The 126886-nt window shown below is 45.1% G+C and overlaps 1 protein-coding gene and 1 long non-coding RNA gene across 2 annotated transcripts; both read left to right on the top strand.

Annotated features, from left to right (window-relative positions):
- The first annotated feature begins 30601 nt into the window (after positions 1 to 30601).
- Positions 30602 to 98196, top strand: LOC131720850 (macrophage mannose receptor 1-like). The gene is made up of 9 exons (XM_059013040.1): positions 30602 to 30741; positions 39977 to 40024; positions 72193 to 72534; positions 76537 to 76881; positions 94751 to 95074; positions 96160 to 96498; positions 97020 to 97061; positions 97150 to 97185; positions 98189 to 98196. Exons 2-9 carry the CDS (start codon positions 39988 to 39990, stop codon positions 98194 to 98196), a joined length of 1473 nt encoding a protein of 490 aa, XP_058869023.1. The 5' UTR covers positions 30602 to 30741; positions 39977 to 39987.
- Positions 98197 to 109757: 11561 nt separating this feature from the next.
- Positions 109758 to 118534, top strand: LOC117965875 (uncharacterized). The gene is made up of 7 exons (XR_009319770.1): positions 109758 to 109793; positions 109881 to 109922; positions 110010 to 110051; positions 112147 to 112188; positions 112280 to 112321; positions 114717 to 114805; positions 115003 to 118534. It is a non-coding gene; the product is annotated as an uncharacterized LOC117965875 (long non-coding RNA).
- Positions 118535 to 126886: the final 8352 nt, after the last annotated feature.

Here is a 126886-nt window from a genome sequence, read left to right as displayed (position 1 = left end):
TGTGTTACTGTACATGTTCTCATGTGTTGCTACAACTGTTAAAGTAAGATGTGTGTATTGTTTTTTTGACATCCTGACCATTTTTTGACACTATTAAATTGTAGTGTACAGTGCTCTGTTTCCAAGATGGCTTCACATGTACCCTTCAGAAGAACTTCAGAACTACATTTCCCATCACCCCCCATCACACATACAGCAGACGATGAAGGGTACATGTGTCTTGGAAACAGGGCACTGTAGACTGCAATTTAATAGTGTCAAAAAGTGGTCAGGTTGTCAAAAAAAAAAATACTGTGGAGTATTGGGGGTGTTACCGCATATACTCTGCAGGTCAAAGGACAGAGGGCTTAGTAAGGTTGTGAGGGCGGGGTTTCAGTTAGTAATATGACGGTTTGTAATGGAGCTGGTGACACATGTGGGATGTTAATCAAGTCATAAAGAAAGAGTTCAACAAATAAATACCTCTGGCGTGAACAGTTTACAAATACACACACCTTACTTACAGAGCTGTGGGGAACTTGATTTCCCCTTTAATGAATTCAACTGTTTTGAGTGGTTAATAGCTGTGGATAACAAGTCTAAAATCTTTCAGAAAACTCCTTCAGGAAGAGCACAGGCATGGAGAAAAGGAGGAGAGACTGTTTGAAGGCAATGGAAATCCAGTACAGGCAAACAAGGAACTAAAGATTTACAAGGAAAGATTGCACAAAATCCAGGAGAAACTAAAGAATACACAGTATTCCTATGCATACCAGGTAGGGCAGAATATCAGATGTGAGCAGCTGTGGACTGCTATCAACCTTCCTGCTGCCTATCCCATGATTTCAACTTGCTGCACAGGTTGGTCAAAATCTGCCAATCCCCCCTGTGCAGAATAGTGTGGAATGCTCTGTGCATTTGCAAACTTTATTTAGCTTTTTAGTTTCCCTTTCTGCTGTTTTCAAAGAAATGAATGTTATAGTTTGTTTGGCAATCCGTCATGCCCTCCAACTAAATATTGGTTGTTTCAGCAGTATACGTATACCCTTTAATGGAAAAAATCTGTATACAGCACATGGGATTGCACTGCACACAGCACTGTATATACCTATATATCTTGCAATGAGAAAGCACCACGTTTGAAATTGCAATACACAAATGATGTTGTACAGTTTACGTGCAGTCATTGTTATGGAAAGTAGAATCATCTTTGTGTACAGTGTTACTATACTGCATGTTAAAATATAGCACTATGTGTTAATCATTGAACCTGTAAGAAATACAGATATACTGTAAACATGTATCATGTCAACAACAGAAACTATTGTTTTGAAAACTGTCCAAAATGTTTACCTGGGGGCTAAGAATGAAAAATCTGAATTAGAGAGAATCTTTATGTGTTACATGTCCCCATACGTTGCTACTGTTTAAGTAAAGTGTGTGTATTTTTAATTTGTTTTACATCCTGACCACCTTTTACATTATTAAATTTCAGTCTACATGCTCCGTTTCCAAGATGGCTTCACATGTACCTTTCAGAAGAACGTCAGAACTACATTTCCCATCACCCCCATCATTCATACATGAGCAAGAGGATGATGGGAACTATAGTTCTGACATTCTTCTGAAGGGTACTTGTGAAGCCATCTTGGAAACGAAGCACAGTGTAGTGCAATTTAATAGTGTAAAAAAGTGGTCAGGATGTCGAAAAAATAAAAACACACAACTTACTTAAACAATTGTAGCAGAATATGGGAACAAGTAACACACACACACACACACACACACACAAACTACTTGAGATCCCCTTTGAATTGCAAAGTTCACATCTGTGTTTTCGATGCCCTGACAGAAATGAATCTTCTCTCTTATAGAATCTGTCTTGTGAGAAGGCAGTGCATGAGAAATGGGTAAGTGTTTTGTGACTCCTCCATTTCACAGAACAGTGCTGATCTCTTTAAGCATAGTTGCTTCCTAATGCTACCCTCTATCCCTCTCTGTATTGTCACAGCTTCAGAAACGAGCTGCTGAACGGGCTCTGCAAGTGCAGAAGGATGAAAATGCAAACCTTCGACAAAAGTGCGTCCGCCCTGAATTACATTTTGTATCATTTTACATTGTCCATTAAGGTTCAGTGGCTGAAATAGTTTCCTATTTTTCAGACTAGTCGAGGCTCACATCAGGCTTGGGAATGTGCAAAGAGCTTCTGCAATTCGATTGACCCCCACCCACCGAGTGACACAGAGCCTCCCCCAGCACAGCAGTGAGAGCTGGTTTTATTACTGCATTAATATGTACACATACTGCCTGTTGATTAAGAACTGCTATATATCTTTTTCATTGCACACTACCGGTGGAAATGCAATGCATATTATGAATTGAATGGTTAAGTGGTGTGCACAATGTCTTTAATTCTATAAGTCAGGCCATGTTTTCATTCATTATTTCATACATGTATTTTATAAAAATTTGAGAATACAGTAAATGACCTCAAAATGCAAAGCTAATCTGGGTGCCCCACATAATGTGTAAATTTATTAGAATTCAACAGCTACAGTATATACAGAGCTTGAGGTCATCGTTCCTTTTGGTTCTTGGCAGATTATAGTTAAGGAGAATCTTTTTTTTTTCCCCCTCAGAGTGACTGCTTTTATTACTCTTTGGAATATAGAATTATTGAATGTTATCACTGCTAATCTGACAAGTTTACAAACTTCAGAAAGGTCTTTAAATCAATAAAAAGATATGTTCAGTTAAGCCTAAGGAGGTACTGAGCTGCTCTGATTGTCTGTAAGGAACTATTTTATCTGCTTAAAGAGTTAACTAGTTCACTTTTATTGCTTTAATGGATTTGAATTCTATTCTTTGCCCAGGAGCCTGTGTCCAACCTCTGACTGCAAGTGAAACTCCATTGGATGATCCGGTAAAGTCAAGAGATTATTAGATACTTATGGGAATGACTTTGTGTGGTTACTCTTTCATTCTGTCAGTCTTTATTAACTTGTTTTTCTGATAAGGCTTTGAACAAACTGTCTATTATTCAATCTAGAAATTGCTGCACATCTTTCTGGAAATGAAGTTGCTTTGTTTGCAAGGGGATGCATGTTTTTGTGAACTGCAGTTATTGATGCTGATGAGTGCTTTGTGTTTCAGAAGAATGCAGCAGCTGGAATCCCATCATCAAGTCCAGGCACACTGATGGCAGGATCTTCCTGTTCTGCTTCTTCTAAGAAGAGATCTGCCCCCCAACCAATAAATGCATCTGCTTTTTCATCTGTGAGTGGAACTGCTGCTCAACCAATGAAGGAAGCTGCATTTCCTCCAAATAGACCTGCCATTCAACCAATGAATAGACCTACTGGTCAACCAATGAATGAATTCCTATCAATGAATAGACCTTTCCATCCACCAATGGATCGATCTGAAATTCAACCAATGAATAGACCTCCTTATCCACCACTAGACAGACACACCTATCCACCAATGAATAGACCTCCTTATCCACCACTAGACAGACACACCTATCCACCAATGAATAGACCTCCTTATCCACCACTAGACAGACACACCTATCCACCAATGAATAGACCTCCTTATCCACCACTAGACAGACACACCTATCCACCAATGAATAGACCTCCCCCTCCAACAGTAAATAGATCCACCTAACTAACCACTCAACCAGTGACTAGAATGCCCCCCTCCTTCAATGAACAGACCCACACCTCCATCTTTCTCTAATGAAGCTCGACAAGGTCAGATCTCCACACCAAAGAGCAGCTCTTCCACAGCACCACCATCGCCAGGCAGATCTACTCCCCCAATGTGTTACTGGAGACACTGCAGCAGCTCCAGTGACTGCTCCAATTCCTCCACTTTCTTTCATTTCCACCCATGAATTACTCTGCAGATCTTCAGGCTCTGTATTCAACCAAGCACACTCAAGAGCTTTGCAGTAGAGTCTGACATGTTTACCAATTGTAATAATCTTGTTTAAATGAATAAATATACCATACCACTTCCTGTGTCAGACTGTGCAAACCCTTCAGCAAATATTGCCTTTCAAATTTCACAGTAATCCTAACCACATGCCTGTGTCATAAATGATGGTAGTATAGTAGTAATAAGGAGTGACAGCTGGTGTGAATGAGTGGTTATGAAGGACTTTTGATGTATAATTCTACAAAGTTATAGAATATAAAGAAAGACATTCCAAGTTCAGAAAAAGTAACTGCGTAAACCTGTTCCCTAACTGTGTGTGTAAAGCATAAGGGCTGGCTTTTGAGAGTCAAATTTCATCACATTTGGAAGTATTTGTGTAATACATTTCTATGTTTCCTTCAAATTATTCAATAATGTTCTGCACGTGTCAGTATTTGGTTTTTACTACTGTTATAATAATAATATTGATCATTTTAAAGAACATATGGTATATGTTATTTCCATTTGACTTTCCAAACATTATCCATCTTGTACTGATGGGAAGCTCGTCAATCACAGTTAGGAGCATAACAAGTAGAAGGGAGTCAACATCATCAGTGAGTTGAGGTACAAACCGAGCCCATTTATTTATTCGGTTTGTAGTAGGAATGAGACCATACATAGTCAGGTCACATGGCTCCTTTCTCTAACATACATATTAGAAGATTGGATTTTAGCTTTACCAACTAAACCAGGAGGTACTGTATTAGAGTCTCCCGAAGGCACCTGGCTCTCCCTGCACGCGTCTCCCAACAGTATAAAAATGTATTAAGGAGTGACGATGTCATCAGACTACAGGATAGATGAACAGACAGTTCACAATTTAAAAATAAGAAAGATTTGTTTATTTCATACACATAACTCTAACTATTTATCGGCTAATCTGAAAAATCAATGAAAAACAATTATTTCAAAGAATTAGATAAAACAATGGTGGAGTGATTCAAAAACAAATAAACAGTACTGTACACTGGTGACTTGAAGTCCAGTATATTTAGTATTCCAAGTTATCGGTTTTCTTTTTCCAGCTCTTTACCTCCCTTTAAACATTAATTAACAGTTATTAAGTCAATAAATGGTATATTTGATAAGTGAAATGTTATTTAAATTAGCAGAAGAAAACGAACGCAATGAAATTCAGCAATGATTAGACTGAGCCCGAATGAAATGCAGGTCCGGAATCAGGCAAGATCAATGCATGTCCTTTTTAACTCAATCAAAACATAGAAGGGTAAATTGAACCAATGTCCTTTGGTAATTAAATATTGATTAAGAAAGTAAATCAGCTCAAATTATGTTTATAGGGACATCACAGGGTTATCAAAAATAAAAAAAAGCAAAACGCGGAACACTAAGTATACTAGATGTGTTTTTCTGTGTGTTTCTGTTTAATCCAGATCATCCTCCCCCATATTACTCTGAATAATGGAGAGTTGACTAGAATTGCTGCTTAACAATCCAAAGCAGAGACTACTAACCTGCACAGGGGCGCTGAGAGTTTGCACAGATCCTGTACTGGACACTGTCTCTGGATCCAAGTTCAAATCTGGAAGGGGATTCAAAAGAGATTTTGTGATGACAGGAACAATAGATTTGTTGTGTGTTTTAATAAAGGCCAACACATGCGGGACATCAGTAATTTCAATCACAGATTCTAATCTAGAAACCCACTATTCCACTCAAAACAACACAAACAATTGTATTTTTGTTATCCATATTAACCCTTCAGCTATGGCTGTACTGTAATTGCATGTGATCTAATGCATCACTATACAGGCAGGACGGAGGAAACTAGAAAGAACACTATAGACACCATTTCTAGTATATCTGAAGAGGATGAATATATAAGGATAGGCTTAAAAAAGCTGAAAAAAACTTCATATTTCATAAAATTAAAAAGTCTATTTTCATAACACCAATTTGTTTTCCATGTGGCAGGGCTTTTATCAAGTGAGACGCTGGCTTGGTTTAAAATGTCATGACTTATCTTCTACTGTCATGACTTATTTAAGGTGGTATGGCTGACTTACAATTTTAGATAGTTTTGGTTTATATTTAATTTAACAATTCCTGCTTTGAAACTTCATGTTGTATTTGATTGTTTTTGTATAATTTGTTATATTGTTATTCAAACATAAACTAAACAGAAACCAAAACTATCTAAAATATTAATCCAGCTGTACCACCTTAAATAAGTCATGACAGTAGACAAATGTCCTGAAAGTTTCCCCGCATGTAAATCAAGTCATTGTTTCATGGGGCTTCATCACCAGGCTGGATTCAGAACTTCCACCCTGAGACTGCTGATAGTTCACACATTACCCTTGCTTGTAGAACAGCAGGCTTGATAGAGAAATAGAATAATAATAATAACATGATGATGTGAGCAGCAGGCACCTGGCTCCAGCTGGTATCCTTCGTTGTGGAAACTGCCCTCCAGCTGCACACAGGGAAGAGTCTGCAGAGCGGGGAAAAAAAATATCACAATGGATTCCAGCATCGCTGTTCATTAATGGAGTGGAAACATTCAAGTGTACCATTCGAGGCTTGTGGTTTATTGGGAAATCTGTCCTGAGTGAAATAAAAGCTGTATAGCATAACCTATTGTTCAGGATCCTCTTTATACAAATCTTTACATACAACATGTAAATATGGTACTTAAAATATTAACATAACACTACTTGTTAATTACTACCTGTCAAAATGTAACTTCTAAAAACAAAATCCATTTCATAAACAACAATCAATAATTTGACTATAAAGGTAACTAGCCTTGGGCTGCATTCTTATCCAATGTATGCTGATGTTTGAAGACGTGGCAGGAAATATTACCCCACTTCCCTGCTCACTGAGTGAACACTCCATGCCAGCCAAAGAAAGAAAGGAATGAATTATTTCATAGCAGCTAGCCTTATATGTACTGTATATATGTACTGTGTGTATATATATATATATATATATATATATATATATATATATATATATATATATATATATATATATATATACAGACGTGCTCAAATTTGTTGGTACCCTTACAGCTCATTGAAATAATGCTTCATTCCTCCTGAAAAGTGATGAAATTAAAAGCTATTTTATCATGTATACTTACATGCCTTTGGTATGTCATAGAATAAAGTAAAGAAGCTGTGAAAAGAGATTATTGCTTGAATTATTGCTTATTCTACAAAGATATTCTAAAATGGCCTGGACACATTTGTTGGTACCCCTTAGAAAAGATAATAAATAATTGGATTATAGTGATATTTCAAACTAATTAGTTTCTTTAATTAGTATCACACATGTCTCCAATCTTGTAATCAGTCATTCAGCCTATTTAAATGGAGAAAAGTAGTCACTGTGCTGTTTGGTATCATTGTGTGCACCACACTGAACATGGACCAGAGAAAGCAAAGGAGAGAGTTGTCTGAGGAGATCAGAAAGAAAATAATAGACAAGCATGGTAAAGGTAAAGGCTATAAGACCATCTCCAAGCAGCTTGATGTTCCTGTGAGAACAGTTGCAAATATTATTAAGAAGTTTAAGGTCCATGGAACTGTAGCCAACCTCCCTGGGCGCGGCCGCAAAAGGAAAATCGACCCCAGAGTGAACAGAAGGATAGTGCGAATGGTAGAAAAAGAATCGGTTATGTTTTGGGGCTGCTTTGCTGCGCCTGGCACAGGGTGCCTTGAATCTGTGCAGGGCACAATGAAATCTCAAGACTATCAAGGCATTCTGGAGCGAAACGTACTGCCCAGTGTCAGAAAGCTCTGTCTCAGTCGCAGATCATGGGTCCTCCAGCAGGATAATGACCCAAAACACACAGCTAAAAGCACCCAAGAATGGATAAGGACAAAACATTGGACTATTCTGAAGTGGCCTTCTATGAGTCCTGATCTGAATCCTATCGAACATCTATGGAGAGCTGAAACTTGCAGTCTGGAGAAGGCACCCATCAAACCTGAGACAGCTGGAGCAGTTTGCTCAGGAAGAGTGGGCCAAACTATCTGTTAACAGGTGCAGAAGTCTCATTGAGAGCTACAGAAAACGTTTGATTGCAGTGATTGCCTCTAAAGGTTGTGCAACAAAATATTAGGTTAGCGGTCCCATCATTTTTGTCCATGCCATTTTCATTTGTTTTATTATTTACAATATTATGTTGAATAAAAAATCAAAAGCAAAGTCTTATTTCTATTAAATCTGGAATAAACAATGGTGGATGCCAATTACTTTGGTCAGTTTCAAGTTATTTCAGAGAAAATTGTGCATTCTTCGTTTTTTGTGGAGGGGTACCAACAAATTTGAGCACGTCTGTATATACAGTACTGTGCAAAAGTTTTAGGCAGGTGTGAAAAAATGCTGTAAAGTATGAATGCTTTCAAAAATAGACATGTTAATGTCACAGGGTGACAATGTTTATAATTTATTTTTTTTGTTTTTCAGCACTTTTATTATAGGTATTTTAAAGCACCTCATAGGATTACTGTATTAGTTTTATATTAAAGGAAATGAAAGTTTAGGAACCATTTGATTGTGAATAACAACCACGTTTATAATATACAAATGTTTTGGGAGACTTTCACGATATGATTGAACGTTTGTTAATCGTTTTGCAGCTGCCAGAGGTACACACAGTAAGACTGCACGAGTTATTTGAGAGTTGTTTTGAGCACGTTTTATAAAATGTTAGATTGGTTTGGTATTTTAAGTTCGATTTTGCTTTACTTGGAGTGAATTGTATGTATTATATTTTTATTATTATGATGGTATGCACACGTTTTTTTATTATATTAAATTTGGTCTTACCTTGTGTCTTGGTGTGGGACGGCGTCTAGGCTGGGAAGGAGTTGAGAGCGAGTGATGTCACTTCCAGTGGGAGGTTTTAAGCAATTTCCGCAATGATGCTGGGAAATGTAGTTTGTACAAATACTGTTAATAGGTCTTGCCAATTGATTCGCTCTGGATAGTTAAGGGAGGAGTTTGATGGATATAAAAGAGTGGAGATAGAGACAACGGGAGAACTGCGAGGGACAGGGAGTGTGCCTCGCCAGAGCGCCGGCAGAGGAGAGCCGCAAGAGCCGCAGGAGCCGCAGGAGCCGCAGGAGCCGCAGGAGCCGCAGGAGCCGCAGGAGCCGCAAGAGCCGCAAGAGCCGCAAGAGCCGCAAGAGCCGCAAGAGCCGCAAGAGCCGCAGGAGCCGCAGGAGCCGCAGGAGCCGCAGGAGCCGCAGGAGCCGCAGGAGCCGCAGGAGTCCCTGAGAGCAGAGATGTGGAGAACAGAGACCGGGATCCGAGTGGAATCTTCAAGACTAAATGTATTAGTAGAACAAGCAGGCTGTACTGGAGAGTGGACTCAGGACCAAAAGAGTGCAGTTTAAAAGGGAAGTAGCCGGACCACTTTTAATGATTAGTACATTGCCTAATAGGGTTTATGACCCGCTTGCTGTTTAGGGACCCTAGTGCACCTTTATATTTTCTCTGCTAGAGTGATACCTGTTTTTTTAAAAAGGAGATAAACCCAATATTTGGTATTTGTCTGCAACTTGTAATTTATGGTTTTTACACCTGTTCTATTGATATACATATCTATGATAGAGAGTGGTATTTTTGGGTGTTGCATTTTAAATGACCTGTGGCTATAGGTTGTGCTCTTAAATATATGGATTGGTATAGTTAACTATAAAGAAGTATATTTTAATCTCTGTTGAGGTGTTCTGTGTACTGTATAACTGTGAGTCACTCAGTGCGGTTGCTTTTTTTGTCTCCAGGGGGGTGCCTGCCAGATCCAGGGAGGAGTTTGGCACCAGTGGGGGGGGGGGGGTCACTAGCTGCACCTTTTCCTGGAGCGGTCGATGAGGATCCAGTGGTGGTTATTGTGATTTGGTGGCCTGAAATACATTTCTTTTGTATACTTTTGCACCCTAGCAAAAGTAGTGGGTGCTTTTATTATTTTCTTTTGATACTTTGTGCACTAGTAAATTGGTGTGTGCATTGTTTTTTTTATTTTTATTTTTGGTAACCCCTGGTACTATAGAAATTGTATTCATATTTTAATGATTTTTATAAGGATAATAAACATTGTTTATTGCGAAATGGTACAACTGTCTGCCTTTCTTGTCATGGTCGATCTGTTCTGAGTTCCAACTGGTCATAATTACGAACCTGTGTTGTTTTTAGGGTTGCTAGGGTCCTAGTGCCCCATATATATAGTCACTAGGAGGCGTAGTTGGCTACTGTTTGAATTTAAATCCTAAAAGAGTGTCCCGTGACATTAATAGATTATATTTATCAATTAACAAAATGCAAAGTGAGTGAACAGAAGAGAAATCTACATCAAATCAATATTTGGTGTGACCACCCTTTGCCTTCAAAACAGCATCAATTCTTCTAGGTACACTTGCACACAGTTTTTGAAGGAACTCGGCAGGTAGGTTGGCCCAAACATCTTGGAGAACTAACCACAGTTCTTCTGTGGATTTAGGCAGCCTCAGTTGCTTCTCTCTCTTCATGTAATCCCAGACAGACTCAATGATGTTGAGATCAGGGCTCTGTGGGGGCCATACCATCACATCCAGGACTCCTTGTTCTTCTTTACGCTGAAGATAGTTCTTAATGACTTTCGCTGTATGTTTGGGGTCGTTGTCATGCTGCAGAATAAATTTGGGGCCAATCAGATGCCTCCCTGATGGTATTGCATGATGGATAAGTATCTGCCTGTACTTCTCAGCATTGAGGAGACCATTAATTCTGACCAAATCCCCAACTCCATTTGCAGAAATGCAGCCCCAAACTTGCAAGGAACCTCCACCATGCTTCACTGTTGCCTGCAGACACTCATTCGTGTACCACTCTCCAGCCCTTCGGCGAACAAACTGCCTTCTGCTACAGCCAAATATTTCAAATATTTCATATTTGACTCATCAGTCCAGAGCACCTGCTGCCATTTTTCTGCACCCCAGTTCCTGTGTTTTCGTGCATAGCTGAGTCGCTTGGCCTTGTTTCCACGTCGGAGGTATGGCTTTTTGGCCGCAAGTCTTCCATGAAGGCCACTTCTGACCAGACTTCTCCGGACAGTAGATGGGTGTACCAGGGTCCCACTGTTTTCTGCCAATTCTGAGCTGATGGCACTGCTGGACATCTTCCGATTGCGAAGGGAAGTAAGCATGATGTGTCTTTCATCTGCTGCAGTAAGTTTCCTTGGCCGACCACTGCGTCTGCGGTCCTCAGCGTTGCCCGTTTCTTTGTGCTTCTTCAAAAGAGCTTGGACAGCACATCTGGAAACTCCTGTCTGCCTTGAAATTTCTGCCTGGGAGAGACCTTGCTGATGCAGTATATATACTTTGTGTCTTGTTGCTGTGCTCAGTCTTGCCATGGTGTATGACTTTTGACAGTAAACTGTCTTCAGCAACCTCACCTTGTTAGCTGAGTTTGGCTGTTCCTCACCCAGTTTTATTCCTCCTACACAGCTGTTTCTGTTTCAGTTAATGATTGTTTTTCAACCTACATATTGAATTGATGATCATTAGCACCTGTTTGGTATAATTGTTTAATCATACACCTGACTATATGCCTACAAAATCCCTGACTTTGTGCAAGTGTACCTAGAATTGATGCTGTTTTGAAGGCAAAGGGTGGTCACACCAAATATGGATTTGATTTAGATTTTTCTTCTGTTCACTCACTTTGCATTTAGTTAATTGATAAATATAATCTATTAACATGTCTATTTTTGAAAGCATTCTTACTTTACAGCATTTTTTCACACCTGCCTAAAACTTTTGCACAGTACTGTATATGTATATATATATATATATATATATATATATATATATATTAGTTTAGATAATGTGACAGTAGGTGTGTAAGTCTCTAGATGAAAAGAGCTCTGGCCCTTGGGATAGAGCATACCAAAGATACTCTATGCCAGTAGTACTGATTGTGTAGACTCCTATTGTATTAAGTGCCGTTCTACTCTTGTGTGGAATGTTAGCAAAAACTTTAACTAAGAGCAAGTACAAAATACAGGACATTATTCAATTTAGGGACAGTTCAAGTAAGGGCAGATAATAATACGGCGGTAGTTACATCAGGGTTAGTTATGAGTGCAGTGAAAACAGGCACCAAGTAAGGTAGATATATTTCACAGTAAAGACAAATTGAAGAGCAGGATTAAAAACAGATATAACAAGGAGCAATAGTGGGGAGCAGCAAGGTCAGGAGCAGGTACGATAAAGCCAGTTAAAGCGCATTTAAGGCAGGGTGTCACATTGTCCAGAAGGTTAGAGTTGAGGTTTTACAAGTGCTGTCTGAATAGGAGTGTCTTGATGATTAGTTTCCTGGCATCAGGGATCCCTTACTGTATCCATGCATTGCCAATCTGAGTAGAGTGCTGTGTGCTCTGTGAACACACCCCGTCACTGTGAATCTACTCTTCCACTCACCGCTAGAATCTCACCCGGGACATCCTGACTGCAACACATACTATCATTGTTTATTCATTTCTAAGCAGACGCCCTTATCCAGGGTGACTTACATTTGTTACAATTATATCACATTATATTTTACATACAATTCACCATTTATACAGCTGGGTTTTACTGGAGCAATCTAGGTAAAGTACCTTGCTCAAGGGTACAGCAGCAGTGTCTCCCAACTGGGATTGAAGAGTCCAGAGCCCTAACCACTACTCCACACTGCTGCCCAGCAAATAACAAAAATAAGTTAATCCACAGAGTTCCATTCCATTCCCTTAATCCCTTACACATGCAGTCTCATTCCTGGGGATGCCTGCTGCCATGCACAAAGGGATTAGATATTTGCCAAGGTTTCTTCTATAAAAGTTGTTTAATAAACTATATAGCAGGGGTCTCCAACCCTGGTCTTGGAGAGCCCCGATCCAGCAGGTTTTATAGATAACCAATAAATCATCAATTTATAAACACCTGGAACTATTTTGTTATTTTGTCAATTAAGCAGGTGATTTGTGAAATAAACAATTAGAGGGCATGTTGAGCCGCAGCCTAACCCAGCAGACACAGGGTGCAAGGCAGGACTACACCCTGGATGGGACGCCAGTCCATCACAGGGCACCACACACACACACTCACACAGAGGTGCGATTTAGAGTGAACAGCATGTCTTTGGACTGTGGGAGGAAACCGAGGTACCGGGAGAAAACCCACATGAACACGGGGAGAGAACATGCAAACTCCAAACAGACAGACCCCTAGGCTGGAATTGAACCCAGGACCCTGGCGCTGTGAGACAGAAACACTAACCACCACGCCACCGTGCCACCCCCATGTGTTCCAGTGTTTTGAAATTGGTGATTTAGGGAGACCTACAAAACATACTGGATAGGGGCTCTCCATGACCAGGATTGGAGACCACTGCTATATAGCATAGGAGTGTCTTTGCATGAGCTTTGGGTGGGCAACTCCAGAGGGGCCGTCACATTGGCCCTGACATCGCCCTGCAGTGACCCCTGCTGGCCAGGAACTCAAGAGCAGAGGTCAGTGAGGCGGCTCCCCGACATCCACTCTCAAGTTCCTTAGTGAATAAGGGAGCTGGCTTGGCTGGTGGAATCAGAGGACACCCACAGAAACACAACTGGGAAGAAAATTGAGGGATAAAAAACACTAAAAATAATCAGGCACGCAATATTTAAAAAATAGCACCAGCAATTCAATAGTGTAATTTATAGTTGTAGTTGTGTGAAACCAATTAGACACTCACCTTTCATGCAACTCAAATTCTACCTGCAGCTCTTCATTGAACTGCAAAACAGACAGGACATCTACATTAGAGGGGCACTGGCTATTCTGTAAACATAAAGGAAGACAGGCTTATTGTATGAATGTACATTCAAGCACACTGGTATACTGATAGACTGCTAATCATTGGTCTTTCTTATTAATACAATGAATGCACCTGTTTTTGGGAGCACAGCAGTTGCTGTATCCGGAGATAGCCTTTTATTGAAGACGTGATCGTTGTTTTGTTTTTGTAATGTAAACTACTCAGCCTGGCCAGGCCGTACCTCTTCTTTAAGAGTAAAGGTGCACTTCTCAGATTGTCCTGGAGTCAACCCTCCCACGTCACACAGAACAGAGGCGTGGCAGTCATCTTTGAGGGCGTCTTCGTCACACAGGCTGAGCTCCAGTTCATGTTTATTTGTTAGTGTTCTTTCTGATTAAAATGCATATTAGAAACGAGGACGTTTCTTAAGAGAGCAGAGGAATTATGTTGCCGTCTAAAACTGTACTGATAAATAAGGATTCCCCTGGATATTTGTGGTCTTATGCTGCCATCTAGTGGAGTAATAGGGTTATTTAATATGGGTGAGGAGAAGCGGAAGCTGTGAGTCATGTGACCCTGCGAAAAAGAATAAAAAGAGTTTCTCTTTTGTTGAGTTCACCTCGCAAGCCTGGCTGACTTTGTTTTTGTTTTATTCTGTCAGTAAGTTTATTCATTGGCTCGAACGCTACAATAACAGTGAACACAAAAATATTAAAAAGCAATACATCTCAATAATAATAATAATAATAATAATAATAATAATAATAATAATAATAATAATAATAATACAGCTCTCTATCTTCATATTGATTATTTTAGTTCTGGCAGCACTGTCCTTAGTTACCATTAAATTATTATGTTTTGCTTTTTAAAAGACTAAAAGGATGACTACAATAAGTTAGAAAGAAAGAAAGAACACTGTGTCCAGCACAGAGAGCCCCGAGTGACTCTCACACCTGAAAGAACACTGTGTCCAGCACAGAGAGCCCCGAGTGACTCTCACACCTGAAAGAACACTGTGTCCAGCACAGAGAGCCCCGAGTGACTCTCACACCTGAAAGAACACTGTGACCAGCACAGAGAGCCCTGAGTGACTCTCACACCTGAAAGAACACTGTGTCCAGAAACAGAGAGACCTGAGCGACTCTCACACCTGCAGACCAGCACGGGGGAGCGCGGTGCTGGATGGAGTTGCAAAGTTTCAAAGTAAAGAAAATGTATGAAGTGCAGCGATCATGCTGTGTTTGTATAAATATATGAAGCGCAGTGATCATGCTGTGTTTGTATAAATATATGCAGTGCAGAGATCATGCTGTGTTTGTATAAATATATGAAGTGCAGCGATCATGCTGTGTTTGTATAAATATATGAAGTGCAGTGATCATGCTGTGTTTGTATAAATATATGAAGTGCAGCGATCATGCTGTTTTTGTATAAATATATGAAGTGCAGAGATCATGCTGTGTTTGTATAAATATATGCAGTGCAGAGATCATGCTGTGTTTGTATAAATATATGCAGTGCAGCGATCATGCTGTGTTTGTATAAATATATGAAGTGCAGTGATCATGCTGTGTTTGTATAAATATATGCAGTGCAGCGATTAGCAATACTGATACAGCGCACAAATAGGTCCAAATAGAGCCCCAGGGTCGAACTCCACTGACTCTATAATGAGGGCAGGGGGATTTTAAACCATGTTCTTAACCTGAATACATCATCGGGAGTGCCAAGACTGGTACAGCATTCAGTGTGATCCCTGTCTGGACAGTCATCATTGCAGAAACCCACTGAAGAGGTACAATGAAGAGCAGATATCCCACCCAGTCACTGTGCATTATACATGGATAAGGACTGGAGTGCCATTGGTATGGATTTGTGGAGATGGTCGGGTCGAGACTGCAAAAATGTCAGGGTTTTAAATTTAGGCCAGAGCTGACCTTTCATTTTTACCTAGCAACAGGAAAGGCAGCCACTCTGACAGGCAGCACCGTTACAGCGCTTGCTGGAGTTAAATAAACCAGAGACCCCTCAATACAACAATCATACAAATTATTACATAAGTGTGCAAATGCAAAACAATATACCACTGCACTGAATGTAATTAATGAACTGCTGTTCACAGTGACGGGACTCGCGTCCTGATACCTCTATCTCTCACAAATAGAAAAGAGGACAACTGGCTTAAAAGTACACTGCAGCGAGCATCACACAAATACACTGCAGCGAGCCTCATGCAAGCACACTGCAGCGAGCCTCACGCAAGTACACTGCAGCGAGCCTCATGCAAACACACTGCAGCGAGCCTCACGCAAGTACACTGCAGCGAGCATCACACAAATACACTGCAGCGAGCCTCACGCAAGCACACTGCAGCGAGCCTCACACAAGTACACTGCAGCGAGCCTCACACAAGTACACTGCAGCGAGCCTCACGCAAGCACACTGCAGCGAGCCTCACACAAGTACACTGCAGCGAGCCTCACACAAGTACACTGCAGCGAGCCTCACGCAAGTACACTGCAGCGAGCCTCACGCAAGCACACTGCAGCGAGCCTCACACAAGTACACTGCAGCGAGCCTCACACAAGTACACTGCAGCGAGCCTCAGGCAAGTACACTGCAGCGAGTCTCATGCAAGCACACTGCAGCGAGCCTCACGCAAGTACACTGCAGCAAGCCTCACATAAATACACTGCAGCGAGCCTCACGCAAACACACTGCAGCGAGCCTCACGCAAGCACACTGCAGCGAGCCTCACATAAATACACTGCAGTGAGCCTCACACAAGCACACTGCAGCGAGCCTCACGCAAGCACACTGCAGCGAGCCTCACACAAGTACACTGCAGCGAGCCTCACATAAATACACTGCAGCGAGCCTCACATAAATACACTGCAGCGAGCCTCACACAAGTACACTGCAGCGAGCCTCACATAAATACACTGCAGCAAGCCTCACGCAAGCACACTGCAGCGAGCCTCACACAAGTACACTGCAGCGAGCCTCACATAAATACACTGCAGCGAGCCTGATGCAAACACACTGCAGCGAGCCTCACGCAAGTACACTGCAGCGAGCCTCACATAATACACTGCAGCGAGCCTCACGCAAACACACTGCAGTGAGCCTCACATAAACACACTGCAGCGAGCCTCACATAAATACACTGCAGCGAGCCTCACGCAAGCACACTGCAGCGAGCCTCACACAAGTACACTGCAGAGATCCTCACACAAGCACACTGCAGCGAGCCTCACATAAATACACTGCAGCGAGCCTCACGCAAGCACACTGCAGCGAGCCTCACACAAGTACACTGCAGCGAGCCTCACATAAATACACTGCAGCGAGCCTCACATAAATACACTGCAGCGAGCCTCATGCAAGTACACTGCAGCGAGCCTCACATAAATACACTGCAGCGAGCCTCACACAAGTACACTGCAGCGAGCCTCACACAAGTACACTGCAGCGAGCCTCACGCAAGTACACTGCAGCGAGCCTGATGCAAACACACTGCAGCGAGCCTGATGCAAACACACTGCAGCGAGCCTCACGCAAGTACACTGCAGCGAGCCTCACATAAATACACTGCAGCGAGCCTCACACAAGTACACTGCAGCGAGCCTCACATAAATACACTGCAGCGAGCCTCATGCAAACACACTGCAGCGAGCCTCACGCAAGTACACTGCAGCGAGCCTCACATAAATACACTGCAGCGAGCCTCACGCAAGCACACTGCAGCAAGCCTCACACAAGTACACTGCAGCGAGCCTCACATAAATACACTGCAGCGAGCCTCACACAAATACACTGCAGTGAGCCACACGCAAACACACTGCAGCAAGCCTCACACAAGTACACTGCAGCGAGCCTCACATAAATACACTGCAGCGAGCCTCACGCAAGCACACTGCAGCGAGCCTCACACAAGTACACTGCAGCAAGCCTCACACAAATACATTGCAGCGAGCCTCACACAAGTACACTGCAGTGAGCCTCACGCAAGTACACTGCAGTGAGCCTCACGCAAGTACACTGCAGTGAGCCTCACGCAAGTACACTGCAGCGAGCCTCACATAAATACACTGCAGCGAGCCTCACACAAGTACACTGCAGATGCCTCTCTAGCCGAACTATTTGGAAGCAAAGCACACCCAGGCCAATTCCATCAACTAAAGGACTTTCTATGCTGGTACACTGAATGTAATTTAATTCTACAGTTTATATGTATTTGTAGAAGAATTCCTTCTCAAATGACCCCAGCATTTAACCCATCAAAAGAGACTTAAACAGAAAAGGGCTGTGTGACAAACGAGGGAGCGCGTGCCACAAGCAGGGCCGTCTTCACTTCTTTCTGTGTATAAAAGAACAGCACTCTGACAGGGTGAGGAGCCCTGCACATGAAAAGGGGGCAGGGCAAAGCCCTGCTGTTTAAATGTGCTGCGTTTCATTGTTTCATTTAAAATGTATTGTTTATTATTTTAAGAAAATGTGTGTTTATTTCAGCACGGGGCACCCCCGCCCCTGTGTATTTTGTATTTATATTTATTTATAGGATGGCAAAGCTGTATGTTTGTTATTGTTTAGCAGTGTGGATAGGAAGCCCCATCCACACAAAAACCTCGTGCAGAAGGTGACCATCTCCCGAGTTAATTAATTGATTAATTGTTGCTAATCAGGAGATGGTCACCTGTATAAAAGTCTGTGTGTGTGTGTGTGTGTGTGTGTGTGTGTGTCAGTCAGTCAGTCAGTCAGTGTGTCAGTCAGTCAGTGTCTGTATGTGTCAGTGTGCGTGTGTGTTTGAGCGTCAGTGTGTGTGTATGTCAGTGTGTGCGTGTGTCAGTGTGTGTGTGTCTGTGTGTGTGTGTGTGAGCGTAAGTGTGTGTGTCTGTGTGTGTCAGTGTGTGTGTGTGTGTGTGTGTGTGTGTGCGCGTCAGCGAGAGTGAGAGCGGGCAGAAGGAAAGCAAAGCAAAGCAAAACGAAAGTAAAAATCCTGTTACGAGTGTGGAAGCTCCAGCCCCGTGTTTGCTTAGTTAAGATTACTTTGTGTTTCTGTTTGTTATTTATACTCTGTGTGCATTGTTTTTGTTACAACCTTTTATTTTGTTTTTGTGTTTAAATAAACACGGAGCCGCAGTACTGCCTTGTCTGTTTATGTTCCTGCATCTGGCCTGACGTCACCACAGAGCCATCCGTGTGACGTTACAGGTGGATCAAACCCTGCCTCTTCCCTTTGATCCAGCTCCCTGACAGCCTCTCTCTAATGGAGCTTTGGATTCTCTTTGTATAGGATGTGGTTGTTCCCAATTAGCACAAGTTATTCCAATTGGAAACAGCCACATTCTCACATTTTTTTGGCAGGGACAGGAATTCACCCCGTCCCTGCCAACCACCACCAAAGCACATACAAACACGGACAGTATTTACAGGCAGGGCTCGTTCTGCCACAGGCAGTATAAGGAAAAATACATGAATGCAATGAATTGCAGTAAAACAATAATAACAACAAAACAAAAACATTGAAAAGCAAAACATCTCAATAATAATAATAATAATAATAATAATAATAATAATAATAATAATAATAATACAGCTCTCTAGCTTCATATTAATTATTTGTCTCCTAGGATTTGGTGTATAAGAAGTTATGGATGTATTAATATGGAAGTATGTTAACAGATAATGCTTCTGTCCCTGTACTTGTTAGAGGAGTAGTCTAGAACCTGAGGGACACATTTTAGGGCAGCAGTGTGTAGTAGTGGTTAGGGCTCTGGACTCTTAACCGGAGGGTCATGGATTCAATCCCAGGTGGGGAAAACTGCTGCTGTACCCTTGAGCAAGGTACTTTACCTAGATTGCTCCAGTAAAAACCCACCTATATAAGTGGGTAATTGTATGTAAAAAATAATGTGATGTCTTGTAATAATTGTAAGTCATCCTGGATAAGGGCATCTGCTAAGAAATAAATAGTAAAATAATTTTAATTCTGGCAGCACTGTCCTAAGTTACCATTAAATTGTTGTTTTGTGCTTTTTAAAAGTCTAAAAGGATGATTACAATGTTAGAAAGAAAGAAAGAAAGAAAGAAAGAAAGAAAGAAAGAAAGAAAGAAAGAAAGAAAGAAAGAAAGAACACTGTGTCCAGCACAGAGAGCCCAGAGTGACTCTCACACCTGAAAGAACACTGTGTCCAGCACAGAGAGCCCCGAGTGACTCTCACACCTGAATGAACGCTGTGTCCAGCACAGAGAGCCCCGAGTGACTCTCACACCTGAATGAACGCTGTGTCCAGCACAGAGAGCCCCGAGTGACTCTCACACCTGAAAGAACACTGTGTCCAGCACAGAGAGCCCCGAGTGACTCTCACACCTGAAAGAACACTGTGTCCAGCACAGAGAGCCCCGAGTGACTCTCACACCTGAAAGAACACTGTGTCCAGCACAGAGAGCCCCGAGTGACTCTCACACCTGAAAGAACACTGTGTCCAGCACAGAGAGCCCCGAGTGACTCTCACACCTGAAAGAACACTGTGTCCAGCACAGAGAGCCCCGAGTGACTCTCACACCTGAAAGAACACTGTGTCCAGCACAGAGAGCCCCGAGTGACTCTCACACCTGAAAGAACACTGTGTCCAGCACAGAGAGCCCCGAGTGACTCTCACACCTGAAAGAACACTGTGTCCAGCACAGAGAGCCCCGAGTGACTCTCACACCTGAAAGAACACTGTGTCCAGCACAGAGAGCCCCGAGTGACTCTCACACCTGAAAGAACACTGTGTCCAGCACAGAGAGCCCCGAGTGACTCTCACACCTGAAAGAACACTGTGTCCAGAAACAGAGAGACCTGAGCGACTCTCACACCTGCAGACCAGCATGGGGGAGCGCGGTGCTGGATGGAGTTGCAAAGTTTCAAAGTAAAGAAAATATATGAAGTGCAGCGATCATGCTGTGTTTGTATAAATATATGAAGTGCAGCGATCATGCTGTGTTTGTATAAATATATGAAGTGCAGCGATCATGCTGTGTTTGTATAAATATATGCAGTGCAGCGATCATGCTGTGTTTGTATAAATATATGAAGTGCAGTGATCATGCTGTGTTTGTATAAATATATGCAGTGCAGAGATCATGCTGTGTTTGTATAAATATATGCAGTGCAGAGATCATGCTGTGTTTGTATAAATATATGAAGTGCAGCGATCATGCTGTGTTTGTATAAATGTATGAAGTGCAGCGATCATGCTGTGTTTGTATAAATATATGAAGTGCAGTGATCATGCTGTGTTTGTATAAATATATGCAGTGCAGAGATCATGCTGTGTTTGTATAAATATATGAAGTGCAGCGATCATGCTGTGTTTGTATAAATGTATGAAGTGCAGCGATCATGCTGTGTTTGTATAAATATATGAAGTGCAGCGATCATGCTGTGTTTGTATAAATATATGAAGTGCAGCGATCATGCTGTGTTTGTATAAATATATGCAGTGCAGCGATCATGCTGTGTTTGTATAAATATATGCAGTGCAGAGATCATGCTGTGTTTGTATAAATATATGAAGTGCAGCGATCATGCTGTGTTTGTATAAATGTATGAAGTGCAGCGATCATGCTGTGTTTGTATAAATATATGCAGTGCAGCGATCATGCTGTGTTTGTATAAATATATGCAGTGCAGCGATCATGCTGTGTTTGTATAAATATATGAAGTGCAGCGATCATGCTGTGTTTGTATAAATATATGCAGTGCAGTGATCATGCTGTGTTTGTATAAATATATGCAGTGCAGTGATCATGCTGTGTTTGTATAAATATATGCAGTGCAGCGATGATGCTGTGTTTGTATAAATATATGAAGTGCAGTGATCATGCTGTGTTTGTATAAATATATGCAGTGCAGCAATCATGCTGTGTTTGTATAAATATATGAAGTGCAGCGATCATGCTGTGTTTGTATAACCAAGCCACAAATATACTTTGCTGTGGTTTTGTTTTTTCATTTCTTTAACTGAGATGCTCACATTGCAGTAGTTAAAACATCTGATTTGATTAGCAGGGCAGCAGCGCACACCTGTTGTTACTGCAGATGCAAAGCCCAGAGATTTGAATGTTTCCATGGCAACAGGGTTACAGTACAGGTCATGTGTTGAGCAAGTTGGTTTCTACAGAATTAGCAATACTGATACAGGGCACAAATAGGTCCAAATGGAGCATCGAACTCCACTGGCACTACAATGGGGGCAGAGGGGATTTTAAACCATGTTCTTAACCTGAATAGATCATCGGGAGTGCAGAGACTGGTACAGCATTCAGTGTGATCCCTGTCTGGACAGTCAGCATTGCAGAAACCCACTGAAGAGGTGCAATGAAGAGCAGATATCCCACCCAGTTACTGTGCATTATACATGGATAAGGACTGGAGTGCCATTGCTTCCTTATTAAAATCTATTGACTGTTTTGGAAAAGGGGATGCTTATCCACTCAGGGATTCCAGTAAGGAAGCAGGCAGTCTGAGTAACATGGGACACAAATGCCACCCCAAGCAGCACAAACCAGCAGGGCTGGTCAGATACAAGAGAGCCTGTGTCACATTTAGTGTCGCATTACAGCAGTGATTCCGAACTGCTATTACTTTGAGAACCTTCGCCACGGTAATCGTAAACAGACAGCAACGGTTTTGCGGCAGTCGTAAATGAGCGAACAGACATGTTGGTCTGATTGATAAACACAATAAAAATTTAGTCTTGAATTACTCAATCTTGTGTATTACAGTATACCAGACATGAAACAGGTGTTGAAACACGTGTTGCCTCTTGCCCAGCACAGGGTCAGCATTGTAGGAAATGCAACAAACCCAACCATTTTGCCCTCTGGTGCCGCTCAGGGCAGGCTCCACCGCCTTCTCCACCGCCTGGATCAGAACGCCCAGCACCTGTTTCTATTAATGCCATGATGCAGAAATCAACAGTGTTCACACAATGTGGTGCTGTGCTGCTTCCACTGCTGGCTCACACAGGCGCTGTAGTGTCACTGCTGAACAAGTCCACTCATGAGAGATATTTTTCTCATGTGCCTCTGCAGAAACCTCCCGTCTCATCTCTGGGTATGGCCGCACTCCCATTGCTGTTACAAGGACTGTCTGTCTGCCAGTGTGTTACAAGACGCGTGCTGCACCCTCTGCCCTCTTTTACGTCTCAGCTGCTGGTGCCAACCTGACGGGACTAGACTTGCTTCAGGCTCTGGATTTTAAACTCGCTGACTCGGCCGGTTTGGATGTTTTTCATGTCTCAGCTCCTTGGTCTCATCAATATCCAGCTCTGTTTGAGGGCCTCGGCTGTCTCACTGAATTTGTACACCAGCCTGCAGTCGATACCACGTTCTCCCAGTCAGTCAGCCCTTGCATCGTGTCCCACTCTCCCTCCGTGACCAGGTCTCCCAGGAGCTGCAGCGTCTCCCTCCGTGACCAGGTCTCCCAGGAGCTACATCGTCTCCCTCTGTGACCAGGTCTCCCAGGAGATGCAGCGTCTCCCTCCGTGACCAGGTCTCCCAGGAGCTACAACGTCTCTCTCCATGACCAGGTCTCCCAGGAGATGCAGCGTCTCCCTCCGTGACCAGATCTCCCAGGATCTACAACGTCTCCCTCCGTGACCAGGTCTCCCAGGAGCTACAATGTCTCCCTCCATGACCATGTCTCCCAGGAGATGCAGCGTCTCCCTCCGTGACCAGGTCCCCCAGGAGATGCAGCGTCTCCCTCCGTGACCAGGTCTCCCAGGAGCTACAACGTCTCCCTCCATGACCAGGTCTCCCAGGAGATGCAGCGTCTCCCTCCGTGACCAGGTCTCCCAGGAGATGCAGCGTCTCCCTCCATGACCAGGTCTCCCAGGAGCTACAACGTCTCCCTCCATGACCAGGTCTCCCAGGAGATGCAGCGTCTCCCTCCGTGACCAGGTCTCCCAGGAGATGCAGCGTCTCCCTCCGTGACCAGATCTCCCAGGATCTACAACGTCTCCCTCCATGACCAGGTCTCCCAGGAGCTACAACGTCTCCCTCCGTGACCAGGTCTCCCAGGAGATGCAGCGTCTCCCTCCGTGACCAGGTCTCCCAGGAGATGCAGCGTCTCCCTCCGTGACCAGATCTCCCAGGAGATGCAGTGTCTCCCTCCGTGACCAGGTCTCCCAGGAGCTACAACGTCTCTCTCCATGACCAGGTCTCCCAGGAGATGCAGCGTCTCCATCCGTGACCAGATCTCCCAGGATCTACAACGTCTCCCTCCGTGACCAGGTCTCCCAGGAGCTACAACGTCTCCCTCCATGACCAGGTCTCCCAGGAGATGCAGCGTCTCCCTCCGTGACCAGGTCTCCCAGGAGCTACAACGTCTCCCCCCATGACCAGGTCTCCCAGGAGATGCAGCGTCTCCCTCCGTGACCAGGTCTCCCAGGAGATGCAGCGTCTCCCTCCGTGACCAGGTCTCCCAGGAGCTACAACGTCTCCCTCCATGACCAGGTCTCCCAGGAGATGCAGCGTCTCCATTCGTGACCAGATCTCCCAGGATCTACGTCTCCCTCCATGACCAGGTCTCCCAGGAGCTACAACGTCTCCCTCCATGACCAGGTCTCCCAGGAGATGCAGCGTCTCCCTCCGTGACCAGGTCTCCCAGGAGATGCAGCATCTCCCTCCGTGATCAGGTCTCCCAGGAGCTGTAGCGTCTCTTGAATGCTCACATTATTGAGCCCATCAATGGTTTGCCCTGGGTTTCCAATTTAGTTTCCAATTGCATGCAAGAAGAATGGGGAGCTGCGCTTGTGTGTTGACCTGCGTGCTGTGAACAAGGCCATTGTGCCAGACAAATACCCGCTGCCGATGGCTGAGGAGCTCACTACCCATTTCTACGGATCTACAGTCTTCAGCAAACTTGACCTGCGCCAAGGCTGTCTCCAGGTGCCCCTGGCATCCACCAGCAGGGACCTCACAGCATTCATCACCCACATGGGGGTCTTTTGGTGCAAATGATGACGCTCCTGTTGGCAGGCATCCCGGGCCTCTCCACCTACCTGGATGACATTGTGGTGCACGGCACTGCCCAGCCTCAGCATGACGATGACATTGTGGTGCACGGCGCTGCCCAGCCTCAGCATGACGATGACATTGTGGTGCACGGCGCTGCCCAGCCTCAGCATTACGATGACATTGTGGTGCACGGCGCTGCCCAGCCTCAGCATGACGATGGCATTGTGGTGCACGGCGCTGCCCAGCGTCAGCATGACGATGACATTGTGGTGCACGGCGCTGCCCAGCCTCAGCATGACGATGACATTGTGGTGCACGGCGCTGCCCAGCCTCAGCATGACGATGACATTGTGGTGCACGGCGCTGCCCAGCCTCAGCATGACGCCCGTTTGAAGCAAGTTTTTCACCAGCTGACCCTGCATCATGTCATGCTTAATGCTGAGAAATGTGTGTTTCGGTTTCCAGAGGTTGAGTTTGTGGGGTACAATCTCTCCGCTAAGGGCATCACACACATCTTGTCTCATGTGGGCATGTGGGCATCTGGTAATTAGTTCAGTCTACAGGGAACCAGGGAGAGAGGCAGATAGATAAGTTCCTGCTTTTTGTAATTGTAACTACTACATTTGGTGACATTGTAAGGTGGTGTTTGAATTGGCTGAGTTTGTGTGTGATTAGTACCAGGTGAGTGGCTAAATTGATTAGCAGTTGATTTTGCTATTTGATTGGTTTCCACACAGTTTAGTTGGTTCTTTTGCCAAGCAGGGGTAACAACATTTATTCAAGCAGCTTATTTTAGCGCCAGCACGAAGCGCCAGCCAACAGAAGAGCCTCAACAAAAGAGCCGGGAGTCTAGCTGTGGGAGTCCAGCGAGGGGAGGCCTGCGCTGAGACGCTGTTCGACTAGATCCGAACCTAACAGCGCTCTGGAAGAAGCCATCTACTAGTCAGGTCTGTATCCTCCACCCCACTGCTCCTACTGTGCCTTTTGTCTTGCTTGTCCTGCTATGACTGTCTCTCACATCCCTGTTCTGTCCTCCCGTCCTCGTCCTCTGCCCTCCCTCCGCTGTTGCTCCTCCAACCCCTCTAACCTCATTTCTCTGCCTCTCCCCCCCTCCCGCACACTCTCTGGTGCACTCTGGAACTGTCACTCTTCTGCTAACAAAGCTGATTTCATCTCTGCCTTTGCCTCCCACCTCTCGCTCGATTTCCTTGCTCTCACTGAAACCTGGCTGTCCCCTGATAACACTGTTACTCCTGCTGCCCTGTCCTCTCTCTACGTCCTGTCCCATACCCCGCGTCTCACCGGACGGGGAGGTGGGACGGGTCTTCTCCTCTCTCCCTCCTTACTCTTTTCTGTCCCCTCCGATCTCACCTCCCTCTCTGTCACTACCTTTGAATTTCATGCAGTCCAACTAACCTCTCCCTGTCAACTCCTGCTCATTGTTCTGTACCGCCCCCCTGGGCCTCTCACTCACTTTCTGGATGAACTCGACTATCTACTCTCCTCCCTCCCCTCTCTGTCTACCCCGACTGTCCTGTTGGGTGACTTCAACATCCATCTCTCCAACCCCAGCCACTCTGCTGGATTCCTCCCTCTCCTTCACTCCTTCGACTTCTGTCTCTCTCCGTCCCCTCCTACCCACAAAGCTGGCCGTCAACTGGACCTCACCTTCTCCAGGGCCTGCTGCCCCTCCAACCTCTCTGTCACCCCCCTGGACCTCTCTGATCACTATTTCATCTCTTTTTCTCTGTCTCTCCCCCCTCTCCCTGCTCCTCCTACCCCCACTGTCACCTCTCGCCGTAACCTCCGCTCTCTCTCCCCCTCTGTCCTTGCCTCCACTGCTCTCTCACCTCCCTCCTATCGACTCCTTCTCACAACTCTCCGTAGACTCTGCTACCTCCACCCTCTTCTCCTCACTCACCTCCTCCCTCGACTCCCTCTGTCCCCTCACCTCCCGACCTGCTCGCCCCTCCCCTCCCCATCCCTGGCTCTCCTCTGTGCTCCGCTCGGCAAGAATCACACTGCGATCTGCTGAAAAGAAATGGAAGAGAACCAAACTCCCTGCTGCCCTAGACCTTTACCGCACTCTTCTCTCCTCCTTCTCCTCTACTCTCTCCTCTGCTAAATGTGCTTATTTCCAATCTGTAATCCAAGCCTCCACTAACAACCCACGTAAACTATTCTCTACCTTCTCCTCCCTCCTAAACCCTCCCCCCTCCTCCTCCCTCCTCTATCTCCCCTGACGACTTTGCCTCCTTCTTCTCTTCTAAAATCTCAGATATCCGCAAACTCTTTAACACCTCTCCCTCCCCCGCACCCCCTCCTGCTCCAACCCCTACACCCACTACATCCCCTACTAACTCGCCCTCCCTCTCCACCTTCTTGCCCCTCTCAGACTCTGACCTCTCCTCCCTGCTCCAGGGTCACAAACTCACCACGTGTGCCTTGGACCCCCTCCCCACTCACCTCTTTCAAGCTGCTGCTCCTGCTCTACTCCCCTTCATCTCCTCCCTCCTCAACACCTCTCTACTTTCTGGCATCTTCCCCTCTGCCTTCAAAAAAGCCTCTATCACTCCCCTCCTCAAAAAACCTACCCTCGACCCCACCTCCCTCCAGAGCTACTGTCCTGTCTCCCTCCTACCCTTCCTCTCCAAAACCCTCGAGCGGACTGTACACCGCCAGCTCTCTGCTTTCCTGTCCAACCACTCTCTGCTTGACCCTCTCCAATCTGGCTTCCGCTCTGCTCACTCCACTGAAACCGCCCTTCTGTCTGTCACCAACTCACTTAAATGTGCCCGAGCTGCCTCTCTCTCCTCTGTCCTAATTCTCCTCGACCTCTCTGCTGCCTTTGACACTGTTGATCACTCTATTCTACTATCATCTCTTGCTGACCTGGGAATCTCTGGCACTGCTCTGGCCTGGTTCTCCTCCTACCTCTCCAACCGCACTTACCAGGTAACCTGGCGTGGAGCAACCTCCACACCTCACCCTCTCTTAACTGGAGTCCCCCAAGGGTCAGTCTTGGGTCCTCTCCTGTTCTCTCTCTACACCCGCTCCCTGGGCCCCCTCATCGCATCCTATGGTTTCTCATACCATTTCTATGCTGATGATGCTCAGATTTTCTTCTCCTTCCCCACCTCTGACTCCACCATCTCCTCCCGTATCTCTACCTGTCTGTCTGCTATTTCCTCCTGGATGCACTCGCATCACCTCAAATTCAACCTCTCTAAATCTGACCTCCTTTTCTTTCCCTCCTCCTCCCCCTCCTCTGATCTCTCTATCTCTGTTCCTCTGGAATCTACCACACTCTCTCCCTCTTCCTCAGCTAAGAACCTTGGAGTCACCCTGGACCCCTGCCTCTCTTATTCCCAGCACATCTCCACTCTGGCACGCACTTGCAGATTCTTCCTGAGCAACATCCGAAGAATCCGACCCTTCCTCACCAACTATGCTACCCAGCTCCTGGTCCAGGCCCTGGTACTCTCCCGCCTAGACTACTGCAACTCCCTCCTGGCTGGCCTCCCTGCGTCCACCACCCGTCCGCTCCAGCTCATCCAGAACTCTGCTGCTCGCCTGGTGTTCTCTCTACCTCGCTTCACCCACGCTACTCCACTACTCCGCTCGCTCCACTGGCTCCCGATCACCGCTCGCACCCAGTTCAAGACTCTTGTACTAGCCTACAGATGCCTTGATCAGACTGCACCCAGCTACCTCCAGACCCTCATCTCTCCCTACACCCCCACTCGACCTCTCCGCTCCGCCTGCACTAGAAGACTGGCTCTACCTCCGCTACGCTCCCCTGCCTCCCGAGCCCGCTCCTTCTCCACCCTTGCTCCGCAGTGGTGGAACGACCTTCCTACAGATGTCAGGACTGCCCAGTCCCTGACCACATTCCGGCGCCTCCTTAAGACTCACCTCTTCAAACAGCACCTGTAGAACTCCTCTGTTGTATCCTGGGACACTATCACCCTTCATTTAAATATGCTTTATTTTGCTCTTATCTGCCCCCTATTTTACTGCATTTAATCCTGTACCTCAGAATATTGTAATCTGCCAAGTGTTTAATCTGTAGTATTTTGTACTTAATCATATCCTGATGTAACTATCACTATTTAATCATATCCTGATGTAACTTTCACTATTATCTGCTGTATTATTGAATTGTGGTTTGTCACACTTGAGAATTATTGTATTTCTTGTTCTTATTGTATGACTTATATTGTAACACTTGAATGTATTTGTATTTGCTTGCGATTGTAAGTCGCCCTGGATAAGGGCGTCTGCTAAGAAATAAATAAATAATGTGGAGGCCATTCTGAACCTTCCTGATCCTCAGTCAGTTTCCCAGCTATCTGGTTTGGTGCTACATTAATGGTTTTGAATTTCTTTGGCCCTTTGTGCAGTTCCTTTTCTTAAACAAAACACATAATTAAATAAGATGAATTATGGAACAGTATAGAAAGGCTTTCTGTAACTATAGGTTGTATTGCGTTGCATCTAGCTCTTTGCACAGCCTTGTTTATCCCTGATCAAACGAGCTCAGGAAACATTCAAATCAGAGGTTTTCAATACCTCAACACATGATGCTGGTCAAAAGGGTAAATGCTGGATCTTTATGCAAACTAAATTATAATTCACTCTGTCATTTCAATCTGTATTTGTTTCATGCAAACACTGAAAATGTATTTGAATAAGTGATTGATCGTGTAAAGCAGTTTATTTTAAAGACGTATCTCCCGACAGCGTTGTGGTGTAGCAAACCTGTAATAGTAAGAATTGTAAAAACGTGTTTATTCATAAAAAACTGTGTTCTCTAACATTTTAAAATCTCACTCAGCGAGTTCATTCGAAGAATTTAGCTGCTGAAGCCTGCCGGTCTCACTTCCCCATCTCTGATACAGTGGCGCCAATTCAGCAAAACCTTGGGTTGGGCAAAGCTGAAACCTGATTAAATAATTACTGGTGTTCATTGTCATGAAACCGGTCGGGTTTTATCAGTGCTAACAACTCATGTTGTGTTCATCTTAAGCACCTACATACGGTAAACACTTCAGACATGACACACGAATAACAAAACAGTACCAGCATATCCCCAATACACCGCACGAACACCAGTGTTTAATAAAACCAACAAATAAATCTGATCCAATTCTGTCTTCTCAAACAAAATCCACAAGTAACAATTTATGCAAGATCATAAAGACTTAGCAAAAACTATAATTGTGTATTTTCTTTTAACAGCAGTGGTTTTACTTCGGCTGTGGCACATTACAGTGCACTGAATGCTTTGACGTTGCTCGCTCCTGGCATAACTACGGTATAGCTCGAGGGCCATGCAAAAAAGAAATAAAAAAAAAAAAAACACAATTGCATATATTATTATATAAACCTCATAAATAACGCTCGTGTATTTCTTTTTTAATGCTTCCAGGCTTGGGGTGGGCTTGTCTCAAAAAAATCTAAATAAGCACACCTCTGCACTGTGTGTAATTAATGAACTGCTGTTCACAGCGACGGGACTCGCGTCCTAATAGCTCGATCTCGCTCAAATAGAAAATACAACTGGCATAAGGGTGCACTGCGGTGAGCCTGTCACGGGTACAAAGCAGAGTACATCGGGCGAAGCTATGAACTCGGTGGCTTTGTTTTTTTGCAGATTATAATTTCGTTTGTTCCTTAGACAGTTTAAATGTTCTATTTCATATCTAAATTAGTGTCTGAATCATGCTGTGTGTCATTTTATAATATATTGAAGCAGGGATATTAAAACGTGGCATAACTGTCTTAATCATGTTTGGTGCTGCTGTATAATTTAATATATATAAAATGGGTACCTTTTTTAAACTGGGCGTGACTATCACTGCTTACTGAATGGCGTCACTGGCTGTGCAGGTGGTCTCCACCCATCATGCTCAGTATATCACAGCATGTCTCAGACCAGGGACAACACTTCGGCACTGCTTTGCGTCTAAGGTAAGACTTTCCAAAAACATTATCTAGATATGTTTGTCTGTATGTAGATTACTAAATATCCATTAAAAACAGCAGCATGTTTATATGTGAAAGTCCCGTTTCACAATAGCTTTTAAATATAGATTTTAAGGAGGCAGTTTCCTCAATAGTCCACGTTAAACATATTAGCTTTATAGCTGCTTCTTGCAGAAGGAGTTTACTACTCTATAGGAAATAAACATTATTATTATTATTATTATTATTATTATTATTATTATTATTATTATTATTATTATTATTATTATTATTGAGCTGTATTGCTTTTTAATATTTTTATTCTGTATTGTTTTACTGCAGATGCATGTAATTTTCTTATACAGCCCTACTCTGTTTAAGTCTGTTTTGATGGGTTAAATGTGGGAGTCATTTGAGCAGGAATTCTTTTAAAAATATATCAACTGAAATATATTCAATTCAATCTGTAGCAGCATAAAAAGTAATTTGGTCGATGGGATGTGCTGTACTTTGCATAGCCTTGCTTACCCTACTCAAACCTGCCAAGAAAACATTCAAATCAGATGTTTTCAATGCTTCAAAAAGTGAAATATTGGGTCTTTATGCAAACATAGTTAAACGAAATCAGTATAATTGATGATGTGTATTCCATATAGTATTATTATTTATTTCTTAGCAGACGCCCTTATCCAGGGCGACTTACAATTGTTACAAGATATCATATTATTTTTACATAGTTACCCATTTATACAGTTGGGTTTTTACTGGAGCAATCTAGGTAAAGTACCTTGCTCAAGGGTACAGCAGCAGTGTCCTCTACCAGGGATTGAACCCACGACCCTCCGGTCAAGAGTCCAGAGCCCTAACCACTACTCCACACTGTTTGCTTCATGCAACAGTACTTGTTCGTTTTAATTTTCTTTTAAATTAAAACCCAATAAGTGACACATGGTGTAAAGCAGTTTATTTGATCAATATATCTCACAGGGTTCCGGTGCAGCAGCAGAACTCCACTCGTTTTTTCTTTTACTGTTTTTGACGTCCAGTCGGGTTTTTGTACTGAAAAAGCGATTGTAAAATTAATTAATTAATTAATAATAAAATGCTAGAAACGTGCAATGAAGGGTAGACGCGCTGGTATAAATCAAAGCCAGCGCGTAAACCGTTTAATTTGTGTATTGTTATTTTTATTGTACTGCAGATGATATCACTCGAGAGACGGGGATGTCTGTCATTATACAGCCCTATTCTGTCTACTGCCATCGCGTTTGGTTAAAACATGTATTCCTAGTAAAAGTGATTCACCTGGAGTGGATTCAGTATATTAATATATGAATGTCTGTTGCAGGCAAACGTTTTTTACAAGTTTAATTTTCATGGAGTTTGTGACCGATGTGTAAATCGCCTGATTGTCACAGTGCGGGCGGCATGATAGCAGCTTAGCAGCGGTGTTCTGGAGCTGCAAATCTGAGGAGTTAGACTTAAACAACGCCTATTACAAACTCGACTCGACTTTTAAAATCTCAAACACAACGAGTTAAGTAACGCCGTACTCTTTAAAATCATATTTGCCATTTTAAATACAAAACCATTGTAAAGTATTCACATGTCCTAATAAATGTGAAACTCAAACTATTCATACGAGACAGTCCGCTAAATGATGAAAAAAAAAACAAGGAAAGTCATGTGTAGAAACAGCTGCTACCTTACAATCATTACCACAGTAATGATCTGACTGGATCTTTACAAAGCTTGATCCCGTGTCTCAAACAACTTGGCTTAGTGTGGAATCATATTGTTATTCTGATAACAGAGCAAATAGTAATTTATTTATTTGGGTCATTTAATCTTTAATTTATCTACATTTTTATTTGAGCAATTCATATTCAGTATTCAGGTTAATATTAGTTTTCCATGTCTCCGATCAACACACACCAATAAACATTCTTTTGAAACACGCAACCTGGTGAAACATGTACCCTATTCTGTAGTGATGTAACGACAATCACAATTCTACGCTTCTGAAGATGATTATATTGTTAGTACAGTGAAAGCCAGAGACTTTGTAAGTGTTTGCACAGTTAATTTAAAGTATTTTAAATAGAAAACTTAATAATTCTTCTATTTGTTGCAAGCTGCTTCTCTCAACTCTCGCTCTTTGTCGCTCACTCGACGGAAGATTTGATTTCTGGCAGTGACACATGCAGCCAGTAGCTGTGCAAGGACGGAACGGTGTTGAAAGCTTCATTAAAGACGCAGTTCACAAACAGCGTCCTCAATACTACTTAACTATATACACAAATCATAGCACATTATTTAAGAAATGCAAGGCTATATTTGCACCCTGAGCAAAATAAAAATAAAAAGCATAATAGCACAGTAGTGATGTCAAAAAGTGATAATTCATCTAGAGCAGTGGTTCCCAGCTCTGGTCCTCAACTAGCCCTGTGTCTGCTGGGGTTTCTCCCAACCGAGCTCTGTTACTTAATTGAACCTTTAATTGAACTAAGAATGAGCATAATCGGAGCTTTTTGATTATATTAGACAGTTGCAGATTTCAAGTTACATATACAATTGTATAAGGAACTTGAATCCTCCAACATTTTATTAACTAAACAACTTAAAAATTAAATTTAAGCAAATTCTCAGTTCAACTCTCACCCAACCTCTCTGTGTCATTGTCATGATTGACTGGCGGATCCTACGGGGCTGGCTCTCTACCCCCCTCCCTCTCCCCCCCTGCAGGATCATGCACACATCAGATAGCAGCACAGAGCTCCCCCTGCAGGATCATGCATGCGTCAGATAGCAGCACAGAGCTCCCCCTGCATGATCATACACGCCTCAGATAGCAGCACAGACCTCCCCCTGCAGGATCATACACGAATCAGATAGCAGCACAGAGCTCCCCCTGCAGGATCATACACGAATCAGATAGCAGCACAGAGCTCCCCCTGCAGGATCATACACGAATCAGATAGCAGCACAGAGCTCCCCCTGCAGGATCATACACGAATCAGATAGCAGCACAGAGCTCCCCCTGCAGGATCATGCACACGTCAGATAGCAGCACAGAGCTTCCCCTGCAGGATCATGCATGCTTCAGATAGCAGCACAGAGCTCCCCTGCAGGGTCATGCACACATCAGATAGCAGCACAGAGCTCCCCTGCAGGATCATGCATGCTTCAGATATCAGCACAGAGCTCCCCCTGCAGGATCATGCATGCTTCAGATAGCAGCACAGAGCTCCCCCTGCAGGATCATGCATGCTTCAGATAGCAGCACAGAGCTCCCCCTGCAGGATCATGATTGCGTCAGATATCAGCAATGAGCTCCCCCTGCAGGATCATGCACGTGTCAGATATCAGCACAGAGCTCCCCCTCCAGGATCATGCACGCGTTAGATATCAGCACAGAGCTCCCCCTGCAGGATCATGCACGCGTCAGATATCAGCACAGAGCTCCCCCTGCAGGATCTTGCACGAATCAGATAGCAGCACAGAGCTCCCCCTGCAGGATCATGCATGCGTCAGATAGCAGCACAGAGCTCCCCCTGCATGATCATACACGCCTCAGATAGCAGCACAGACCTCCCCCTGCAGGATCATACACGAATCAGATAGCAGCACAGAGCTCCCCCTGCAGGATCATGCACGAATCAGATAGCAGCACAGAACTCCCCCTGCAGGATCATGCACGAATCAGATAGCAGCACAGACCTCCCCCTGCAGGATCATACACGAATCAGATAGCAGCACAGAGCTCCCCCTGCAGGATCATGCACACGTCAGATAGCAGCACAGAGCTTCCCCTGCAGGATCGTGCATGCTTCAGATAGCAGCACAGAGCTCCCCAGCAGGGTCATGCACACATCAGATAGCAGCACAGAGCTCCCCTGCAGGATCATGCATGCTTCAGATATCAGCACAGAGCTCCCCCTGCAGGATCATGCATGCTTCAGATAGCAGCACAGAGCTCCCCCTGCAGGATCATGCATGCTTCAGATAGCAGCACAGCCCCCTCCAGTGGCAACGTGCGTCCTGAACACTGTGTTGCTAATGAGGGGTGAAAGAAACACCTCCTGAGGCAGGCGCGGGCTCCGCTGACAACGTGGAGCCCATGCAAGTGACCCCCACTGAGGGGCCAGAGGGAGAGGAAGAACCAGAGAGTGTACAAGAAGATAGTGCCCTCAAGGTAGAGCCCCTCCCCGTAGAACAAATGGACCAGGAAACTGGTTCTCAGCCCACCATAGGGGCCAGACGGAGGGGAAGGTAGTGCTCTCAGGGGCCATCCCCTCTCCCTGGAACAAAAGGACCAGGAAACCTGGAGGTGGGACGCAGGGAGGACCGGTGAGGCTTAAAATAAGGTGCAAAGTGCTCACACAACAACGTGAGTGCATTGTGCTTTACCATCGCGAGGGGGCAATGGAGAGCTGGGAGAGAGGGAGTTGAACACCGGGTCCACCTGCAGCGGTGGAGCTTGTTGAGTTCCTGGAGGCCACTATCTACCGCAGGGATAAGGTACAGCTGGCCCTGGACAAATGGGGGGATTTCCAGGGGGTTTTAAACCTACCTCAGGGCCTGCCACGTCAGCAAATCTTCAAGCTCAACCGTGCACATTTGGGCCCGAAAGTTACACAACCAGTTGATGAACTTCGGGAGAACTCAGGATCTCCAGAAGTGTCATCAACAAATCCTGACAAGATCATGTATCACATCGGTACCGTGGACGTCAACGGGTGCAAGGACCATTTCCACAGAGCCCAGGTAATCTACTTGAAAAAAGGAGGTTACTCTGTGTGCTTCCTGCAGGAAACCCACATGACTCCAGAGGCCGAAGCCAACTGGTTTCTGGAGTGGTGGGAGAATGTCTTTCAGCCATCTTACTGAATCATATTGTGGGCCGACGACACTCTTCTCTGGGTCCTTCATTCCCACGGGACTTGATGTGGTCGACATTGTGCTAGGCCGTTTGTTACACCACCAGATCCAGGACGGAGACAGTATCGTTCACCTTTTGAATGTGTACGCTCAGTCCTCGGGTCTGGCGAGAGTCCAACTATTTTGCCGGATGTCGACCTACATGAGAAACATCAGCACAGAGGAGTGCGTGGTTCTCGAGGGTGACTTCAACTGCACCCTCGAGGCCGCGGACAAGGTGAGGCAAAAACCCTACCCTCTCTCTTTCTCTCTAAATTGGTCCCTGACTGTGGCCCTCACTTTCAGGAGAGGAGTACATCAAGGATGCCCTCTGTCCAGTCAACTGTACGCGCTGTGCATCGAGCCCTTCTTCTGCCTCCTTCGCAGGAGGCTCATGGGGATGGTGCTTGGCAAACTGGGGTGGTCCTGTCGGCTTATGCTGACGACGTGCTCCTAGTGGCCTCCAATCCAGTTGATCAGGAGAGGATGCAGAGCTGCCAGAGCATTTACTCTGCTGCATCCTCTGCCAGGATCAACTGAAACAAATGCTCCTGGCTTTTAGTAGGTCCCTGACAGGTGGACTCCCTTCCTATCACGCTCCAGCACTTCCAGTGGAGCATGGTCAGCTTCAAGTACCTGGGAGTCCATGGGAGCCCCGCGACCTTGGTCACATCCAACTGGGTGAAGTTGGAGGACAAGGTTGCTGCGAGACCTGAAGTTGTGGTCGGGTGTTCTAATATTGCTTTCCTTCAGGGGCAGGGCTCTGGTGATCAACCAGCTGGTGGCATCAAATCTGTGGCATTGGCTCACCACCCTGAGCCCACCCCCTGAGTTTGTTGCCAGGGTCCAGAAGAAGCTGACGAACTTCTTCTGGGCCAAAAAGCATTGGGTTTCTGTTGGGGTTCTGTGCCTCCCTCTGGACAGGGGAAGGGCAAGGGTTGGTGTGCATCAAGAGCCAGGTGCACACCTTCCTACTACAGACCCTGCAGAGATACCTGTACGCAGACCCGGCCCCGCAGTGGTGTGCGCTGGCCTCCCTGCTCTTGACCCAGTTGCATGACTTGGGCTGTGACCGGCTCCATCTCCCTAAGCTGCCGGTCTTTATCCAGGACCTGCTCAGGACCAGAGCATGTTCAACGTTGGACGAGACGCCGTTCCAACCGAGGAGGAGTCCCCTTTGGTGCCGAGGCTCTTGATCTCGTTCAAAGTGAGCAGAGTCTGTGATCTCCTGGTGCCGGTTGTATTAAAGGGATCCGGGCTCAGATGTTGATCTTGATCCTAGTTGTGTTGTACTAAACGGATCAGTGCTCAATCTGAGCTCAAATCTGAGCTCAAACCTTATCTTGCTTTTGATCAGGATCAGACCTTGATCCCACTTTTGAAAAATTGAGGAACTAAACATAATTTGTTTTATTCGAAACCATCAGACACTTATAGGTCGGGTTTTTAAAGATAGGCAAACCCCTCTTGAGGTTTTCAGCGAGGAAAAAGTTAGAATATGGCCCAACTGTCGGACCAACCATGTTTGTTAATTTAGACTAAGATCAGAATCGGATTAGAGCTTGATCGAACGTTTTTAAAATAGACCATGCATCATCAAAATACATAACTGAAACCTTTTTAAAATTGCTAAAATAATATTTAAATAACCGAATTTGGATAATTGTAACGATAACTTAATAAACTTTAATATCTGCTTGCAAGGATATCCAAAAGTATTTCCTTCAGATTGAAACGGAGATCATTTAACATTTTACAAAACAATAAGCAACAATGCATTTAAAAGTAGCTGTAATAGTACTGTATTAAGATAATCGCAATTAGAACAAAAACTTTGTACAATATTAGTTTAGTTTGTGTTTAGCTATATCTGACATTTCTGTTTTCGCCGTATAGCTACAGAAAAAAATAGACCTGACTGTGTAATGAGGTTTCATAAATACTATTTCCACGTTTTCTGTGTTGGTAAAGTCATACTGGTGCCCTCATGTTATCGATTACAAATAAATCATTGATTTAATTAGATTTAACGTTGTGTTTTTTAATGCATATAATTTTTTCCCCCCAATTCCTTTTTTCTCAATAACTTAAGCTTATCTTTTCACAGCCTCAATCGCCCCCTGTCCGCGACATTTTCCAGTTGCAGCTGTCTGTCAGCACTTGATTACATTTGCTCAAAATGTGTTGATAATTTGCCCTGAACCAATGCTGCAGCTACATGTTTGTGTGTATGGAGGCTATACCGCTATAAAATATCTGTGTGTCCGTCAGAAAATACACACAGCCGTGATTACGGTAACATTTATTAAAACATTTTTAGAAGTTAAACAAAACTAAACCAGATACCGGTATTAATATACTCGATCTGTTTTTTATAGAATCGCTGGTGATTTAAATGATACATGTACAGTAGTTGCTTCTGATTTATGTAGTTTAAATTAAACACACTTCATTTTCTGACATTCAGAATCTTCACTCTCTGCACCATGCATATTCACTTCTCATTGGTCAGTTTTCCTAGTTGCAGTTGCACAGCTCCAAGATCGGATCAAGATTTCGGATCAGTGGTTTGATCCTGATCCGCTTACTACAGCGCCTTTTCATGATCCGGCTCCAGTGAGCCCGGATCCGATCCTGTTTTTTGATCTTGTTAGTACAACCAGCCCCTGGATCCCCAGTGCTCGGAGTGGCTGACTCCTGAGTCGCTGGTTGTCAGGGCGGCTCGGGGACCAGCAGAACAGCCCACCGAGCGATCCAGGAGTGCAAAGCAGCATTGCCAGCAGTGTGGAGTAGTGGTTAGGGCTCTGGACTCTTGACCGGAGGGTCATGGGTTCATTCCCCGGTGGGGGACACTGCTGCTGTACCCTTGAGCAAGGTACTTTACCTAGATTGCTCCAGTAAAAACCCAACTGTATAAATGGGTAATTGTATGTAAAAATAATGTGATATCTTGTAACAATTGTAAGTCGCCCTGGATAAGGGTGTCTGCTAATAAATAAATAATAATAATAATAATAATTGCACCCAGACTCTGTCAGGTATCTTGAGGGGGTCCTTAGGACCTGAGAGTCAAACTCCCTCCCTACCCCTGGCTCTCCGGTCCTGCTGATTAAACCAAAGGTGCTGGAACCTCCACAGCCTCCCCTCGAGAATAACCTGAGCAGGATCTCTGATTTCTCCTCCACCCCTCCCCCCCCCTCCTCTCCGCGTCGAGGAGAACCTTGTACGCGATGGTGCTCCACATTCTCCACTTTCTCACCCTTGCCTCCTGCCGAAAGACCGCTTGGCGGGAGCCCCTCCAACTCCCAGAAGGCGAGTCCCCAGTGGGAGGCCCTGTACTCCCTGATGATCCCTAGAGGAGCCGGGTAGCTAGGATGGAGGGTGCTGCACGGAGCGCTCGTGTCAGGAGAGATCCTGCGTCACTTCACCGACTCGGACGCCGCATGCTCTTTCTGCGGTCAATCTGAGTCGGTGTTCCATATTTGTTTTTTGTGCACCAGGCTGCACCCCGTTCTTCCTCTTTCTGAAGAACCTCCTGCTGCAGATCTGGCTGCACTTCTCCCCCACCTTTTTATTTTCAGGCACCCTGTTTGTGGCTCCTTGAAAAAGAGGGACCTCCTGGTGAATCTGCTCCTGGCTCTTGCTAAACTGGCACTTTACAAGACCAGGAAGCGTAAGATCACTGGGGAGGGTCTTTGTGACTGTGGAGCCATGTTCAGAGCCCTGGTCCGGTCAAGATCACTGGGGAGGGTCTCTGTGACTGTGGAGCCCTGTTCAGAGCCCTTGGCCAATGAAGGGGATTACTTTAGAGCACGACCATGCAGAGTCCGCTGGCAACATGACAGCTTTTTTGGACCAGTGGGCTCTAAGTGGCGTGCTCTGTTCCATTTATTTTGGTTCATTATTACAGTTGATCATTTAATTTACAGTTTGAAAAATGTTTTTTTATTACAATTATGACCAGTTTTTGTTAGCACCCCCCTTTTGTTTAGGGGATGCTAATTAGTATTTGTTTGTTATATCAGCCATACCATCTTGAGTAAGCCTCATCTTCTCTGAGCTCAGAAGATAAACAAAGTTGGGCTTGGTTTGTACTTGGATGGGAGACCGCTTGGAACACCATGTGCTGAGTGAAAGTTGATATAATCCTCCTATTGGTCATCAAATAGGAATAATAATAATAAAAACAACATTTCTATTGAGGTTGCAATGTGATTAAGCATTCTGTTTTGTATTGTTATTTTGTTTTGCTGTGTTTTTTATATTTGATGCTTTCCCTCTATGAAGGTGATTAATGGAAAGTCTTCTCTTTCTAATGCAGAGTCTGCTGTGATGGGGGAGAGAGGGCTGCTCATCCTTCTGCTTGCAGGTGGGTTTCCTTTATTTCTATTTGCTTTGATATTTTCCACATTATCTCACAGAAAAGGTCATGCGGTTCTTAAAGCTGCAGTGTCCCTCAATCACGTTCCATGTGAAACTAACATGTGATTCCTGGGTGTAATTGTGTTTACTGCACTGCTCCACTTGTACAGAGCAGACCTGGCTGGTGTTGTATCTGCTCAGCTCAGCACAAGCTATTGATCGCTACTGTGGGAGGCATATGGAGGCTGTCTGTCTGTCACACGTACACTGTTACAAAGGTGCTTTATTTTAAGGTTTACATTAATAATGGAAAGGAAGCATGGAAACAAATCATTGCAGAGTTCTTTAATTAAACACAAACTGAAATATTTTCTTTTCATTAATTACATAGCACATAGACAACTGAATTACGATGAAAATATTTCCTTACAAATCCTACATACTGTACTTTATTCCTTTACACAACTAAAATATACACTCAAACTAACGTTTTCTGCGATATTCTTAAATGAAAGCACTGAAAGCATAGGGAAGCAGCAGTGTGGAGTAGTGGTCAGGGCTCTGGACTCCTGAACGGAGGGTCGTGGGTTCAATCCCAGGTGGGGGACACTGCTGCTGTACCCTTGAGCAAGGTACTTTACCTAGATTGCTCCAGTAAAAACCCAACTGTATAAATGGGTAATTGTATGTAAAAATAATGTGATCTGTGAATTAGCACCAGTTATTCCAGTTGGGAGTAGCCACATTCTAACATGCAGGGACAGGAATTAACCCCGTCCCTGCCAACCACCACCAAAGCACATACAAACACCCACAGCATGTACAGGCAGGGCAAATCAATTGCAGTAAAATAACAAAATAAAAAATCATTGAAAAGCAATACATCAATAATAATACAGCTCTCTAGCTTCATATTAATTATTTATAAATGGGTAATTATATGTAAAAATAATGTGATATCTTGTAACAATTGTAAATCTCCCTGGATAAGGGCGTCTGCTCAGAAATAAATAAGCATGATTAGGGTACAGAGGAGTACAAACATGGTAAACTGCAGAATTACCTTGCAAATATACCTTGGTAAATTTCCATACATAGAAACAAGCTTAGTTGAATTTATGCTTTGTGTTTTGGGACCCTTTATTTTAGATCTACGTGTTGGTTTGTTTTCTCTGTGCTCAGGCTCTGCGTGTGTTTAACGCATCACATTCAGTTTGTCCTGTTTGTTTTCTCTGTGCTCAGGCTCTGCGTGTGTTTAACGCATCACATTCAGTTTGTCCTGTTTGTTTTCGCTGTGCTCAGGGTCTGCGTGTGTTTAACGCATCACATTCAGTTTGTCCTGTTTGTTTTCTCTGTGCTCAGGCTCTGCGTGTGTTTAACGCATCACATTCAGTTTGTCCTGTTTGTTTTCTCTGTGCTCAGGCTCTGCGTGTGTTTAACGCATCACATTCAGTTTGTCCTGTTTGTTTTCTCTGTGCTCAGGCTCTGCGTGTGTTTAACGCATCACATTCAGTTTGTCCTGTTTGTTTTCTCTGTGCTCAGGGTCTGCGTGTGTTTAACGCATCACATTCAGTTTGTCCTGTTTGTTTTCTCTGTGCTCAGGCTCTGCGCTGTGTTTAACGCATCACATTCAGTTTGTCCTGTTTGTTTTCTCTGTGCTCAGGCTCTGCGCTGTGTTTAACGCATCACATTCAGTTTGTCCTGTTTGTTTTCTCTGTGCTCAGGCTCTGCGTGTGTTTAACGCATCACATTCAGTTTGTCCTGTTTGTTTTCTCTGTGCTCAGGCTCTGCGTGTGTTTAACGCATCACATTCAGTTTGTCCTGTTTGTTTTCTCTGTGCTCAGGGTCTGCGTGTGTTTAACGCATCACATTCAGTTTGTCCTGTTTGTTTTCTCTGTGCTCAGGGTCTGCGTGTGTTTAACGCATCACATTCAGTTTGTCCTGTTTGTTTTCGCTGTGCTCAGGCTCTGCGTTTGTTTAACGCATCACATTCAGTTTGTCCTGTTTGTTTTTTTTATTTTCTGCTGCTTTCTTTTTTGTAATCCTCTTAAGGTAATGCCATTTTTTGAATATCTTTTTTAATAAGTCTCTGCCGCTTAGTGTCACAGTGCATTTGTTTCGTTAGTTATTTCTTTCCGTGTTTCTTTTCGTTATGTTTTTGGCCCTGTGAAGTGTAAATAATATTTCTTGATTTTTTTTCATTTCACTATCAGGTCAGTTTTGTCTTTGTGGAAATGTGGTTTCCTTTTCTTCTTGGCCGGTGCCTCAGTTGCATCAAGGTCAGAGTCTGCAGAAGCCATCGCTCCATCCTGTTATATTTCCTACTGCTTCTGTCTCTTCACTATTCCACTCATTTATCTTTGACAGAAGGAAGTTCTAAATCTTGACTTTCGGCAAATCGATTTCTAATGAGATGTAAATTCCGATCTCTCCGTGTAACGGGGCGAGGAGCCCTGTACGGTTATTTGTTTATTGATTTTTAGAACGGGGTCTTCCCCTCCGCCCCTTTGGAATGTATTATTTTGTATTTGTTGTTATGATTTATTTGTAGACATGACGGCGAAGCACCGTGGGTTTTGTTATTGTATTGTTTATTTGAAATGTGTTTTGGCAGTTAGGGGAGATTAGTGCTCGTCCTCTGCCAGGAATAATTAAAAACCTTGTGCAGATTGTGACCAAGGGGTAATGAGATTATTGATAGTTAACCCCTCGGCCACAGTAAATAAAAGCATGCAGCTCTCTGTACTCAGGGAGTGTCCCGCCCCTATATATATATATATATATATATATATATATATATATATATATATATATATATATATGTGCGCTATTTTATTATTTATCATCTTATTGTTTACGGCGCTATTAAGCCGCAGCTATTATTTGTGATTTTGTATTCTCGATTTATTAAAACCTCGTGAGGATGCGTGACTGATCAGCTACTGATTATTTAACTAGGTGACAGTCATGCATCCTTATTAAACTCGTGCAGACTATGTCCGAGGGGTAATAAGATAATTAATGAATAGCTAGTTAACCCCTCGGCCAGAATATAAAAGCCGGCAGCTGTCTGTGTTCAGGATGAGGGTGTTCGAGAGTGGAGAACGAGTGACGAGTGACGAGTGAGGAGGTAAAAGAAATAAAATATAAACAACTGCTAAGCCTGCTGGTTTTACACCAGCGCGATGCTTATTTGTTTAATTCTGTTCGTTTGGCCAACGCGCCTTTTTGTTTTGTAGTGTTTTGTTTTGTTTAAACTGTTTGTTTTATTATTTAATAAAACACTGAGCGCCATTGAGTTCCAGTTTTGCACTGCCATTCCTTGTTTTTGTTTGTGTTCCTGGTCTGTGACGTCACCACACCAGCGCACGGCAAACCACACTGTCACAGTTGGTGTCTAGAAGAGGGATACAGCGCCGCCAAGCGTCAGGCCAGGAATACTGGGGTTTTTTTGGTCTCAAAAGGAGTGTTTTTTTTGTTTTGTTTTGGAAAAATAAAAAAAATAATAATAAAAAAATGGGAAGAAGCGGCCGGAGGAAGCAGCAGCAGCAGGCCCCGCCACAGCAGAGCAGGGCTGGTCACAAGTCCTGTAGTGTCTCTACCAGGCTGGATGTCTGCCTCACCTGCCTGAAAGGTGAGGAATGGTGCTTCACTGTTGGTGAGGTTGGGCATGTAGCGCCCGACCAACCCCCTCCATGGCAGGAGAGGAAGGCGCCTGAATGTTCTGCACCCATGTGGGAGGAGGATGGCCCAGAGCAGGAACTGGAGGATGAGGGGTCAGTCCGTCCACAGCCCAAAGCTCCACTAGCAGGGGAAGAATACCTGCTGGTTTCACCTCCAAGGGAAAGGAACAGGAGCTGCCTCTGCATCCTCCGAGGCGGACTGGTCCACTCTCCTCAGAGGGGATCTGGGACTGGCCAGCGGAGCCTGAGAGGGATATCGTGGAGGCCCTCCCTGCTGTGATCAACCTCCTGTGGGCAAGAGATGGGGAGCGCTGGGAGGCCTGGGAACAGCAACACCACACAGCATCCCTCCCAGACATCGCAGCCATGGTGCTCAACTACCTGGCTGCAGATATGGGAGGGGCCCCGCTGCCATGTCCAGTGCCAGAAGGAGAGGAGCCCTCGCCATTGTTTCCAGCGCCAGAGGAAGAGGAGCCATTGCTGTCGTCTCCAGTGCAAGAGGGAGAGGAGCCATCACTGCCATCTCCAGTGCCAGAGGGAGAGGAGTCATCGCTGCCATCTCCAGTGCCAGAGGGAGAGGAGCCATCGCTGCCATCTCCAGTGCCAGAGGGAGAGGAGCCATCCCTGCCATCTCCATTGCCAGAGGGAGAGGAGCCATCGCTGCCGTCTCCAGCTACAGAGAGAGAGGAGCCATCGCTGCCATCTCCAGTGCCAGAGGGAGAGGAGCCATCGCTGCAGTCTCCAACACCAGAGGGAGAGGAGCCCTCACCACTGTCTCCAGTGCCAGGAGAAGAGCAGCAGGAGCTGCCTCTGTCTCCACCTCCTCCACTGCCATGGGATGACTGCTTGCAGCTCCCACCTCCACCAGCAGAGGATGACTACCTGCTGGTTCGTCCTCCACCACAATGGAAGGACTACCTGCCACTTCCACTGCCATGGGAGGGACTGCTCTTGCCCTGCCTCGCTCCGCCCAAGGATGCCTGCCTCGCTCCGCCCAAGGATGCCTGCCTCGCTCCACCCAAGGATGACTGCCTCGCTCCGCCCAAGGATGACTGCCTCGCTCCGCCCAAGGATGCCTGCCTCGCTCCGCCCAAGGATGACTGCCTCGCTCCACCCAAGGATGCCTGCCTCGCTCCGCCCAAGGATGCCTGCCTCGCTCCGCCCAAGGATGACTGCCTCGCTCCACCCAAGGATGACTGCCTCGCTCCACCCAAGGATGACTGCCTCGCTCCACCCAAGGATGCCTGCCTCGCTCCACCCAAGGATGACTGCCTCGCTCCACCCAAGGATGACTGCCTCGCTCCGCCCAAGGATGACTGCCTCGCTCCGCCCAAGGGTGCCGGTCTCACATCACCTGGGGTTGTCTGCTGGTCCGCATCAGCTGTGGAGCCACCATTCACAGGGTACGAGGGAGAATTGGAGCTCCCACTGCCGCCTCCATGGCCAAGGGCTCCCTTCCCGAGTTTGCCTCCCAAGGGTCCGCTGCTGCCGTCACCTCCTGAGGGTTGCCTGGGGTCGGCGTCAGCTCTGCTTCACCTGGGGTCGTGGTCTGCTCCACTTCGCCTGGGAAGCTGCTGGCCATGAAGAAGGGGGGGGGGGTCAGGAGACCAGCTCCCCCCACAGCACTTTCGCTGCAGGAAATTGGGTGGCCTGAGCCCCACAAGAGGGAGCTGCCGGCTACAGAGAAGAAGGGGAAGGTCAGGAGACCACCCCCACACACAGCCGGCCGATTGCCAGGATTACCTTGGCCGGAGGACCCGGCCTGCATGCAGTCAGCCTGGCCGCTGGACCTTCCACTGTGGCCGCCACCTTTGGCCCATTGCTGTCCCTGTTCCTGGACCGGGACTGTGAACCGGGTCTTTGGGAACGAAGTGGGGAGGTGGCCAAAAAGCCATGTGTGCTGCTAACAAGGGGGGGGGCATGTGTGGCGGAGTGTCCCGTCCCTATATATGTACGCTATTTTTATTATTTAACATCTTATTGTTTGCGGCGCAGATGCAAATCCGCTGCTATTATTTCTTATTTTGTATTTTTGATTTATTAAAACCTTGTAAGAATGCGTGACTGATCAGCTACTGATTATTTAACTAGGTGACAGTCATGCATCCTTATTAAACTCGTGCAGACTATGTCCGAGGGGTAATAAGATAATTAATGAATAGCTAGTTAACCCCTCGGCCAGAATATAAAAGCCTGCAGCTGTCTGTGTTCAGGATGAGGGTGTTCGAGAGTGGAGAACGAGTGACGAGTGAGGAGTTAGGAGGTAAAAGAAATAAAATATAAACAACTGCTAAGCCTGCTGGTTTTTACACCAGCGCGATGCTTATTTGTTTAATTCTGTTCGTTTGGCCAACGCGCCTTTTTGTTTTGTAGTGTTTTGTTTTGTTTAAACTGTTTGTTTTATTATTTAATAAAACACTGAGCGCCATTGAGTTCCAGTTTTGCACTGCCATTCCTTGTTTTTGTTTGTGTTCCTGGTCTGTGACGTCACCACACCAGCGCACGGCAAACCACACTGTCACAGTTGGTGTCTAGAAGAGGGATACAGCGCCGCCAAGCGTCAGGCCAGGAATACTGGGTTTTTTTTGGTCTCAAAAGGAGTGTTTTTTTTGTTTTGTTTTGGAAAAATAAAAAAAATAATAATAAAAAAATGGGAAGAAGCGGCCGGAGGAAGCAGCAGCAGCAGGCCCCGCCACAGCAGAGCAGGGCTGGTCACAAGTCCTGTAGTGTCTCTACCAGGCTGGATGTCTGCCTCACCTGCCTGAAAGGTGAGGAATGGTGCTTCACTGTTGGTGAGGTTGGGCATGTAGCGCCCGACCAACCCCCTCCATGGCAGGAGAGGAAGGCGCCTGAATGTTCTGCACCCATGTGGGAGGAGGATGGCCCAGAGCAGGAACTGGAGGATGAGGGGTCAGTCCGTCCACAGCCCAAAGCTCCACTAGCAGGGGAAGAATACCTGCTGGTTTCACCTCCAAGGGAAAGGAACAGGAGCTGCCTCTGCATCCTCCGAGGCGGACTGGTCCACTCTCCTCAGAGGGGATCTGGGACTGGCCAGCGGAGCCTGAGAGGGATATCGTGGAGGCCCTCCCTGCTGTGATCAACCTCCTGTGGGCAAGAGATGGGGAGCGCTGGGAGGCCTGGGAACAGCAACACCACACAGCATCCCTCCCAGACATCGCAGCCATGGTGCTCAACTACCTGGCTGCAGATATGGGAGGGGCCCCGCTGCCATGTCCAGTGCCAGAAGGAGAGGAGCCCTCGCCATTGTTTCCAGCGCCAGAAGAAAAGGAGCCATTGCTGTCGTCTCCAGTGCAAGAGGGAGAGGAGCCATCGCTGCCATCTCCAGTGCCAGAGGGAGAGGAGCCATCCCTGCCATCTCCATTGCCAGAGGGAGAGGAGCCATCGCTGCTGTCTCCAGCTACAGAGAGAGAGGAGCCATCGCTGCCATCTCCAGTGCCAGAGGGAGAGGAGCCATTGCTGCCGTCTCCAGCTACAGAGGGAGAGGAACCATCGCTGCAGTCTCCAGCACGAGAGGGAGAGGTCCCACTGCTGCCGTCTCCAGCTACAGAGGGAGAGGAACCATCGCTGCAGTCTCCAACACCAGAGGGAGAGGAGCCCTCACCACTGTCTCCAGTGCCAGGAGAAGAGCAGCAGGAGCTGCCTCTGTCTCCACCTCCTCCACTGCCATGGGATGACTGCTTGCAGCTCCCACCTCCACCAGCAGAGGATGACTACCTGCTGGTTCGTCCTCCACCACAATGGAAGGACTACCTGCCACTTCCACTGCCATGGGAGGGACTGCTCTTGCCCTGCCTCGCTCCGCCCAAGGATGCCTGCCTCTCTCCACCCAAGGATGCCTGCCTCGCTCCACCCAAGGATGACTGCCTCGCTCCACCCAAGGATGACTGCCTCGCTCCGCCCAAGGATGCCGGTCTCACATCACCTGGGGTTGTCTGCTGGTCCGCATCAGCTGTGGAGCCACCATTCACAGGGTACGAGGGAGAATTGGAGCTCCCACTGCCGCCTCCATGGCCAAGGGCTCCCTTCCCGAGTTTGCCTCCCAAGGGTCCGCTGCTGCCGTCACCTCCTGAGGGTTGCCTGGGGTCGGCGTCAGCTCTGCTTCACCTGGGGTCGTGGTCTGCTCCACTTCGCCTGGGAAGCTGCTGGCCATGAAGAAGGGGGGGGGGGGGTCAGGAGACCAGCTCCCCCCACAGCACTTTCGCTGCAGGAAATTGGGTGGCCTGAGCCCCACAAGAGGGAGCTGCCGGCTACAGAGAAGAAGGGGAAGGTCAGGAGACCACCCCCACACACAGCCGGCCGATTGCCAGGATTACCTTGGCCGGAGGACCCGGCCTGCATGCAGTCAGCCTGGCCGCTGGACCTTCCACTGTGGCCGCCACCTTTGGCCCATTGCTGTCCCTGTTCCTGGACCGGGACTGTGAACCGGGTCTTTGGGAACGAAGTGGGGAGGTGGCCAAAAAGCCATGTGTGCTGCTAACAAGGGGGGGCATGTGTGGCGGAGTGTCCCGTCCCTATATATGTACGCTATTTTTATTATTTAACATCTTATTGTTTGCGGCGCAGATGCAAATCCGCTGCTATTATTTCTTATTTTGTATTTTTGATTTATTAAAACCTTGTAAGAATGCGTGACTGATCAGCTACTGATTATTTAACTAGGTGACAGTCATGCATCCTTATTAAACTCGTGCAGACTATGTCCGAGGGGTAATAAGATAATTAATTAATAGCTAGTTAACCCCTCGGCCAGAATATAAAAGCCTGCAGCTGTCTGTGTTCAGGATGAGGGTGTTCGAGAGTGGAGAACGAGTGACGAGTGAGGAGTTAGGAGGTAAAAGAAATAAAATATAAACAACTGCTAAGCCTGCTGGTTTTTACACCAGCGCGATGCTTATTTGTTTAATTCTGTTCGTTTGGCCAACGCGCCTTTTTGTTTTGTAGTGTTTTGTTTTGTTTAAACTGTTTGTTTTATTATTTAATAAAACACTGAGCGCCATTGAGTTCCAGTTTTGCACTGCCATTCCTTGTTTTTGTTTGTGTTCCTGGTCTGTGACGTCACCACACCAGCGCACGGCAAACCACACTGTCACAGTTGGTGTCTAGAAGAGGGATACAGCGCCGCCAAGCGTCAGGCCAGGAATACTGGGGTTTTTTTGGTCTCAAAAGGAGTGTTTTTTTTGTTTTGTTTTGGAAAAATAAAAAAAATAATAATAAAAAAATGGGAAGAAGCGGCCGGAGGAAGCAGCAGCAGCAGGCCCCGCCACAGCAGAGCAGGGCTGGTCACAAGTCCTGTAGTGTCTCTACCAGGCTGGATGTCTGCCTCACCTGCCTGAAAGGTGAGGAATGGAGGCATGTAGCGCCCGACCAACCCCCTCCATGGCAGGAGAGGAAGGCGCCTGAATGTTCTGCACCCATGTGGGAGGAGGATGGCCCAGAGCAGGAACTGGAGGATGAGGGGTCAGTCCGTCCACAGCCCAAAGCTCCACTAGCAGGGGAAGAATACCTGCTGGTTTCACCTCCAAGGGAAAGGAACAGGAGCTGCCTCTGCATCCTCCGAGGCGGACTGGTCCACTCTCCTCAGAGGGGATCTGGGACTGGCCGGCGGAGCCTGAGAGGGATATCGTGGAGGCCCTCCCTGCTGTCATCAACCTCCTGTGAGCAAGAGATGGGGAGCGCTGGGAGGCCTGGGAACAGCAACACCACACAGCATCCCTCCCAGACATCGCAGCCATGGTGCTCAACTACCTGGCTGCAGATATGGGAGGGGCCCCGCTGCCATGTCCAGTGCCAGAAGGAGAGGAGCCCTCGCCATTGTTTCCAGCGCCAGAAGAAGAGGAGCCATTGCTGTCGTCTCCAGTGCAAGAGGGAGAGGAGCCATCGCTGCCATCTCCAGTGCCAGAGGGAGAGGAGCCATCCCTGCCATCTCCATTGCCAGAGGGAGAGGAGCCATCGCTGCCGTCTCCAGCTACAGAGAGAGAGGAGCCATCGCTGCCATCTCCAGTGCCAGAGGGAGAGGAGCCATTGCTGCCGTCTCCAGCTACAGAGGGAGAGGAACCATCGCTGCAGTCTCCAACACCAGAGGGAGAGGAGCCCTCACCACTGTCTCCAGTGCCAGGAGAAGAGCAGCAGGAGCTGCCTCTGTCTCCACCTCCTCCACTGCCATGGGATGACTGCTTGCAGCTCCCACCTCCACCAGCAGAGGATGACTACCTGCTGGTTCGTCCTCCACCACAATGGAAGGACTACCTGCCACTTCCACTGCCATGGGAGGGACTGCTCTTGCCCTGCCTCGCTCCGCCCAAGGATGACTGCCTCGCTCCGCCCAAGGATGACTGCCTCGCTCCGCCCAAGGATGCCTGCCTCTCTCCACCCAAGGATGCCTGCCTCGCTCCACCCAAGGATGACTGCCTCGCTCCGCCCAAGGATGACTGCCTCGCTCCGCCCAAGGATGACTGCCTCGCTCCGCCCAAGGATGCCGGTCTCACATCACCTGGGGTTGTCTGCTGGTCCGCATCAGCTGTGGAGCCACCATTCACAGGGTACGAGGGAGAATTGGAGCTCCCACTGCCGCCTCCATGGCCAAGGGCTCCCTTCCCGAGTTTGCCTCCCAAGGGTCCGCTGCTGCCGTCACCTCCTGAGGGTTGCCTGGGGTCGGCGTCAGCTCTGCTTCACCTGGGGTCGTGGTCTGCTCCACTTCGCCTGGGAAGCTGCTGGCCATGAAGAAGGGGGGGGGGGGTCAGGAGACCAGCTCCCCCCACAGCACTTTCGCTGCAGGAAATTGGGTGGCCTGAGCCCCACAAGAGGGAGCTGCCGGCTACAGAGAAGAAGGGGAAGGTCAGGAGACCACCCCCACACACAGCCGGCCGATTGCCAGGATTACCTTGGCCGGAGGACCCGGCCTGCATGCAGTCAGCCTGGCCGCTGGACCTTCCACTGTGGCCGCCACCTTTGGCCCATTGCTGTCCCTGTTCCTGGACCGGGACTGTGAACCGGGTCTTTGGGAACGAAGTGGGGAGGTGGCCAAAAAGCCATGTGTGCTGCTAACAAGGGGGGGGCATGTGTGGCGGAGTGTCCCGTCCCTATATATGTACGCTATTTTTATTATTTAACATCTTATTGTTTGCGGCGCAGATGCAAATCCGCTGCTATTATTTCTTATTTTGTATTTTTGATTTATTAAAACCTTGTAAGAATGCGTGACTGATCAGCTACTGATTATTTAACTAGGTGACAGTCATGCATCCTTATTAAACTCGTGCAGACTATGTCCGAGGGGTAATAAGATAATTAATGAATAGCTAGTTAACCCCTCGGCCAGAATATAAAAGCCTGCAGCTGTCTGTGTTCAGGATGAGGGTGTTCGAGAGTGGAGAACGAGTGACGAGTGAGGAGTTAGGAGGTAAAAGAAATAAAATATAAACAACTGCTAAGCCTGCTGGTTTTTACACCAGCGCGATGCTTATTTGTTTAATTCTGTTCGTTTGGCCAACGCGCCTTTTTGTTTTGTAGTGTTTTGTTTTGTTTAAACTGTTTGTTTTATTATTTAATAAAACACTGAGCGCCATTGAGTTCCAGTTTTGCACTGCCATTCCTTGTTTTTGTTTGTGTTCCTGGTCTGTGACGTCACCACACCAGCGCACGGCAAACCACACTGTCACAGTTGGTGTCTAGAAGAGGGATACAGCGCCGCCAAGTGTCAGGCCAGGAATACTGGGGTTTTTTTGGTCTCAAAAGGAGTGTTTTTTTTGTTTTGTTTTGGAAAAATAAAAAAAATAATAATAAAAAAATGGGAAGAAGCGGCCGGAGGAAGCAGCAGCAGCAGGCCCCGCCACAGCAGAGCAGGGCTGGTCACAAGTCCTGTAGTGTCTCTACCAGGCTGGATGTCTGCCTCACCTGCCTGAAAGGTGAGGAATGGAGGCATGTAGCGCCCGACCAACCCCCTCCATGGCAGGAGAGGAAGGCGCCTGAATGTTCTGCACCCATGTGGGAGGAGGATGGCCCAGAGCAGGAACTGGAGGATGAGGGGTCAGTCCGTCCACAGCCCAAAGCTCCACTAGCAGGGGAAGAATACCTGCTGGTTTCACCTCCAAGGGAAAGGAACAGGAGCTGCCTCTGCATCCTCCGAGGCGGACTGGTCCACTCTCCTCAGAGGGGATCTGGGACTGGCCGGCGGAGCCTGAGAGGGATATCGTGGAGGCCCTCCCTGCTGTCATCAACCTCCTGTGGGCAAGAGATGGGGAGCGCTGGGAGGCCTGGGAATAGCAACACCACACATCATCCCTCCCTTTTTTTTTTTTTTGTTTAAAGTGTTTGTTTTATTATTTAATGAAGCGCTGCACGCCACTGCGTTACAGTTTTGCATGGCCATTCCTTGTTTTGGTTTGTGTTCCTGATCCGTGACATCACCACACCTGCGCACGGCAACCACTCTGTCATAGTGTTCAGAGGAGGAACGAGAGCGAGCAAGCGAGCGAGGAGCGAGAGAGAAATTTGAAATAGAAAAATATACAGGATCAGTGAAGGCATTGGCCCAGCCTGACCTGTATTGGCAGTTTTTGTGTTCGTGACTTGTTTTGTTTATTCATTTCTTTTGTGCTCTGTGAGCAAGTCTTTTTGTTTAAATATTTATTTTATTTTTGTATTTAAAATAAACGGCATACGCCGCGTCTTTTTGCAGTGCAGTACCTGGTCTTTTGTTTGTTTCCTGCGTCTGGCCTGACATCACCCCTCAGCCCCCCCCGTCACTCTCCTGTATCATGAGCAGTGATTTATGCTGTTTGTAAACTTGCGGTGCTATTACGGTAGCTGTTCACAAAAAGGAGCTGTTTAGTACATCGTGCCCACGGTCTGCATGTTACACATGATTTTACATTTATATAGAGAGGTTCTTATTCCTCTGGTCTGTTACAGGGTAATACCTTACAGAAATCAGAATAGATTTCAAAATATCTTTAAACATGAATATATCTCTGTCACAAAGACGGCCGGAGTGGGTGATGTCAGACCAGAGCCAGGAAGTAACACACAGAGACTTGGAGTTTTGGTGAGGCTGAGCGCGTGATCGCGCTCAGCATTTAATAATTAACAGACAGAAAATAAAAGGTTTTAAACACAAAAACAGGACACGGCACTATACGCCAAAATAAATAGACGAACAAAACGGACTAGACAGACAAACAAACACGGTGAGCAGATACTTATATTTACGTTCTTTTACTATTTTAGTTTCTCCTTCTCCACACTCGTTCTCCACTCACCGAACACCCAACCCCGACTGAATGAAAATGTGCATCTATATATACTGTTGTGCTGGGATTCAATTACTAATTAATTATTCACTTGAATCCCAGCACGTGAATTAATTCTGTGCAACCCCGTGCTCACATATTACATTTAACCAGCACGTGAAGTGATTTGTGCCCTCCTCGTGCCTAAATACAAATCTACACTTTTTAAATACACGTGAAACACAGACCCGTTTATATCCCGTGTACCAATCTATACACCAACATTAACACACGCATGCAACATACAACACATAATAAGCACACAGGGGCGGGGCACATTGCCACATATACCCCCCCCCTGTGCAAAGCACACATGGCCTCAACGGCCACCTCCCCCCTTAAAAATCCAGCAGTCCAGGCCAAAGTCTCGGGCTGGGAAGGGAGGCTTCCAGGGGCCCACAGGTGGCAATGTTGCCAGTAGCCAGGCTGCTACTGGCCATGCTGTCAGCAGACGTGCTGACAGCTCCCAGACTGACTCCTTCAGCCGGGGCAGTCCTGGCAGCAGAAAAGCTGCTTGGGGAATGGTCTCCTGACCTCCCCTCTTCTTCGTAGCCGGCAGCTCCCTCTTCCGGGGCTCCGGCCACAGTATCTTCTGCAGCACAAGTGCTGCAGTGGGAGCAGGTCTCCGGACCTCCCCCACGATCTCCGGCAGCGAAACTGCTGCTGGGGTTGGTGGTCTCCAGACCTCCTCCCCCTTCTTCGTGGCCGACAGCTCCCCTTTCTGGGGCTCCGGCCACAGTACTCCCTGTGGTGGAGGTACGGCAAGCAGAGACAGCTCCTGCTGTTCTGCTTCTGGCAGTGGCAGAGGCAGAGGCAGCTCCTGCTCCTCTGCTCCTGGAAGTGGCAGAGGCAGCTCCTGCTCCTCTGCTCCTGGCGGTGGTGGTGGCGAAGGCAGAGGCAGCTCCTGCTGCTCTGCTCCTTCCGGTGGAGGTGGAGGTGGCAGAGGCAGCTCCGGCTGCTCTGCTCCTGCCGGTGTAGGTGGCGGAGGCAGAGGCAGCTCCGGCTGCTCTGCTCCTGCCGGTGAAGGTGGGAGCAGCGTGTAGTCTCCTGCCGATGGAGGTGGGAGCAGCGTGTAGTCTGCCCCTTTTCCAGGGGACTGGTGCTGCTCTGCCTTTCTTGCAGGGAACTGGTGCGGCTCCGCTTTTGACGGGGAAACCAGCAGGCATTCTCCCTCTGCTGGTGGAGGTGGAACCAGCAGGCATTCTCCCTCTGCTGGCAGCTTGGGTCCTAGGGCTGTGGAAGCCCCGACTTCCCTCTCTTCGGGCTGTGGACGCACCGACTCCTCCCTTTTGGGCTGTGGACGCACCGACTCCTCTCTTTTGGGCTGTGGACGTTCGGGCTCCCCCCGCTCAGGCGTAGGACGTTCGGGCTCCTCCCGCTCGGGCGTAGGACGCTCGGGCTCCTCCCGCTCGGGCGTAGGACGCTCGGGCTCCTCCCGCTTGGGCTGTGGACGCTCGGGCTCCTCCCGCTTGGGCTGTGGACGCTCGGGCTCCTCCCGCTTGGGCTGTGGACGCTCGGGCTCCTCCCGCTCGGGCTGTGGACGCTAAGGCTCCTCCCGCTCGGGTACTGGCGAGCTGGCATAGGGGCATCCCGACCAGTCGTGTCCCCCTTCCTCACATCGCCCGCACCAGCTCGGTGGCACCTCGGAGCAGTCCCTCCAGCGGTGATCCACCTTTCTGCACCAGGTGCACCAGGGGAACAGGTTCTCTGGCCGCTGTTGCAGTTGTGGTTGGGGCGGTGGGAGCAGCAGTCTACCCCCCCCCTGCTGGTGGTGGAGACTGAGGCGACCCCTGCTCCTCCCTCTCCTGATGGACAGGGCAGTGGGCCACGAAGTGCTAACCTCTGCAGATGGGGCATAGTTGGGGTAGCTGTCCGAGGGGGTACCAGGGGCAGTTGGTGCTGGAATGCCCAGGCTCAGCGCAGCAGTAACACCCGGGCTGCTGTTCCTCCGGCTGGTGTTGTAGTTGCTCTTGCTGCTGCAGCTTTCCTTTCCCCCTTCTCTTCTTACTCCTCCTCCCTACCTTCCTCTCCTGGGCCGGTTCCTCCTCCTCCTCACCTTGGAAGGGGCAGATCGCCACCGTGTGTCCGTAGACTCCACAGGCCATGCACCAGCCTTGGTCCTCGAGGCCCCCGAGGAGGTCCTCCAGGTCCCGGCAGCCGTCTCTCCAGCCTTCCATTTTCACCTTTTTTTTTTTTTTTTTTTTTTTTTTTTTAAAACACAAAACCCCCTCTCCTGGTCTGACGCTTGGAGGCGCTGTTTATCCCACGATGACACCACGTGTCACAAAGACGGCCGGAGTGGGTGGCGTCAGACCAAAAGCAGGAAATAAACAGACAGAGATGTGTGGTTTGGTGAAGCTGAGCGAATGCTTTCGCTCAGCATTTAATAAACAGAACGGAAAATAAAAGGTTTTAAACACAAAAACACAGGACACGGCACTATACGCCAAAATAAATAGACGAACAAAACGGACTAGACAGACAAACAAACACGGTGAGCAGATACTTATATTTACGTTCTTTTACTATTTTAGTTTCTCCTTCTCCACACTCGTTCTCCACTCACCGAACACCCAACCCCGACTGAATGAAAATGTGCATCTATATATACTGTTGTGCTGGGATTCAATTACTAATTAATTATTCACTTGAATCCCAGCACGTGAATTAATTCTGTGCAACCCCGTGCTTACATATTACATTTAACAAGCACGTGAAGTGATTTGTGCTCTCCTCGTGCCTAAATACAAATCTACCTTTTTAAATCACACGTGAAACACAGACCCGTTTATATCCCGTGTACCAATCTATACACCAACATTAACATACGCACCATACATACAACACATAATAAGCACACAGGGGCGGGGCACATTGCCACAATCTCATTTATGTTAAAATATATGTCAATATGTTACTGAAATATTTTTAAATACAATAAAAATCTATTTTTCTAAAATCCAGGTCCTCAGCCGGGAATTTGTGAGAATAATATCCTGTCTCAATCTATTAATCTTTCACTCTGCTAGGTATCAGCATTTTAACACTAGAATGACCGTGTTTATACGCATACCTAGAACAACCATGACTGGTCAATGTGACCGGCGTAGTAAAACAACATAAATATTATAATGAAAGGACACACAATTGAATAGAAGTTTATTCAGGAACGCCATATAAAGCATCTACACAACCGAAACATTTTAAATAAATGGGCATTTGAACAGAAATGTGTTTATATATACAGACATATTACAAAATGAACAGTAAAAAATGAAATAAGCAAATATTTGAAAATAGATGTGTGTGTATATACAGGTGTAACAGGGCGAGGAGCCCTGTACATGTATTTGTTTATTTATTTATTTTTAGAATGGGGTCTCCCCCTCCGACCCTGTGCAATTTATTATTTTGTATTTGTTTTGTTGTGGTGCTTCTTATTGTGATTTATTGTTGTATTGTTATGGGTTATTGTTTTATAAATATAGAGGTGGATCTGTTGTTTTGTTATTGTGTTGACGGTGTAGCTGAATGTTTTGTATGGTTTAGCAGCGTGGATAGGAAGCCCCGTTCACATTAGAAAACTCGTGCAGAATGTGACCGAGGGATTCATAAATAATTGATAGCTAGTTAATCCCTCGGTCACTAGTATAAAAGCCTGCAGCTCTCGGCACTCGTGGTGGGTGTTCAGAGGAGGAAAGAGAGCGAGCGAGGAGGGAGAGACAAACTTAAGGTAGGAAAGATTCTAGGAACAGTGACAGCAACTGCCCAGCCTGACCTGGGATCGCATTATTGTTTGTGTTCGGGATTTGTTTTATTTCAAAATTTCCTTTGTTCTGTGAGCAGCGTTTTTCTTTCCTGTTTCTGGCCTGACGTCACCACTCGTCCATCCAGTCATAACAGGTATATCATGTACATACAAAACTGCACAACTGAAGGTGGTTTGCCAGAGACGCTATTCTGTTTATATCATTAACCCCCCTGCTAATAACCTGCTATTCTGTTATCATTAACCCTCCTGCTAATACCCCGCTATTCTGTTATCATTAACCCCCCTGCTAATAACCTGCTATTCTGTTTATATCATTAACCCTCCTGCTAATACCCTGCTATTCTGTTTATCTCATTAACCCTCCTGCTAGTACCCCGCTATTCTGTTTATATCATTAACCCCCCTGCTAATACCCCGCTATTCTGTTTATATCATTAACCCCCCTGCTAATACCCCGCTATTCTGTTTATATCATTAACCCTCCTGCTAATACCCCGCTATTCTGTTATAATTAACCCCCCTGCTAATAACCTGCTATTCTGTTTATATCATTAACCCCCCTGCTAATAACCTGCTATTCTGTTTATATCATTAACCCCCCTGCTAATAACCTGCTATTCTGTTTATATCATTAACCCCCCTGCTAATAACCTGCTATTCTGTTCATATCACTAACCTTCCTGCTAATACCCTGCTATTCTGTTATAATTAACCCCCCTGCTAATAACCTGCTATTCTGTTTATATCATTAACCCCCCTGCTAATAACCTGCTATTCTGTTTATATCATTTACCCCCCTGCTAATAACCTGCTATTCTGTTTATATCATTAACCCCCCTGCTAATAACCTGCTATTCTGTTTATATCATTTACCCTCCTGCTAATACCCCTGCTATTCTGTTATCATTAACCCCCCTGCTAATAACCTGCTATTCTGTTTATATCATTAACCCCCCTGCTAATAACCTGCTATTCTGTTCATATCACTAACCCTCCTGCTAATACCCTGCTATTCTGTTATAATTAACCCCCCTGCTAATAACCTGCTATTCTGTTTATATCATTTACCCTCCTGCTAATACCCCTGCTATTCTGTTATCATTAACCCCCCTGCTAATAACCTGCTATTCTGTTTATATCATTAACCCCCCTGCTAATAACCTGCTATTCTGTTTATATCATTAACCCCCTGCTAATAACCTGCTATTCTGTTTATATCATTAACCCCCCTGCTAATAACCTGCTATTCTGTTTATATCATTAACCCCCCTGCTAATAACCTGCTATTCTGTTTATATCATTAACCCCCCTGCTAATAACCTGCTATTCTGTTTATATCATTAACCCCCCTGCTAATAACCTGCTATTCTGTTTATATCATTAACCCCCCTGCTAATAACCTGCTATTCTGTTCATATCACTAACCCTCCTGCTAATACCCTGCTATTCTGTTATAATTAACCCCCCTGCTAATAACCTGCTATTCTGTTTATATCATTAACCCCCCTGCTAATAACCTGCTATTCTGTTTATATCATTTACCCCCCTGCTAATAACCTGCTATTCTGTTTATATCATTAACCCCCCTGCTAATAACCTGCTATTCTGTTTATATCATTTACCCTCCTGCTAATACCCCTGCTATTCTGTTATCATTAACCCCCCTGCTAATAACCTGCTATTCTGTTTATATCATTAACCCCCCTGCTAATAACCTGCTATTCTGTTCATATCACTAACCCTCCTGCTAATACCCTGCTATTCTGTTATAATTAACCCCCCTGCTAATAACCTGCTATTCTGTTTATATCATTTACCCTCCTGCTAATACCCCTGCTATTCTGTTATCATTAACCCCCCTGCTAATAACCTGCTATTCTGTTTATATCATTAACCCCCCTGCTAATAACCTGCTATTCTGTTTATATCATTTACCCTCCTGCTAATACCCCTCTATTCTGTTATCATTATCCCCCCTGCTAATACCCCTCTATTCTGTTATCATTAACCCTCCTGCTAATAACCTGCTATTCTGTTATCATTAACCCCCCTGCTAATAACCTGCTATTCTGTTCATATCACTAACCCTCCTGCTAATACCCCTGCTATTCTGTTATAATTAACCCCCCTGCTAATAACCTGCTATTCTGTTTATATCATTAACCCTCCTGCTAATACCCCGCTATTCTGTTTATATCATTAACCCTCCTGCTAATACCCCTCTATTCTGTTATCATTATCCCCCCTGCTAATACCCCTCTATTCTGTTATCATTAACCCTCCTGCTAATAACCTGCTATTCTGTTCATATCACTAACCCTCCTGCTAATACCCCTGCTATTCTGTTATAATTCACCCTCCTGCTAATAACCTGCTATTCTGTTTATATCATTAACCCCCCTGCTAATACCCCGCTATTCTGTTTATATCATTAACCCTCCTGCTAATACCCCTCTATTCTGTTATCATTATCCCCCCTGCTAATACCCCTCTATTCTGTTATCATTAACCCCCCTGCTAATAACCTGCTATTCTGTTCATATCACTAACCCTCCTGCTAATACCCCTGCTATTCTGTTATAATTAACCCTCCTGCTAATACCCTGCTATTCTGTTTATATCATTAACCCCCCTGCTAATACCCCGCTATTCTGTTTATATCATTAACCCCCCTGCTAATAACCTGCTATTCTGTTTATATCATTAACCCCCCTGCTAATACCCCTGCTATTCTGTTATCATTAACCCCCCTGCTAATAACCTGCTATTCTGTTTATATCATTAACCCCCCTGCTAATAACCTGCTATTCTGTTTATATCATTAACCCCCCTGCTAATAACCTGCTATTCTGTTTATATCATTAACCCCTCTGCTAATAACCTGCTATTCTGTTTATATCATTAACCCCCCTGCTAATACCCCGCTATTCTGTTTATATCATTAACCCTCCTGCTAATACCCCTCTATTCTGTTATCATTATCCCCCCTGCTAATACCCCTCTATTCTGTTATCATTAACCCTCCTGCTAATACCCCACTATTCTGTTCATATCACTAACCCTCCTGCTAATACCCCTGCTATTCTGTTATAATTAACCCTCCTGCTAATACCCCACTATTCTGTTTATATCATTAACCCCTCTGCTAATAACCTGCTATTCTGTTTATATCATTAACACTTCTGCTAGTTAGGTTAATGGTTCCTTTACTTCTATTTCATTGATCTAATTATCAATAAATAAAATTACGAGGTTAACTGGAGATTTAATTTTCACCGTGTGTATATATTGGACTCTATTTTGAGTTTGGGGGACGAGTCCCAACCTTCGCTTCCTGTATGACATCATCGCACAGCACCTACCTTTTGAATGTGGCACTAATCTAGGCTGGGTAGACGTTGTTTCAGTAGTCAGATTGATTTCTGTGTTTTTTGTAACCTGTAAGATTCTAGTATATACTTGTTCTCTAAATGTATCACGCTAGAAGAAGCAATAGACACGGATTAAGCAATTTGTCTGACTGCAGCAGAGTTCAGCAGCACGTTTCTGTGCCTACAACCAGGATTGAAGACCGGCTCCACGCCAAGATCGTTTGTGTACTTAAAGCAAACATCTTTGGTGACATCAAACTGGTTATTCCTTTTTTATGGATATATATTTTTTCTTCCTTTTTTGCATTTTGAGTGGTATTTTTCAGTGCAATTGCCATGTTTTTTTCAACAGATTAGAGACTATCAATTGTTTTTGTATACAACCTTTCTATACTGGATCAAGATCAGAAAAGTTTGAACTTTGACTTTTATTCTGGTTTTTGTGAAGTGAAATGTTATCTGAAATCTGTGAAGTCTATGTACATTTTGAGTCAGTCCTTTGCATGCTCAGTTCATTGATTACTGTTGACATACCTGAACTACTTTAGTAAATGCTAGTATTTGCTACTGTTTTGTATGGAGGGGGTTTATAATGGTACTCCTGGTACTCTCCCGCCTAGACTACTGCAACTCCCTCCCTGCGTCCGCCACCCGTCCGCTCCAGCTCATCCAGAACTCTGCTGCCCGCCTGGTGTTCTCTCTGCCTCGCTTTGCCCACGCTACTCCACTACTCCGCTCACTCCACTGGCTCCCGATCACCGCTCGCATCCAGTTCAAGACTCTTGTACTAGCCTACAGATGCCTTGACCAGACTGCACCCAGCTACCTCCAGACCCTCATCTCTCCCTACACCCCCACTCGACCTCTCCACTCACAGTTACTCATCTGCGATTGAGTCCTCTTGTTGGGGGGTGTGGCAGAATGAGGGTACTGCCCTATGTTTTGTAGTGGTGGTGGGTAATTAAAGGGTTAATTCACTAGCACTTTAATAACATGTGAGAATGGTGGAGGGTTAAATTGATTAAGTGGGTGTAAATTGCTGCACAGGTGTGTATATAAGGGAGCACTGAGAGCACAGGTTTAGTTGGTGTTAGGATTCTGGAGAGTGTAGAGGTTTTCTTTGTTCTTTGTATGTGCGAGATCTGTTTTTGTTTAAACTGTTTTATTTTGTTGTGTTTTGTTTAATAAATACGCGCTGTAGCGCTTCCACCTGCCGTCTGTCTCCGAGCCTCCCTACCTTGCCACCTGTCATCCTGTGACAGGGGGCAAGACCAAAGATGAGAGCTTTCCTGTGAGGTAGTGGCCCTGGGCTGGTCAAACATGTTAGGAATTTCTCTACTTCAACAGGAGACTCAAATGACAGTTTTTCCCCCTCATAAGAAACCTTCAATATTGCCGGGTAGATTTGGAAAGCATCCACTCCTCTCTGGTGAAGCTTAGCTCTGACCTGTGTGAAGGCCTTCCTCTTGTTAGCTGTAGTCAGGTAATAATCCTCAAAGAAGCTGATGCAATGACTCTCCACTTATATAGGCTGCGATTTCCAAGATCCCTGCAGAATAGCTTGGTGATCCAAATAGCAAAGTAACTTAAATATGAGTGTACATGGTTTGTTAGACCCATGTGTTCAGCTATTAAACACACAGTGGGCTCTGTCTGTCTCGATCAGGATCACTGAAGAACATGAGGGGAGAGCAAGGCAGAGGCACTGGATGGGAGTGCTCCCCTCTTGTCCCTCTGGTAGATTAACAACAGACACGTTGCAGCTCCTTGATCGGTCTTCCAAATCATTAAGTTGATCTTGAAACGCCTCCACACGGTTAAGGCAATGGTTCGTATCCTTTTTCACCTGCCCCATGTCGCCTTTAAGAGTGTCCATCTTTGAAGTAATGTTCTCCACTGGTTTTCTGTGTGCATCAAGGTCTGCTCTCATGGAACGAAGGAGCACACCATTATTATGCATTGCCTCCCTAACAGGCCTCAAAGCCTTGGCTAGCACGTCCTTCACCAAGCTGCAGAAAGCGTCAGCCTGCACCTCAATGGCTCGCTCGATCACCGCTGGAATAGAGTTGGAAGGCGAGGAATTTGAGTTTCTCTTCGGGGGGTGGGGGAAGCTGTAGAACTTTTACAAGAAGCCATCAGGCCAACGGGGCGTGAACAAAAAACAGGAACATTTTGGGAAGTATGAAATAAACAGAATAGCGGGGTATTAGCAGGAGGGTTATTGATATAAACAGAATAGTGGGGTATTAACAGGAGGGTTAATGATAACAGAATAGTGGGGTTTTAGCAGGGGGGTTAATGATATAAACAGTGTAACAAACAGCCTTTAGCGAATGCCAACTGCAAGATTCCAGATTAAAACCCAAGTTGTTGCTCCAAATTAACATATAGAAATTCCAGAACAAAAAAGCTGCCTGTCAGCGTAGTTTACATAGGTAACGCTCAGTTCTAAAAATTTTTCAAATAATGCACTCACTGTAATACTTGGATTAAAATATGTACCTTCAGCAACCAAAATATCAAATACCATAATCACGCAAAGAAACAGTAATAATGAAAAAGACTGTGAAATTGGTTTTGTTACTTTATTATTATTATTATTATTATTATTTATTTCTTAGCAGACGCCCTTATCCAGGGCGACTTACAATCATAAGCAAATACATTTCAAGTGTTACAATACAAGTAATACAATAAGAGCAAGATAAATACAATAACTTTTGTTCAAGCAAAGTACAAGTGTGACAAAACACAATTCAATAATACAGCAGATAATAGTGATAGTTACATCAGGATATGATTAAATAGTGATATTTACATCAGGATATGATTAAATACAAAATACCACAGGTTAAACACTTGGCAGATTATAGTATTCTGAAGTACAGGATTAAATGCAGTAAAATAGGGGGCAGATAAGAGCAAAATAAAGCACATTTAAATGAAGGGTGATAGTGTCCCAGGATACAACAGAGGAGTTCTACAGGTGCTGTTTGAAGAGGTGAGTCTTAAGGAGGCGCCGGAATGTGGTCAGGGACTGGGCAGTCCTGACATCTGTAGGAAGGTCATTCCACCACTGCGGAGCGAGGGTGGAGAAGGAGCGGGCTCTGGAGGCAGGGGAGCGTAGCGGAGGTAGAGCTAGTCTTCTAGTGCAGGCGGAGCGGAGAGGTCAAGTGGGGGTGTAGGGAGAGATGAGGGTCTGGAGGTAGCTGGGTGCAGTCTGGTCAAGGCATCTGTAGGCTAGTACAAGAGTCTTGAACTGGATGCGAGCGGTGATCGGGAGCCAGTGGAGTGAGCGGTGTAGTGGAGTAGCGTGGGCAAAGCGAGGCACAGAGAACACCAGGCGGGCAGCAGAGTTCTGGATGAGCTGGAGCGGACGGGTGGCGGACGCAGGGAGGCCAGCCAGGAGGGAGTTGCAGTAGTCTAGGTGGGAGAGTGCCAGGGCCTCGACCAGGAGCTGGGTGGAGCAGTTGGTGAGGAAGGGTTGGATACTTCATATGTTGCTCATGAAGAATCGGCAAGTGCGTGCCAGAGTGGAGATGTGCTTGGAATAAAAGAGGCAGGGGTCCAGGGTGACTCCGAGGTTCTTAGCTGAGGAGGGAGAGAGTGTGGTAGATTCCAGAGGAACAGAGATAGAGAGATCGGAGGAGGGGAAAGAACAGGAGGTCAGATTTAGAGAGGTTGAGTTTGAGGTGATGTGAGTGCATCCAGGAGGAGATAGCAGACAGCCGGTTCTGTTGTTGCTATTTTAATCACTTCTTTGCTAAACCTTGTATTAACTAAGGGAGTGGGATCCCTCGGGCTCTGGGGTACTCCATTATTTATACAGGCAAAAGGTTGACATAGCTTTGATTCAAGAAATACATTGATAGCCATGTGAGCAGGCTGGTTGTAGGGGTGACGTCAGGCCAGAAAGAAACAGACAGGCAGTACTGGCAGGTGAAACTGAAATGCTGCAGCACTCAGTGTGGTTAAAAAAACACAGAAAATAAAAGCTTGAACAAAACAAAATACGGCACTTGAGGCCAAAATAAATAGACAAACAAAACGGACCAACACAAACAGTGGACAAACAAACACGGGAAGTCCAAATAAACAAGTATCGTGCTGGTCCTACTAGCACACAATAGCAAACGTTATGATATTATTATTATTATTATTATTATTATTATTTTACTTCTCCTCTCGTTTTCCACTCACCGAACACCCCACCCCGAGTGAGTGAAACGTGCATCTATATATACTGTTGTGCCAGGATTCAATTACTAATTAATTATTCACTTTAATCCCAGCACGTGAACTCATTTGTGCAATCCCATGCTCACATACTTTATCTGCACGTGAAGTGATTATGCATCCCCGTGCCTAAATACAACTATATATTTTAAGTTGTGTTACACAGACCCATTTATATCCCATGCACCGACATCTATAAAGCAACATTAACACATAACACATAACACACACATGGGTGGGGCACACTGCCACAAGCCAATAGATGCATTTTGATTTCAAATCCAAAACCGAATCTTGGATTCGGTGCATCCCTACTTGTTATGGAGGCTGTGTGGTCCAGTGGTAAAGAAAAGGGCTTGTAACCAGAAGGTCCCCGGTTCAAATCCCACCTCAGCCACTCACTCATTGTGTGACCCTGAGCAAGTCACTTAACCTCCTTGTGCTCCGTCTTTCGGGTGAGACGTAGTTGTAAGTGACTCTGCAGCTGATGCATAGTTCACACACCCTAGTCTCTGTAAGTCTGCTAAATAAACAAATAATAATATCAGTGAACAAGAAGAGGGTGGAACGGCAGAAGACTAGAAGGGGAACTGCGGCTCCTGACTTTACACCTTTTAAATGACCTGCGACTGCATATAAGCCGTCTTTGATGGCGTTTCCCCTTGTATGTCCCGGAAATGTGATGAACACGTTAAGAAATCTCTTTAGGGCGAGATAGACTCTTCAGACTGCACGGCATGCAGCGGATTTGCCGATATTTTCAGCATCGCAAACTGAGTATAGGAATGTGCCACTAACAAAAAAGCACAGCCATGTGCATATAGATTGTGTTACTGTCAACGCATGGCTGCGCCGGGTGGGATGGGCAATGTATGGCTCAAGTAGATTGATTAGGTAAATGATATCTTGCCGACCAAATCTATAGCGCTCAAACACAAAAACATCTGAATGATGCAAAGGATCTCTCAGTACTCTTCCCCTACGAAAAGCTAATCTAATTAACCTCTTACGCCCTCCTGTCCCGCGGGCGGTACACGGTACTGCAATTACACATTATATTTCATAAATAATTTGTAATATTATTAAAAAAGCAAAACAGAAAAAAAAGATGACTCAATATCAAAATCGTTGTTTTCCTACCGTCAAACAGCGAAGGAATTTTTCGAATCCGTCATTTCACTGCTGAGATATCCCCTTGTTAATGTGGCTAGAACCCCAGGCTCCAAAAACAACTGCGATCGACTAGCTGTGCGTTTTGCTGCTCTGGTCTTACAACTATCTGATGATGGTGAAATCTCCCTGATCACGTTGTAGGGGAGGTCACAAGCTGTCCAAGCATACCTCGACTCTGCCCAATCCATCACAGAGTAATCGATGTGGGAAGTAAACATAGCCACATCTATTGCAAGCAAGCGCACAGCAGTACGCACAACCGTTCACGGTTTCTTAACATTTTCTGATCATTTTTCAATTTGTAAAATTTGTAAAATCGAACAAAATGTGCAGCAGTGTTCCAAAGCATCCCAAACGAAGTCGATTCAGTCTTTCTGAAGTTTTGGAGGAGTGAAAGTGACGGCGTAAATGATCCAACTTTCTGGGTTGGAGAGCGCTGATTCAATGTCTGAAGCATGGGCGTGTTCGCTGATTCAATGTCTGAAGCATGGTGTGTTTAGCAAACTTTTTTTTTATAATTCCATGATTACAAGGAGTCATGTTACTCACCTAGAGACAGTGTAAGTTTTATTAGCCTTTCAAGATAAGCTGTCTGCCTGCCCCAACAATCACTCACTCAGTTCCTTTGTTTGCCACATGTCAATCAAAGTAAAGATGAAAGGAACTGAGGTGTTTTTAGTCTGGCAGCTTGATTTGAGAGCAGCCAAGTTCTCTGCAATCTCATTATTACACCGTGTAACAATTTTTTTTTTTTTTTTGGTTCCTGGGTAGTAAGTGTTATTTCCTAATTGCTTATGCCTCAAAAGTATAGAAAATGGCTATTATTCCCCACAAACTTTGCTTTTGTGACCAGGACAGTGATATTTTGAAATTTACCTATTTTCCAGAACATTCCAGATAGATTCAGTGCTGAGTAAACTTGGAGTAACTTCTAGAACTTTCTAGAACTTTCCAGTAATATAAATAGTAGTATAAATACAGGGGCCTTAAGCCCACCAGTTCAGTTTAGTTCCAGCTGCCTAAGTGGATACATATCTGCATTTTTCTGAGATGGCATCAAGAGGCTGCAAGCATCCGGCAGATGCATTTTGCTATGTCTGTGGCCAATTTATCAAGACAAGAGCGAAAAAGTACTCCGTGGAAGCATCTGCTAAGATGTGTGAGGCCTACAAGGCATATTTCGGCATGCCTGTCGGGGATCAAGACAAACCCTGGGCACCTCATTTCACCTGCGAGCACTGCAAAAAAAACTCTGGAAGGTAAGATGGACAATTGTTGCTCGGAATTTTATGTTATAAAATTTGAGGGGAAAAGAGAGCCATGAAGTTCGCTATCCCAAGAATTTGGCGGGAACCCACTGACCACTCAAGCAACTGCTACTTCTGCATGGTGGACCCTTCCAAACGTCGGACTGGCAAGAATGCACCTGCTATCACGTATCCGGACCTTCCTTCATCCATCGCCCCGGTGCCACACTGCCATGAGCTCCCCGTACCCACTCCTCCGGAGAGAGAGCAGCCGTCTTTAGAAGAGAGCAGCAAGTCAGAGTGCGAGGAAGACGTTGTAGATCCAGATGACAATTTCAGAGGTGGAGCTGAGGAAAGAAACCCATACTACCCCAACCAAAAAGACCTCAACGACTTGATTAGAGATCTTGGTCTCACCAAGTCCAATGCCGAGCTTTTGACGTCTAGGCTCAAGCAGTGGAACTTGTTGGATGAAAGTGTGCAAGTCGCAGATCAGAGGAAGCGTCACCAACCTTTTTCCAGCTTCTTCACCCGTCAAGATGGGCTCTGCTTCTGCCACAATGTGACCAGTCTGTTCGAGGCAATCGGAATCGCCTGTAACCAGAATGAGTGGCGCCTCTTCATTGACAGCTCATCCAGGAGCCTCAAAGCCGTGCTGCTCCATAATGGTAACAAGTACCGGTCTCTTCCCCTGGCTCACTCGGTGCACCTCAAAGAGGATTACAACAGCATCAAGACCTTGCTGGACGCCTTGAAGTATGATGAGTACGGCGGGGAGGTCATAGGAGACTTCAAAATGGTGGCATTCCTGATGGGTCTCCAAGGCGGTTTTACCAAGTTTCCCTGCTATCTTTGCCTTTGGGACAGCAGGGACACCAAGGCGCACTACCACAGGCGGGACTGGCCACAGCGGACCGAGTTCTCTGTGGGGAGGAACAACGTCAAGTGGGAGCCACTGGTGGACCCCTGGAAGGTGCTGATGCCACCACTGCACATCAAATTGGGCCTTATGAAACAATTTGTTGGAGCTCTAGATAAGGAGTCGGCAGCCTTCAAGTACCTTCAAGACTTCTTCCCTAAGCTGTCTGAGGCAAAGGTCAAAGCCGGTGTCTTCGTCGGACCACAGATAAAGAAGATCCTGGAGTGCAATGAATTCCCCAAGAAGCTCACTAGTAAGGAGAAAGCGGCTTGGAACAGCTTTGTCGCAGTGGTTCGGGGCTTCCTGGGCAATCACATGGCCGAAAACTATGTGGAGCTGGTTGAGACTCTGGTGAAGAACTACGGCACAATGGGCTGTAGGATGTCCCTCAAAGTCCATATCCTTGATGCTCATCTTGATAAATTCAAGGAGAACATGGGAGCGTACTCAGAGGAGCAATTTGAGGCATAAGCAATTAGGAAATAACACTTACTACCCAGGAACAAAAATTGTGTTACATAGTGTTATTAGTATTACACTATGTAACACAATTTTTGTTCCTGAGTAGTAAGTGTTATTTCCTAATTGCTTATGCCTCAAAAATATAGAAAATGGCTATTATTCCCCACAAACTTTGCTTTTGTGACCAGGACAGTGATATTTTGAAATTTACCTATTTCCAATGAGAAAACAGGCGAATTTGTGTATTTTCGTTCACATAAAGTCAGGAAAAAACAACATATGAATCCAAATTAACATGTATTTATACTAAAGTAATACAAAAATGACTACAAAAGATTTAGAAGTGAGTATTTTTTCGAGATTTACGATTATACTGTAAATCACTTTCACGAATCAGCCCCCAAATGTAGTCTCCCATCATGTTCTCGTTATACTGTCCTTGGTAGCTGCATTCAAAGTCTAGTATATACTGGTGGAAGCGCTCGCCTTGCTCCTCCGAGTACGCTCCCATGTTCTCCTTGAATTTATCAAGATGAGCATCAAGGACATGGGCTTTGAGGGACATCCTACAGCCCATTGTTCCGTAGTTCTTCACCAGAGTCTCAACCAGCTCCACATAGTTTTCGGCCTTGTGATTGCCCAGGAAGCCCCAAACCACTGCGACAAAGCTGTTCCAAGCTGCTTTCTCCTTACTAGTGAGCTTCTTGGGGAATTCATTGCACTCCAGGATCTTCTTTACTGTGGTACGACGAAGACACCGGCTTTGACCTTTGCCTCAGACAGCTTAGGGAAGAAGTCTTGAAGGTACTTGAAGGCTGCAGACTCCTTATCTAGAGCTCTGACAAATGGTTTCACAAGGCCCAATTTGATGTGCAGTGGTGGCATCAGCACCTTGCGGGGGTCCACCAGTGGCTCCCACTTGACGTTGTTCCTCCCCACAGAGAACTCGGTCCGCTGTGGCCAGTCCCGCCTGTGGTAGTGTGCCTTGGTGTCCCTGCTGTCCCAAAGGCAAAGATAGCAGGGAAACTTGGTAAAACCGCCTTGGAGACCCATCAGGAATGCCACCATTGCAGCCTCTTGATGCCATCTCAGAAAAATGCAGATATGTGTCCACTTAGGCAGCTGGAACTAAACTGAACTGGTGGGCTTAAGGCCCCTGTATTTATACTACTATTTATATTACTGGAAAGTTCTAGAAGTTACTCCAAGTTTACTCAGCACTGAATCTATCTGGAATGTTCTGGAAAATAGGTAAATTTCAAAATATCACTGTCCTGGTCACAAAAGCAAAGTTTGTGGGGAATAATAGCCATTTTCTATACTTTTGAGGCATAAGCAATTAGGAAATAACACTTACTACCCAGGAACCAAAAAAAAAAAAATTGTTACACAGTGTTATTATTGTAGACATTTAGCAGACACCTTTATCCAATAATCAATGTTCACCTCATTTTTGGAGAGGTTTGGAGAGGTTTGGGGACCCTTGTAAAAATTCCTGTAGAATTTGATCCCTTTGTTCAAACAGTTCCAATTTTTTACCCGATAGCAGACATGTTGGTGAAGCACTGGAAAAAAATCTGGCTCTCTTCATATGCTACAAGTTGAAAAAATGACTATAGAAAATAAAAAAATGAAAAGCGTTTGTTGTTTTTTTTATGTATTTTTTCTGGATATCTCCTTCCAGTGTGGTACTGAGTAAGACTTTTATCACACCTGAGGTTTTAGTCCTGATGCCCAAGGGGTTACCTTGAATTCAAGCCCTGAACCATGCCTGTGCTGTCTATGCTTTGAAAGATATTGGGATTTATTTAAGGGCACAGCCCCCCAGGTGGAAATTGCCTGTGAGGGGCTGGGGTTTTAATAGGTTTTAAATTTGCTCCTTGATCTACGGGATCTCAAAGGAAGGGTGCTGCCATTTTAGAGGGGTGTGTCAAGTGCTTTCATTGGGTAGAAGTACGAGGTTTTATACACAGATCCGGCTAACTAAGTTAGCCTGCGCTGAAGCAGGTTTAAGATTAAGGATGTGTTGCTATGGTAACTTAGTCGGCTAGACTTTAAGCTTGCTTCGAGGAACGGAAAAAGCCAGACTTCTGTCAAGTTATCCTGAGAGTTATCGCCTAACTCAGTTAGTCAGCTACGAGGAACACTGGAACAAGGCCCAGAAGCAGGATTTTCTGGCTCAGTTTAGATCAAAATGTACAGAATCTATTAATATTAATGTGGGCTTGGTAAACAATCGAGCAATGAGTTGTGCTGCTATCAAGGGTTTTATGTGTGGTAATGCAATTTTGGTATTCATCCCATCTAAAGTCAAAATTGCAATTGATATCTCAGATGGAGTCTAGCTGTAGCAACTTAGAAAACACTTTAAATTCTCATACAGTAGTGCTGTTGATCCAAAATTGAAGGCAGAACGGGCTGAATTGAATAATTTGTTAAAACAGAGGGTTGAATTTTGCATGCACTCTACCAAGCACAAATACTATACAGACAGTAGTAGACCATCTCACCTTCATGCTTTAAAGTTGAAACGCCAAGAGGGTAGATTTACCATTCCAAAAATCAGAGGGGCTGGTTTCTGATCCCAAAGTAATTAATGAAACCTTTCAATCCTTTTTTTTTTGTTAATTTTTACTCCTCTGACTACTCATCCACACCGGAGCGATGTCTTGCTTTTCTACAAAATCTCAACCTTCCCAGTATTTCTCCGGAAGATGCAATGATGCTGGAGGCTCCAATATTTCTAGATGACTTGTTACAGGCAGTTAAATCTACTAAAAGGGGCTGTTCTCCAGGAATCAATGGACTGCCTGTCGAATTTTAGCTGGCATTCTGGGATTTGCGAGGTCCGATTTGGCTTGATACAATAAATGCTGCAATTACATCTGGCGGTTTTCATTGAGATTGTAACACTACTTTGATCACTGTACTGCCCAAATCAGGCAAAGATCTTAGTGAGTGCGCCAACTATCGTATTAATGGCAACATAAAAATGTCCTCCCGGGGCATCCAGTAAAAGCACTCACGTGGAGAACAGGATGTGCACTATAGTCTGGACGTCGTGAGTTCCAGTCCAAGCTATTCCTTTGCCGACCGAGGATGCAAGCCCCCAGGGGGCGGCCAAGGATGTTGGCCAAGCTCCGCCCAAGGGAGGGAGGGCTAGGTCGGCCAGGATGTCCTCGGCTCACCGCACACCAGTGACCCCTATGGTCTGGCCGTGCACTTGTAGGCTTGCCTATAAGCCCCCAAGGCTGCGTTGTCCTCCGATGCTGTAGCTCTGGGTGGCTGCATGGTGAGTCTGCAGTGTGTAAAAAAAAAAGGGGGCAGCTAATTGCACACATTTTGGAGGACAGCGTGCATTTGTCTTCACCCCTCCTGAGTCAGCACAGGGGTGGTAGCGGTGAGTTGAGTTAAACAAAATAATTGGACACTACTAAATTAGGGAGAAAATAACAAAAAACAAATTGGCGACAACTAAATTTAAAAACATGTCCCACGTACTCTATCTGTCCCTAGTCCTACTATGTCAGAGGCATCAGTCTACAGGATAACATTTATGAATCACGCTCAATTTACATATTCATTAATTTTAGTTTTAGGTCCAATTTAAACACACAGCCTGGCACCACGAGCTGATTGCTGTGCTATCAGGAGGCTTACTGAAACAATAGAAATGTCAACAGACCGCTCACTTGAGGAATGCAGACTGATATAAAACTTAAATACATGTCTGCAAGTCCCGACTGATGAATACAAATAATACCGCAACACCTCATTGTTATAATAGGTTTTCTATGTAGCAGTGGATTTGTCCGCTCCTGGTTGGAATAGGTATGACAGTATTTTATCTCGCAGCTATGCAATGCTTTCTTTGTCAGGGTAATTAGTTCATATATTTAGGAAGCACAGCTCCGTATCTTAATATTTAAATTGAAATCCAAAAAACGGTCAAAATGACTGCCTTGCCCGCTCTAGTGTTAATCATGTTGTTTATTCTTTATCAGGGTTTTGTGTGCCTGTGTACAACCAGATCAGAACACACGTGTTTGTGGAAACTGTGAAGACCTGGTCTGACGCTCAGAGCTACTGTAGAGAGAAGCACACAGACCTGGCCACTGTGAGCAGCCAGGAAGAAGCAAATCAGCTCTTAAATATTACAGGAGCTTCTCTCGGGGATTCCTGGATCGGGCTGTATCGTGATGACACACAGAACTGGCAGTGGTCTAACAGCGATGATGTCATGTACTCCAACTGGAGGGCAGACGTCTTCTGTGCTTCAGTCAATTCAGAGGGAAAGTGGACTGATTTACCCTGCAACCATCGGAAAGCCTTCATGTGCTACAAAGGTAAAGACGTAATTGTTGCTATATTGCAATTAATTATTTAATTATTTTAGTTATTATAATTAAGCATCCCTGTGTGGGGAGCTTGCATGAGTTTGCAAATCCACTCACTCCTACAACTGCTAATATCTCATAAACTATTTCAGCTTGCAAATATTTTCAGTCAAAACCCTGAATCCAAGTTGCCCTTGAAAGGATACAAAAACATACGGTTATTAGATGTGTTTGTGTTTCAGAGGCAGTTCCAAAAAATACCTACATTTTTTTAGTGATAGATGGCTGAATCTATAACACTGTTTCCCCCCTCTGGTGAGGTGTAGGGCTGTCAGGTTTACCTTCCCCTCTGGGCTGGGGTTTGCTGTGTGAAGGCTGAAATCTTCTCTGGGAGTTCTGTGGCAGTTCATTTCTTTCAGATCCAGGAAAGTCAGGCTCTGCTTCATCTCCTAATCGAGTGCTGCTGGTATTGGGCCGGGTATCTGTATATTTCACCATACTCTCGGCCGCTTCCAGGATGGTGGGCATTGAGTTGTCTGCATTTACCACTGTGCTCATGGCAACTCTGACCTCTGCAGACAGGTTACGTATGAACAGCAGTTTGACGCTCTTGTCTACATTGTCCCCTGGATGTGCTTCACTTGCATAGTAAAGGAGTTTCAGCTCATTATAGAAGTCTCTCGGGTCCTCGTCCTTCTTACATTGTCTGAGACAGGCTGTGTGCAGGGATCGCTGTACTTGGAGTATTTCCCTGTTAAGGCAGTGCAGTTTCTCAAAGTTTTTCCGGGTCTCAGCTGACAATGTAGATGTCTACTCCAGTACTGTGTCTAAAAGTGTGAGAGAGAGCAGTCTGGCCTTATGCAGATCACTTGTCAGTCCCCAATCATTAATAATGTCCTGGATATGACTGGTGTAGTGGTTCTTTACTAAATTAATTCGCCACTGCCCAAGCTGGAACGAGGGTTGTTTTGAGAAGCACACAGTCCACTTTCCGTTTTCCCAAAAGCAATAAGGCAAGAACACTCGTGGAGATCCAGGGATTAGTTGCAACAAAATAATAGGATTTATTTTCCTTTAAATAAACAAATATTCTCAGAAGAACTTAAAGCATTTAGATAATTCCAACAAAATAGTAAGTGAGTGAGTGTGTATGGTCAAGACTAACAGTCTCACAAGGACTCCCCCCCCCCGTCTATTCAAACTTCCTCCCTTTATATCAATATCCCATTAGCAGTCACCACAGTGCCATGGAAGGGCAAAGGGGAGGGGAGCCATAAACAGGGAAGTATACTATACGCAATATTTCAACAATACATTAGTACTCTGTGTATTTCTTCTGTGTTACAAATAATCATATATATATAACTAATTGGCCCTAACTGGTGTGTCCCTCAGTGGTGATGCTCTTTTTAGCTGCTGATAGTTGACTCTAACTTGTGGTGTAAACCATTAGTTCTCAGTTCAGGTTGGCGTGCTTCACCATTGAGCATTGCAGAGTTGTAGACTGGGCTCTGGGCTCTCCACTGATTTGCCTTCTGGGTTGCGCAGTGTATTCAGGGAGTGAGGTCACGCTCTTAGCAGTGCTTGGAACAGTTTCTTGGAGACGTTGGTCTGTCCCGGAGCCATGTCACTTCCCTGTAGAGTTTTTACCGAGTCCTTTAGGCTCTCTGTCTCAGTATTGTTCACAATTGGAGAGGTTGTTTTAACTCCAATTAAAAGTATTTGAGTTGAAATCAGGTTCTGAAGACCCTTTTGGAGGCTGCAAATCTCTGCATTTGCTTTCTCGAGCTCCTCCTCTCCATGTTCTGGCTCTGCGTGGAGCCGGGGAGTTTCCTCCTCATGTTGCAGCAGCGTGCTGAGTGCTTTTTTTGATGCTCCATCTGTTGCTGGAGATCTTTGATCTGTTCTATAAATCCTCGGCTGCAGTGCTTAGTTCAAGTTCATCCACTCTCCTCTCCAATCTTTATATCAGAAGTAAGAGAAGTTAGAGTTTTTCTTCTGGACCATGTCCTTTTGGATTTCAACATCTTTGAGGGTCTGTCCCCATCGACAGCAGCATAGTGGCAACTCTGGACATAGATCTCATCTTTGGGGGTCTGTCGCCATCAACAGCAACATATTGGCAACTCTGAATGCAGATCTCATCTTTGAGGGTCTGTTGTCATCGACAGCAGCATAGTGGCAACTCTGAATGCAGATCTCATCTTTGAGGGTCTGTTGTCATCGACAGCAGCATAGTGGCAACTCTGGATGCAGATCTCATCTTTGGATTATTCTCACATTGTCTTGCTGATAGCCTTCCAGCTCAGCAGTATATTGACTTTGCCATTCGATCATCTCTAGCGAGTTGCTTGGTTCTTGAATTGCAGCATTGTAGAGGAGTGCAGATATCACCAGTTTAACTGACCTTTCCTATTCCTACATTATTATGACTAGAGGCTCTAGTGATTGTAAGGTAGGAGTTAGCACTCAGTATTCAATGAATCCTCATTGCTAACTTATTCTGTGTGTGTCTGTGTCTACCTGTGTGTCTTTGTGTGTGTCTGTGTGTGTGTGTATTTGTGTGTGTCTGTCACAAAAAATAGTCCTTCGTAAAGAACAGGGAATTTCTCTCCCCTGTTTATTTACAGATGAGCTTCTATGGGAATGTAAGTCTAGTTAAAAACATATTCATTCACTGTTCAGTTGTTGTCCTGTTGTAGTCTTGCAACGGAGACTACAAGATGAGACCAAAAAGAAACACATGAATAAATAAACATTCCACCAATGAAAGGTGTTATAATGTGTGCCACGCTTCCTGTGAATTATTCCTATATCGGGGATACCGGTTAGGGAATTACTTAAGGAATATTATACAGCAATAACGTGTGTGCTATTTACTGTACAATCATTGACTCGGTACATCACACACTCTGCATAATTAAATTAGGTTTTTAGAGCTTATTGATCTTTTCCTTAATGAGTAACTGGATTATTCCTAATGTTTGTCTCGAAATTAGTTAAATAATTTCTCCATGCCAGTCAAGAACAAAAAGACAAGAGAATTCCAGACTCGGATAACGATTGGTTACCTGACAATGTTCAAAGTTTCTGTACTTTGTGGTTCAACAGAAATAGTAAAGGATAATGCAAATAATGAAGATAATAACATCTTAATATGGACTATAGAAAATATTAAAACAGACAGTTAAATAATCAAGAGAATGGATGATATATATATATATATATATATATATATATATATATATATATATATATATATATATATATATATATATATATATATATATATCTCAAGGTAAAAAATACATACCTTTTGAATTTAAAAGCCTTTAAAAACTTTCCCACCCTCAATTTGAGGAAAAAATTAAACAACAAATAAATCTGCATTTCCAAAGATACAAGCTCCATTATGCTTGTGGTGCAAATACAATCCTCCCAAGGAACAAGTGCAGGGATGTCGTCCGGTTTAGTGCTGGCCTTTGGCAACCGCTCCGAATCGTGTTAGCTGTCTAATATCAACGTGAAGATGAAGCAGGCAACACATTCAAACAGCCAATATTCCATTAAACAACGTTTAATGAACTAACAAATAACATTCGAGTCCAAGCAACTTCTAGAGATTTCACTGTAAGAGATTCTCTTCTAATCTCCAGGCTATAGGGCACATCCTGCACTCCACACGGAGTGCCTTTACCGAAAGCACCCCTCGGGAGCCCCCATTGGTTTACCCTTTTAACCCCATTTAGACCCTCTGATTGATTCTCATATTATTGATTCTCATTGAACACCGAAACAGGAGTAAATTAGCTAACTAAAAAATATACTTCTGGCGTAACAAGTTTCTGAGAATTTGCCCTTTATTTTTAAATAACACAAAGATGTCCTTGACTGTAGACAGGATGCAGTTTGTGTTCAATTGTAGGATTGATAAACACACAGTTTGTTTTGGGTTTAGAGCCAGCTCACCTCCACAGCTCCCAGCCTCTCATCTGCTTTTTGTGTTCACAGAGACCAGCACCATCCCTGAGAGATACACCCTGATTCAACAACTGAGAACCTGGACCGAAGCTCAGCAGTACTGTAGAGAACACCACACCGACCTCGTCAGTATAAAGAATGCCAGTGAAAATGAAGACCTAGTGAAGAAAGCACAGGGCACGCCCTTCTGGATGGGCCTGTTCAATGAGCCCTGGAAGTGGTCACACCTGGGGGATAACAACTACACATTTCACAACTGGTACTTCTGGGAACCAAACAATTGGAAAGGCAATGAGAACTGTGTGGCGATGAGTAAGACTGGTGAATGGCTCGACACTGGCTGCAACAACTGGTTCTACTTCTTCTGCTGTGAGGGTGAGGATCCTGTTCAGACTGTGTTCTCATTTAATTCAGTATAAACCTTCAGGTTCAGGGGCGAGAAGCATTAAAAAAAATACACAAGTTATTTACGAGGTTTGCAACCGCCCCGCCCCCCGCCCCCAAGCCTGGAAGCATTAAAAAATACACAAGCGTTATTTATGAGGTTTATATAATAATATATGCAATTGCGTGTTTTTTTTTATTTCTTTTTTGCATGGCCCTCGAGCTATACCGTAGTTATGCCAGGAGCGAGCAACGTCAAAGCATTCAGTGCACTGTAATGTGCCACAGCTGAAGTAAAACCACTGCTGTTAAAAGAAAATACACAATTATAGTTTTTGCTAAGTCTTTATGATCTTGCATAAATTGTTACTTGTGGATTTTGTTTGAGAAGACAGAATTGGATCAGATTTATTTGTTGGTTTTATTAAACATTGGTGTTCGTGCGGTGTATTGGAGATATGCTGTTACTGTTTTGTTATTCGTGTGTCATGTCTGAAGTGTTTACCGTATGTAGGTGCTTAAGATGAACACAACATGAGTTGTTAACACTGACAAAACCCGACCGGTTTCATGACAATGAACACCAGTAATTATTTAATCAGGTTTCAGCTTTGCCCACCCCAAGGTTTTGCTGAATTGGCACCACTGCCTGGGAGACCTGGTCACGGAGGGAGACGCTGCAGCTCCTGGGAGACCTGGTCACGGAGGGAGACGCTGCAGCTCCTGGGAGATCTGGTCAGGGAGGGAGACGCTACAACTCTTGGGAGACCTGGTCATGGAGGGAGACGCTGCAGCTCCTGGGAGATCTGGTCACAGAGGGAGACGCTGCAGCTCCTGGGAGATCTGGTCATGGAGGGAGACGCTGCAGCTCCTGGGAGACCTGGTCACAGAGGGAGAGCGACACATGTCACAAGGGCTGAATTACAGGGAGAACGTTGTATCGACTGCAGGCTGGTGTACAAATTCAGTGAGACAGCCGAGGCCCTCAAACAGAGCTGGATATTGATGAGACCAAGGAGCTGAGACATGAAAAACATTCAAACCGGCCGAGTCAGCGAGTTTAAAATCCAGACCCTGAAGCAAGTCTAGTCCCGTCAGGTTGGCAGCAGCAGCTGAGACGTAGAAGAGGGCAGAGGGTGCAGCACGCGTCTTGTAACGCACTGGCAGACAGACAGATCCTATAACAGCAATGGGAGTGTGGCCATACCCAGAGATGAGACGGGAGGTTTCTGCAGAGGCACATGAGAAAAATATCTCTCATAAGTGGACTTGTTCAGCAGTGACACTACAGGGCCTGTGTGAGCCAGCAGTGGAAGCAGCACAGCACCACATTGTGTGAACACTGTTGATTTCTGCATCATGGCATTAATAGAAACGGGTGCAGGGCGTTCTGATCCAGGCGGTGGAGAAGGCGGTGGAGCCTGCCCTGAGCGGCACCAGAGGGCAAAATGGTTGGGTTTGTTGCATTTTCTACAATGCTGACCCTGTGCTGGGCAAGAGGCAACACATGTTTCAACACCTGTTTCATGTCTGGTATACTGTAATACACAAGATTGAGTAACTCAAGACTGGATTTTTATTGTGTTTATCAATCAGACCAACATGTCTGTTCGCTCATTTACGACTGCCGCAAAACCGTTGCTGTCTGTTTACGATTACCGTGGCGAAGGTTCTCAAAGTAATAGCAGTTCGGAATCACTGCTGTAATGCGACACTAAATATGACACAGGCTCTCTTGTATCTGACCAGCCCTGCTGGTTTGTGCTGCTTGGGGTGGCATTTGTGTCCCATGTTACTCAGACTGCCTGCTTCCTTACTGGAATCCCTGAGTGGATAAGCATCCCCTCTTCTAAAACAGTCAATAGATTTTAATAAGGAAGCCGCCCCACAAGTGCAATGGCCCTCCAGTCCTTATCCATGTATAATGCACAATGACTGGGTGGGATATCTGCTCTTCATTGCACCTCTTCAGTGGGTTTCTGCAATGGTGACTGTCCAGACAGGGATCACACTGAATGCTTGTGGCAATGTGCCCCGCCCCTGTGTGCATATTATGTGTTGTATGTTGCGTGCGTGTGTTAATGTTGGTGTATAGTCATTGGTACACGGGATATAAACGGGTCTGTGTTTCACGTGTATTTAAAAAGTGTAGATTTGTATTTAGGCACGAGGAGAGCACAAATCACTTCACGTGCTTGTTAAATGTAATATGTAAGCATGGGGTTGCACAGAATTAATTCACGTGCTGGGATTCAAGTGAATAATTAATTAGTAATTGAATCCCAGCACAACAGTATATATAGATGCACATTTCTGTCACTCGGGGTTGGGTGTTCGAGAGTGGAGAACGGGTGAGGAGGAGGAGGAAAGTAAATATAAAGTGAAATAATCTAGAAGTGTTTGTACTCACCGTGTTTGTTTGTCTCTCCGTGCACCGTTTGTTAAGTGTTTAGTACGTTTTGTTTGTCTATTTATTTTGGCGCAAGTGCCGTGTCCAGTGTTTTTGTCTGTTCAAACCTTTTATTTTCTGTTCTGTTTAATTATTAAATGCTGAGCGCAATCACGCGCTCAGCTTCACCAAACCACATCTCTCTGTTTATTTATTTCCTGGCTCTGGTCTGACACCACCCACTCCGGCCGTCTTTGTGACAATGCTGTACCAGTCTTGGCACTCCCGATGATGTATTCAGGTTAAGAACATGGTTTAAAATCCCGCTGCCCTCATTATAGAGTCAGTGGAGTTCGACCCTGGGGCGCTATTTGGACCTATTTGTGCGCTGTATCAGTATTGCTAATTCTGTAGAAACCAACTTGCTCAACACATGACCTGTACTGGAACCTTGTTGCCATGGAGACATTCAAATCTCCCTGCTTTGTATCTGCAATAACAACAGGTGTGCGCTGCAGCCCTGCTAATCAAATCAGATGTTTTAACTACTGCAATGTGAGCAGCTCAGTTAAAGAAATGAAAAAACCAAACCAGAGCAAAGTATACTTGCGGCTTGGTTATACAAACACAGCATGATCGCTGCACTTCATATATTTATACAAACACAGCATGATCGCTGCACTTCATATATTTATACAAACACAGCATGATCGCTGCACTTCATATATTTATACAAACACAGCATGATCGCTGCACTTCATATATTTATACAAACACAGCATGATCGCTGCACTTCATATATTTATACAAACACAGCATGATCGCTGCACTGCATATATTTATACAAACACAGCATGATCGCTGCACTTCATATATTTATACAAACACAGCATGATTGCTGCACTTCATATATTTATACAAACACAGCATGATCGCTGCACTTCATATATTTATACAAACACAGCATGATCGCTGCACTTCATATATTTTCTTTACTATGAAACTTTGCAGCTCCTTCCAGCACCGCGCTCCCCTATGCTGGTCTGCAGGTGTGAGAGTCGCTCAGGGCTCTCTGTGCTGGACACAGTGTTCTTTCAGGTGTGAGAGTCACTCGGGGCTCTCTGTGCTGGACACAGTGTTCTTTCAGGTGTGAGAGTCACTCAGGGCTCTCTGTGCTGGACACAGTGTTCTTTCAGGTGTGAGAGTCACTCAGGGCTCTCTGTGCTGGACACAATGTTCTTTCAGGTGTGAGAGTCACTCAGGGCTCTCTGTGCTGGACACAGTGTTCTTTCAGGTGTGAGAGTCACTCAGGGCTCTCTGTGCTGGACACAGTGATCTTTCTTTCTAACTTATTGTAGTCATCCTTTTGAACTTTTAAAAATCACAAAACAACAATTTTAATGGTAACTAAGGACAGTGCTGCCAGAATTAAAATGCATCCCTCAGGGACTAGACTACTCCTCTAACAAGTACAGGGACAGAAGCATTATCTGTTAACATACTTCCATATTAATACATCCATAACTTCTTATACACCAAATCCTAGGAGATTTCCATTACACAAGAGTAGATATTAAAACTTCATGCTGATTTGAACTCGGCTCTCGCCAAGATAAGCACCAACTAAGACGTAGCTTTACAGTAAACTAATGTGATCCATGTGTGTCTCCATCCATTTACGTTTCCTTCCATATGATGATGTAGATATCCTTCTGTCTGGTGTTAATGGCTGAAGTGTAATGCTGGCTCCAGGGATCAGCTTATTTTGCCTCCCTGGAGCATCAGCACACACAACGGCTGCGATGCTGGCTCCGGGGATCAACCACAGTGCGATCTCCCCAGCGCATCAGCATGACAACCGTCTGGATTGAGCTAAGTAGGGTACATCTCTGTGGTTTTCAAGTGGGCACCTTCCATCCTCAGTGGTTCGTCGACTAGCCCACAACACCTCAAGATGGCTTGACGGTGATTCTGGTGTGCTACAAATCCTCGACAACCCACTTCCACTGGGTAAACCCGAACTCTCCATCCTCGCTGTTCCGCTTCAGTGGCTAGTTGAGCATACCGCAGTTTCTTCCTCTCATATGCCTCATCTACAGCATCCTCCCATGGCACTGTTAACTCTACCAGGTGAACAAGGCGTGCTGATCCAGACCACAAGACAATATCTGGTCGAAGGTTAGTGGTGGCAATCTCAGGTAGAAAAATAAGCCGTTGTCCAACATCTGCCAGCATTTTCCAGTCTCTAGCAGCTTCCAGTTGTCCTGGGCGAGGATTGGTTTTAACACCTTTTCTTGGTGGTTGCTCTCCTGGGCGGAGGAATGTTGTCTTTTGTGTGTAATGTTTTGATGGAACAACTTATTGGTCGTGTTATGCTTCTCTTCCAATGCTAAGGCCAAACATCGCAGCACCTGGTCATGGCGCCAAGTAAACTGTCCTTGGCTAAGAGCCACCTTACATCCTGTCAAAATGTGCCTTAATGTTGCAGGTGATGAACACAAAGGACATGAGGGATCCTCTCCTACCCAGAGGTTTAGGTTCTGTGGTGATGGGAGAACATCATATGTTGACCTGATGAGGAAACTGATCCTGCTCTGTTCCATTGACCATAGGTCTTGCCAGCCAATCTTGCGTTGTTCCACACTCTCCCATCTCATCCATTCTCCCTGCTTGGTCTGGGAAATGGCCTTTATACACCTCATCCTCTCCTCCTGCTTTTGCACCTCGTTGACTACCAGCTTCCTCCTTTGAGCTGGGGCTGCCTTGTGCCATGTAGGAGAAGCTGAACTGAAACCAAGACCCCCTCTTCCATGCTGAACTTGCCCCATGATATCACCAATTCGAAGGGCAACCTTTGCATCTTCCACAGCTTTCTTTGCCACCCACTTTCTTCCAGTTTTCAACACAGGTGCTGCCTCCCTTACGCATTTGTCGCGTGACTCTACTAATGTCATTTCCAGTCTGACCTTGGCGCACTTAAACTCCTTGGTTAGAGCAGAGACGGTAGCTGCAGTATTGCTTTACCATAAAGTCCCACTCTGCTTAGGCAGCGTGGAACTCCCAACCATTTCCTGATGTATGAACTGATTAAAGCTTCCAGCTTCTCTACTGTTGTCAAAGAAACCTCGTACACAGTCAGTGGCCACAGCAACCTCGGCAGTAGATCAAACTGAAAGCACCAGAGTTTTAGTTTACCTGGTAGAGCACAGCTGTCTATGTTCTTCAACCCTTCCACTGCTTGTTGTCTAACTTCTCCCACACGAACTGTGTCCTTTAGATCCCCGTCGTACCATCTCCCAAGACTCTTCACTGGCTTCTCAGACACTGTTGGTATTGCCTCACCATTAATGAAGAATGTTTTATCTACTACTTTGCCTTTAATTATAGAGATGCTCCTTGATTTAGTGGGCTTGAATTGCATTCGTGCCCATTCAATGTTATTGGTTAATTTGCCCAATAATCGATTAGTGCAGGCTACTGTTGTAGTCATGGTTGTCATGTCATCCATGTATGCTCGAATTGGTGGTAGTCGCATTCCAGAAGCCAAGCGCTCTCCTCCTTCTACCCATTTTGATGCCCTAATGATTACTTCCATTGCCATGGTAAAAGCCAGTGGAGAAATGGTGCATCCTGCCATTATTCCAACCTCTAGGCATTGCCATGTAGTGCTGAATTCTGAAGTTGAAAAACTGAATTGCAAATCTCCAAAGTAGGCTTTTACTAAATTTGTTATTGTCATCGGTACTCCATTAGGCCCTGGAGATGATGAAGCCCTTGCTTTTTTCACAGCTTGCTCTACTTCTTTCCACTTAGGTGCACAGTCCTCCATTTGGTATTCTGGTGGATTGATAGGTGGGATGTCTGACGGAATTGACATAGGCTCCTGCCTTTTTGAATCTGTATGTGTTTCCTCCAAATATCTCTCCAGCTAAACCTTAGATGCTTTTAGTGTGCCATTCTTCTCACTGGTGAATAACTTCTTTACAAATTTGAATGGGTCTTTATAAACGTTAGCTCTCGCACGCTCCTTCTTTTTGTAGCGTTTCCGTAGGCGCTCAGCTCTGCGCAATGTTGCAAGCTTATCTTTTATGACCCTTTTTAAGAGATTGAGTCCCTCCTTCTGACTGTTCTGCTCTTCTCCATTGCTTCCTCAGCTGTCTCCTTTCTCTAACGAAGCGTTCAATCTCCTGCTGCCATCCAGGAATAGTTTGTACTTTTTCCTTCCTTTTTTCAACTCCAAACCTCTCACTTCCATATGTGTAGATGATGTCCCCAAATTTATCCAGCTTCTTTTCAACTGTTCCACTTAATCTTTCCAATGCAACGCAGAGATCTGTGTTTACTGTGTCCCATGCAGTTTTCTCACAAGCTCTTGGCCATTTAACTCCAGGCTTGTGCCCGTTGAGGTTCTTTTCTCTCTTATGCTGGTTTGTCTGACCGGGTTCACAAGGATCATTAGGTTCATCACTAACTGTGTCCATGCAAGTCCTCCTCACGTCTATGACAGGGGTGCTAATATCCTGCGAACTGTGGTTTGCTTCCTGTCGCTGGATTTCATTCGACTGACTTGACTGACTTTGTAAGAAGTACGGATCAATGCGAGGCCCTTGTCCCTTCTCCCTCAAGCATTTCATTCTCCCTTGATGAATCTTCAAACCCCTGACCGTTGTCGCCTTGCTCCAGCCGCAGACACAAACCTGGAGTTCCATGTCTTTGCTAACTGCAGATCTTGAACTAGTCTTTTGTGAAGTACTCTCCATACTCATATCTGTTTCCGTTCCTAAGTCGAGACAAATAATTAATATGAAGCTAGAGAGCTGTATTATTATTATTGATGTATTGCTTTTCAATGATTTTTTATTTTATTTTACTGTAATTGATTTGCATTCTTATATTTTTCCTCATACTGCCTGTGGCAGAACGAGCCCTGCCTGTACATGCTGTGGGTGTTTGTATGTGCTTTGGTGGTGGTTGGCAGGGACGGGGTTAATTCCTGTCCCTGCATGTTAGAATGTGGCTACTCCCAACTGGAATAACTGGTGCTAATTGGGAACAGCCACATCCTATACAAGAGAACCCAAAGCTGCATTAGAGAGAGACTGCCAGCTGGATCAAATGGAAGGGGTGTGTTTGATGATTATTATTATTATTATTATTATTATTATTATTATTATTATTATTATTATTATTATTATTATTATTTATTTCTTAGCAGACTCCCTTATCCAGGGCGACTTACAATTGTTACAAGATATCACATTACACATTATTTCACATTATACAGATCACATTATTTTTACATACAATTACCCATTTATACAGTTGGGTTTTTACTGGAGCAATCTAGGTAAAGTACCTTGCTCAAGGGTACAGCAGCAGTGTCCCCCACCTGGGATTGAACCCACGACCCTCCGGTCAAGAGTCCAGAGCCCTGACCACTATTCCACACTGCTGCCCTCCACCTGAACCACCTGTAACGTCACAGGGGTGGCTGTGTGCTGACGTCACAGGGGTGGCTGTGTGCTGACGTAAGGCCAGATGCAGGAACATAAACAGAGAAGGAAGTACTGCGACAAAATAAAAGGTTGTAACAAAAACAATGCTCACAGAGTATAAATAATAAACACAAAGAAGTCACCAACACAAAGTAATCACAACTAAACAAACACGGGGTGGAGCGTCCAGCACTCGCAGCAGCTGTTTTTACTTTCGTTTTGATTTGCTTTGTTTAGCTTTCCTTCTGCCATCGCTCCCTCTCACACACACACACGCACGCTCGCTCGCTGACGCTCTCACACACACACACGCACGCTCGCTCGCTGACGCTCACACACACACACACGCACGCTCGCTCGCTGACGCTCTCACACACACGCACACTCGCTCGCTGACGCTCTCACACACACACACGCACGCTCGCTCGCTGACGCTCACACACAGACACACACGCACGCTCGCTCGCTGACGCTCTCACACACACACACACGCACGCTCGCTCGCTGACGCTCACACACACACACATGCACGCTCGCTCGCTCGCTGACGCTCTCACACACAGACACACACGCACGCTCGCTCGCTGACGCTCTCACACACACACACACATGCTTGCTCGCTGACGCTCTCACACACACACACACACGCACGCTCGCTCGCTGACGCTCACACGCTCGCTCGCTGACGCTCTCACACACAGACACACACGCACGCTCGCTCGCTGACGCTCACACACACACGCACGCACGCTCGCTCGCTGACGCTCTCACACACAAACACGCTCGCTCGCTGACGCTCTCACACACAAACACGCTCGCTCGCTGACGCTCACACACACACGCACGCTCACTCGCTGACGCTTTCACACACACACACACACGCACGCTCGCTCGCTGACGCTCACACACACACACGCACGCTCGCTCGCTGACGCTCACACGCACACGCACGCTCGCTGACGCTCTCACACACACACACACGCACGCTCGCTCGCTGACGCTCACAGACACGCTCGCTCGCTGACGCTCACACACAGACACGCACGCACGCTCGCTCGCTGACGCTCTCACACACAGACACACACGTACGCTCGCTCGCTGACGCTCTCACACACAAACACGCTCGCTCGCTGACGCTCTCACACACAAACACGCTCGCTCGCTGACGCTCACACACACACGCACGCTCACTCGCTGACGCTTTCACACACACACGCACGCTCGCTCGCTGACGCTCACACACACACACGCACGCTCGCTCGCTGACGCTCACACACACACGCACGCTCGCTGACGCTCTCACACACACACACACGCACGCTCGCTCGCTGACGCTCACACACACACACACACGCACGCTCGCTCGCTGACGCTCTCACACACAAACACGCACGCTCGCTCGCTGACGCTCACACACACACACGCACGCTCGCTCGCTGACGCTCTCACACACAAACACGCACGCATGCTCGCTCGCTGACGCTGACACACACACACACTCGCTCGCTGACGCTCTCACACACACACACGCACGCACGCTCGCTCGCTGACGCTCTCACACACAAACACGCACGCTCGCTCGCTGACGCTCACACACACACACGCACGCTCGCTCGCTAACGCTCTCACACACACGCACACTCGCTCGCTGACGCTCTCACACACACACACGCACGCTCGCTCGCTGACGCTCACACACAGACACACACGCACGCTCGCTCGCTGACGCTCTCACACACACACACACGCACGCTCGCTCGCTGACGCTCACACACACACACATGCACGCACGCTCGCTCGCTGACGCTCTCACACACAGACACACACGCACGCTCGCTCGCTGACGCTCTCACACACACACACACACGCACGCTCGCTCGCTGACGCTCACACACACACATACACATGCTCGCTCGCTGACGCTCTCACACACACACACACACGCACGCTCGCTCGCTGACGCTCACACGCTCGCTCGCTGACGCTCTCACACACAGACACACACGCACGCTCGCTCGCTGACGCTCACACACAGACACGCACGCACGCTCGCTCGCTGACGCTCTCACACACAGACACACACGTACGCTCGCTCGCTGACGCTCTCACACACAAACACGCTCGCTCGCTGACGCTCTCACACACAAACACGCTCGCTCGCTGACGCTCACACACACACGCACGCTCACTCGCTGACGCTTTCACACACACACACACACACGCACGCTCGCTCGCTGACGCTCACACACACACGCACGCTCACTCGCTGACGCTCACACACACACGCACGCTCGCTGACGCTCTCACACACACACACACGCACGCTCGCTCGCTGACGCTCACACACACACACACACGCACGCTCGCTCGCTGACGCTCACAGACACGCTCGCTCGCTGACGCTCACACACAGACACGCACGCACGCTCGCTCGCTGACGCTCACACACAGACACACACGTACACTCGCTCGCTGACGCTCTCACACACAAACACGCTCGCTCGCTGACGCTCTCACACACAAACACGCTCGCTCGCTGACGCTCACACACACACGCACGCTCACTCGCTGACGCTTTCACACACACACACACACACGCACGCTCGCTCGCTGACGCTCACACACACACACGCACGCTCGCTCGCTGACGCTCACACACACGCACGCTCGCTGACGCTCTCACACACACACACACGCACGCTCGCTCGCTGATGCTCACACACACACACACACGCACGCTCGCTCGCTGACACTCTCACACACAAACACGCACGCTCGCTCGCTGACGCTCACACACACACACGCACGCTCGCTCGCTGACGCTCTCACACACAGACACACACGCATGCTCGCTCGCTGACGCTGACACACACACACACTCGCTCGCTGACGCTCTCACACACACGCACGCACGCTCGCTCGCTGACGCTCTCACACACAAACACGCACGCTCGCTCGCTGACGCTCACACACACACACACGCACGCTCGCTCGCTAACGCTCTCACACACACGCACGCTCGCTCGCTGACGCTCACACACAGACACACACGCACGCTCGCTCGCTGACGCTCTCACACACACACACACGCACGCTCGCTCGCTGACGCTCACACACACACACATGCACGCTCGCTCGCTCGCTGACGCTCTCACACACAGACACACACGCACGCTCGCTCGCTGACGCTCTCACACACACACACACGCACGCTCGCTCGCTGACGCTCACACACACACATACACATGCTCGCTCGCTGACGCTCTCACACACACACACACACACGCACGCTCGCTCGCTGACACTCACACGCTCGCTCGCTGACGCTCTCACACACAGATACACACGCACGCTCGCTTGCTGACGCTCACACACAGACACGCACGCACGCTCGCTCGCTGACGCTCTCACACACAGACACACACGTACGCTCGCTCGCTGACGCTCTCACACACAAACACGCTCGCTCGCTGACGCTCTCACACACAAACACGCTCGCTCGCTGACGCTCACACACACACGCACGCTCACTCGCTGACGCTTTCACACACACACACACACACGCACGCTCGCTCGCTGACGCTCACACACACACACGCACGCTCGCTCGCTGACGCTCACACACACACGCACGCTCGCTGACGCTCTCACACACACACACACGCACGCTCGCTCGCTGACGCTCACACACACACACACGCACGCTCGCTCGCTGACGCTCACAGACACGCTCGCTCGCTGACGCTCACACACAGACACGCACGCACGCTCGCTCGCTGACGCTCTCACACACAGACACACACGTACGCTCGCTCGCTGACGCTCTCACACACAAACACGCTCGCTTGCTGACGCTCTCACACACAAACACGCTCGCTCGCTGACGCTCACACACACACGCACGCTCACTCGCTGACGCTTTCACACACACACACACACGCACGCTCGCTCGCTGACGCTCACACACACACGCACGCTCGCTCGCTGACGCTCACACACACACGCACGCTCGCTGACGCTCTCACACACACACACACGCACGCTCGCTCGCTGACGCTCACACACACACACACACGCACGCTCGCTCGCTGACGCTCTCACACACAAACACGCACGCTCGCTCGCTGACGCTCACACACACACACGCACGCTCGCTCGCTGACGCTCTCACACACAAACACGCACGCATGCTCGCTCGCTGACGCTGACACACACACACACTCGCTCGCTGACGCTCTCACACACACACATGCACGCTCGCTCGCTGACGCTCACACACACACACACACTCGCTCGCTGACGCTCTCACACACACACTCGCTCGCTGACGCTCACACACACACGCACGCTCGCTCGGAAACGCTCTCACACACAGACACATACGCACGCTCGCTCGCTGACGCTCACACACACACGCACTCGCTCGCTGACGCTCTCTCACACACACACACACACACTTGCTCGCTGACGCTCACACACACACGCACGCTCGCTCGCTGACGCTCTCACACACACACACACGCACGCTCGCTTGCTGACGCTCTCACACACAAACACGCACGCACGCTCGCTCGCTGACGCTCTCACACAAAGACACACACACACGCTCGCTCGCTGACGCTCTCACACACACACACACACGCACGCTCGCTCGCTGACGCTCACACACACACATACACATGCTCGCTCGCTGACGCTCTCACACACACACACACGCACGCTCGCTCGCTGACGCTCACACACACGCACGCTCGCTCGCTGATGCTCTCACACACAGACACACACGCACGCTCGCTCGCTGACGCTCACACACACACACACGCACGCAGGCTCGATCGCTGACGCTCTCACACACAAACACGTACGCTCGCTCGCTGACGCTCACACACACACACACACGCACGCTCGCTCGCTGACGCTCACACACACACACACGCACGCACGCTCGCTCGCTGACGCTCTCACACACACACACGCACGCTCGCTCGGTGACGCTCACACACACGCACGCTCGCTCGCTGACGCTCACACACACACATACACATGCTCGCTCGCTGACGCTCTCACACACACACACACGCACGCTCGCTCGCTGACGCTCACACACACGCACGCTCGCTCGCTGATGCTCTCACACACAGACACACACGCACGCTCGCTCGCTGACGCTCACACACACACACACGCACGCAGGCTCGATCGCTGACGCTCTCACACACACATACACATGCTCGCTCGCTGACGCTCTCACACACACACACACACACGCACGCTCGCTCGCTGACACTCACACGCTCGCTCGCTGACGCTCTCACACACAGATACACACGCACGCTCGCTTGCTGACGCTCACACACAGACACGCACGCACGCTCGCTCGCTGACGCTCTCACACACAGACACACACGTACGCTCGCTCGCTGACGCTCTCACACACAAACACGCTCGCTCGCTGACGCTCTCACACACAAACACGCTCGCTCGCTGACGCTCACACACACACGCACGCTCACTCGCTGACGCTTTCACACACACACACACACACGCACGCTCGCTCGCTGACGCTCACACACACACACGCACGCTCGCTCGCTGACGCTCACACACACACGCACGCTCGCTGACGCTCTCACACACACACACACGCACGCTCGCTCGCTGACGCTCACACACACACACACGCACGCTCGCTCGCTGACGCTCACAGACACGCTCGCTCGCTGACGCTCACACACAGACACGCACGCACGCTCGCTCGCTGACGCTCTCACACACAGACACACACGTACGCTCGCTCGCTGACGCTCTCACACACAAACACGCTCGCTTGCTGACGCTCTCACACACAAACACGCTCGCTCGCTGACGCTCACACACACACGCACGCTCACTCGCTGACGCTTTCACACACACACACACACGCACGCTCGCTCGCTGACGCTCACACACACACGCACGCTCGCTCGCTGACGCTCACACACACACGCACGCTCGCTGACGCTCTCACACACACACACACGCACGCTCGCTCGCTGACGCTCACACACACACACACACGCACGCTCGCTCGCTGACGCTCTCACACACAAACACGCACGCTCGCTCGCTGACGCTCACACACACACACGCACGCTCGCTCGCTGACGCTCTCACACACAAACACGCACGCATGCTCGCTCGCTGACGCTGACACACACACACACTCGCTCGCTGACGCTCTCACACACACACATGCACGCTCGCTCGCTGACGCTCACACACACACACACACTCGCTCGCTGACGCTCTCACACACACACTCGCTCGCTGACGCTCACACACACACGCACGCTCGCTCGGAAACGCTCTCACACACAGACACATACGCACGCTCGCTCGCTGACGCTCACACACACACGCACTCGCTCGCTGACGCTCTCTCACACACACACACACACACTTGCTCGCTGACGCTCACACACACACGCACGCTCGCTCGCTGACGCTCTCACACACACACACACGCACGCTCGCTTGCTGACGCTCTCACACACAAACACGCACGCACGCTCGCTCGCTGACGCTCTCACACAAAGACACACACACACGCTCGCTCGCTGACGCTCTCACACACACACACACACGCACGCTCGCTCGCTGACGCTCACACACACACATACACATGCTCGCTCGCTGACGCTCTCACACACACACACACGCACGCTCGCTCGCTGACGCTCACACACACGCACGCTCGCTCGCTGATGCTCTCACACACAGACACACACGCACGCTCGCTCGCTGACGCTCACACACACACACACGCACGCAGGCTCGATCGCTGACGCTCTCACACACAAACACGTACGCTCGCTCGCTGACGCTCACACACACACACACACGCACGCTCGCTCGCTGACGCTCACACACACACACACGCACGCACGCTCGCTCGCTGACGCTCTCACACACACACACGCACGCTCGCTCGGTGACGCTCACACACACGCACGCTCGCTCGCTGACGCTCTCACACACAGACACACACGCACGCTCGCTCGCTGACGCTCTCACACACACACACACTCGCTCGCTGACGCTCACACACACGCACGCTCGCTCGCTGACGCTCTCACACACAGACACACACGCACGCTCGCTCGCTGACGCTCTCACACACACACACGCGCGCTCGCTCGCTGACGCTCACACACACGCTCGCTCGCTGACGCTCACACACACAGACACACACGCACGCTCGCACGCTGACGCTCTCACACACACACACCCACGCTCGCTCGCTGACGCTCACACACACACACGCTCGCTCGCTGACGCTCACACACACGCACGCACGCTCACTCACTGACGCTCACACACACGCACGCTCGCTCGCTGACGCACTCACACACAAACACGCTCGCTCGCTGACGCTCTCACACACATGCACGCTCACTCGCTGACGCTTTCACACACACACACACACACGCACGCTCGCTCGCTGACGCTCACACACACGCACGCTCGCTCACTGACGCTCTCACACACAGACACACACGCACGCTCACTCGCTGACGCTCTCACACACACGCACGCTCGCTGACGCTCACACACACACGCACGCACGCTCGCTCGGTGACGCTCTCACACACACACATGGATGCTCGCTTGCTGACGCTCTCACACACACACACGCACGCTCGCTTGCTGACGCTCTCACACACACACACGCACGCTCGCTCGCTGACGCTCTCACACACACACGCACGCTCGCTCGCTGACGCTCTCACACACACGCACGCTCGCTTGCTGTCGCTCTCACACACGCACGCTCGCTCGCTGACTCTCCCACACACACTGACATGATTCAGACAACAATTTTTTATTTTTTTGTGTGTGTACTTTGGGACTTTGCATTGAAAGAAGATACAGTCAGGGTTTAAGGACTGAGTAAAAAGAAACTGAGTAAGATGTTTAATGTGAATGTTCATGTGTGTGCTTCTGTAACTAAACTGGGAGAACTAAATACTGTGTTATTGCAAAAGGGGTATTGAGTTAGTTTACTATTTAGTTATAAGAAATACATTGGGCAGTGAGTAAGGTTACAGGTTAAACAAAAACTGATTACTAAAGTGAAGCTATTTCCTAAGGTTAAAGAAAAGCCAAATCGAACATTGTAAAAATAAATGTGCTTTGTTTAATCGCACTGTTGCATACCGCTGAGCTAAATGCATGTTTTTGTTATTTTCTTTGTTTGTTTTTTTTGTAATCGGAACCAGGGCATTCCGTTATCTCACAGACAGTAAAGCAAGTAGAAATAAAACAGGTCACTGCCGTGATAATCAATGTATGAAAAAGGGTGCATTGTTTATAAATCCTGTGTTTTTACTGTAATAGGCTTGATTGAAACGTAAAGTTATTGTGGTGATTGTGATAACTGTATTACTGGTGAGAGTGGAATGAAATAGGGGATATTGTCCATACTATTGTGCATGAGACTAAGTTCTGGTGCACCCCCCCTAGCCGATTTTAAAAATAAATTTGGGTTATAAGAGAATTATACAGACAATCCAAGTTTATTAGTGAGTTTACCCTGGTAATTGTGTAACGTTCATTAAATTGCACTTATATACAGCGAGCGCTGTGACGCTGCAGCCTATCAGAGCAGGGGCACCAATTGTTTTGTTGGTTTTATTAAACATTGGTGTTCATGCGGTGTATTGGGGATATGCTGGTACTGTTTTGTTATTCGTGTGTCATGTCTGAAGTGTTTACCGTATGTAGGTGCTTAAGATGAACACAACATGAGTTGTTAGCACTGATAAAACCCCACCGGTTTCATGACAATGAACACCAGTAATTATTTAATCAGGTTTCAGCTTTGCCCACCCCCAGGTTTTGCTGAATTGGCGCCACTGTTCAGGTTCAAAGAGGGAAGCATGATTAGATCTCTTCAGTAGGTCCTGGTGGTGACAAATCTATTAGTTTCCACATTGAGAATCAATCACAGAGGGTCTAAATGGGGTTAAAAGAGTAAACAAAACCCCAGTTATATTTCCTTAGGCTTTAAGGTATTGTGCTGTGCTGTGCTGTGCAATATCCTATAATAACAAGACATGTACCTTTACACATTCTAAAATAACATTAACATTGATTGACAGTGAATTGAGTTTTTCTCACAATGATTTCTTTGGCTAGCTGGTGTTTCCATGACCTTCGTCACTCATGCCAGAATGATACTCGTGTTATAGTACAGACCACAAGCATGTTGTTAGTATATTTATTATCACCATACAGTTCTACTAGTGACCTACTGTGACAGGAATGGCGTGTGGTGACGTCAGGCCAGATGCAGGAAGAAAACAAAGATGCAGTACTGCAGTTCAAAAGGCGCTGCAGCGCTTTTTACTTTAAACAACAAAAAAACAATAAAATATTTAAAAGACAAAACACTGCTCACAGAGCAAAATAAATAGTTAAACAAAAACATAAAACCGAACAGGTCAGGCGGGCAGATTGCTGTCACTGTTCCAATTCTTTTCGTTTCAAATTTCTCCTCGCTCACTCTCGTTCCTCCTTCTCTCGAGCACCCCCCTGGAGTGCAGAGAGCTGCAGGTTTATATATCGTGGCCGAGGGGTTTAACTAGCTAGTAATTATTCTGTTACCCCTCGGCCACAATCTGCATGAGTTTATTAATTTCTCCTGGCAGAGGACGAGCTACTAACCTCTCCTCTGCCAGAAGACGTTTTAAATAAATGCAGTAACAAAACACATGGCGCTTGGCCGTCATATAAATACAATAAATCATAAAAGAAACACATACAAAGCAATAAATTGCCCCGTTCTAAAAACAAATAACAAATGGCTCCTCGCCCTGTTACACCTACATTCTTACAAGACCAGTAATCTGTGACTGTTGGTTCCATTTCCAGTGGAAATCTTTTCTGTGAAAAACACGGTTTCACTCATCTTTATTGTCCTGTCCCCTCTCCCCAGGCGGCTCCTCTGGTCAGTGTTTCTATGAAGGAACTGGGAAGACATGGCAGGGAGCTCAGAGCTACTGCAGAAACCAAGGCAGAGACCTGCCCAGCATTCAAGACCAGGCCAGGTTCAATGAGCTTATAGGTCTTATACCTTCAACTAGCAACGGGTATTACTGGATCGGGCTGTATCATGACAAAGAGAACTGGCAGTGGTCCAGTGGAGGTGATGTCATCTACACTAACTGGGAACCATACCTCTTCTGTGCTTCAGTCAATTCAGCGGGAGAGTGGGAGGATTCACTCTGCAGTAAGGGAAACTATTTCATGTGCTACAGCGGTGAGTTGAGATTCAATTCCTTTGTTAATGAAGCAGCTGACTGGACTGGGGGTTGAAGTCAGGTCCCCTGGATACTGCACAGGGGCCTAAACCTGGAAGCATTCAAAAGAATCAACATCTTCTTAAATCCAGCATGTTTCTAAGTTTGTTAAGAAAAATGTTAAGATTTGTTATTCACAACATATTTTCTTATGATTTTTTTTTCATAAGAAACTTAAGAAAATGTGTATTCTTTAGTCACCATGAGCAAAGGATCTGACAGACTTTGATACACTGCTTCCCCAACCAATACTAGGCTACATAAATGCCATGTTTCATGAGGTACAGCCTCCACAGTGATGAGCCAGTCTTGTTGCTCATGACAAATGTAATTTTTCTCTTCTAAACAGTGTTGTTGTGTTCATGCATTTGTGGTAGAGTTTATTTTTTAGAAATTGAGGTTAGCAGTTTTATCATCCTGCTTATCATACACAGGCAATCTTATGACACACGGGTCTCACATCACCACTGTGTACAATAAGACTAAAATAGCAACGATTATAGGAAATTATTGTTCACCATGTATAATAATACTAATCATTAATACCACAGCCACTTGAACTGAGCAGTCATTGCACTGCCTCAGCCAATCAGGTTCCTAGTAGAGTGCTCATTATCATGCAGTCGACACCCTCAGAGCTATAGAATGTTGAAACTGTCATTGGAAGAGAACTGACTTCAAAACAGACAAATAGCAGCCAGTACAGGAAAGACATGAAAGCACATGGGGAGGGGGGGGGGGGGGGGTCATAATGATACTGTTTGCTTCATATTGATTGTGCACCGACTGTGAGGAAAATATGAATGATCAATTTGAAAAAGAACGGTCATTACTCCTAAATCATTCAATAGACCCCCCATCCCCCACTTTGCTATTAAATACTTTTCAGACATAAACTAAAGAGACTCCCATGCACTGCTAGAGATGTTTATTTTTATGACCTTGATAGCTGAGCCGGGTGTGACTCGGGTTCAATCACTATACAACAGAAGAGCCAGCGCTCCTCCACAGCTCGCATTGATTTTAATCTGCTGTTTGTGTTCAGAGACCAGCAACATCACTGAGAGATACACCCTGATTGAACAACTGAAAACCTGGACTGAAGCTCAGCAGTACTGTAGAGAACACCACACAGACCTCGTCAGTATAAAGAACGCCAGTGAAAATGAAGTAATAGTGAAGAAAGCGCAGGGCAAGCCGTTCTGGATAGGCCTGTTCAATGAGCCCTGGAAGTGGTCACACCAGGGGGATAACTACACATTTCACAGCTGGAGCAACGGGCAACCAGACCATTTAGGAGGGAGTGAGAACTGTGTGGCGATGAGTAAGACTGGTGGATGGACTGACATTGGCTGCAGCTTTCAGAAGTCCTTCTGCTGTGAGGGTGAGGACCCTGTTGAGACTGTGTTTTCATTTAATTCAGTGTAAACCTTCAGGTTCAAAGAGGGAAGCATGATTAGATCTTCGGTAGGTCCTGGTGGTGACAAATCTAGCAGTTTCCACTTTGAGAATCAATCACTGGCTCCCTGCTCAGGCTGATGGGATGGTCAATATCCTTCCAGAGGTAACAGGGTGATGTGGATTGCAGCTATCAGTATCCCTTGTTCTGCTGTGACTGAAGGCTCCCTGTTCAGTCTCTGCTCTTGTTCAGCTCAGTGTTTATACCCCAGTCTGTGAGCAGGGACTCAGAGGCTCAGTCCATCTGATCCTACAGTAGCTGTCTGACCTCCAGATGTACATTCCTACTGTCTATTTATTATATTTATTTGAAAACAATAAACCATGTCATTCTCAGCATTGCCCTGGTGCAGACAGCAGCATAGACACAGTTTCATTTAAATGCATCTGAATGATACACTTGAAACAGGAAACACTAAATCTTGTTGTTGTGTGTTTTCTTTACAGTGTCAGACCCCACAAGCCCCCCTTCCACTCCGGTCTCTCAAGGTATGCAGTGTAATCACTTCAGAGGATTCGGAACCACTGCAGCAATCTTTCTTTTGTTATGAACTTTCTTTTTTCTCTCTTGTTACAGAAGCAGAATCCTCGAGCCCCTCTTCCACTCCGGTCTCTCAAGGTATGCAGTGTAATCACTTCAGAGGATTCAGAATCACTGCAGCAGTCTTTCTTTTGTTATGAACTTTCTTTTTTCTCTCTTGTTACAGAAGCAGAATCCTCAAGCCCCTCTTCCACTCCGGTCTCTCAAGGTATGCAGTGTAATCACTTCAGAGGATTCAGAACCACTGCAGCAGTCTTTCTTTTGTTATGAACTTTCTTTTTTCTCTCTTGTTACAGAAGCAGAATCCTCGAGCCCCTCTTCCACTCCGGTCTCTCAAGGTATGCAGTGTAATCACTTCAGAGGATTCAGAACCACTGCAGCAGTCTTTCTTTTGTTATGAACTTTCTTTTTTCTCTCTTGTTACAGAAGCAGAATCCTTGAGCCCCTCTTCCACTCCGGTCTCTCAAGGTATGCAGTGTAATCACTTCAGTGAATTCAGAACCACTGCAGGAATCTGGCTTTGTTATAAACTTTCTTTTTTCTCTCTTTCTTGTTACTGAAGGAGAATCCCCGAGCCCCTCTTCCACTCCGGTCTCTCAAGGTAAGTGCAGTTTGAAGATGGCAGTGCGTTCAGTGTGATTGACAGCCCACACCATGAGTTATAAATGAATCTCAGTGTTGCCCTGGTGAGGACAACCACACACACACACAGTGTCACTCAAATATATTTAAACAATAATGTAGAAAGGCAAATGATGTATTTTTTACTCCTGCAAATCCCAACCTCTCAAGCCTTCTCTCAACACCAGCCTCTAAAGGTATGGAGTGGAGACAGCAGCATAGACACAGTTTCATTGAAATGCATTTGAACAATACACTTGAAACAGGAAACACTAAGGGGTAGATGTACTAAAATGGTCCAGTCGCAGCGCAAACATACAACAGTTTGCATTTTCGTTGCGACAATTCCCAAAATATCCATTTTGTTGTATGTAAGAGAAAATGTTGATGAAACGAGCCGCAATGGACTAATTTTAAATATTTAAATATTTCTTGAGTCTTCTTTGACCTGAAGATCTCTAGCATTATACATTGCGAGAGTCATGTGACATTGTTCATATACAGACGTGCTCAAATTTGTTGGTACCCCTCCACAAAAAACGAAGAATGCACAATTTTCTCTGAAATAACTTGAAACTGACAAAAGTAATTGGCATCCACCATTGTTTATTCCATATTTAACAGAAATCAGACTTTGCTTTTGATTTTTTATTCAACATAATATTGTAAATAATAAAACAAATGAAAATGGCATGGACAAAAATGATGGGACCGCTAACCTAATATTTTGTTGCACAACCTTTAGAGGCAATCACTGCAATCAAACGTTTTCTGTAGCTCTCAATGAGACTTCTGCACCTGTTAACAGGTAGTTTGGCCCACTCTTCCTGAGCAAACTGCTCCAGCTGTCTCAGGTTTGATGGGTGCCTTCTCCAGACTGCAAGTTTCAGCTCTTTCCATAGATGTTCGACAGGACTCATAGAAGGCCACTTCAGAATAGTCCAATGTTTTGTTCTTATCCATTCTTGTGTGCTTTTAGCTGTGTGTTTTGGGTCATTATCCTGTTGGAGGACCCATGACCTGTGACTGAGACAGAGGTTTCTGACACTGGGCAGTACGTTTCGCTCCAGAATGCCTCGATAGTCTTGAGATTTCATTGTGCCCTGCACAGATTCAAGGCACCCTGTGCCAGGCACAGCAAAGCAGCCCCAAAACATTACCGAGCCTCCTCCATGTTTCATTGTAGGTATGGTGTTCTTTTCTTTGAAAGCTTAATTTTTTCGTCTGTGAACATAGAGCTGATGTGACTTGCCAAAAAGCTCCAGTTTTGACTCATCTGTCCAAAGGACATTCTCCCAGAAGGATTGTGGCTTGTCAATATGCATTTTAGCAAATTTTAGTCTGGCTTTTTTATGTTTTTCTTTCAAAAGTGGAGTCCTCCTGGGTCTTCTTCCATGGAGCCCACTTTCGCTCAAAAAGCGACGGATGGTGCGATCAGAAACTGACGTAACTTCACCTTGGAGTTCAGCTTGTATCTCTTTGGCAGTTATCCTTGGTTCTTTTTCTACCATTTGCACTATCCTTCTGTTCACTCTGGGGTCGATTTTCCTCTTACGGCCGCGCCCAGGGAGGTTGGCTACAGTTCCATGGACCTTAAACTTTTTAATAATATTTGCAACGGTTGTCACAGGAACATCAAGCTGCTTGGAGATGGTCTTGTAGCCTTTACCTTTACCATGCTTGTCTATTATTTTCTTTTTGATCTCCTCAGACAACTCTCTCCTTTGCTTTCTCTGGTCCATGTTCAGTGTGGTGCACACAATGATACCAAACAGCACAGTGACTACTTTTCTCCATTTAAATAGGCTGAATGACTGATTACAAGATTGGAGACATGTGTGATACTAATTAAAGAAACTAATTAGTTTGAAATATCACTATAATCCAATTATTTATTATCTTTTCTAAGGGGTACCAACAAATGTGTCCAGGCCATTTTAGAATATCTTTGTAGAATAAGCAATAATTCATCTCTTTTCACAGCTTCTTTGCTTTATTCTATGACATACCAAAGGCATGTAAGTATACATGATAAAATAGCTTTTAATTTCATCACTTTTCAGGAGGAATGAAGCATTATTTCAATGAGCTGTAAGGGTACCAACAAATTTCAGCACGTCTGTGTGTGTGTATATATATATATATATATATATATATATATATATATATATATATTTACACTGAGTGTACAAAACATTAGGAACACCTTCCTAATATTGAGTTGCACCCCCTTTTGCCCTCAGAACAGCCTCAATTCGTCGGGGCATGGACTCTACAAGGTGTCAAAAGCATTCCACAGGGATGCTGGCCCATGTTGACTCCAATGCTTCCCACAGGGGGATGCACCTGATTGGCAATGATGTTTAGATATCCTGTGGCATTCAAACGTTCCTCCACTTTTATCAAGGTGCCCAATGTGTGCCATGAAAACACACCCCACACCATCACACCACCACCACCAGCCTGCAATGTTGACACGCGGCATGATGGATGCATGTACTCATGTGGTTTTCTCCATACCCTAGTCCTCCCATCAGCGTGAAACAGCAGGAACCGGGATTCATCAGACCAGGCAATGTTTTTCCAATCCTCCAGTGTCCAGTGTTTCTGTTCCTTAGCCCTCTGCAACTGCAGTTTCTTGTGTTTTGCTGGAAGAAGTGGAACTCTGTTAGGTTGTTGGCTGCCATACCCCATTCGTGTCAAGGTACGACGAGTTGTGTGTTTTTTTATGGGTCTTTCGGCACCAATGTTGTACTGGACTGTCAGCTGACTAACTGTAGCCCGTCTGTTGCTCTACACAATTCCTGTCAGCCTCCTTTTGGCCTCTTTCATCAATGAGCCGTTTTCGACCACTGGCCTGCTGTTGGCTGGATGTCCTTTGGGTGGTGGACCATCCTTGATACACACGGGAAACTGTTGAGTGTGAAAAACTCTCAAACACTCAAACCGGCGCGCCTGCACCTACTACCATACCCCGTTCAAAGGCACTTAAATCTTTTGTCTTGCCCATTTACCCACTGAATGGCACACATACACAATCCATGTCTCAATTGTATCAAGGCTTAAAAATCCTTCTTTAACCTGTCTCCCCTTCATCTACACTGATTGAAATGGATTTAACAGGTTACATCAATAAGGGATTGTAGCTTTCACCTGGATTCACCTCGTCAGTATTTCATGGAAAGAGCAGATGTTCCTAATGTTTTGTACACTCAGTGTATATTTTGGCTCAAAGAGTCAGCTGCCCAACATTTCGATATGTTGTACGTATCTTTCTCAAGGGAGCAGGGGCCGGTTGCATAAACATAGACTAACACATTTGACTTAGTCTAATGTTAAGTCAGACTGACGATAGACACGCACTTAAAACGGTTGCATAAAACAGTCTTTTGTTAGACCGGTCTTAGTCAATTTTGTAAAGCATTCTGGGAAATTTAAGACACTTGAAAAAACAATCATGTCCGACGCTTCCTTCAAACAGCGATGTTCTCAGTTTACAGCAACAGAAAAAATCAATAGTTTTGGGGACATTTTCTGAAAAATGTTCTAACGCACTCAAACGCAAGGCATTGGAAAAAATAACCAAAAAAGTTAACAGCGTTAACCCGCTGTGTGTGGTCTGTCGAAGACGTACAAAAACGGTAGAAGAATATGGTACAAGATGCTAAAAAAGAAATTTCCAGGAGGAAACACCCACGTATTGGAGGAGGACCTCCCTCAAAGCTGAAACGAACCACAGAATTGGTTATTGAAATTTTTGGGGCGGAATCTGCAATGTTTTGGAGGATTGCCGGTGGGCATGAGAGTGGAGTCTGTCTGAGCCAGCAGGGGGCTCAGACTGTCGGTGACAGTGTCGCAGTATCAGCCGTGCCTGAGGCAAGCTGCAGTGCTGCTGAAACTTTCAGTGAAAGTGAAACTGTTAAATAGTGAAGGTACTGTATGTTGACATGGTAACCACAAAACTATTGCATTAAATCAGGCCATTTGTAACAACGGAAAGTTAGATTTCATTAGTCATTTTGTGTACACCATAAACTAAGTTTATGGTGTACACAAAAAAACTGTACACTTTGATTTTATTATGTTTTGCGAGTTTTAAATATATAGGCCTATATGCTAATTGAATACAAAAAAATGTAAATAAAGGACAAGGTATTATTGGATAAATATTGATAATACGTTGAAATGTATTAATATGTAATTCATAATGTACATTAAATACATGATTGGGTAGCTATTTAATTTAAATGTGTTATTGAGCAATTTAAGGGTTAATTTAAGGGTTAATAGAAAGGATATAAACACTACTATAACTAGCATACAAAAACTGAAACTCTTATTGAAATAGCGCTTTAGTAAAGTTTCTGTCTTTAAGGACTCTCTCTGTCCTTTCCAGACAGTGTTCATACAGCCAGAGATTATGGTGGGAGGTCATTATTTCTTTCTGACAGTTAATGATTTCCATGGATCACATAGACCTAAATTCTAAGTTAGCCTGGTGGTGAGGAAGCTAACTTTTTAGGCTAATACTTAGTCAGTCTTCATTTTTATGCAACTGGCTAACTTGCATTAGACTAGTCTAAGTTATAAAACTAAGACCGGTCTAGCAGTTTAGACTAGTCTAAACCACCTTTATACAACCGGCCCCAGGTGTTTGAATCAAAACATTGGAGGTATTTGTAGGTTTGACGGCATGACAACTACTTGTTTATATTCAAATCCATGATTTATTCTTCCATGATGTAATGGTGTTCTATATATTGTGACATCATCAGCATGCACAACTTTTGAATGAATTGTTTATTTTCTTATTTAAATGTTATATATTTATTGGAGTTAATTAGTTCATTCTTTTCTGTTGAGTCCTGCTGGCATCATCGTGTTCAGTCTATTTATCCATTTACTTTCTTTTATTCTCCTGTCACATTGTCTAATTTGAGCTGTTCTAATACTACAAACTTTACATCATTTCTACACGTCCTTGACTGAAGTGCTGTACTATCAGTTCATTTATTTTTCTATTTAATGAAATGTGGTTCTGAATTATTTTATATAAAGTTATCCCAGTCTCCAACATATTTTATTTGATCACATTTGATCTTGCTTTATTTGTAATTCTTATCAACAAATGTAAAAACTGTTTTCTAAAACTACGTTGATCATGTTCAGCACCTCTGCTGTAGGTATTGATTTATCTAGTCTATTATCTAGTGCTTTTTGACAAGCTTCTAAAGTTTCTTTACGAGGGACACTTGGGTACAAGGATTTTACATCCATGCAAAATAAAATTGTATTCTCTGGAAGGTTGTGCTTTAGAGATTAAAGTCTTTAAAAAATGGTGTTGTATCCTTAACATAACTTGGTCATTTCTCAACATGTGACCTAAGTTGTTTTTCTGCTATTTCAGCTATTATGTGTGTTGGATTATCAATTGTACTGACTATCATTCGCATAGGGTGATTTTCTTAGTGCATTTTAGGATTTCCTCTTGCTAGGCCTGTTCTTGCATTATGTGGCTGTGTGACAGGGTCTCACTCGTGTCACGTGTGTGGGTCACCGCTGCTCAAGCAACACAGAGACAATGGGGGTGGAGTTGAAACGCCGGCACAGGCGCGCAGGATTTATTAATGCAAAACAGAAACGAAAGTAAATAAAGGTGGTCATGTGACGTTTCCAGCCATGGTAACGAACAGAGGACACATCCAGCAAGCTGTACAAATAAACAAAATAAAACATAGTACAAAAACTACAAATATAAGGTCCCCAAGAGAGTGAGCGCTAGCCTTATAAAACGTGGCGTCCCGCTCCAGGAACCTGCTACACTACGTAACCCACGCTATACATCACATGGGATCACTATCCCCTAAACCAGGGGTGCACAATTCCGGTCCTGGAGGGCTGGTGTCCCTCCTGGCTTTTGTTCCAACCTTGCCCTAAATTACTTAATTGGACCAGTTATTACCAATTATTGGTCTAATTAAGTAATTTAGAACACAGTTGGAACAAAAGCCAGGAGGGATCCTGCCCTCCAGGACCGGAATTGTGCACCCCTGCCCTAAACTAACCTACAGATGAGCCGGTATTCATACGACTCCTGCTGCTTCACACGGCCTTGGCTGGGCATTGCCTTCACAAGCACCGCTTGCAGTCTCAGGGTTGCGTAGCTGTCGTTCCTGCAGAGCGGACGCTCTCCTCCCGAGTATACACCGCTCCCCTCTGACATGGCGTTGCAATCGACCCGAGCCATCTCCACCGGACGTTTGTAAACTGACGGACACTCTGTCAAGACCCGCCCACCTGCTGATTGAGGACCAGCACAGCCAATCACTTGCTGCCCTTCTCAATTGAGCGCCCATCTGTAAACAATAATTGAATCACACAAATCAACTCCAAAGTGATACACAGTAACCCCATTTCCACATTCAAACCATACCAACACTAAATACACACGTGCAGGGCAATCACCCTGCTACAGGCTGCATGTATTTGTTTAATTATTTTGATATAATGCCTTTATTGTATAGTCTCTCCAATTTCTTTAACCTCTTTTCCAGATTTATTGATCTTGTTGCTTTTAACTTCATATATATCTGTATTATTTAATTCACATTCTACAGACTTCATATAGTTATCTGTGTTCATTATCACTATTCCCAAACCTTTATCTGCTGGTCTTATACTTACATCATCATCATTTAACAACTCGGTCATAGCTTGTTCTTCAATATTGGGTAAATTATGTTTACATTTTTTTTTCAGCCCTACTATAATTTTTTGTTTAACTACTTTAATATACATCTCTAACCATTGTTTCCATCCGGAAGAGTCCATGTGCTTGTACTATTAACCTTAATCCCATAATTACCCTCTGAATCTGAGATCGTTTCATTGAAACTATCTTCTGCTAATCTCATGCGTCTCTCCCACTCCTTTAATTCAGTGGCCAGTTTATCTTTATCAATGTATTTTTAGTCGGTATAAACTTAAGACCTTTACTCAATACTGCTTTTTGGGATGTGGTTAAAGTTTTACTTTATAAATTAAATACTGTCTTCTCTCTAATCTTCAGTGTATTTGGTACCATTTCCATTTCTGTTTTGACTTCTCTGTCCTAGTCGTGTTTAATTCTCTATTTTGCATTTTATTATTTACTTTTAAATTGGTTTATTTTTACTGTGTTAGATTTATTTTGATTGTCTTAATTATACCATAGTATTCAGATTCTTCCAGTTTCACTGCCTTTAAATATAATATGAGAAATGGTTATTGTTGTATAAAAGATTAATTGGATTGTTCTTATTTTTAATAGTTTCTATTGTGCCTTCATATTTAAAACAATCCTTATTTAAGTCTATGTGTACATGTATGTGCCTATCTAGGAGGTCTCCGCATGCCAGGACTTCTGCCTCTATAGCCCAAGAATCTATACTACTGTCACTTAATTTCATTTATTCAATATGGGTCACTGAGTTGATTTACATTTCATATAGTTTTATATTGCTTTCCATTAGTTCTATCACATTATATCGATGTACATTTCATATCGTTTTATATTGCTTTCTATGAGTTCTGTTACATTATGTCTAATTGTTCGATGGTCATTTTGTGAACCATATAAAACATCTAAAGAAACAGTTCCCGTCCTTCTCTATTTGAACTATGTTGTAGCCGTCATAACTCTTATACTCGCATTGCTCAAGCAATCTAATCGAAGGTGTTTCAGCAGTGTTTTCATTATTCTCGGATTTGTTATGATTTGAAATTAATTTTTTCTAGACCTATTTTGTAATCCTGGTTGACCTATTCATTTGTGTAATTTCATTAACAGTTTGTTCAAATGTTCTGGTTTTTTGTTCTCAAGGTTTTCTACTTTATGAAGCAACTCATTTCTGATGGAGGGAATATGCAATTCATGTCATTTATAACTATCTCTATTTTTATTATGTATTTCTCTCATTCGTCTTGCCGATGTCAATTTAGCTTCCTGCATTACCTTAAACAAAGTCTCTTTCAATATCTGATTTACATATAATCTTTTCGCTTCACTAGTCTTCATGTTTATGCTTAGTTTTATCTTAAAGCCATTTGGAACTAACTATTATCTATACAATTGTGGAAACTGATGAAAGTGGCATGGGGAAAAACAGGTTGTACCAAGAGCATGGCGCCGAGCAGGTGGAGTCTTTATAGCTAAAGAAAAAGATTCTACAAGCATCAGTCAGTTATGCCATATTTCCCTATTAAACGTAGAAGGCAAGAATTTCTACAGCATTATTGCTCAGAGATTGTCAACTTACCTATTAAAGAACTGCTTCATTGACACTTCAATACAAAAAGCGGGCATTCGAGGTTTCCCAGGTTGCTTAGAACACATCAATGTGATCTGGCAACAAATTCAATCAGCTAAAAAGGAGAGGAAGGAGCTCCATGTGACATTCCTGGATTTGGCTAATGCATATGGTTCAGTGCCACATGAACTACTTTGGGCAGCATTTGATTTTTTCAGTGTACCGATGACAATAACACATTTAGTGAAAGCCTACTTTGGAGATTTGCAATTCAGTTTTTCAACTTCAGAATTCAGCACTACATGGCAATGCCTAGAGGTTTGAATAATGGCAGGATGTACCATTTCTCCACTGGCTTTTACCATGGCAATGGAAGTAATCAGTAATCAGTAGTAGGAGGAGAGCGCTTTGTTTCTGGAATGCGACTACCACCAATTTGAGTATACATGGATGACATAACAACCATGACTACAACAGTAGCCTGCACTAATCGGTTATTGGGCAAATTAACCAATAACATTGAATGGGCACGAATGCAATTCAAGCCCACTAAATCAAGGAGCATCTCTATAATTAAAGGTAAAGTAGTAGATAAAACGTTCTTCATTAATGGTGAGGCAATACCAACAGTATCTGAGAAGCCAGTGAAGAGTCTTGGGAGATGGTACGATGGGGATCTAAAGGACACAGTTCATATGGGAGAAGTTAGACAACAAGCAGTGGAAGGGTTGAAGAGTATAGACAGCAGCGCTTTACCAGGCAAACTAAAACTCTGGTGCTTTCAGTTTGGTCTACTGCCGAGGTTGCTGTGGCCACTGACTGTGTACGAGGTTTCTTTGACAACAGTAGAGAAGCTGGAAGCTTTAATCAGTTCATACATCAGAAAATGGTTGGGAGTTCCACGCTGCCTCAGCAGAGTGGGACTTTATGGTAAAGCAATACTGCAGCTACCAGTCTCTGCTCTAACCGAGGAGTTTAAGTGCGCCAAGGTCAGACTGGAAATGACATTAGTAGAGTCATGCGACAAATGTGTAAGGGAGGCAGCACCTGTGTTGAAAACTGGAAGAAAGTGGGCAGCAAAGAAAGCTGTGGAAGATGCAAAGGCTGCCCTTCGAATTGGTGATATCATAGGGCAAGTTCAGCATGGAAGAGGGGGTCTTGGTCTTAGTTCAGCTCCTCCTACATGGAAGAAGTCAGCCCCAGCTCAACGGAGGAAGCTGGTAGTCAACGAGGTGCAAAAGCAGGAGGAGAGGATGAGGTGCATAAAGGCCATTTCCCAGGCCAAGCAGGGAGAATGGGTGAGATGGGAGAGTGTGGAACAACACAAAATTGGCTGGCAAGACCTATGGTCAATGGAACAGAGCAGGATCAGTTTCCTCATCAGGTCAACATATGATGTTCTCCCATCACCACAGAACCTAAACCTCTGGGTAGGAGAGGATCCCTCATGTCCTTTGTGTTCATCACCTGCAACATTAAGGCACATTTTGACAGGATGTAAGGTGGCTCTTAGCCAGGGATGGTTTACTTGGCGCCATGACCAGGTGCTGCAATGTTTGGCCTTAGCATTGGAAGACAAGCGTAACATGACCATTAAGTTGCCACCAGTTCCATCAAAACAATACACACAAAAGACAACATTCCTCCGCCCAGGAGAGCAACCACCAAGAAAAGGTGTTAAAACCAATCCTCGCCCAGGACAACTGGAAGCTGCAAGAGACTGGAAAATGCTGGCAGATGTTGGTCAACGGCTTGTTTTTCTACCTGAGAATGCCACCACTAACCTTCAACCAGATATTGTCTTTGTGGTCTGGATCAGCACGTCTTGTTCACCTGGTAGAGTTAACAGTGCCATGGGAGGATGCTGTAGATGAGGCATATGAGAGGAAGAAACTGCGATATGCTCAACTAGCCTCTGAAGTGGAACAGAGAGGATGGAGAGTCCAGGTTTACCCAGTGGAGGTGGGTTGTCGAGGATTTGTGGCACACTCTACAACCCGGTTTCTCAGAGACGTCGGATTCAGTGGCCAAGAGTTGCGTCGCACAGTGAAGAACTTATCTGAAGCAGCAGAGAGGAGCAGCAACTGGCTGTAGTTGAGACGGAAAGATCTCTAGCACAATAGAAAGAAAGCAACGCTGATGTACGGGTAAGTAAGCTGGGCTGAGTTGAGTGGGGGACGGAGGGGGGTGATGCTGGGACGCCAGTATCACCGTCGAGCCCCCTTGAGGTGTCGTGGGCTAGTCGACGAAACACCGAAGATGGAAGGTGCCCACTTGAAGACCCCAGAGATGTACCCTACTTAGCTCAATCCAGACGGTTGTCATGCTGATGTGCTGGGGAGACCGCACTGTGGTTGATCCCCGGAGCCAGCATCACAGCCGTTGTGTGTGCTGATGCTCCAGGGAGGCAAAATAAGCTGATCCCTGGAGCCAGCATTACACTTCAGCCATTAACACCAGACAGAAGGATATCTACATCGTCATATGGAAGGAAACTTAAATGGATAGAGACACAGATGGATCACATTAGTTTACTGTAAAGCTGCGTCTTAGTTGGTGCTTATCTTGGCGAGAGCCGAGTTCAAATCAGCATGAAGTTTTAACATCTACTCTCGTGTAATGGAAATCTATAACATTTTGATGGGAACTATACTTAGCTCTCTGTGCCATCAGTCTCTTGAGTTTATTACCCGTCTTTCTCGCCCTCCTGGATTGGTGTGATCCTCCAGTCCACCTTTAACTTCCTCCATTCATTTCCTTTGTAGGATGATATTATGAATAAAACACAATATATTTTAGCTCAAAGAGCCAGCTACCCAATGTTTTGATATGTTATACATATCTTTCTCAAGGGAGCCTGTGTTTGAATCAAAACATTTGAGGTATTTTTATAGGTGTTTGATGGCATGACAACTACTTGTTATTGTTTATATTCAAATCCATGATTTATTCTTACATGATGTATATATTGTGACATCATTTTTTATTTCTATCTTTCAATCTCTATTAATTCTAATAAACATATTTTATATAAACATATTTCTATTATCATGCAATACTGGATCTGAGGATCAGCCTTGAATTAGCCTCGCCAGCGCATGAGTCCCGCTGGCATCATCGTGTTCAGTTTATTTATCCATTTACTTTCTTTTATTATTCTTTATGTTGCATTGCATAGGGCAGCAGTGTGGAGTAGTGGTTAGGGCTCTGGACTCTTGACCGGACGGTCGTGGGTTCAATCCCCGATGGCGGACACTGCTGTTGTACCCTTGAGCAAGGTACTTTACCTAGATTGCTCCAGTATAAATCCAACTGTATAAATGGGTACTTGTATGTAAAATAATGTGATATCTTGTAACAATTGTAAGTCACCCTGGATAAGGGCGTCTGCTAAGAAATTAATAATAATAATAATAATTGTCTAATTTTAGCTGTTCTAATACTACAAACTTTGAATCCCATCAGATTCTATAGTGGGCCCCACCTTCACCCCCAGAAAGCTTTTCATAATCACACAGTAGCCCCTCGCTATAAAAGATTATTTTAAATCGAAACTAAATGATTTCAGCTTTTTCTTATTATTATTATTAGTAGTATTGTGGTTTGCTTCTATTGTGACAGGCGCATCACTTTAGTACATCTACTCCTAAATCTTGTTCTAAATTCATATTGTCTATTTATTTTATTTTAGGAAACACTAAATCTTGTTGTTGTGTGTTTTCTTTACAGGTTCAGACCCCACAAGCCCCCCTTCCACTCCGGTCTCTCAAGGTATGCAGTGTAATCACTTCAGTGAATTCAGAACCACTGCAGGAATCTGGCTTTGTTATAAACTTTATTTTTTCTCTCTTGTTACAGAAGGAGAATCCTCGAGCCCCTCTTCCACTCCGGTCTCTCAAGGTATGCAGTGTAATCACTTCAGAGGATTCAGAACCACTGCAGGAATCTGGCTTTGTTATAAACTTTCTTTTTTCTCTCTTGTTACAGAAGGAGAATCCACGAGGCCCCCTTCTACTCCGGTCTCTCAAGGTATGCAATGTAATCACTTTAGTGTGATTCACTAACCACAGTAGAATGGCTCTCATGTGTCATGTGAACCACTAGACCTATTGAAGCCATGTGAGATTTGTGTGCAAAAATAATGTGAAAGCTGAACCTAGCGTGAGGCAACTTCCTGACTGACACCAGGTCCCTGCAGTGCAACTCAGGGCATCTAAACCACTCACTGTAGACGTGTCAGTGTATTGAAATCAACACATGGGAATGGTAATGAGGAATAAACCAGCATGCAAGCATCCAAATGGTGCCTGATGGAAACATGTTGAATACTGCTGAAAATTGCCCCAATATTAGACACTCATGTAAGCATCTAAACACAAGAGTTGATCTGTGAAAATCTACCTCTACACGTCTGCTTCTTGTGTTCTAGGTACCAGCACCCCACCTGAGCCCTGCACTTAACTCACATTCAGCGTTCCCTCTAAGAGTAAAATACGCACATTTTTCACAATAACTGGCAATATCCTTCCACTCAGTTTAGTAACTTTTGCAAGTTATCAAATATCAACCATATGTCATTATGAGAGCATTCATGCAAAGCATTAACATAAGCATATGTGCGTGTGTCTTGCAGATGATTCTCTGATTTCTTTGTTAAACTGCACGTCACGTTTGTGCAGAGCTGACTGTGAGTCCAGTAGTACAGGACGGGCGAAGCAGGCGTCTGGTGATTCTCCCTCTATGGAGAGGGCTGCCAGGTGCTGCTTAGGAACGTCTCAGTTTTGAACTCGTCATATAATTGAAAATGTTTTTGAAGCACAATCTTACTGCATTATTTAGAAGTATAAATAGCCAACATAAATAAACATAAATACAAATCACAATACTCATGTTATTATTATTTGTTTATTTAGCAGACGTCTTTATCCAAGGCGACTTACAGAGACTAGGGTGTGTGAACAATGCATCAGCTGCAGAGTCACTTACAATTACGTCTCACCCGAAAGACAGAGCACAAGGAGGTTAAGTGACTTGCTCAGGGTCACACAATGAGTCAGTGGTTGAGGTGGGATTTGAACCCGGGACCTCATGGTTACAAGCCTGTTTCTTTAACCACTGGACCACACTTTCACGAGTTTTGTTTTATTTCCTTTTAAAAAACAAACATTTCAGAAATATCATCATATCAAGCGTTTAGAAACTGGTAAAAATGTAATCTCAATATTAGAGTTGAAAATACACAGGTAAGTGTTCAGTGTAGTGATTGAAGACGACATACCACGTGCATTTGTTTGCAAGTTGAGTTTAGGTGACTTCACTCGCGTGTCTCTGTTGAAACTCAACATGACAGCTGCACCAACGAAGAAAAAAAAGCAATGCTTCAGTAAAAGACAGCTAAAACAAAATCTGATTATCTCTATGAGGATGGTGGGACACTATTGTTCAAGTTTTGCTGCCGTTGATCATGCATGAGTCAGTACCATTAAAAGATCATATTGCCAGTCATAAACATGTAGAGAGAACAAGAAAGCAAATAAGACGGCAACAATGGCAAAACATGCGTTCTCTGTGTTGAAAACTGAGATCTAAGACACTGCATTCACTCTGCTGAAATCTGAGATCTAAGACACTGCATTCACTCTGCTGAAAACTGAGGTCTAAGACACTGCATTCACTATGCTGAACACTGAGGTATTAGACACTGCATTCACTCTGCTAAAAACTGAGATCTATACACTGCGTTCTCTGTGCTAGAAACTGAGATCTAAGACACTGCATTCACTATGCTGAAAACTGAGATCTAAGACACTGCATTCACTATGCTGAAAACTGAGGTCTAAGACACTGCGTTCTCTATGCTGAAAACTGATGTATTTTTTACTTGTGCAAATCCAAACCTCTCAAGCCTTCTCTCATCACCAGCCTCTAATGGTATGGAGTGCACTAGCTCAGTTTGAATGTGGCTTTGTAATAAATGACTTATTGTTTAATTGTATTAGTATTTATTTATTGTCCTGGTAGAGACAGCAGCATAGACATAGTTTAATTTAAATGCATTTGAACAATACACTTGAAACAGGAAACAGGAAACACTAAATCATCTTGTTGTGTGTTTTCTTTACAGATTCAGACCCCACAAGCCCCCCTTCCACTCCGGTCTCTCAAGGTATGCAGTGTAATCACTTCAGTGGATTCAGAACCACTGCAGGAATCTGGCTTTGTTATAAACTTTCTTTTTTCTCTCTTTCTTTTTAAAGAAGCAGAATCCACGAGGCCCCCTTCCACTCCGCTCTCTCAAGGTAAGTGCAGTTTGAAGATGGCAGTCTGTTCAGTGTGATTAACAGCCCACCTCACGTGTCATGTGATCCACTAGAACTATATAAGCTGTGGGAGAGCTGTGTGCAACTATTCAGCAACAACACTAGGAAAGCAGACGGTTGTCTTTCGGTTTGGAATCCTAATGTATAGAGTTACATTATATTGTCCAGTACAAATAATCTGTCTACAGGTAACCCTGTTTATACTGTTGAAAACTGCCCTAACATTAGACACTCATCTAAACATCTAAACACAAGAGTTCATCTCTGAAAGTCTACCTCTACACGTCTGCTTCTTGTGTTCTAGGTACCAGCATGCCACCTGAGCCCTGCACTTAACTCACATTCAGATTTCCCTCTAAGGGTGAAATGCGCACATTTTTCACAATAACTGGCAACAACGTTCCACACAGTTTATTAACTTTTACAATTGATCAAATATCAACCTCACTCGAGACTCCAGCATTTCATTTTGAGAGCATTTCGTGCAAAGCATTAACATAAGCACATTTCCGTGTGTCTGCAGGTGATTCTCTGATTTCCCTGTTAAAATGCACATCACATTAGTACAGAGCTCGCTCGGGCTGCAGTGAATCCAGTAGTGCAGGACGGGCGAAGCAGGCGGCTGGAGATTCAGCCTCTAGGGAGAGGGCTGCCTGGTGCTGCTTAGGAACGTCTCAGTTTTGAACTCGTCATATAATTGAAAACGTTTTTGAAGCACAATCTTACTGCATTATTTAGAAGTATAAATAGTCAACATAAATAAACATAAATACAAATCACAATACTCATTATTATTATTATTTGTTTATTTAGCAGACGCCTTTATCCAAGGCGACTTACAGAGACTAGGGTGTGTGAACAATGCATCAGCTGCAGAGTCACTTACAATTACGTCTCACCCGAAAGACAGAGCACAAGGAGGTGAAGTGACTTGCTCAGGGTCACACAATGAGTCAGTGGTTGAGGTGGGATTTGAACCCGGGACCTCATGGTTACAAGCCTGTTTCTTTAACCACTGGACCACACTTTCACGGGTTTTGTTTTATTTCCTTTTAAAAATCAAACATTTCAGAAATATCATCATATCAAGCGTTTAGAAACTGGTAAAAATGTAATCTCAATATTAGAGTTGAAAATACACAGGTAAGTGTTCAGTGTAGTGATTGAAGACGACATACCACGTGCATTTGTTTGCAAGTTGAGTTTAGGTGACTTCACTCGCGTGTCTCTGTTGAAACTCAACATGACAGCTGCACCAACGAAGAACAAAAAGCAATGCTTCAGTAAAAGACAGCTAAAACAAAATCTGATTATCTCTATGAGGAAGGTGGGACACTATTGTTCAAGTTTTGCTGCCGTTGATCATGCATGAGTCAGTACCATTAAAAGATCATATTGCCAGTCATAAACATGTAGAGAGAACAAGAAAGCTAATAAGACAGCAACAATGGCAAAGCATGCATTCTCTGTGTTGAAAACTGAGATCTAAAACACTGCATTCACTCTGCTGAACACTGAGATCTAAGACATTGCATTCACTATGCTGAAAATGGAGGTCTAAGACACTGCATTCACTATGCTGAACACTGAGATCTAAGACACTGCATTCAGTATGCTGAACACTGAGATCTAAGACACTGCATTCACTATGCTGAACACTGAGATCTAAGACATTGCATTCACTATGCTGAAAATGGAGGTCTAAGACACTGCATTCACTATGCTGAACACTGAGATCTAAGACACTGCATTCAGTATGCTGAACACTGAGATCTAAGACACTGCATTCACTATGCTGAACACTGAGATCTAAGACATTGCATTCACTATGCTGAAAATGGAGGTCTAAGACACTGCATTCACTATGCTGAACACTGAGATCTAAGACACTGCATTCAGTATGCTGAACACTGAGATCTAAGACACTGCATTCACTATGCTGAACACTGAGATCTAAGACATTGCATTCACTATGCTGAAAATGGAGGTCTAAGACACTGCATTCACTATGCTGAACACTGAGATCTACATGTATTTTATATTTATAATCGGAGCATGAATCAGAAACTGAGGCAGAGCCACAATAAACGTCTTGTTTAATTTTAAAGCAAATTGTTGAGATACTTGTTTGGAATATTGTTTCAAAAGTGTATAATGCAACAAAATGAATACATTCAAAGGGTTAGTGCATGGCCGACGGTGTCCCACTGATAATGGATCCTTTCTCAGTCAACTGCAAATTTCTCAGAATCTAAAAAGCTTTGATGGAACGCTGCTCCCATTCTGTGCTGCACATTACAGACTACGTGGGGTCTTATTGTTTGACATGGGGTTTATTTAATGGCTGTGTGAACTCTTCTGTTTGTCTGCACAGATAACATGGCAACAGCAAGGGTCAAACTAAATGTACCCAAAGGAGTGAATCTTGAGGACCCCAAAGTGTACGAAGCCATTTTAGAGCAGGTAGGTGACACTCCCTTTCAGAAATCCAAACTGACACTGCTTCCTGTGTACTGGGCTTCGTGTGACACTGATGAGCTAATCTCACGTTGACTTTGCTTCCCTTTAGTTCCTTCTAGTTTCCTCTCGTTTCCCTGATAGATACACAGAGAGATGTGGTGCTCCTTGATAACACTGTGTTTCTTGTGTTGCTGTTTCAGATCCGGGAGCACCTCTCCAAGAACTTTCCAATGGACGGTGTTAATCTGCGCTGGAGAAGACAAGACGGAGAGATATTCCACAAGGAGGAAGAGGAGGAGGAGGAGGAGAAGGAGAAGTACTTCGAGCCGTGAGATACCAGCACCCACAATGACAAGCGAGGGCTTTCAGCGATAGAGCCGTCGATGCGGGCTCTGCCGTGTGGTAGATGACTGCATCTGGAGTTTTGAGTCCTGAGCTGAGGGTGCTAATGAAAGTCAAGGTCATCTACCACACGGTACAGCCCACATCAAGAGGGCTCTATCACTATTAAAACATGATTTAATTCTTTATTTTCTCTTTAAAAAAAAACAACAACTTTAAAACCTATATTTACGTTGAACTTCTGATATTTCGGCAGATAACCTTCCGCTGAGGAAGATAGTCCCTAACATAATTAGAATAGAAAAATGACATGCGCGTAGATAAAACCGTTATTATCATTATTATTATTATGACATTGCCAGATAAATTAACTGTAGGCTTGTTGAATAGTCTGTGTAGTATTGAGGCAGACTCAAAACTTGTTATTATCATTATTATTATTATGACATTGCCAGATAAATTAACTGTAGGCTTGTTGAATAGTCTGTGTAGTATTGAGGCAGACTCAAAACTTGTTATTATCATTATTATTATTATGACATTGCCAGATAAATTAACTGTAGGCTTGTTGAATAGTCTGTGTAGTATTGAGGCAGACTCAAAACTTGTTATTATCATTATTATTATTATGACATTGCCAGATAAATTAACTGTAGGCTTGTTGAATAGTCTGTGTAGTATTGAGGCAGACTCAAAACTTGTTAGAGGCGGGGCGTCATTCAAGCTGGCAGGGAGTGGATTGGCTGCTGTGGAAAGAACTGAAGCAGGGTTGGCAGTTTGACTGGCTGGTTTTGATGGAGGGTGTTGTTTGGATCCAGCTGATGACAGAATTGTGGACCAGTCGTGTCTTTCCTGTTGATTTTCTGTGAATTGAGCCTTCATTACGCTGTCCTGTCACACACATGATTTTGCTTGTCTCTAGACCAACGTCAGAAAGTGTGTTTAAGTAGTTTTTTATGTGATCAGATTAGTTGTAGATTAGAGTGTTAAGGGAGAAAGCTGGTATTTATGCACAGATTGATTTAAAATGTAATTCACAGCTAAGCACTTCAACGTTGCAACATTCCGGAAGCCCGCTAGATCTGGAAGCTGATTGGCTGTTCGCACTCAATTTTCTGCTGGTTAATATTCATCTGACATTATCTACTGGTGTTTTTTTTTTTTTTTAATTTTATGATAATTTAAATATATATTCAATTATTTACTGGTGCTGCACATTTATAGTAAGTTGATAGTGAGTGTGTGTGTGTGTTTTAATGTAATGATAATTTAAATATATATTCAATTATTTACTGGTGCTGCACATTTATAGTAAGTTGATAGTGAGTGTGTGTGTGTGTTTTAATGTAATGATAATTTAAATATATATTCAGGGCTTCGGATTTTCAGTTTTAACCCCTGATACAAAAAGATTTAATCGGTTAACAGACAATAAACACCAGAAAAACTGTGGAAATGGTTAATCTATGCATGTTGACTGTACCCTTTTCACATTTAAAAAAATCAAACCCTGTGAATACATTTCACAGGGCTGCTGGGCAATGTCCTGCCTTCCTGACTTGTGTCTATCATTGATTCGTTCTGAATACTTTAAACCCACCCCAACTACTGAGTGACAGCACATTCCTACATTTCTATTGGAGACTCCGCTGGCGAGATTTAAAACGAGATTACACTCAGGATGGAAGCTTGTTAGCGGGATTTCAAGCTGTATTACAGTTAAGATACGGAGGATTTAAAACTGAATTGTGACAATGTACATAAATTCCTACACACAAACCCCAGAAGAATGTTGATGTGACCTCAGGGATTTCGTTGTGGAAGACAGCAAAGGAAAGAAGGTACAACTTAAGTGTGCAAGTGCTGTCGAGTTACTGCTATACATATTGTCACACACACACAAAAAAGCATTTTGGAAAGTAACCAAAAACACTAATTTCATACAGAATATCAAAAACGAAAGCCCCGAAAAAAAAACGATTAACATAAAACTCGAATAGCTAAAAATTAGCACCGAAAAATACAATTAATAAAACCCGAAAAACAGAAGCCCTAAATATATTCAATTATTTACTGGTGCAGCACATGTTTATATTAAGGTGATGGGGTGTGTGTTTTTAATTTAATGATAATTTAAATATATGTTCAATTATTTACTGGTGCAGCACATATTTATATTAAGGTGATGGGGGGTGTGTGTTTTAGTTTAATGATAATTTAAATATATGTTCAATTATTTACTGGTGCAGCACATATTTATATTAAGGTGAGGTGTGTGTGTGTTTTAGTTTAATGATAATTTAAATATATGTTCAATTATTTACTGGTGCAGCACATATTTATATTAAGGTGAGGTGTGTGTGTTTTAATGTAGTAAATGATTCTAATAGAGGTTACATTAGTTACTGGTGCAAGTTTCTTTTAGCTTGTAAAGAATATATTCAGAGTGGTAACAGAGTAATAGGCCTCTTCCCCATGGCATGGCAGAGCATGGATTCACAGAATGAATGTACAATTTGCAGTGTACTATTAAATCCTATAGAGGGCACCACAAACACATTTACTGAGGGAGGAAGGGAGCAAGCTCCTGTATAATTATACAATCACCTGGAAGGTCTTGATGCTGCAGAGCATTACAAACAGCAGCCAGGATACAGGTGTTGAATTGCTTATCAGGAGGACAGGGCTAAGGTAGATGGCAGATGAAGGACAGTTCTCTTTTTCACATGATCCTCCAGTGCAATGACATGGGCAGCTCTAGCCTGGGTCACTCTGAGTCTCTGTCTGGGTAAGTGAGACGAGTTGTCCTAGTGCAGCTCAGCAAGCTGGTCTCTTCCAGTCCAGGTCTGCGTTCCAACCATGGCTGCGTTTCTACCTGGAGGAAAAGCCCTCCAGGACTGGAGCCTGTCGCAATCCAAGTGAAGCTGCAGCATATACTAGCACTGTGGCGCCCCCTATGGTCTTTAAATAGGTCTGCATTATCACACAGAAATATATGTGCAGTCTGCAGGGTGCAATGCAACATGGGGTGAAGTCATTAAGGCTATGAGTAGGGTGGTTTGCTACAGCTTATGATTTCAATGGAAATGTCTTATTTTTTCTGATATTTAATTTACATTACTGTAAAAAACATAAAAATAACAGGGTCACTGACTCAGTTTTATTTCCCATTATAGTGTATGGGGAGCAGGGGAGGGGACCCAGATCCATGCATTCATGAAACATGTTCCTCTCATGCAAACACATAGAAATCACACGAGCTGTACCAAAGAATATGTGCGATTCATGTCATTGTATTGTATGAAGGGTTGTGCATCACAACGATACTCTACTACTCTGTATTTCTGAATGTATTTTTGCTGATTTATTTCAATAAAGTTTCAATCTCAATCTATGGCATCTTTTTTATTATTATTACTATTTTCACAGAGACTGCAGTCCCCTGACAAGGCTGCTCTATAGCGATGGATCCCTTTCTATACAGTGTGGTTCAGGAGACTGGGTGATGAGCAGCACAGGGGCTGAACAGAGACTGGTCTATAGCGATGGATCCCTTTCTATACAGTGTGGTTCAGGAGACTGGGTGATGGGCAGCACAGGGGCTGAACAGAGACTGCTCTATAGCGATGGATCCCTTTCTATACAGTGTGGTTCAGGGAACTGGGGGCTGGTTGAATGGATCTATATCAGCTGTTTGTTGTCTACACTCCTAAATGAATCTATTTGCTGTTCACTTTGTAACAGTTCCCAAGTCATAGCTGATCACCAGCTCACCAGCAGTTGCAGACATTGTCTGCAGGTTTAAATAAATAAGCGACTGGTCTTGAAAGGGTTACAGCACGACCTTTATAAAGTGCCTCCTGAAGCAGACTATGCCACTTTAAGGTCACATATTAATTTGTTAGCAGACACCCTTATCCAGGGCGACTTAGTCGTAAACAAAATATAAATTTCAAGAATCACAGTACAAGTATTAATACAATTAAGAGCAAGCTAAAATACAATGACTTCAGTTCTAGTAAGTACAAGTACATTACAAAATACGAATCAATATCAGAGCAGATAAGTGTCAGTGATAGTTACATCAGGATACGATTAAATGCAAAATACTACAGATTGAATAACACTAGTGGAAGATTTACTGTACAGTACTCTAAAGTACAGGATTAAGTGCAGTAAAATAGGGAGCAGATAAGTGCAAGTTATGTATCTTTGTGTTCATTTTGAGTTTTTCTCTACTCTGTAGAGATGACCTCTCTTAGCCTAGTGGAAACCCAGGGTCTAAGAATGGGTCCTCATTCCCATAATGACCACTAGGGAGCGCTGTCTTGCATATCACCCCAAGTTGCTGCAGGTGTACTTTCCTTAAAGGACCACCAGAGGGCCCTGGGAGTCCAGGTACACGGACAGGAATAGTATTTGCTGTCAGTGTTAACACAGTAACCACAATAGCAACTAGTCTCCGGTTTGAATTATGAGTTGAAGAAATCAACAACTGGATGCAGTCCGACTACTTTCAGCAACGCTTTATGGTCTGGACCGGACCTTCATTTATGTTAAATGGATTTTAACAATAAACTGCAGGTCCAACACTAGGCACATTGGAACTGCAGTTTAACAGCACACTGCAGTAAGATCACACTGTCACTGCAGTTTAACATTACATTGAATAGAATCACTTTTAAAAAGTTTTGTAGCAAACCTGCCTTTAGGGCCAACTGGATTTCAGTAACGTAATTCGCTGCCACCACCTTTTTTTAACCGGGGAAGGTTCGGTTCTGAGATCCTCAAACTCAGGAGGGTAAAGGTTCAAACAATACACAAAACAGATATAATTTAAAAATATGTCTTTATATAAAAGAAAGGGAGGTACATGATTGCACAGCAATTACAGGTTTACTCTTAAAAAGATCAATTGCACTATGTAACACACAATTTTTGTTCCTGGGTAGTAAGTGTTATTTCCTAATTGCTTATGCCTCAAAAGTATAGACAATGGCTATTCCCCACAAACTTTGCTTTTGTGACCAGGACAGTGATATTTTGAAATTTACCTATTTCCAATGAGAAAACGGGCGAATTTGTGTCTTTTCGTTCACAAAGTCAGAAAAAAACACATGAATCCAAGTTAACATGTATTTATACTAAAGTAATACAAAAATGACTACAAAAGATTTAGAAGTGAGTAGTTTTTCGAGATTTACGATTATACTGTAAATCACTTTCATGACTCAGCCCCCAAATGTAGTCTCCCATCATGTTCTCGTTATCATAAATATTTTAAAAACCTTGTGAGGATGCGTGGCTGATCAGCTACTGATTTATTTAACCAGCTGACAGTCACGCATCTTCATTAAACTTGTGCAGACTATGGCTGAGGGGTAATTTAACAACTAGTTTAACCCCTCGGCCAAAATGTAAAAGCCTGCAGCTGTCTGCGCTCAGGGGAGAGGGTCAGGAGAGATGCAAGTCTGTGGAAAATAAAAAGAAACAATTGCTACTTACTGTGAACCATCCTGAAGGTACTCGTATCTGTGGTGTGTTTATTTTATTTAGATTTGTTTGGCCAACATGCCCTTTTGTTTTGTGTTTGTTTAAATCTTTTGTTTGTTTTATTATTTAATAAAATAACTGAACGCCGTAGCGTTTCAGTTTTCACCCGCCATTCATTGTTTTGGTTTTGTGCTCCTGGTCCGTGACGTCACCACACCTGCGCACAGCAACCACTCTGTCACAGATGGCTGTATAGCATCAAACATTGCAATATGTTGTTTATGCAAGGCTGAATACCACCCCTTCCCTGTTTGGTACTTGTTGTGGTCCAATGAGAACGGTGTCGAAACCAGCTTTTGCTATTTCACAACAACAACGCTTGATCCTCAGTGCTGTACTAAAGCTGGGGATCAGCTAGTCTCCAACTTTGATCTGCTTGTATTTTTCGATGCAATTGGTACTAACTGACAGAGCAGGTTAATAAACTAAAGTCACTCTTTTTTATTGTTTTATTATCAAGATTTCCATTACACGAGAGTAGATGTTAAAACTTCATGCTGATTTGAACTCGGCTCTCGCCAAGATAAGCACCAACTAAGACGTAGCTTTACAGTAAACTAATGTGATCCATATGTGTCTCCATCCATTTACGTTTCCTTCCATATGATGATGTAGATATCCTTCTGTCTGGTGTTAATGGCTGAAGTGTAATGCTGGCTCCAGGGATCAGCTTATTTTGCCTCCCTGGCGCATCAGCACACACAACGGCTGCGATACTGGCTCCGGGGATCAACCACAGTGCGGCCTCCCCAGCACATCAGCCTGACAACCGTCTGGATTGAGCTAAGTAGGGTACATCTCTGGGGTTTTCAAGTGGGCACCTTCCATCCTCAGTGTTTCGTCGACAAGCCCACAACACCTCAAGAGGGCTCGATGGTGATTCTGGCGTCCCAGCATAACCCTCCTCTGTCCCCCACTCAACTCAGCCCAGCTTACTTACCTGTACATCAGCGTTTCTTTCTTTCTATTGTGCTTGAGATCCCCAGCCAGAATCTTTCCGTCTCAACCACAGCCAGTTGCTGCTCCTCTCTGCTGCTTCAGATAAGTTCTTCACTGTGCGACGCAACTCTTGGCCACTGAATCCGACGTCTCTGAGAAACTGGGTTGTAGAGTGTGCCACAATTCCTCGACAACCCACCTCCACTGGGTAAACCCGGACTCTCCATCCTCGCTGTTCCGCTTCAGTGGCTAGTTGAGCATACTGCAGTTTCTTCCTCTCATACGCCTCATCTACAGCATCCTCCCATGGCACTGTTAACTCTACCAGGTGAACAAGGCGTGCTGATCCAGACCACAAGACAATATCTGGTCGAAGGTTAGTGGTGGCAATCTTAGGTGGAAAAATAAGCCGTTGACCAACATCTGCCAGCATTTTCCAGTCTCTAGCAGCTTCCAGTTGTCCTGGGCGAGGATTGGTTTTAACACCTTTTCTTGGTGGTTGCTCTCCTGGGCGGAGGAATGTTGTCTTTTGTGTGTAATGTTTTGATGGAACAGGTGGCAACTTATTGGTCATGTTACGCTTGTCTTCCAATGCTAAGGCCAAACATCGCAGCACCTGGTCATGGCGCCAAGTAAACCGTCCTTGGCTAAGAGCCACCTTACATCCTGTCAAAATGTGCCTTAAATGTTGCAGGTGATGAACACAAAGGACATGAAGGATCCTCTCCTACCCAGAGGTTTAGGTTCTGTGGTGATGGGAGAACATCATATGTTGACCTGATGAGGAAACTGATCCTACTCTGTTCCATTGACCATAGGTCTTGCCAGCCAATCTTGCGTTGTTCCACACTCTCCCATCTCATCCATTATCCCTGCTTGGCCTGGGAAATAGCCTTTATGCACCTCATCTTCTCCTCCTGCTTTTGCACCTCGTTGACTACCAGCTTCCTCCTTTGAGCTGGGGCTGCCCTGTGCCATGTAGGAGGAGCTGAACTAAGACCAAGACCCCCTCTTCCATGCTGAACTTGCCCCATGATATCACCAATTCGAAGGGCAGCCTTTGCATCTTCCACAGCTTTCTTTGCCACCCACTTTCTTCCAGTTTTCAACACAGGTGCTGCCTCCCTTACGGATTTGTCGCGTGACTCTACTAATGTCATTTCCAGTCTGACCTTGGCGCATTAAACTCCTATGTTAGAGCAGAGACTGGTAGCCGCAGTATTCCTTTACCATAAAGTCCCACTCTGCTGAAGCAGCGTGGAACTCACAACCATTTCCTGATGTATGAACTGATTAAAGCTTCCAACTTCTCTACTGTTGTCAAAGAAACCTTGTACACAGTCAGTGGCCACAGCAACCTCGGCAGTAGACCAAACTGAAAGCACCAGAGTTTTAGTTTAACTGGTAGAGCGCAGCTGTCTATGCTCTTCAACCCTTCCACTGCTTGTTGTCTAACTTCTCCCATACGAACTGTGTCCTTTAGATCCCCGTCGTACCATCTCCCAAGACTCTTCACTGGCTTCTCAGACACTGTTGGTATTGCCTCACCATTAATGAAGAACGTTTTATCTACTACTTTACCTTTAATTATAGAGATGCTCCTTGATTTAGTGGGCATGAATTGCATTTTTGCCCATTCAATGTTGTTGGTTAATTTGCCCAATAACCGATTAGTGCAGGCTACTGTTGTAGTCATGGTTGTCATGTCATCCATGTATGCTCGAATTGGTGGTAGTCGCATTCCAGAAGCCAAGCGCTCTCCTCCTACTACTGATTACTTCCATTGCCATGGTAAAAGCCAGTGGAGAAATGGTGCATCCTGCCATTATTCCAACCTCTAGGCATTGCCATGTAGTGGTGAATTCTGAAGTTGAAAAACTGAATTGCAAATCTCCAAAGTAGGCTTTCACTAAATTTGTTATTGTCATCGGTACACTTAAAAAATCAAATGCTGCCCAAAGTAGTTCATGTGGCACTGAACCATATGCATTAGCCAAATCCAGGAATGTCACATGGAGCTCCTTCCTCTCCTTTTTAGCTGATTGAATTTGTTACCAGATCACATTGATGTGTTCTAAGCATCCTGGGAAACCTGGAATGTCCGCTTTTTGTATTGAAGTGTCTATGAAGCAGTTCTTTAATAAGTAAGTTGACAATTTCTGAGCAATAATGCTGAAGAAAATCTTGCCTTCTACGTTTAATAGGGAAATAGGACGAAACTGACTGATGCTTGTAGAATCTTTTTCTTTAGGTATAAAGACTTCACCTGCTCGGCGCCATGCTCTTGGTACAACCTGTTTTTCCCATGCCACTTTCATTAATTTCCACAGAATTCGTAGAACTCCTGAAGCACTCTTGTACACTCTGTACGGAACTCCATTAGGCCCTGGAGATGATGAAGCCCTTGCTTTTTTCACAGCTTGCTCTACTTCTTTCTACTTAGGTGCACAGTCCTCCATTTGGTATTCTGGTGGATTGATAGGTGGGATGTCTGACGGAATTGACATAGGCTCCTGCCTTTTTGAATCTGTATGTGTTTCCTCCAAATATCTCTCCAGCTCAACCTTGGATGCTTTTAGAGTTCCATTCTTCACACTGGTGAATAACTTCTTTACAAATTTGAATGGGTCTTTATAAAAGTTAGCTCTCGCACGCTCCTTCTTTTTGTAGCGTTTCCGTAGGAGCTCAGCTCTGCGCAATGTTGCAAACTTATCTTTTATGACCCTTTGTAAGAGATTGAGTCCCTCCTTCTGACTTTGTTCTGCTCTTCTCCATTGGTTCCTCAGCTGTCTCCTTTCTCTAACTAAGCATTCAATCTCCTTTCCAGGAATAGTTTGTACTTTTTCCTTCCTTTTTTCCACTCCAAACCTCTCACTTCCATATGCGTAGATGATGTCCCCAAATTTATCCAGCTTCTTTTCAACTGTTCCACTTAATCTTTCCAATGCAAAGCAGAGATCTGTGTTTACTGTGTCCCATGCAGTTTTCTCACAAGCTCTTGGCCATTTAACTCCAGGCTTGTGCCCGTTGAGGTTCTTTTCTCTCTTATGCTGGTTTGTCTGAACGGGTTCACAAGGATCATTAGGTTCATCACTAACTATGTCCATGCAAGTCCTCCTCACGTCTATGACAGGGGTGCTGATATCCTGCTAACTGTGGTTTGCTTCCTGTCGCTGGATTTCATTTGACTGACTTGACTGACTTCGTAAGAAGTATTGATCAATGCGAGACCCTTGTCCCTTCTCCCTCAAGCATTTCATTGTCCCTTGATGAATCTTCAAACCCCTGACCGTTGTCGCCTTGCTCCAGCCGCAGACACAAACCTGGAGTTCCATGTCTTTGCTAACTGCAGATCTTGAACTAGTCTTTTGTGAAGTACTCTCCATACTCATATCCGTTTCCGTTTCCGTTCCTAAGTCGTTAACCGTGTTGTCAAATGTTGAGTCATCTTCCGCCCCCGCTCTCGCAGACTCTAGGGGTATTTTTCTCTTTAATTTCTTAGAAGCCTTGTGCGGGTGTCTCCAGCATCCTGTAAACACAGAGCTGGATACTGCCGACAAGGGTAGCTAACCCTTACCAGTCCCAATGGGGTCTCTCTCCTCCTGTCAGCTGTCTCTCCAGGTCTTTCCCTTGTTGCCAGATGCACTATTCACAGCAGTCACTGGACGTATCCAGATCTTCATGATTTCCATTACATGAGAGTAGATGTTACAACTTAATCACCAAAAAAAAAGCTTGTTCATCATAACACTGAATGAAAGCAATGAAGCAGCACAGTAGATCTGCACGCTGGGTAGAAGGGCATCACTGGTATGCAGAGCAGAGAAAGACCAGCAAAAGCAACAGGACCAGCTTGCATTGCAGATATTTCAAATATGCCAGAGCAGCCATTTTAAATGCAGTTATCTGTTTATAAGCACAGCGCCATGGCAACAGACATCATGCTGCTCATGTTCAGCACTGACATAACGGTGACATCATAAGGAAAGTGATGTCATAATGTCTCTGGCAGTAAATTTTAATTTGAATCTTCATTGCAGAGATTTACTCCTGAGAGGTAAGTTCACAGAGTTTCTGTTCACTATTTATTATTTATTTAAGAGATCAAAGTAAGACCAATATACATGCAGAACCTAGCTCTCGCTATTCCTTATCCAAAGCTGCCATTGTGTGGCCATTTGGTAGAACTGTTAATTCTAATAAATTAACTTTTTTTTTTTATGTGAACACACAACACAGCTCACAGTGACAAGCGGTTGCTGGTGCCCTCTGCTGTTTACAATGGGTAGTACAGGTAATTACTGTTATTTACTTCTTCAGACATCCAGTGCGACTTACAATTGTTACAAGTTATCACAGTACAAAGTATCACATTATAAAACATCACATTACAGAATATCATAATACAGATAAGAGCAGATATGAAAGTACCATAAAATCAATTCAAGTAAGAGCAAAATAATAAAGCACACAGTAAATTATAAGAGTGAATTCGACTAAGAGCAGCTAAACCTGATAGTAACTATTTGCTGATATGAGTCCAGTAAGAACACGTAGTAAGCATGATAAATACATGAGAATGATTTCAAATAAGAGCAATTACAGAAAACGTTATTATTTATATACAGTACTCTCCTGGTTATCCTGCAAATATTTTTCTTGCTGTATTTTAAGAATGTATAAGAAATGTCTATTTTTGCACAGAGGTTAAGGTTAATACAAGTCATTTCAAAGAGCAACTGAGCTGTGTTCAGATATAGATAGATAGATAGATCGATAGATAGATAGATATCTTGCAACAAACAGTCTCGTAAATGGCCACACGATGGCAGCATTGGCTAAGGAATAGCGAGAGCTCCGTTCTGCCTGTCTCCATAAAGTCCAGGTTTACAGCACAGGAAGACCCGCGACCCGACACCTCCCCATGTGAGTTTAATTATTTATTCTTAAAACCAATACTATTTTAATCCACAACAGTGACTGATAAAACAGCCTTTGTACAGCAGTTGCCCTGCGGTGTGCAGGTCAGGGAGCTGTGTGGGTGCTGGAGTGCGCTGCAGAGCAGATTTCCACTCGATCACACAAGGGAATATAAAGGATGCCGTGTTCAGAGCTGGCTCTGCGATTTAGTGCGTGGAGAGATCGAAACCACTGAAGCTGTTTAAAAAAAAAAAAAAAAGGTAAAGAAATGTACATCATTTCTTTCTCACTGTTTGACAAATAACAATAAAAAAATAAAAGCATGTGTGA

Source organism: Acipenser ruthenus, chromosome 45, assembly GCF_902713425.1.
Source record: "Acipenser ruthenus chromosome 45, fAciRut3.2 maternal haplotype, whole genome shotgun sequence".
Lineage (NCBI taxonomy): Eukaryota > Metazoa > Chordata > Actinopteri > Acipenseriformes > Acipenseridae > Acipenser > Acipenser ruthenus.
This window is presented reverse-complemented; position numbering and strand designations above follow the sequence as displayed.

Excerpts from the sequence above, each read along its gene's own strand:
- LOC131720850 (XM_059013040.1), top strand. The coding sequence starts at position 39,988 with ATGGGGGAGAGAGGGCTGCTCATCCTTCTGCTTGCAG. Across the intron at positions 72,535-76,536 it reads AGCCTTCATGTGCTACAAAG|AGACCAGCACCATCCCTGAG; the intron begins GTAAAGACGTAA and ends TTGTGTTCACAG. Across the intron at positions 96,499-97,019 it reads GAAGTCCTTCTGCTGTGAGG|TGTCAGACCCCACAAGCCCC; the intron begins GTGAGGACCCTG and ends TTTTCTTTACAG.